The sequence below is a fragment of the Empidonax traillii genome, unplaced genomic scaffold, assembly GCF_003031625.1.
Source record: "Empidonax traillii isolate 1590-97213 ecotype Southwest subspecies unplaced genomic scaffold, ASM303162v1 scaffold16:size2589160, whole genome shotgun sequence".
Lineage (NCBI taxonomy): Eukaryota > Metazoa > Chordata > Aves > Passeriformes > Tyrannidae > Empidonax > Empidonax traillii.
In genome coordinates this window covers 678,150-822,328 of record NW_020955209.1, presented here as the reverse complement: position 1 = coordinate 822,328, position 144,179 = coordinate 678,150, and the positions used below count along the sequence as shown (strand labels likewise).

At 39.1% G+C, this 144,179-nt stretch overlaps 1 protein-coding gene across 1 annotated transcript; it reads left to right on the top strand.

Annotated features, from left to right (window-relative positions):
• The first annotated feature begins 44,684 nt into the window (after window positions 1-44,684).
• Window positions 44,685-141,090, top strand: PREP (prolyl endopeptidase). Its single transcript, XM_027895141.1, has 15 exons — window positions 44,685-44,838; window positions 46,091-46,165; window positions 54,495-54,628; window positions 57,336-57,466; window positions 60,244-60,453; window positions 61,660-61,781; window positions 71,239-71,344; window positions 91,316-91,507; window positions 98,066-98,263; window positions 101,223-101,326; window positions 122,132-122,268; window positions 128,391-128,485; window positions 131,565-131,696; window positions 136,143-136,299; window positions 138,061-141,090. Exons 1-15 carry the CDS (start codon window positions 44,794-44,796, stop codon window positions 138,353-138,355), a joined length of 2,133 nt encoding a protein of 710 aa, XP_027750942.1. The 5' UTR covers window positions 44,685-44,793; the 3' UTR covers window positions 138,356-141,090.
• The last annotated feature ends 3,089 nt before the right edge of the window (window positions 141,091-144,179 follow it).

The window sequence follows — 144,179 nt, the reverse complement described above, 5'->3', positions numbered from 1 at the left end:
GGAAAACTGCAGCAGCAGAGTTATTAATGTCAGGCTGTTTCTGTAGCCTACATAGTGCTGTATTCTCCAGTGCAGAAAAGAAGGGAAACAGGTGCTCCATCTTCTCAGCATCTGGTTTGGATGACCACAATACTCCAAACACCTGCAATTTGCAGTCCTGCCAAGCCTTGCCTCCTATTGTATTAGGCAGGACTGTCTGTCTATAGCAATAAAAGACATTGTTTATCAGTTGTGCTGGAGGAACATGGATTGTAAGGACGGGACAGAACCAACAAACCTGGAAAAAACTCCTCTATTAGCCTGTAGATTGAATGCCTTTGACCATGACACGTTGGGGGTTTTTTATTTTTCTTTTTGCAGAGACTGGAAAAGGAAGACTAGCCTTGTGGCAGGTTTTTCTATCTGAAGACAACAGGCACGTGTGCTAAGAGCGTGATAGCTTTTTAGTATCAGCTATCAGGTTTTAGGGCTTGAAGAGGAACTGCAGTTTCACATTTTAACAGAATTGTTTTTACAGGCTGTGCTGAGTTTTATCTTTCTAGCTCTGACTATAAACATGATGATTCACATCTTACTAACAGTGGATTTAGGACTATTTAGGATTACAACTGAAACTTTGCCCAGAACCTTAGATACTGAAGTATATTCTATTTTAAGTTTCCTCTTCAGGGATGGCAAAGCCATTTCCCTGGATGTGAAACAACCAAGACATTTAGAAAACCAAATCAGGGCAGCACGTTTCAGAAGATGCTGCAGCATGAGCCATCCCAGTGAAGTCACTGGTATCACTTACGTCCTTTAAACTGCACATAGATTTTAGGACCTTTTTAAGATGACGAATTATTTGTTTCTGAAGCGAAGGATTGGCAGATGGCCTGTCTAGATCCTGTTCTGGAAACCCTAATAGTCTTATTTCCTGCGCTTGAGAAAGGTGCTTAATTTAGGAGCATTTTCCTTTTCCCTACCTGCAAAGGCGGGACGGCAAAGAGTAGCTACCTCCTGTGTGGGCTTTTTAGTGGGAGGCGCACGGAGCCGTGGAGCTTCCCGAGGGAAAACCCTTCCAGGAGCGGCAGGCCCTGCTGCCGTGGCGGGAGGTGCCGCACCAGCCACCCCCGGCTGTCCCGCGGGGAAGGGGCCGGGACAGCGAGCGCATTCCCGGGAGAGGAGCCCGCGGCCGGGCTCGTCCCTTTGCCGTGAGCCCCAACTAGCGACCGGCCGGGGAACGGCAGCGGTCAGCGCTCTGAGTCTTCAGAGTGGTCAGCTGCGGTGGGGGAAAAAAGAGCTTGAAAAGCTTGTGTTGGCCCCTTGAACAGCGGCTTGAAAATGTCTGTGACACTGAACTTGCCTGCCTTTCGCAGCCCAGAGAGCCAACCGCGTCCTGGGCTCCTCGGAAGCAGCGTGGCCAGCAGGGCGAGGGAGGTGATTCTGCCTCCCTGCTCCATTCTGGTGAGCCTTCACCTGGAGTGCTGCGCCCAGCCCTGGGGATCCCCAGCACAAGAAGGATGTGGACCTGCTGGAGTGGGTCCAGGGGAGAGACGAGAAGATGATCAGAGGGCTGGAGCACCTGTCCTATAAAGATGGGCTGAGAGAGTTGGAGTTGTTCAGCCTGGAGAAGAGAAGGTTCTGGGGAGATCTTAAAGCAGCCTTCCAGCCTAAAGGGGGCTTATAAGAAAGATGAGGACAGATTTTTTAGCAGGCTCTGTAGTGATAGGACAAGGGATAATGGTTAAACTGAAAGAGCAGAGATTTAGACTAGGTATTAGGAAGAAGTTTTTTTGTAATTAGGATGGCAAAACCCAGGAACAGGTTGCCCAGAGAGGTGGTGGATGCCGCATCCACGGGAATATTCAGGTTGGACGGGGCTCAGAGCAACCTGATCTATTTGAAGATGTCCCTGTTCACTGCAGTGAGGTTTGGCTGGATCGATCACCTTGAATGATCCCTTCCAACCCAACCTATTCTATGATTCTATGAAGATTAATATCTTTTCTCTCAGTTTTTTGAAAAATGTTTCAGGATGGGAGAGGATTTTATACTTCAAAAGTATGGCTTTGCTGAGAAAAACCTCTCCTCTCACTGGTATGAGGAGCACTTTGCTCACAGGAAATACTTTTGTGGAGTTTTGGACGTGACGATATAAACAGGTAAAGAAAATCTGACAGTTCGTATGAAAAAAGTAGAGCACTTAAGTGCTCAGCTCAAGAATATAAAGGGACACCTGCAAGACAACATATGGAGCACTGGATTTTGTTAGATAACAGCTTTTTTTCTTTTTGCCTGCAATGATCCGTCTAACTTCTCAGTTTGCTACATCTCACACATAAATACCAGTGTTTAAGATCCACAGCTCTGGTGGAATCATGGTGTGAGACATAAACCTGAAATAGGTTGAAACACAGAGTAGGAAAATGAGTATAGATGGAAACTGTCATTATGCTAGTCAAGGAGTTGATATACAGCACATGCACTCACACACTGCTGCACTGCATGGATATGGTTAAAGAGAGAAACTCATGCTCAGAGAGCTTCCTTGTTGCTACACTAGTGAAATTACATGAGAAAAAAAGTAATTCTTTGGGACTTCTTTTTTTTTTCAGTCTAAGCAGATGCATCTTCTCAGATTCACTCTATTTTTACAGTAACTACTATAACTAATTGCTTATTTGGATAAAGAATGGGGAATTTTATTTCCAGCATACGAAGCATGGTGATTAGCCTTCATTGAACTCAGTTCCAGTCCTGGATTAAGTTATGCTCTTATTGGCCCCTATGCACAAATGCTGAAATTTAAGGTTAAGAAGACATATGTCCACATATTTTACATAGAGATAAAGAAAGATATATGAAGATGTACATTTAACTTGTAGGAGCTCATATTCTGAGATCAGCAGTTTGCAGAACATTCATGACAATAAAACTGTGATTGGTGGCTGCTAAGTCTGTGGTATCATTTTTCGACTTGGTTAAATGATGCAGTTGCACTCAAAAAAAGTAGTTAAACCAACTTTTGCTCCCTAGGGGTTGAGCACACTGACTGTTGCTTGTGCAGCCAGGAAAATCCAGTTCTTAGCAATGACCATTTATTCCTGGTAATGATTAAATAGGTCCCATAGGATCATTTGAAAAGTGGTTTGTTTAAATACCATTTATTTGAAGGCCATTCAGTCTCTGGAGTTCAAGGGTAGCAAGGGAGATAATGTCAAGGCAATGATATCACATCTCTTTTTTATGACACCAACTGCACCACAAATCATACTCCATACATGATTTAGGTGTGGAGAAAAGCCATTTTATTAATTCATCTTATCCTTTACCTTCTATCAAGACAGTTCATATTAAGAAGGGAGGTTGGGAAGATAAGGAAGTTAGGACATTTACCATAAGCTGTCTCTGTTGAAAGCTGCAGTTACTGTACGGTGAGATCTTTTCTGCAGAGTGAACTTTCTTGTCACAGAGTCATTATGCCACACACCCTTGATTCACCTTGACCTGGAAAAATGATTTGTGTATTTGCTTAAAACCAATCACCTGCTCTCTGGCAATATTTTTAGGTTGTTTCAAGGCTCACTCCAGAGATGCTGTTCTCAGAGGTACCACAACTTGTCTAGTAAAATCCAGAACAGGTGGAAGCCCAGCTTCACGGAAAGGGGTGGTGGAGCTCCAGTCGTATGAATTGAAACAAGGACTTTTTTCCCATCGTGTTCCCATAAAGTGAATTTTAAAAAATAATGTGAAAGTACAGAGTACAGCTCTTCATGATCATAAATTTGCGCCATATCCTGCCATTCATCCACATGCACCAATGCTTTGAAATCACTGAGTCAATGGGAGACTCGCCTGACAAAGAATTACAGGATTACATCCTCAAATTGTTGAAGTTTAATGTGCCTAACTGAATAGAATTTCCTTTGAAATAAAGACAAAACTTCCTCTAAGGTTAAAAAGTGAATCTGAATTTCATATATTTCTGAATCTGAAGTTCTTTTATTGTGTCCCATTTTCAGAAACACAGACTTGGAAGCGGCCCAAAACTTTTTCAGCACCTCATCATTATTAACTCAGTGTTTCTGTGTGAATGTATATTTTCCAGTGCTCACTGACTAGACAGGCAGACAAAGCTAAATCAGTCAGGGCATGCTTGCCACATCTACGACAGCAAAGGAAAAAGAGTGGAGGAGCTTTAAAACTGGGCATCAATACAGAGAGTAACTAAAAGAAATGCACTCACTCTACCAAGAAAAAAGTAATAGAATCGATTAAAATGATGCCTGATAAGATGTCCATAGGAGTCAGCAGTGAAAACGAAACATTGAAAAGCAATGGGATTTACTATAAACAGCATTTGGGTTTACCAGAAGCCATGTGAACAGAAACAGCTGCTATGTATGTGAATGATACTCATCTAAATAGATGTTCACTATGGGTTTCCTCAGCTTGCCAGAGTTTTACTCTGTTTAGTTTTGCTGTAGTGGCCACATCATTTCTGACCAGAGCATCTTATGGGGTCAAATTTAATCCACAAAAACATATCTTCACCAAGGTATGTCTATTTTTGCCATACAGAGTCAGACAGACGGGAATGAACTTTTGTTTCTTTTTCACCTTCCTGTCTTCCTCAGATCTTGAGCACAAAGAATTTCAACAACTTAGGCAACTCTGTATTTTAGGTGGGATTATGGCCTGGAACTCTCCCAGTTCCCATCAAGTTCTTGCAACTGCCAGGCTTTACAGCCTTCCCTGGGGACAAATTGTATGGAACTGAGTGGAGAGTGGGAGCAGCAGCTGCTAGAAGGCCCAACAGCTCCCTTTCAGCTCTTACCCTCCTTTTTGCAACTCTTGCCGTCTAGATTTCCATTTGCTTAAAGGTGCTTTTATCTGACAAGAAAGCAATGTCCATAAGAGAGGATCCTCTGTGCTTGTTATATTACAGCTCTGGCAAGGACGTGCCTTCTTTCAGGGAAACAAACCTTACTCCAGCCCAGTCCTTGTACCTGACAGGTAGCTACAGGCTTGCTCATGAGTACATGTGAACACACACTGTCTAGACTCAGCCAGTGAACTTTGTTTGGGGACTACCATTGAACTTTTCCAAATGTGTGCTTTTATACTGCAGGCTCATCACCAGCTGCCAGAAGGCAGCTGCTGGAGAAAGCTGCTGAGCTGCCATCCTGCCCCAGACTACCATTCATGCCCTGGGCTGTCCCCTGCCTTCTGTCAGCCATGAGCATTTTTGGGGGACCTGGTTGAGGGACCCAGATCACATCACAGTTGATCTGGCCCACTCAGTTGATCTGACCCACTGGCAGTTTTAACTATTTTTTTCTGGACAGCTCAGCTATCTGCTCTGGTCCCACAAAAGCCTCCAGGAAGCGGAAAGTATGGGGTGGGAAGGAATGATTGGGGCATACACACAACCAATTTAAAACAAATTTGTTTTCTGTAGAGAGGGTCGGGAGGAGAGATTAAAGAAAGGAAAACCTTTTTCCAAGAAATCCAGTTCCAAAAAAATCAATGTGGCATGGGTTCAGAGAATTCGTGTGAGAGACAGCAATGGCAAATGAGTGGTCCTCTTGTGTGTAAAGCTTCAAGCAAAACTCACACCTTATTAAGCATCATAGAAATAAATCATAAGACATAATTTCTCACAGATCACGCTGCATTGGCTCTGCTGTTCTCAGGTCTACTCATTGAATTTTGCTCTATGATAAGATCTGGTGGTTCACTGCAGTCTAACCTCTGTGCAGCAAATGAGCAAAAATGAACCAGGTGATCAGAGCATTTTCTGCTCTTGAGTAACAAAGCCCAGTAATTCCTTCAGAGATGTCAGCATGGATAACCTAGTGGTCAGGCTGCCGCTCCAGTAGTTTAGGAAAGGTCCTGATAGCACCTCCTGCCTTTATTTTCACCAGTTTCTAATTGGTCTGTGTCAGATTTTCAGTGCTAGTTCCCTGCTTCACTTGAAAAACAAAATGAACTCTTTATGGGAGGAGACTCACGAAAGAAATAAATGATCAATATTATGAAAATGCAGGGTTGACCTGGGACCTGGTATTTGGTCAGATCTAATAAATATGACTGTTTTTTTCACCAGCTACTCTGAGAGACAATTCCACAGGGAATTGTGGATCCCACTGTAAAGAGATTTTCCTGCATATTTCTTCCCCTTTTTTGATATACAAATCTGCACTATATGAAGTTCTCAATTATTAGAAATGATCCTCCTTTAAAAATACATTTAACACCTCATGTCTAAATATTCTCTCATGAATTAATCCTTTCAGCCTCCACATCATTTCTCCTGTAGTTTAATCCTATTGCAGTATGTGGTTTTGGTTAGCAGAGAAAGGAATTATTTCAATAACATATCTGTTCCCTATGGCCAAAACTTGAGTTGGTCCTTTCTTATGACTCTGTTCTTGAAAAATCATGCTTAATGTTTTGTCCATAAGAGCTGGCCAAAAAATGGTACATCAAAAAGCAAATGGAGACTTGAAAAGCTTACTTCTAAGTATGAAAAGTTTACTTAATGCTATTTGGAAATTACTGGTTCCTGATCAAACTGGCAAGAGAGGTAACAGATGTGCTATCAGGGTGCTAGAAAGCTGATGGAGAAGTAGGCAAAACCAATGCTGACCTGCCTCATGCAGCAGGCTAAAACTGACACTTCCTTGAGTCAGTGAGCTTTTTAAGTTAGTGAGAGTTCTGTATCATTTCAATTAAGCCTCAACTGAGAAGCTGAAATGCAAATAAACTATTAATTGGGCATGCTGAACTCAAAACGTGGGCTTGGACTATGTCTACTAAAAGACTCATGGAGATCACCAGTTGTCATTATGCTCTCCAGAACCTTGCTCTCAATCTGGTGAATGAACTAAGTTCAGCCCTGCCTTGGTTTTGGCATTTGAGTCATGTGTCATAGGGTGGGAGATTTTCAAGGAGAACCTGTAACTACTGTAAATTTGGCTCATGTCATTGTTCCCTACATGCACCTACATCATGGGCTAGGTTGGGGTCAGAATTGGCTCTTCTACTGAAGCTTGCACTGTGCTGACCATCTCTGACAGTAAAGGTTACCAGAGCATTTTGTGTAAAACATGTATGTCAGCCAAGATTCCCAGCCAGAGCCTTATTCACTCTCTAAGTATTCCTATTCCCTTTCTTACTGGTTATTCCTCCTGACCTTTCACTTCAGTTACTGACAGAGGAAAAAAAAAAAAAAAAAGAATAAAACCCCAACCACAAAATCAAAACACCTATAGTCCGCAGGAGAAATGCAACAGACCACATAAGCACTGACTGAGTCACAACATTACCCACCAGTACCTTCTAGCAAAAGCAGGGGATAGGGAAAAAATGCTGTCCAGACAAGAGAGTTCTGGGCCAGTCGCCTTTGCGCCCTTTCCCCAGGGCTGTCTGTGCCTCTGCCCAGCAGCCCACAGAGGACACAGCAGCCAGATTCCACCTACACACAGTTGGCCCGTCTGGCTGCCTACAAGCACTGAGAAGGCTTCTCCCTTTTCTTCCCTCCAGACTTCAGAGCCACGATGCATGAGTGTGGGCTCCCTTTTGTCATCACTGATTGGTGGTGGTAGCCCTCACTGGGACTGCACACACCTTGGCACTAGAGGAACTGTGGCTCATCGTTTCCCACCTCACCAAGTTGGGAGATGAGATGCAGGTCAGTAAGATGACATAGCTTCACAACGCAGAGGCAAAGCCTCTTAAAACACACGTGTTTTCTCAAGTAGCACAGGCTGGGAGCAATGAACTGGCTTTGTAGCCTGTCCCCATGGGTCAGGACATTTGAGAGTGATGCTTTGCAGTCCTTCAGGATTCACAGAAATACTCAGAAAGGGGGAAATTGCCTTCAACTTCCAGGACCTTCACAGGAGAGTGCTGCAGAGGACAGGCAAGAGAAATTGTTCTTCCATGCTACAGTGTGCCAACTGCACCAACAGCATTTAGTCCAGCACTAGCTCAGGCCAGTCTTCAAATCAGGACTGGCAATTTAGTCAACAGACCTGGAAAAAAGTCATTAGACAATGCATCTTTGAATACAAAAACCTTCTTCAAAAAATAATACCTCCAAGCCCTCTCTATGGCTTATGTTATTGGATCTGGTCTCCTAACTAGCTCAAGCTCCCAGCCCATCAAAGAACTAGGCACGCAAAGAAACTCTCTTTGAAAGTGGTCTGAGGCAGTTCTGGGAACAAATCAGAAACACTGCAGCACAAAATCAGTAATCGTCTAAACTATTCCCAGGACACTCTGGGTCACATTTGTTGCAAATAGAAACAGTGGTGGAAGAGATGAAACTCCCAGGGTGTTCCATGCACTCAGGCTGTTCTGTTTGTAATTTTAAGAAGTGGAAGAAGTGGGGAGAAAGGTAAGGCCAGCAAGGGAGAAAAAAAATAGGTCCAGACCAACTGCTAACAAAGGTTACAGCAATTCTGGAGCATATTTCTTAGTCTTTTTAGACCCTTCCCACCCTCTGATCACCAGATATGTGTCCCAGCATGCTGTGAGTTTTAGGAGGAGCTGAGACCAGCCTCCTCACGCTGGCAGCAGGAGGCCAGCTGGCTTGTAGTTCATCTCTCTTGAGATGAGCCTCAAACCTACTTCAGCCCGAGCTGGGTCTTGAAACATTAGCATCACTTTTGCTCTTCATTACCTGCCGGCCTTGGCAAGGCTGATGCCTACACTATAACTACCCAGATGCAAGCACTGCAAGCCAGGAGCCATCTGTAGCACCCTGCCCTACTCCCTGGAAGTTGTTCTCTTGACCAGCTCTCTGTCTCTCTGCAGCACAGACAGCTTTACAGCCTGCTTCTCCTGAAGTGGTAGAATCTATCTCAGCCAAGACAGATGGTCTTGGCTAGCTGATTGAGAATGCAGGAGGCAGAAAAGGGAAACACTGCTTAGGCATGTTTGGCCAGACCTGGGGGAAAAGGAGCGCAAAGGTCCTATGCTGTCTGGCAAGGAGTGATAGTGTCAGGTCAGGGTGTTCTGGCATGTGTTTATGACAAATGGTTGACCCCCAGAAGCTGGACAATCAGGTTGGAACACACAAGTGTGGACAAAAGATGTCTCACCCCTCTCTATCTATACCATTCTTGCTGCTGTTCTGGGAATGAGCTGGAGGGAAGGGAACCAGCAAGTCAGGACACCACATGTCCCAAAATCCTTACCTCAGCACAGGTATTTTGCATCCAAAGAAAGACCACACCTTTTTATGCTTTTTGTTTGCTGTCTGCCTGCTTGCACACAGTGGCTGTAGACAGTGCCCATTCAGAACACAGGGCTGATGGGACCAGCTTCTGCTGGGTGTGAGCAGGGGATGGAGGAGTGCTCCTGACCAGCCCATGCTAGTGTAGCTGCACCAATGCACAGGGACCCCGAGAGAGTCATCCTCATCTCCATCCTGATGTGGCCAATGGCTCATCAAACGTTGAAAACCTGGGACTGCCGCAGTAGGGTGTCAGGGTATCTCTGCAAACCAGGGTCCAGGAGAAGAGTAGGCTCTGTAGCTGTGCAGCCGAATGGCAGTGAGGGTGAGAAGAGTCCTGCCCCCAAACATAGATTGCCTCTGGGACGAGATAGGGGGTGCAAGAAATAAAGGGGGCTGTCAGGGTGACAGTGGTTTCTGGAGTGCTGACAGGGACCCTTTAACAGAACAACAGGGACAAAGTCTGTACAGATGAAAATAGCCAGTGGTAGACACGAGCTCAATAGCATCTTGGCCATGAATTTCACTCAAGGGAGAAGCTCTTTTGTTTTCAGCCAGAGGATTAAAATGTATCTATAGCCAAGGCTGAGTAAATATGCATTGACTTTCTGCTTTTTAGAAAGATATTTCAAAAATCATGTTTGAAAGTATCATGTTTGAAAGAACTTGTGTCAAGAAATTTCCATGGGGAAAACATTGCTTCACTCATTCTTTCAAATTCTAATAATAAATGTGCCCTAAGTTTAGTTTATTAATACAACTGATGAACACTAACAAAGCATTATGTGAACTTTGGCATACATCTGTTGGAGAGCTGGAACTTAGCTCCTCACACTAGTGATGAGTGGATGGGTAAAATATTTAAGAATATCCCTTCTTCTTACTACACACCATTACAAAACTTCTGCCTGGATTACCAGTTTATAGAATACTCTAATTGCTCTTATGACTAGCTTTTGAGTAAGGATTTGCCTGTTAGTGGAGAGAGCAGAAGTTAATGTGCTGACTCATCTCCTGAGGTCCCTTTTCCAGGCAAATATTTTTTTCATTTTCCAGTGACTAATTGCCCACTGAGATCAAATTCTGGAAATACTAGGTCCAAGCATTAACAGCACTGTTTCATTTTCACGTGGATATATTAAAGTCAAGAAAGACACTGTACATTGATCAGAGTTCCCCGCTACCCCTCTTGGCGACAGCTGAGTCCAGCCTGGCCTTTGATTAAAGGTTGAGCAAATGGTTTCCAGTATTCTAGACAAAAAAATGTAAAGCCAAAGTCACAAAACAATTGGCTGATAATGCTTCATGTTGACCTTGCCCTGATTTGAGCCTTTATAAGGCCTTTTGAACAGTGTCCCAAGCATTTTGATGGCAACAGGTGGTTCCTGTGAGACCCCTGAGCTAACCTGTTCCAGTAGGAAGAGGAGGCTGCGCCCCACATTTCCCCCTCACAGCCACTGCATTTGCAGCACAAAAGAGGCCAAGCAGGTTCAGCGTGGGTTTCTACCTCCAGTCCCAGAGTACCTTACAGCACTATCAAACAGCCCTGCTTGGAAAAGCCAGCCAGAGCATGCTCTGCGATGGAAAAGCCCATGTCATAGGCAGTCAGGTCCTCTGGGGAGGGCTGGGTGCCTGGATGTTGAGCTGCCCTGACAACAACATGGCACCCCGTGACACCCACACCCTGGCATTCCAGGGCCAGCCATACAGCCTTTAATCATCCCCTGACCTGTGTCTCACCTTCCAGCATTCTTTTACTTGAAGAAGCTTCATTTTGATCTGCTAGGACATACTATACCTGGCTAAACAAGGGCTGTCAAAATAAATGCAACTTCTTCTGAAGGATTTCGGGGAAATCAGGGGTGAAATTTGTTGCCAAGCTGTCAAATAAAGAGTAAACACTAGCTTATTTGTATGTTGCTGGGTCAACGTTTTGTTGGTTTTGCCCCCAGGGCTAAGTTTCTAGCTGTTCTTTTGGAACAGGATGAACAAATGTCTGAAGGCAAGAAATTATCCATATGGATCTGAACTTGAAGGTTAGAGAGAGCCTGAAGAAGAACAACGTGGAGTTACACCATCTTAAATGACATGAAATTGTACTCTTTGACTTATGTAACCCTACTTTTAGTGATCTCTGTGGCATTTACTTGCTGCACTGATGAGAGGTTGTTCAGAAACTGCAAGACTGATACGAAAAGGTTGGGTATATCCAGGGACATACGTAAAGTGGCCTTAGGAGGGAGAATCAATGAAGGGAAAACATGTCTCCTATACAGAAGAGGAAATAGTTTCTGATAAATAGCCTTTGGTGAAAGTGTAGATGTTGCATCTTATGCTTAGAGTCCTTCTAGTTATGAACTGCCAGTCAGAAAAAACCTCGGGTGTTTATGTTAACGTTGTCCCTCTTCACCAGGAAAATAATCTGCTGTTTCCATTAAAAGGCTGAGCTGTAAGTTTTGAAAAGTTCTTCCACAGGTGAATGAAATAAATCATAGATGGAGGTAGGCTGCTGGTTCAGATTCGATTACTTTTATGAGCACGTACTCTGATGGTGACTATCCAGGAAGCCAAAGAAGACAAGGGAGACCATCGAATAACACACCTTTTTCTAATGTATTTGAATAACCTTCTTTGACCCTTTATATTTGTAATAAGAGAGTTTTGTTAAGCAGACATTAACACTGACAGATAAAAACCCCCAACTTTAAAATATGCCGGGTGTTAGGATTATCTGGTCATCAGTCAGTTTGAAGGATTCCACATGAAAACTCTGTTGTCCATGTAAAGGGAAATAGAGGGTGCCTTTACAACATGAAGATTTGTATAAAAATCAAATAGAGACCAAGGGCTGTATGGCTGGTGCTGGCCCCTAAAGCCACCCATTTGTTCACTTCCATGCAGCTGAGATCTGCTAAAAGTATTCCCTCAGAATAAAATAAACCCATCTTTCAGCTAATTTAGTCCTTAAAGATGCACCAGGTTAACTTGTCTGAACCATTGTCAAGAACTGCTGTAGATCAAATAAATGTACATAATAGGATGTTTCACAGAAGTGATGTGCTAATTACTAGATCAGACATATGGAACTATGCAGTGTGAACAGGTTTTTAAAATATTATTCTTTCAAATTGGGTGAGAAGTGTCTGACGGATCACAATCAGTTTATTCATGTGGAAGGTTTAAATCTCATGCTGGATAGCTGCTGAAAGCCTGCAAACATTTTCTAACCTAAGGTTGTGCTGGCCATTTTCCTGCAGATGATCTGACACAGCCATCCACCATTTCATTGGAGCTCCAAGAAGAGAGGAGACCTCAGTATCTAGGACCTCTTCATCCCTAAGAACATTATTTTCCTTTGCCATTACTCTCATTCGTTACTCTTATGAACAGTGACAGGACTCGAAGAAACAACATGAAGCTGAGTCAGAGGAGGTTTAATTTAGATATCAGGAAAAGGTTTTTCACTCAGAGGGTGAAAAACCCAGAGAGCCCAGAGGGTGGTTGAGCACTGGAACAGGCTCCCCAGGGAAATGCTCACAGCACCAAGCCTCTCTGAGTTCAAGAACCATTTGGACAATGCCCTCAGGCACGTGGTACAATTCTTGGGGTGTCCTGTGCAGAGCCAAAAGTTGGACTCCATGACCCCGATGGGTCCCTTCCAACTCAGCATATTCTATGATTCTGCAGTTCTATGATTTAGGAGGAACTGAGCACCACTGGCTTGTTAATATCATGCCTGTGTATGCTGCTTTAGTCTGTCCCTTATGGTATAAGGCAAACAGGTGTAAATTGAGCTTAGGCTAGGGAATTTCAGGATCGGCCCTTCTGGCCACTGAAGGTCTCTGGAGTTGTATTTGCAGCCCCAGGGTGACAACTGCTGAGCTGGTGATACATGAAGCCTCTCTAGGAGCAGAGGGCTGTGCTCAGGGCACAGTGGTTGGGCTCATCAGTGCCACTGAGAAGCAAGACTGGCACTGTACTTCCCTGCCATCTGCAGAAGTACCTGTTTGCCTGCAAATAGCTTGAGAGTCCGTAGGTTGACATAGGATCGTAAGCCTATAGTTTCATCATGTGAAAGCAGTCATCAAACCAATCCCTACCACTGCTAACCTACTTACTCCTGTACAGACACAAGGGCAGCAGCACATACCTAAGGTTAAGGATTTATTTAGAACAAAGACAATATAGAAAAGAAAACCCCACCACATCAAAATTAGACAATGTCCTCGTCCCTGTCAGGACAAGGTTAATTTTTGCAGTAGCCTGGAGGTGGCATGGCTAGGACAGGGAGTTTATTCTATACCACTTCACACCATTGCCGGGGCGGAAGAAAGGGACTCTCTTCCTAGGAGTATGGGTTCCTTTTGCTTGAGTAAGCATAGCACTAGTCCTGAGCCAGAGGGAGTGGTTGGGTGGCACCAGTCCCAAGCTGGAGGGAGGGGTGGAGTGGCGTGGCTCAGGTCAGGTGGGGTCAGGCTTGGTGAGCATTTTTCATGTGAATCACTCTCTCTTTTGTACACTTTTATTATTAATACTGTTGCTGTTACTGTTTGCTTTCTTATCTCATTGCTGTTTCCAGTAAATTTTTCATATTTAAACCCCTAATCTCTGCCTTTTGTGCCTCCAGTTCTCCTCTCCAGCCAACCACAGGGCAAGGAGGAAGGGGAGCAACCGAGCGGCATTGTGGTTTAGGAATCTCAGTGGGAGAAATAAATTGGAGAGTACCATTCCTAAACCACAATAGACAACTATCTTCAAGCTTACTGGCTGTCTAGTCACCTTCCTCATGACAATCTTCATGGATTGTGTTTTCCCACCCAGATCAGTAAATCTCATCTCATGGTCACTTCTCTAAACTAAAAATTCATCTTCTTCTCCGGTTTCACAGACGGTGTCTTTTAAAGGCCACTTAGCTCACTTAAACTCTCATTGGTTTTCAAATTTGTTTGGGGATGCTCTTATCTGGGACAGCATTGCACTACCTTCCTGGTTGTTCTTCCAGCAGCCCCCAATAAATTAGAGCAGGAGATGCATATAGCAAATACTAAACAACATAATGATTTGATCTGTCTCCAAAACTGAATTTTGCAGTAATGTCCTTGAAAATACTAGGCTTTACTATCCAAAGGCACACATCTCCACTTCTTACCATGGCCATGGCTCAATGTGGCTATAGCATCTCTCTTTTACTTAAATCACACAGCTTTCATGTGTTATCAAGCCCAAGTTGCAGCCATTTATTAAGGTGGCTGGAGATCACTCCACCTAAGTTTGTTAACCCGCACATATAATTCATCTGGCTTATTTTAGACACACATCTCCAAATGAAAGGAACTGAACCCCAACTGTGCCCATTTCTCTTCACTGATTCTAAAAAGAGCCTTGAGAACTAACTCAAATATAGGCATCTACTTGGTAGACATCTTATTTTGGACCAGAAGGCCCAGCCAATATAGCAACACAGCAGATTCCTACATGACTCTGTTCCAAGCTAGTCAGACAAACATCAGGTTTACTTTGAAAATCATGTGACTGTGTTATCATGGCAGGAAGCCCAGGCTAATTAACCACATTGCTGAAAGTGTATGTGGCAATAATAAAGTAGCTATCTGACTTCTGGAACAAAGCAAGCTGGGTAGGGTACTCTCTGCTTCAATTATAAACAGAGTGAAAAGCCAGCTGTCTGCACTTGTTTATGTACCTTTTCAGCATTGTTTAGTCTTTATAAAAACTTGTGATTGGCACTGGATCTGTTATGGATTCAGGATTTTGATTTAAGCATCTGAACAAAATGCCTTCTCCAGTGTGCTCATTAGGCAAATTCTACTGTATCACATTAGTGCAGAGCAAAGTCAAGAAACCTACACCTTGCCAACTAAAATCTTATCCAACCTACAACTTAATAAGTGTAAAAAGTCTTGCCAGCTTTGCTATGATGTGTGAAAAATTCACCTGAAGCACATAGTCATGCCAAAAGAACTCCAGTGTAGATATATCAGCAAAAAAATCTCCTTCAGCAAGTGTATTTTATTTACATTAATAAAACTCACAGTTGCTTATAACTATATTTAACATGCATCCTTGTGTACACACACTTTTATATATCATACAGGTATCAGCTGCTGTGGTACAGGTAGACATAGAGCAGACCATCAGAGCGAACACAAAAACTCTGCTGAGGGAAGATTTCTGGGTATGCTTTTTGCCATGTTTGAAATGTGCATTGCATCTATGGAAAGATTTTACGCTTTTCCTATTCTCTCTTAACAGGATACAGGTATAGTATTCCCAGGGTAGGTTTTTAACTTGTTGGGGGCTTTTCATATAAACTAATTCAGTTAAATTTTCCTAAATGAAGGTATGTAAGTTATTCATAGCTTTTCTAGTAAACTTAGAATGAAAACAAAGTGTGGTTTGAGATTCAACATACAACAATTTGAGTACTTGAGTTTATTGGTTTGCCCAAGACTAATTAGGGCCTGATCCAAAGCCCATTGGAAGACAGTGGGAGTCTTTCCATTGGCGTTAGCAGATTTTGGATAAGACTTTGAGGACTATAGAAAAAAAAAAAAAAAGAAGAAAAAGAGAAAAGAATGCTGTCCCTATTCAGCCAAATAAACGAAAGCATCTGTCACTTTATCATGATTTGAAACTAACTGCATGTAAAATGAGATTTATGCCCCATAGAGATCTGTTAGTGCCTGAATCTGGATTCAAGCACTTTCTTTCTCTTGCGCTTTAAAATATTTCATTTTCACTTTGTTAGCTCATTTTCAAGACATTGTCTCCACCCCTTCCTGTAAAAAGAATAGCTTCATCCTATAAGGGCCAAACCCAGAACTGATATTCAAGGTTTTACAGAAAAGAAATTCAATTCCAGCTTTGTTATTGTGATAACTGCAAGCTTGGTTTTCGTGTGAAGAGAGGGAGAGAGCTGAGTAAACAATGGACAGGGGTGGGCTTTTGCTGCTCTTGCGTGCAGTGGTATAGCATTGGCCCTTGTGGCGCCTGAACCTGAACCCCTGTCCCCTCCCTGTGGGGCCTTGCTGTATCATGGGCAGGAACCCCTCCAGTCTGGGAACACCCTGCTGCTTCCCACTGCATGGGAGCCCCCTTCACTGCTGCCTGCAGCCCTGCCACCCTGGGGGCACAGGGCAAAGTACCTCCTCTTGATGTCTCAGACCCCAGCACACTGAGTTTGCTCTTACTTACACTTGCATGTTTAAATGGCTTACTAAGTAAATCAAATACATTTTTGACCCAGCTTGGAAGTGATATCTGGGACAATAAAGGGATTGCACATGCCTTTCTTAGGCAGCCTTGAGAAATAGTTTATAAAAAGCAAGAAAACAAAAACTAGGGACTCTTTTGGAGTTTTGTTTTCTTGCTCAAGATAACAAAGCTCTGTTTGGTTGTTTGTGATAGATTTTCAACTGGGGCTAAGCAGATTTGCCAACCTGTCTGTTCTCTACCGTAAAAAATTACTCCACTTAAGCAATCAACAAGACTCATCCTGCCATTTCCATGTGCTCACTATCAAAGAAGGTGAGCTGAACAACCCCGAATATGAGATGTGTGTGGGGAACCCATGGTGTCCTTCTAACAAACCATGTTACAACAGGCTTTTTGGTACCTGGCCACATTCCAGCGTTTCCCTTGTGAAAGGGAGACATGCAGCAGCACATCCTCCTGCACACTAACCCAAGAGCTACAGCAAGCTGTTCATCAGGGTCCTAAACAAAGGATAGGTGAAATTGTTTTGTCTGATTTCCAACCCACTTAAATGTAATGGGTTTTAAAGTTCACCAGTCTTGAATGGTTATTTGATTTGCATTCCTCCAAGGTGAGGCTATGAGGGTGGGGTGAAGAAGAGAGAGGTCTGGGATTAAAAATGGGGCAGAGGAGACAAACAAAAACAGAGAGATGATGAAAACAGGAGCAGAAATGAGGAAGGAAAATAGTTTAAGAAATGAAGCATGGCCTATAGGTATGCTCTGTAGGACACCTTATTATATGGGGCTGATCTTATTATATGATACTTCAAAGCCAAATGCAATTGTATTTATATTTATGTTTATAAAACTCAAGGCCGTAGGGGCAGTTAGGGGATGAGAGAAGGATACAAAAGAGGTGAAAGAGATTTCATAGGAACAGGGAGTAATGGGCTTTCCCCACCTCAGTAGTTAAGGGTTTTTTAAATGTATGTAAACAAACTAGAGATGGATTAAGGGAAAATTAGAACATAAAAGCAGGGAGAGTAGTGATTATTTGATTTAGAAGTTTAGTTCTTGGGATAGAGTTTAATTAGAAGGAGATAGGTTACATGGAAGGTCACAGAAGGGAGAGGAATCACAGGAGAAACTCCAACAGCATTGGAAAGAGTAGAGAAAGAGGTGGTAAAAGTAGTGAGGGTACTGGCTAGAAGAAGATGCGGTGAATTGCCTGCCAGTCAATTACAGTGTCCCAGTTTCTCCTGCAAATTCTGCTGTCATGTAATAAGTGTTGCCAGCTTGGGGACATCCTAAGGCCTCTTCTGTGAAAGCTTTTTCCTCGAGATCTTCTTCCTCATCATCTGCAGGGGGAATGAAGGTTTGTTTTTAACCAGATGAACAAACAAGGTCAATCAAAGCTTGCAGGAATGTGGTTTCAAATTCTAGAAAAGGAGAGCTCTAACTCAGCCTCCTGAGAAAGCCCCAAGAACTAGCTCCCTGTGGCTCCTGTTCTCCCTTTACCATGACCTGGATTCTCTAGAAAGAACCCCTCAAAGAGCAGCAAATATCTTTCTCCTGTTCCTGGGGAACTCTGGAGAGCAGGGACAGGGAGATGGCAGAGCCGTCCTATTGTCATCTTCCCCTTTGCTGCTTGGGAAGACCAGTGGAGCTGGAGTGAATCGACAGAGCTGCAGCCCCTACTGGGTCACCCTTGGCCACTCCTGCAGCCCGGGATTTGTGGGAGGATCCTCACCTTTCCTGTTTCCCGTCCCTGAGCTGCCCCAGGGCCAATGGAGCTCTACACCACCCATGTAGTCACCCTTGTATTTAGAGAGTACATTGAGTTCCTAGCTATTAAAGAAAGGTCTGGATGTGCTGTGTGTGCTCTGGGACACATGCATTGTGCTAAATCACTTTTCGATAGGAGTACCATTAGCAGCTGAACGGGTGGTGTGAGGCAATGAAACATTGACAGAACTTCTCAGGCAGGACCTGACAGCATTTGGCTTTGCTGAGGAGGGCGGATCAGGCACGTCTCTGCAGCCTCACCTGCAGCTTGCACTTTTCCTTGACCTATGACTGCCTGACTGACATGGAACCGTCGGCACCTTCCTTTGTTCTGAAGGAGTGGCTGGCTACACAGAGGTGCTGGAGTTATCAGCTAGTCTGTAGCTTTCTGGTAGGATGCTAATGAGAACCTACAGCAAAGTGGGTGCAGTAACAGAACAAATGTTAATGGGATAATGTCCTACTTTCATTATATCCACCTGCCTTCTATATTCACTTACATCCAGAGATAATCCCTAGCATTTAATTTAATGAACTTTTGTGTATGCTTGCTAGCTTTCTATTGTATTTTTAAAGCAGAAAAACACACTTAACAGGCAGGATTTTTCAAGTCTCTTGCAGCTGCAATTAAAATGTTTTCAGAAAAAAAAGGAATAACTATGTGGTAAGTTTCTGACGATACAGTTGCAGTCTGCATTTCTTTCAGGATTTAAAAAACCCCACCACTCTCACCTCACATTGTAAAACCTGGCAGACAAGAGCATCTATATACAATGCCTTCCACGAATTCTCCAGAGCAGAGGTTTGAAAGCACTTAATTGTTTTTTTCTATTTAGCCTCTTGAATGAAAGTTTTTAGATCACCTTCACTTACTAGGAGCATATTAGGAGGGACGTAAAAAAATGACACTGCAAAGAAACTCTCTCTTATCTTTGTGCTGCTTGATCAATGGATATTTGCATAGTATATCTATTGGGCTCTTGGTGCTTTGCATTTCTGACATTTCTGTGCCTTCCATTAAGGCCTCTTTTTTTAATCATTGACTTTCACCTAGAAATCAGAGAGCCTGGCAAATGTCCGTCACCAAAAAAGGAACTGATTATCCTACAGATCTATAGCTTGATAGATAAATTCATTAATTATCAGGAAGACAAATGGACTCAGGAGTCTCTCTCTGTTATTTTTATGGCAGCCTGAAACCTACCATTGCTGTGCTACACTCAGTACCTACAGCCAATGTGAGACAGTACCTGCCACAGATGCTGTGCAGCTGAACGTGTCATTGAAAGGACAAGGAGAAAGGAAGCAACACTAGTCACAGGAGGAAAGCTGAGACATCCAAGGATGTAGTGTAAGTCTGTGTCAACACAAAGACCAGGACAAGTTCCCAGTCGGCACATTTGGCTTAAGGTCGTGGGTTTTTTTGTTCCCCACCAATTAATGTTGTTTTAATGATTTGGGACATGGCAGCAAGAATTCTATGAAACACTTTGACTTCCTAAAAGCAGACCTAAGCAATCCTGAAAATTATCTGAAGATTGTTTCTGCAGTCCATGATACCTCCTGGAGTTATTTTTTTGACCAAAGGCGTTGCCTCAGACAACCCAGGGAGAGGAAAGTGCTCTCTGCTCCTCAAAGGAGCAAACGTCACTTGCTGCTGCCCTCTTTGCCCACTTCCTATTTCTCACAGCAATTGCTGAGGATTGCTCCTGACCTAGGAGGATGTGTCTGTGGCAGTGTTCCAGGCAAGTAAACAACACTGGACAGTTTGGGAATATCAGACCAGGAAGGGTTTAGAAGCACCATCGTGGGCTGTCTCCTTCATTGTGTTAGCGACTGAACCACCCAGTGCTTGTTTCCTCCAAATAACAGCCCTATAATTGTTTCCTCTTGTCTAGTTCATTTTTAGAACTGTTTTAATTTTGCCTATTGTTGATCCTTCTAGTTTAGTCTATTAAGCTTTACATACACATGGAAAAAAATAACAGCACCTAACTTCCTGCCTTCCACCAGCCTTAAGAGTAACTCTCAGGGCAACAGACATAAGGAACTGGGAAAGATACATTAAATAAACATGAAGCGATATGACCACTGTCCCAATTTAGAAGCTTAAAATGGGCAAAATTTGAAGTATGAAAGAGCAGCTCATCACGTATGATGTGTGTTACACACTCTGCATCTGGGCTCACTAGCTGCAGTTTGAGATGCCGCCCAAGGACTGGCTTGCTGCAGCATTATATTACAGATTTATCAGTTTACTCTGGTTTTATTTCACACTTCCTTTTTCCCCTCAGACAAAAAACCCAGGTTCTTGGTGAAATTCTTTGCAGATGCTGCCTATTACAAGGTGTAATAATACTTTATATTTTATCCAAGCTCTCTGATATTTTTTTTAAGTATGTTCTTATCTCTATGTTTAGTGTAGTGCAGTGTCTCCACTTTAAACCATTTCTAAATAATTTTATCTGATTTACCAACAATTTTCATGTTAGTCTGTTCCAAAGTTTTAACAGTGAAGTGGGGCTTAATGTTGCCTTTGAATAGCTAGCATGTGCTGGAAAGAAGAGCTCATTTTTTTCATGCAGCTAATGGAGTGGCTCCTTAACATTGAAAGACATCAATCTCACTGTGTCTATCCTATAGGCTTTGGGTTGGATCCCAGTTACTGCAGATCTAAGAGTCTCTCGCTAGAGTTCTGTGGCCATCTGCATCCACAGCGGGACTCATTCATATCCAAACGCCCTCCTAGGTGACCTCCTGGTGACCTTCAGCACTTGACAGCACGTGTTGCTCACAACAGAATGAGAATGTACTGAAGAAGGTGGCTCACACCAGTGCTAAGCATCTATTACAGAAGAAGAACCTTGTTAAGGCCAAGGCACCAGAGGGAATTTCAGCCTTGCAGTAACCCACATCACAGGCTGGAGCTGTGGAGGGGAACTTCATGATGCTGCATGAGTTACCTAGGAGGCTGAATGGAGAGAGGAGAGCACTCAAGAATGAATTCCTGTCTGAGTGCTCTATTCAGTATGACAGGACTTTCAAATCAAACTACAATAAACATTGAGAAAAGAGGAGTCACAAATATTTTTTCTCTTGCTTGGATTTGGCACCCTTGTGAAACTGGGCTTCAGAGCTTTAAATGGTTTTCTGTGCTCAGGGAAGCAGTGTTATGCCCTATATTTCCTTAAACTTGGATGAAAAAGAAAGTACCTGTGCTCATGTTGTGCATTATGCCATAGTCCCTTCATCCAGGAAGCAGGAAATCTGGCTTGTATCCTCAGCCTCAGAGAGTTTGACTACAAAATTCCCACAACACAGAAGAACTCTACACCAGGTTGGTTCTTGTGGGGGGTATAAGCCTTCACTCTTCCTGCTGGCCTGGAGTCAGGGTGAGCTATGACAGGTCAAGCCAAAAGGAGAGCAAATAAGCAAACACGTGATGCTGTGCTCTCCTGAGGAGGACATGCAGCAGGGCAGATGGGGTGTTCCTATCTACCAAAGAGTCTTAGGTACACAGTCCCATAGCAGAGACACACAGCAGCAGTGCTTCACTGAGAACCTTCCTTTTCTGTTCAGAGAACTAACTCCAAAGCAGAACCATTTCAGTTGCAAACACTGTAGTGGGCTTTGTTTTCTTTTTCCAAGTAAAACCTGTTTTCAGTTAACTTTACATAAAAACTGTAGAAGCTGTAAATTTTAGGGGTTTATTATACTCAAATGAGCAAGCACATAATATAGAGACAGAGAGAGCAGGAGATGATATATGATACATTTATATACTTAGTCCTTTTGTTGACAAAGCAATTTTATCATCAAGAAGAACTGTCATGACTTGTAACCTTAATGGCTTTCCTTTTGTATACAGTAGGGTGACAAGAAATATACACAAACCCTTGACTTAAGTTTTCTATACATATTTCTCTTTTTATGGTTTCATGTCTTGTTGTTTTCCCAAAACCAGAAAGTGAACTGAAGTCTCCAGTTTTTTTCAATGACATTTCCCTGATTTCAATTTAATTTCTCATTTTGATTTTAAAAAGTATCAGAAAAAAAACACTTTGAATGTATAAAAATAATCAAGGTCAAATTGAGGTGCTTTCAGTGAGCGAAGGCATGGATGGAAAAGTGGGATCCATGTCTCTCTTCCATCTAACGCACTGGAGTCATGGTTCACTGGTAGTGGGAAGGAGGCTTAGCACCATTAGCTGTAAAGAGGAACAGAGAAAATATTGAGTCACTGCTTTGATTATGAAATGCAGAAAGTTTCATTCATAGCTATATTGGCTATCTAGCACTCTTTGGTTTGCTGCAGCTACGAGCTCTACAGTATTTTCAGAACACAGTTTCAAAAATATTTCTGTAGAAGAAAAAAGGACACTTGCTTCATGTGTTCCGTTGGTATTGATTCCAAACTGATTAAATAGTAATGCAAGCACATTTCTGCAAACTAGAGCTTTATTTGTTTACATTTCAGAGTCCTGCATTAATTTATCATCAAGCATCACCAACATTTACTTGAAGTACAAGACCAAATCTAATTCCCAAATGCATTGAACTATCTTCTCTTTTCTTTTTTTTTTCTCTACTCACAAAATACAAGTACTACTTAATACTTTTTCCACTACTTAGACTTGAAGGAAACACAGTGCTTCACATAGCAATGAATTCGAAGTCAACTCTGAACATATATTTTGCTGTTATTAAACAGTGTGATAGAAACAATAGCAGAGCATCTCAACAATGAAATAAAAATCTGGAAACTTTCAAGTATTTTAAAATCAAATTCACAAGGCTTCATATTAAAATAGGGACCTATGGTTTCCAGGCATGCTTCTACCTTCATCATAACTATACAGCTATAAAGGAATCAAGGCTTCTTCAGCTCTTCATAAAGATAGTTTGTAATAGGTAGATATTTCATCTGTTTGAAAAATTGCAAGCACTAACTGAACTGCAACTCATTAGCACTCCTGAAACTCTGGTGCTTTATCTACCACACTGAACAATGTGAGTGATGTAGCAAGTAGACCAGAGTGACAGTGTTTGCTGACATTCTCATTTGTAGAAAGCAAGAGGGAACCTAATCCTAAAAAATCCCGACAGCACTGGTTGCCATATTTCTTAGTTCTCAAGGAAGAGAGAGCTAGAGGGTGTTAAATAGCATGTGCTTGCATGCTGCTGCTTAGAGAGTAATGCATGGGAGAAAACTCATTTATCAAGACTGCAGTTGCAGGTTATTGTGCCCTGAAAGTAAATACATGACAGCTTCTCTCTACTCTCTGTGCCAGTTGGTACAACTACAACACTGTTTACCAATCTGCATGTGGCTCAACATGCTCTATAGCCTATGCCATGATATCATAGCTGGTGCTGTGTCACTTGAATGCCATTCAGTGTATTAAATGACACAATGAAATGAAGCAGAAAGGCTGATGTGACATTTCTCAATAGGAAGTGTTCATCTGTGTTCCATCAGTGATTTAATTGACTTGCAAACCACTTAGGACTCTACAAACATTAGGTGAAGAGATCTTTAACAGACTAACACTTTACTCTAAAGTGTCTTCAAGTACACTTACTCATAATATAAATGTTCAATAAATAACGTATTTTAGGTACACACACTGTGAATATTAACAGTTACATTTACCTTTGTGTTCCCCATCTATATAATTGAAGGAAATTTATGCTTAGCATACTAAAAATATTTATGATGTTACATAGTGAAATCTCTACCTACCCATATTAGTTTCCCTTACGTTATTCCAGTCTATTAGAGTCTTACAGCTCAATCATTGGAAGTTTGCAGTTAATTCTCATTAATGAATTAAGTAGCACTGTTAGTGTTTATCATACACATAAAATGTTTGTTTTCTTGTCTTCTTCCCAAGAGGAGAGGCATGCATTGTTTGGTTTTGGTACAGAATTCTGGATTTTTTCTTTCCATTCCTTTTTTTTCTTTTTAAATATACTATGGAATCTAAGACTTTCACACAGACTAGGATACAGACAACACATCTAAAAGGATGCTAAGCACATGTATTCCACATGCCTCCATCTACCACAAGCCATATAATTCCCAGCATACTACCAGAAAAAAGATTTGTGAAGACTCTTGTGGGACTGTGTAGCGGGCACAAGAAGACACCAACAGAAATAAAGACCACTGGCAATGTCCTGTTTATGTTGCTTGCTCGCAGGGTTGCAGGAAAGGATTTATTTGTGTCTCTGTAAAGAAGCCCTCACTGTCTTCCAGACAGCCATGAACCTCACCAGAACAGGCATGAGAAAAAATGTGTTCCTGATCCCAAATCTGGTGATTACTTTATGCACCCAAGATAGCAGTGAGGACACCCAGCAAATCCTTTGTGATATCTTTGTTCTTACTGTAGACAATTTATTGCTGCAGAAGGGAGCAAGAAGAAATTATCTTAAAAACAAACAAACAAAAAATCAAAAGCAAGCAAACAAAAACCCCAATGAAACAAATTGGGAGTCAAGTTTGATATCAAAGAACAGAGAAAAAATCTTTCATCTGTGCAAGTGGCTAGCAGAAACATGAAGCCTTTTGTTAATGTGACACAACTTATATCATGAACTGGGATCACATCTACTTTTAGTGCTGATCAGAAGGTCCAAACATGAAACTATCAAAGACTGATGGCTCAAATGATAAACTTTATGCTGGGTTCATTGTATCTTGCCATTTAATCCCATCTGTGAATTTATCTTAGAAGTAATTTCGTATTCTTAGCTATTTCAGAGCCCACTGTTTCAATGGCTGAAAAATGTTTTCTAATTTCTCTTCTAAATATTATTACTGTAAGGCAAGCAAGGTCCAAGAAATGGACCCCAGTGTGCAAGGTGCTTGATGAAATTTATGTTATTCTTTAGACAAGAGTTAAATCATGAGACTAACTATTTGTTTTCTGCAAAGATCATCATCCTTATTACACTAAGCTTCATTACAGCAGAGGAAGGCTTTTGCTGGCCATGGTCTTCACCCAAGAACTTGAGGAGCTCTTGGTTTGCACACATGATGATTTTTAGACGGTGAAAGAGAAAAACTTTTCAACAGCTTTAGATAACCTCTCTAAACACCACCTCTGTGGTGTAGTGTCCTGTGCCTTCTGAAGTTTCTTCAGCTTGAAAAGCCTGTATACATCACATTGCTGCACCCCAGCAAAAGGATATAAATGAGCAAAGCCAGGTTATCATTTACTGAGATTAGATGAAAACTCTTCAAAGGCCAGAGAATATAGAAAAGTGGCAGCTGTGATGCCATGTAGGATGAGGGGGACTTATAACAGTATTTCTAGATTGCAGTCCAAATGAACCTATCAAAGCCAAGAGAATTATTCATTGGGACTACAAAGTCACCAAATACTTACTACCATCCACTCACACAATCTCTGTTATGACTTTATTTCAGATCAGTCACTCTTTACCATGATTTTACCTGTCAAATAAATGGGCTAATTTGGTAGCAATAGTATGAAAGAAAGGTATAAGAGGTGTAAAGATTAGGACTTCCTCCAGTTACATATCAGTTTAATTCATTGACCTGAAATCCTACTACCTATCTCAATGGAGACAATAATGTCTTGGTCATCATTTTTAAAAGATAAATACAGGGTTTGAGAGACAGAAATGCATGCATATCCCTATAAGTATCCCTATTCATTGAGATTATGGCATAATTAATAATTTTAGCAAATTACCATTTGAAAAAGTAGTTTTAAATGGATCTAAAATATTACTTTTAAGTAGATATTCTTGTAAATGGCATATAATTCCACCAGTTGTACGAGTGGGGTGTTTATCTAATGGTCTTTGACAATGATATAGTCAGATGTCTATGCATTTATTAAGGGCAAAGAATACATGTTCTCTGAGTGAAATATTGGCAATTTCAGGCCAGGGGTCTCCCAGTGGAACTTTTGTTCACAAATCGGGAAGGATGCACCATGTCTGTAAGTCCTGAGCTGAGATTTGCTTTGAGTGTTAAGAGCTACTAAACTAAAGAACGAGCAATGCAAATGAACCACTGATTAATAGGTACAATGATGTTTGAGAAGGCAACATATACGTGTACAGTATTTTTTAGAAATATGATTATAAATGTGTTTAGAGCACTCTGTAAATGACTGGTCCTGAAATAGGCTGCAGGTACTCATGGTTGAGGAAGACATTTGTTAACCACAGTAGAGTATTTTATAAGGATGCTCCTAAACTGCAATGTAGCTTCAGCAACCAGAGTTTATTTTGATTCCTCTGTCTGTACAAGCTTACATGTCTTTTTGAAACCATGAACAGCATTGTGGCAAAGTGCATGGAAGCTTTTAGAAATAATTTGTCAGGCCTAAGAACATTTTTAAGCTATGTTACTACAAATACCTTCCTTTTAAGTAGGCCCTACTGCTTCTTTATTTAATCATAACTGAATTTCCTTTGAGAGCCTGGTCAAGTATTTCAGCAGACACTGAGGAACAGTTAATGACAAAGTCTGTAAAATTCTGTGCGCTGCTCAAGACATTTCTATTGCGTTGATAGTCTTTGCCTGGTTAGCTGGCTTGCTCTTCTCAAATGTGAAATATTCTTCAGGTAGGAACACGATTTGGATGCCACAGATTTTTCCTTGTGCTTATGTTGTATTGCAGCAAAACAGTTTAGCAGTGCAAGGAAGAGAAGAAATTGCTCTTACTCCTCAATACCGTCAGTATAGCAGTGTGACAGAGCACAGGGCACTTTGGATGCTACACGTACATGGAGAAAAGGAACTCAGGTTCTCACCAATGCATGTCTCTGCAGACATGCACACATATATGTTCAATTTGCACAGAATTGATGTCTGTGAACAGCAAAGCCTGTCTCCCCTTCCCCTGCCAGTCACCAGGCTGATGCCCCCCACCTGAGTAGGTTTTGAGGAGGTCCTGCTAGTGACAAACACTCCCAGCAGCAAAAGACTCACTGCTGGCTCATCTGTGGCAAACACCTGGGAAGAGGGTGGCATGTGGCTCTGCAGACCCAGGTAGAGTTCTTTCAGCAGGGATGCTTTCCTCATTTCAGAAGAAAATTTAAGCAGGGCTTTATGTCCTAAAAGAATGTAAGAAATTACCTTTCTACTCCAAGTTCCAGGTTAATGATGTTTCTTAGTACAGTGCATATTTTTTAGTACCTGATCTACCACATAATATGGCAAGTTATAGCAGCAATCTCATTCTATCAGATACACAGGTCACTCTGAAATAATTTGCATTGCAAACTTACACAATTACTTTATTATTACCTAAAACACCTCTTTCAGCTTTCATTGCCATGAGGGCAAAATGGCTTCAAACAAAAAAATCCTTTTAAAATAAACAAACAAATGAAGGGTCATGATTCCTCAAAAATAACAATGCTGCAGGTCTATTTTGGTAATTCTCTTGGCAGAGTAATATGGAAGCTTCTCTCAAATGAACTCCTTCCAAGTTTCAAGGGTAGAGGTCATAAATAGATTGTCCAGGAAATTCACAAAGTTTGGGTATGATAATGAGAGAGTAGATAATTAAAGGCAAATTCTGAATTTACCTATCTGACTGAGTTAGAGGCAGTTACAGAGGCCCCCAAACAGTGCACCAGCATGTTTCTTTTTCTTAACCCTTTATGGTTTGGGTTTTTTTCTAAATGAAATCTCCATCTTTTTTCTTAGCAGAGACTTTATCTCTGGAGCCAGAGATAGACTTTGAGCCAGGCAACGAGAGGACACAGTAAAATAAAAGACATAGAGGTCTTTGTGCTGACAACAGGAAGAGCTCAAGGAAGAAAAGAGAGTGGCGCTGAAGGATGTGTGACAGAGAAGAACTGGGAGGGGATGCCGGGGCCTGAGAGGGAAGAAGGTGAAGGAGTCCTGGAAGTTGCTGTTATTTCAAGAGATGGCATAGATAGGCAGAGAGCAGACTACAGAGCACCGCCGCTGACCTTTCACGAGCTTCATGTTACCCAGCCATCAGTTGCAAGCACCGACAGAGCTGGTCCATCCTCAGCAGTACCCCAAGACAGCTCCTCACTGCCTTGCCTTGACTCCTCTCTCCCTTAAGGACAAAATTCACCCCCTGCAGCTTATTTTATTTTAAACTCCTCTGAACCTCCCCATTAATCATGCAGGTTGTGTTCGCTCAGCATAGGCCTGACAAGAATTTCACACCACAGGATAAGAGGAGGAAAGGATGGTTTGATTTCTTTACCAAAACATACCAGCTTAATCATTGTCAAAGAAGTAAAAACGGGAGTCTGAAGCATTTCCCGTTTCTTATCAAGGTGAAAATGCACATAGAAATGAACCCATCATCAGGAAATAACTTAAAATGGACAGAAATTATTTGGAAGGACTTTCACTTTCCTTTCAAGACTTTTTTTAACTGAAGTCCACGTATTTTACACTTTTTTTTTTTTTTTTTTGTAAAATTATGGAAAATAGGCATTGCTCCATTATTTCTCTATTTTATCTGAGAAAGAAAGATTAACTTTCTTCTGGCCATCTCTGCCCATATATGCATATTAAACCAGGAAAAGACACAAAATGATTGGCATTGTAAAGATTTTTGCATTAGTAATGAAAAGAAAATAGCAGATTCAAAGTTGTAATTTTATTAATAACGAAAAAAATTTACCTTAACCAGGATACTTCCTCTGAAAGGGTCCTAAAGTATTTTAGAAAATAACTCTGAAGGAGAAAGGATGTGCTATTAATAGTCAGTCATTCTTCTGTTGAAACTCAGCCTCTTCTTGGCAACAATACTACCTAGTTATTTAAGACAGGAAGTGAAATGTATTTCATTTAATTGCAGGAATAATTTGTGTGGCTAGAGCAGTGCTTTGATATGGCATCTGATCACATCACACATTTAATAGCTGCGTTATTGTGACAAATACGATGCAATTTTAAACAGCCCTAGTGGTCAGCAGCATTTTATTTGTATGATGGCCTTCAACAGTACAGCACTACCCTAAAAATGAGTTGGGACACAGATTCAGTGCTGACTCAAAGGGGATATGCAAATTCCGTATAACATAATTTACATATAAAATGTAAACTTTTTACACTAACATAAATTACAATTTTACATTAACATATATTACAAAAATTATTCTCTACGCAGTAGTTACTCGGAAATTTTCTCCTCAAAGCAGAGTTTTTGTTAAACTTATTAGTTTTGAAAACAGAAGGGCTACTACGTAAAGTGTGAAAGTCTCCTTCAGAGAACTGGAGTTACTCTTCATTCTTAGTTTGCTCTTCTAATCTAGGTAGGCTGCAACACAAAACTGAAAATAGAGAAACAGTGCAAGTTCTGTGAGATTTCAGCACACTTCTTATTGAAGTCTGGATATAGCCTCAAAATAACTTTCACTGTTTTCCAGAAATGTTTTCGGTAGTTTGCTTTCTTTAAAAGTGGGATAAATATGAAGTTAAATTCTGCAGCTAGACTTGTTCAAACTTGTATGCAACTGATCATCTCCTGTGAATACACACACAGGCACTGCAGAAGGTATCTCATCAAGAAGGTGCAGTACATCTTCTTTTCTCAATAAAAATCCTGTTGTGCTTGTTATTTAGAAGCTTTTTGTGTCTTTTGGTTGTCCTCTTGTCCTGGAACTGCTTTCTGAGGTATGTGAAGAAGTATGGCCTCTTAGTTACCTCCCCCAGCCCATTTTGTGAGAGTAAGACAAGTTAATTGTGCTTGATGATATGGATGACCCTTTCAAGTCATGTAAAATGATACTGCTCTGCTTATCACAGGTAGATAACCATTAATATTACGTGTACTGTCTATGGGAAGAGAAAGGGTCTTGTTTGTTTTGAATGTTTTCAAAGGTAGGAAACAAAGGGTCCTGTGGGGACACCAGCACACAGCAGACAGTGAAGCCATACAAATTGAAGTTAAAAGACAGGAACCTGCGATTAAAACGGGTGAAAGACAAAAACCTGTCTGTTTCTTTATAAGGCTAACCCATTTCACTGAGGTGTATAGCAGTGCAGAAGTAAAATAATACCATACTTAACTCAAGCAGAGCTTCTGACCAGAGCTCACTCCTGGTCAGTCTCTATTTTTACTGAATAAATTCCCCATCTCTAACCCATTTTTAACTGGGTGTATGTGTGTTCATAAAACACCTTAAAATGATGGGCATCTCTCAGAGTATGGGTCAGAAAATATTTTGTCCTTTTTTTCATGTACGACCCAAAGAAATGTGGGTCTAGGGCCTGAAACCTTTGTGTTATTGTAACATTAATCATTAGAGTTTAGGAGTATAGGTCCCAGTCCTTAAATCTGACTATAAACGATTTGTCTCAGTATAAGGGTCTTTCTTTGCAAACATGGGCACCACTCAGTTTATATTCAAGAGAGGGGCAAAGGAGGATGAGGAAGTAACTTGTCAGCTAGGTAAGTGATGGGTGTATTTATGAGCTGAATTTTACCTTGGTGAAATATTTAACACTCGCAGAACAGAATTTTCAGCTGGTTCAGCCTTCTGAGACTTCGGAATTAGCCATTACACTGATTGTTTAAAAAACCCTCCACACCGCAGCTTCCTGAAAAGCCTGAAAGTGAAAAGCACCTATTTCTTCGTAACATGCAACATTAATTGCACACTGAGGAACAGCGTTCTTAAGTCAGTAGAAAATGTCTCATTAGCTTGAGCTGGCTTTGGATCAAGCTCCTGAAGATTTTCAAAAGACATTGGCAGTGTGTGAGGGCTTCAGACAGTCTCATTTTTGGAAGCAGAATATAATAGTTTCTAGAGCTATTTTAAAATCGTATAACATGCACTGCATCTTTTGAGGCAAAACAAAATGATAGCAAAGATCAAGTTTGTATTTCATTTGACAGATTTTATGTTGTCTGTAAGACAAGAATGTAAAGCATAAAATTACTGGGCAGGCAAAGAGCTGTTTGAGGAAAGAGATCTCTCAACAGAGCTCAGTAGAAACACTGCATTTCAGAGAATAATGAATATCCCAGATTCCCAGTGCCTCAGTTGCTTGGAATAATTAGGGAGTCACTTACTAGGGGTCAGATCATCTTGTTGACCTCTAAACTTTCTTATCTTTAAGAAGCTCACATAAAGAGGCAAAAATCAAACAAAGTACTATCTACCTTTTTAAGTGGGTCTTCAGGAAATCAAAAATATATGATTTCTCTGAAGTTAATTAAAACATTCCAAGTATTTTGGGGTTTGAAGTCTTTCAAATAGCAACTCTTGCCTTGATTGAGTGAAAACCTAATTTATTACACCTTACAAAGAAGAAATATATTTTTTAAATGACTCCAAAGGAAAATTAGCTTCACTAGTTATAAAGCAACACTTCAGGCAATTTTTTTTACATTTTGACATTTGGTTTTTATTGTGGAAAAGCTGTCAATTTGAAATTTCTTGGAAAAACAGAAGTTTTTAGGGAAGCAATCAAAGTCTTGGGGCCAATTTGTTTTCAAAACACTGGTGAAATATCACAATATTAATAGATTTTTAACAGTAAGCACATATAAAATGTATCGCTAATAAAATATGTCATGTAATGAAAATTGATTAGGATGGTGAAGTGGGAACAAATGAGTAAGCCAAAAGATTCAGTATAACATATATCTTGCAAATACAGTCATTGAAATGCTCTGAATCCTTTTGATTTCAACAAAAGACTTTTAATTATTTTTTACCATAATGGAGAACCTCAGCATCATGGTTCTTGAAACAAAAAAAAAAGAGACATAAAAAATTATGAAGTTGAAAATTAATGTTTTGCTAATGTTACAAATGCAGAAAAAAAATGTACTTGTTAGTGAATAGTATGTGTTCACTCCATTTACATAAGGTAGCAAAAAAACTATCACAAAGGACCTACAGTGCAGTAGAATTCAATGCTGATACCATTGTGTTGCGTTTGAGTGTTAACTTACTGTAATGGCTACATGATTTTAGGTCATTTGTAGCGTAAGACAATAAAGATTTTAATTAGAAAGAAAATTATACCACTGTATGGTCATTTTTTCCTGTGTTTTACAGAACAAATGGATCTTCTGACTTTCATTGGATAGCCCTGATACTACCATGAAACATCTCTTTAAAATATTTCCTTACAAAAAAAAAAAATCTTACCTTTTTAAGAATTGCTGTAGCAATGTGCAATTTGTCTGCTGCTCAGAGAAAGTCTCTCACAAAAAGCAGAAGTGTCAGAAACATCATGAAAACCCTTGGCCTTGCTACTGCCCTTGATTTTATGTAGAGGGCACTAAGATTTCAAAGATGCTCATGCACCCAGTCTCTTTGAAATAATTATACTTCTTAGGTACTTAAATACCTTGAAGCATTTAAGCTTTACACTGCAGTGATAGGCTGTAGTGTGAAATTCTTAGGCAAACAGCAGTGCTCTTCCAAATTCAAGTCAACCTTAACAGGAATACTTGATCACTTTGGTATTCTGAAGTAAAACTCCTCTTTAGAGCAGTTTTCATGTAAGGTTTCATTTTATCTGCATGAAAATCCTCAGATATTTTCTGAATCCTTTAGGAAAGGCTCTGTTGACCTACATGGAAAATAATTTGCAAGAAAACACTTCAAGCATAAATTTTAGAGCTCTCATAAAACATTATGCATGCGACAAGTGAGGCCATATTACATAGAAGAACGAACTCTGTCCATAGAGTTATCAGTTAGGTTAGTGGTTAATATGTAATCTTCAATCTATAAACCCTGAAAAACGAACTCTCTGCACTCCATATCACCTCAAAAATGTGAGGGTATAGTCACTTTCCATGATCTCATAACTTTATTACTGATTTTGTTAACTTCAAGCTATTAAGTTGAGCAAAAGTTCTCCTTACATTTATTTTTCCCACCAAACAGAAAGTTTTGATGTTAAAAAGCTACTTTAATAGTTCTCCTGATACACGCAGTTTTGTTGTAGCATTTTTTACCCAGATAGACAGTTAAACTATTTTACATTTTCCTGAATTATATGATCCAAAACTGTAACACATAAATATATGAACATCTAGAAGACGTATTTCACATAGCTTATTCAAGGGTCTAATACACCATCCTATATAAGATGCTTACTATTTAACAAAATCGATCAAGAAAGGTGTCACCAACTTTAGAATTTGAGGGGTTTTTTGTTACTATCTTTTAAAAAACTAATCTATATTGTACCAGACTAGTTTCTATGTCAAGCCTGATTTAAATGCTGAGATTTTTTTTACCACATTCTCTTCTCCTCACAAGCCATGGGATAGACACACAGTGCAGAGCTATGCAAATACCTTTATAACTATGTTGTTTGTTGCTACTGCACAATAGAACTAGAAGACCCACAGAAATATTTGTGCTAGGCAAGAATGGATTTGGCTTCATTATTTTCCTTTAGAACCATCCATACCCAGAGGAAACTGTTACTCAAATAGAAATGAGACATATACTCCAAGCTTCAGGAGGACACTGTGTTCCATAAAAACCCTAAATAAAGTCCTTTTCCCTAAATTAAGACCTTGTTCCCTAAAGACCAAACTTACGGAAGCGACTGAACTTTTATTGAACCTCAAAGTATTGGCTTATCTCTTGGGCAATGGCTGGGCTGGTTCTTATTTATATCCCTATTTAAAGCAAGCAGATTAATTCTTGAGTTTGCTTTCAAATTTAGTCACACATGGAATGTCTTAATTGTTTGTTAAAGGATCAGCAGGTTATGGTCAGGGTCAGATGCCCTTGTGCTCAACAGAGTTTAACTTTGCGTAGTACTAGTTTTTGAGACCATGATAAGCAAGCCTAGAGGACGATCAAGCTTTACGTGAGGGAAGTGCTGAGTGCGCAGTATGCAAGGGCAGGGGAAAGGAGGAGGCGACCTGAGTCCATGGGACTGGGTATTTTTTACCATACTGGACAGCATAGTATGTACTGGTAAATGAATTTTCAGAGCGTGCATTTCGGGCAGCATGAGATTCTGCAAGATTTGTAGTAAAACAATGTGAGATGTCTCCACTGCACAGTTAAGTTTGATGTTGGCAGAAAAGTTTAGGTATGTGGCTGGAAACTTGGTTATGTGTTCATTCCTGCTAGTAACTCATCACCTGCTATGTAGGTGTAGACTGGGTAAGAGACTTGCTGATGGCCCTCCAGTGATGCCATTCCAGAATTCCCTGTTTTCATGTATGAGGTGGGGTCCTCCCTGAGTCACTGGAGAAGGGTCTTCCAATGGTTTACTCAACACAGTATAAGGTAACATGAGGTTTCTTTCACGTATTGTGAAGATGTCCTTTGATGTACTTGAGGAAAGGCAAGGAACTGGTGCAGGGACTGAACAGTGAGATACCACAGAAGGCATGGGCCCACCAGCTGGACTAGTGCAGCCGTGAGACTCATGGACTATTTGAGTGGTTTCTAAGGCAGACTCCCAGGGAGCTGGGGAATTAAGGCTCTCCTCATTTCCTCACTGTCCTTCCAAACTTGATCTTGCCCATTCAGGAATAGATTATGAGAGGGTTTGGAGTGGTTGAATGTTATTGGGAAGACATGGATAAATCTTTCTACATGTGACCTGTTAAGTGTCAGGCTCAGATCCTGTGATTACTGGATCTCTCTCTCCGCTGGCGAGCAAAACCTCCTGAAAAGAAGTTAAAAAGAGTTAATTGGCTGTGGTGGGCTGTGGGAAGTGGATGGCTCAACAGGCAAACCACCTGTTCCAGACTGGTGGTTGGCACAGTATCCTTCTTGCATATCAGGTTGGCTCGAGGGAAGAAAAAAAGGGTTATTTTAACTCACACAACCATAGTTTCAGCTCCTTGTTCAGCAAAGAGAAAAAGGAAGGCTGTCCTGTGTTTGGGACCGAGGGACTACTTCTGTTTGATTTCCTGACTGATTGCCAGCTTTTCCACTCCCTGGAACAAGGGATCTGGCTTAATTTATTTTCAGCACCCTCAAGGAAATGAGGCTGTTAGGCTTATTCTCCTGAAGTGAGAAGACAATTTCAGTTTCTTTAGTAGATGTAGGGACATGGTAACTAAATTTACTATGCTCTGTCGAAAGGTTTGAGCCTTGGAGCAAGTCTGTTATTCCCAAATGTGTCTTTGGCTGAAACCTGCCAGTTCAAATCGTGACCTGCCACCATGAGCAAAGACCTTACATAGACAGCCACCTTCAGCTGGCTCTGGTGAAAGAGAAATCCTAAGAGCTGCATCTATCTCCATGTGAGCACAGCAGTGGTATCAGTTCAGGGCAGTGAGTGCACAAGTGATTAAGGAGGCTGGTTTACAGCAACATGCCAGTTTCCTACAAGACAAAAAGAAAATCCAGGTAGCATTACACAAGAGAAAGGTACATTTCTTTCTCTGATCTCTTTAGTGCTTACAAGATGTAGATAACATGCTTATCATGAAGCAAACGGAGATATTTTGCAAGTTTTACTTGGTGTGGTAACAACTATTACCCTTTATACCTTTGTAAATACCCTAGAATTCACAAGAGTAAGCGCATAAATAAAGTGAACAAACACAGCCTAACTCCAAATACCTCTTGGCTTTTCACGTGTATCTCTAATTAAGTGAGGAGGATGAATTTTTGTGAGGTAGTAATAAAATACAATTATTTAAATAAATATCTGACAAAATAGTCATATGGCCAGAATAAATTATCATGATATTTTTAATTACTGAGGTAAGTTTTGGTAGGAGGGAATGGACAATATTAAAAGATTTAATTAGTGAATTCAGAGAGGGAGTATTTACAGCACTAACACCAACAACAAAAAATCTAACATAATTAGAGATCAAAGAAAGGCTACCAGGCAAGCAAGACCCTTCTTGCAAAGGTAGTTATGGTCTCCTAGTATTTAATTCTTGCTTTTCCCAAGCACTTTTATTTCCTCTAGAATATTTAACCATAGGTAATTAAATAATTCTTGTAAGGGGTCAAATAACATGCACCAGTTGTCTGTTGGCTCTACAGAAGCTAGACATCAGAAATGGCTGAAGAATACTGACTTCACAATCCCACTACGTATGAGACCAAGAGGGCAAGGGGGAGCTAAATAACATCACTGTTATTTAGCACAAATGCTTATTTAAATTTTTTTCTCAAGGTGCATAAAGAGTCCTTCTGTGTAATTTCAGCAGTGCTTTGAAATAGTTGGTCTATGAAGTTATAGGGCAGAGGCCTTGTTCTACTTTGGCCTTGTCTCATGCCTTTTGATGACTCTCGGGCATGTGAAGAGTTTAGAATAGGAAACCTGCCAAGAGTCAAAAATTAATTAGATGCAATGAATTAGAGGGAAGTTTTTGAGGATTTTTTTTATGTGTGGAAGAATTTTCTTCCACCCAAATGTGTCATACTTACTTCTGCAATTTCTCTGACTTGCTCCATGTTTCCTGTCTGCACTCAAGAACCTGTTCCAGTCACTGCAAAGGATTCCTCTTTTGTCTAGACAGAAGGCAAAGGGAGAATTTCTAAAAAAATATTCAGAAGAGGAATTTATTTTCATGAAATTTGTCTCCATTTCTCCTTCCCCACATTTTCTGTCAGAATTTGAAACCCTGTGGATAGAAAATATGAAAAAAATTATAAAAAGTCAAAATTTCCAGATGAAGAAAAATGTTTAATTTGTTCTAATATATATTGGATCTTTGAAATTCCTGCAGGAGAAGGAAATAACAAAACTCATAACAGGTATTCCACTTCACTAATATTTTTGTAACTTGACAAACTTAATCTGCAAAAGTGACTATTTACTGAGTAAACCATGCAAAGCTTCTGTACCAGCCCCACACTATATTAGAATTTGTCTCTAAAAGTTCTTGTAACACAGTTTAAAATTAGTTATTAAGAGAATTTATTATCAACATGTTGGAGCAGAAGAATAACATGCCCTCGTTTTTCTCCAGACTTCTGTAAGCTCCAAAGGGCTCTGTCCTTGGCCACCTTCCCTCCTCCCTCTGGAGAGGGCACCTCCTCTCTGGGGAAGGTAGTCTGTAAACACAAGCTCAACTGCTGAGGGCTCAAATCCACCCGTCTGCTCCCTTCTGTCCAAGTCCAAAGATCAGCCTGCTTCTTTCTGAATGTCTCGCCATCGGCTCAAGCTCAGTATGGGTCACTAGAGCTCTTAATCTGTCTTCTAAGCTCTCTTTGCTACTGCTTTTTCCAGTCTGTGGTTAACATCATTGGCTCATCTGTTGCCTGAGCCTTGAATTTGCCCAGTACCTTCAGTCCAGGATTTTCTCCACATCACCTTCGCATGTGAAGGCTCTGTGTAAATTTTGACACACAAAAATTTAAAGCTTTGGCCTTCCTCATACTTCCACACACCTAAAATTACCCATCCACCTTTCACCCTTCCATCACAAGATGCTGCTCCTTGATTTTGACAGAGTCCATTTCCTGCTCATTCCTCCATACCCACAGCTGTAAGCAGTTTCTTCTCTCCTCCCATCTTCCCATCAGCTCCCCTGTCATCAACTACAGCCTAATTCTCCTCTATAAGGGAGGCACTGGCAGCCCCAGTGCCGTATCAGACAACCCATGGCACCAGTTGTCATCACACATTTGTAAACCTCATCACATCAGTAATGTCCTCTTCCTACACTGCTCTGACAATCAGGGAGAAGCTTTTCATAAAAATATACAACACTCTGCCACTATGCACCTCCCACATTTCCCCGTGACCTTTCCTTTCTCACAGTCTGCAAAAAACTGGTGGCTGGCATTCTGCAAGTATTACATGCAAAATGACCAGTAACATCATATTATTTTCCTCTGTGTCTCTGAATGTAGATACCTGTTGTTTTTTTTGATTGAAAGCATTAGATCGTAAATGCCTGGAGTGTCTCTACCACTTGGACATGTGTGGAAAATGGCACAGTGAAACCCTGATCCACATCTGAATTACCCGGACTGCAGTACTAGAAATACGAAGATTTCACATGCAGCTTCACAGATCTTTGAAATGTGTTATTCAATTTCAAGACTAGGTTCGAGTCATCCTCCTTTAGAGAAGAGGTTAAGTTACCACTAAATGTTAAAAATCCCCCATGAATTATTCACAAATATAACTATTTTGTGTCTACCAAAATCAGATGCCTTTCTTAAAGGCACTTCTGAAGTTGGATTTTCTTTAATTCTTAGTTTTGTCTTAATTGTAGAATTGTAACAATATTTTAAATGAATGATTATCCAGAGTAACTAAAGCATTACTGTGTGTGATAACCTTGCACACTCTCCAATGTAGTTTGAATTTCAAATTTGGTAGTCACTGAATTGCATACACTTTTCTTGCTTTTTCTTTTCCCATGTATTGAAATGTTCTTCTCAAAGACACGTACAAGTCTCTCTTGGAAGCACATTTCTGGAGGGATCTGTAGTTGCTATAGTGTTATAATCCAAACCAAATGTTTTCTGAGGCATAACAGAAAGCCCTATTTCTAAGCTTTTTGAACGCATATATTCAAAATGTATTAAACATGGGTAGTTGATGACTGCAGAAGAAGATATTTCTAGATGTGGAGTCTTTAAAAGGAGCTAAAATTGTTTTTCTTTCCAAGAAAAATATATCAGTTTCCCTATGTTTAGTATATTTCAAATTCTGTCAACAAGTTATAAGCTGTTAACAGGAAACTGCCTTCTGTTCTTCTCACTGCCAAGATTAGGGGTGACATTTCTACCCTGTTGAAATCAGAGCCAAAACTTCCTTTGACTTCAATAGGCAAAAGATTTCATTCAAAGCAAGAAAATTAGTATCCTCAAGTTTTCAGAACTGAAAAGAATGAAAAGCCTCCTTCCAATTCACACTTATCTCCATTTTCAGATACTGACGTGCAAGAATTATTTATACCATCATCCCTTTCAATAGAAAGGTTATCTTAGTTGATTTTGATGCCTGAAGATGGGAATCAGCTTATAAAGTGTTTTACAGCATGCAACAACAACAAAAGATACTTCATAAAGGCAAAAGCAAATACAGAAAAGTAAACACTTATCTATCCACTTTATTGATATGGATTTGCTACCTTTCCACGCAGAAGAATCAATATAATTTCTTTATATAGAAAATTATACTTACAAAGATATTTCTTTTTGCAGACTGATGAGTGGTGGGAGGAGGTGAAGGAAGGGCTGATTCAAGGATCAGTGAAATGAGGGAAAAAAGTAGACATGAAAACTTCTATTGACTTTGTTGGACTTTATGTCCCATCCTTCTCCCCTGTTAAATACTGTGTAGGAACAAAAGTTCATATCCTTCTAACTTTTCTGCAAGAGCCCTCTTAAAGACAGCAAAATGCATGAGCCATGAAGTCCCATCTGAGTTGTATAAGATTAGGACAAAATTTCCAGAAATACTTAAATAAGTGTAATATACGTGTCTAGGCACCAGACCTACAAACTCTGCAAACACTGGAGATCTCTGTAATAACTAATTAAATGACCCAAGTTCACCAAATTCAGTGAGAGCTGAGACTTGGTATCTACCCAGGAACACAAGGGCACAGGTTTTAGTATGTGATCTCTGGTTTTTGGCAAATCCTTATTTTAATGGCAAATGATCTGATACAAATTTAAGGATTAAAAAAAACTAGGTGTAACTAAAAAAATTTGGTCATCAGTCTCTTCTATGGTAGAATTTTGTTCATTCTTCACCTCACAAGAAAGGTCACTGCAGAAGGAAAAGATGAGCCTAAAACACCTTAAAAACTACTTTAAAGGAAAGTTATTTTTAATTGGGTCTACTGATACTCTGATCTGTGTGTTCATCCTCATGCATCAATTTAGGTAAGTTTATCATGCCATAAATACGGTTTAGATTGCCTAGCTGATGAAATACCATTTAATACTACCTTGCAATTGTTATTCCATACTAACACTTCACAGACATCACTACATCACTTAACCGACTTCACAGTACCCACGGTGTAAGCACACCAATGCACAACCCCAGGGCAAGCTAGAGTATGATTCTGCAGCCTGACACTGACTTCAACGCACCCATCCTGTTCCATGGTGTGCAGAGCAGTTTACCACAATGAAATATTGCTTTGCTTGATGGTGCATTCAAATATTGGCCAAATCTATGTATTAGTTTCTGTAGCCGAGATAATAAAACCTCATTCTGTCATGTAAGCCACTTTGTAATTCATCTCAAAAAACAAGCAGCCCTTTAATTATCCGTAAACAATATACAATGATCATAATTAATATGTGCAGTAGATTAACATAATATAGGAATCAAAGATTCACTGAAAATCAACAGGGCTTAGGCTTTTGAGTCAGTGCTTCCAAAACAGAAACCCATCAGGGCAGATATTTTGAGTCACATTCCTCTGAAATTCGAGTTATTTGCACACCTCAGCACATGGTCATTGTAGCACAAGACTGAGGTTCTGCTGACACCTGTTGATAAATGTCTGAACAGCAGAACTGCTGTCTTACAATTAGGTAAATGAAATAAAAAACATGTAAGAAAACAGTAGTAAAGGTACAGACCTGTCTTCATTCCGTAACAGAAAAGTTTCCAGTCATTGCTAAGTCATAGTGGAAGTGAGGTTGGGGAAAGGACGAAAAGGAAAGGTAAAACCAAAATTTGCTGCTAGATTTTCTGTCAGATCTGGCAGGATGATGAGGTCACTTCCTACTGAGTCAATATACTACTTGCAGTTAGTCATTGTGGAGAGGGTGACTAAGCTGAAAGAGATTTGCTAATGACTGGATGATCAGCAGAAGTATAATTAATATCAGCAAAGACCAGTATCTGTTTTTCAAATGATAAGAATCATGCTAAGATGGGAGTTCAATGGCATAGACTATTGAGAGATTTTCAAACTTTCTGTTTTAAATATAGGAAGATTATTTTTGCTTACTCAGCAGCTTATCCTCAAAACTCAGTAAATATCATATCTGAACCCTGCTGGTCCTGGTTAGGTCCCAAAAAAGGGAAAATTTTAGTAAAAACTTACTTTTTGCTACAACACTAAACAATTAAGATAGATTTCAAATTTTCAGTTACAGCACAGTCTTAACATGAATTAATTTTAACTGAGTGTTAAGCAAACATACTATAAAAGGGAGAAGATTGCTATAGCTTTCATTATAAGGATTTTTGATACCAGACTGCATAGTGCACTCCTTTTCATCTAAATAGGAAGTGCATGGTGTCAGGTAAGAAAAACATGTTTTGGGCAGTGTTTTAGACACTATGTAAATCTGTATTAACTGCTTTTCTGATAAGAAAGGATCAGACAGTGTAGATTCGCTCCTTTTGCTGTTGTTCATGTGTGATCCTTCTTTCCTTCTCAAGGCCCATTTAATCCCCCCTCCTCTCCCCGCAAGAAACAGAGGAGAAATTTACAGGAAAGAGAAAAATTCACTTTCTGTCTCTGGTGCTCACCTTTAGAAGAAAATTACTGCTTGTGAAATAGAAGTCCAAAGATCTTATCTCGGACAACTGTGTACTTGGGTTTCTTTGTACATTCCCTCCTTCTCTATATCCGGCATGAATTGGAAGGTATCATATTGGATAATTGCTATGCTTACTGGATGCTTGCCAGCCCATTCAGGAATTACCCTGCTCTGCACTGAAAGGGTTGCTGAAGCCTGAAAAACCATGGGCGCTGCCTTGTGCCAGCTGCCAGCTGTGCAGCAGCGTGCAACCAGGCTGCCCTCTCCTGCCAGCTCAGGGCTCTCCAGCTGTGTGAAGCACAGCTGCCCAAAACTTCTAGTATACCTCAGACTGGTTGCTTTTACAGCATAAGGCTCATCTGTGCTGATGTTGCAGGAATGCCCAGGATATAGGGATGTACAGTTGCTCAGTCAGAGCTACTCACAAGGCTTGACCAAGCTGCTAAACATTCAGAAGTTCTGGACAAACATAAAATACATTCATCCAGGACAACACCTTCAGGCTGAAAAAGACATTTTCATCAGGCAAACTGCAGCTCTGAATCAGTTGCAAGGCCTTCACTGTCTGTAAAGTTGCAGTCGAGACTGCTCAAAACTCCTAGACATACTGTGCACACGACCTGCGGAAACAAACCCCAAAACTCTCGAAGAGTTTTGAAGCAGGTATGTTTAGTCATGATGCCAAGTGCATGGGGCATAATTCCTCCAATCACACACACTCATTGCCTTTGTTCAGCTCTTTTTATGCAGTATAATGTTACATATATATTAATAGTATTACATATACATTAGTTGTGTTATATATGCATTAGATGTGTCAGCAAATTCCAGAAAAGTGGGAGGGGAATCATTAACATACACCACTCCTATAACTCCGCCTCAGAATGCCCTCTTGGGGATTTCTTTCGGGGGTCTTTGAGGATGAAGTAAGAAGTCTTCCTCAGGTTGAACTTTCTACCTTTGCTAAGAACTGCTGAATTTGCATTGTCCAATTAACTCAAAATTAGTGTCTTCTCCAGGAGCTTCTCTTTTTCAGTTTTCAAGGTCTCTTTCTCAAGAGCTTCAAACCCCTTATCTAAACTCTAAGTTTTTCTGTTCCCGCTAAATTTTTCATTATAAAATTAACTATATCCTGTCTGTGAGTTCACATAAGCAAGCAAGGCCCTATCCTAATTCTATCTAAAAATTAGCTGATAAGCAACTAAGGCTACAATCTTGTGTTATTACTCTATATTTTGATCACCCTTTATCACACATCCAGCTTGTTTGTGTAGCCCACAGGCAAACTGAATGCTTGACAGAGGTATTGAGCTAATAATTCTCCATATGAGGCAAATTTTTGTGCATATATAATTCTGTCTGGGAAGCTTTAGACAGAAACAGCCTTTGCCTGCCAGTATTTTCCTGAGCAAGTTGCTCAAAAAATTACCAAGCCTTTATCAGCATTGGGTGCATCAAGGCATTGCCAGTAATCACCTTGGTGGTGGCATGTTCTTGAGCTCTGGAACAAAAGGTGTAGTCGGCAGCTGTCTTGCTCCCTTGCAAAGGGAGAAGATGATAAAGTTCAGAAGGAGAAATGGCCAAAACTGAAGGGATGAGAAACAAGAAGCCATGAAGGTGTTGTTTAGGGTGTAAAGGGAGCTGATGAACCCAGTTATGTCACTTAGTAAAAGTGATCATTATTTCCTGGCATATTTCCTCATATTTACACAACCCTCAGCCTCCCCACAGGATGCCCAATTAGAGAAGTAACTTTTCGGTAAGAGTAGGCAATCAAGGCACAGTTCTGAGCTGGTAACTATAAAGGTTTTATGCCATTTCTGAAATGCTTTAGGTCATTGTCATTTCAGGCAGTTATTTTATTTGCAACCATGAGCGTTCTTTGGGCTGATCGGACTTTGAACACCACCACACACAAACCTCAATGTCTCCAGCTGGTGCCATGCACCACATGTACACACCAGTTTATCCTGGATGAAAAACCGGCGTGAAGTCCTCCCCAGGTTGACAGGACAGCATGGCAAGGGCTGCTGGCAGCAACTTCGTTTGGAAGAAAAGCAGTTCAGAAATGTTACTGGCCAAACCATCATCTGCCCCCTGCATGTTTCCGGTGTACGGGAGGAGTGCACTGGATGTAAAATGCTTGCAAGTTTTCTGACCCAGGAAACCCTATTGTAAAATAACCACCCTGCGGATGAGTCTGAGGTCACCCACTTGGAATGCCTTTACTGGGTGAACATTCATCCAGACCTACTGCGCAGGCCAGAGCCTGCAGTGGTGCCGGAGTGCAGCCCCTGACAGCGTGGGTGAGAGGGGTGAGCACCAGCCAGCCGGGCTGCGCACTTGGAGTGGCCATTGTCACTGGGACCAGGTGGCCAACTTGTCCTTTGCTTTTAGGGTGAAAGAGAGTCTCTAGCAGCTTGTAGAAGCTATATTGGATGGAAACATGCTAAAAGTTTGGGTGGACCAAGCCAGGTTTATCCTGGAGGAGGCTCAGGGGTGACCTTACCACTCTCTACAATTGGTAGTTGTAGGAAAGGAATTTGTAACCAGGTGACAGTCGGGCTCTTCTACCAGTGATAGAACAAGAGAAAATAGTCTTAAACTGTGCCAGGAGAGGTTTAGATTGGACATTAGGAAGAATATCTTCACAGAAAGGGTAATTAGACATTGGAACGGTCTGCACCAGTTGGTGGTGGAGTCGCTGTCCCTGGCGGTGTTTAATAAGAAAAGACTGGATGTGGCACTTAGTGCAATGGTCCAGCTGAGATGGTGGTGCTCGGTCATAAGTTAGACTCGATGATCCCAGAGGTCTTTCCCAACAGAACGCGGTGAGCGGGAGTGCCAGCCGCGCCCATGGTTGGCAGTGAGGGCGGGACGGCCCCTCGGCCAGACCCCTCCTGTACCTGTGGCGCGGCACTCGGCCGGCAGAGGGCGCACCGTATGGCGGCGGCGCTCCGCCTGTGCCGCGCTGCGCGCCTGCTGCCGGCTCCTGCCGCCACGGCCCGACACCCGGCCCCAGCCCCGGCCCCAGCCCCGGCCCCGCCGCCGCCTCCGCGCCCCTTCGCCTCCTCCTTCTCCTCCTCCGCCTCCTGCTCCCTCTCCTCCTCATCATCATCCTCTTCTTCTCGCCGCTCGCCGCCGCCGCCCGCCATGCAGGCCTTCCAGTACCCCGAGGTGTACCGCGACGAGACCGCCGTGAGTACGGCACTGGCCGGGGCAGCCCCCGCCGTGCGGCGCCCGCCGGGCCCGGGCGCGGCGCTCCCGGCTGGCGGGGCCGCCTGGGTGGGGGTGCTGCCGCCCCGGCTCTCGGGGCTTTGTTCGGCTCCGGCGTGCTCCGTGCGGAGGGTGTCGGGCTTGTCAAACCGGCGGGCCGTGGCGGCTGCCGGGGGCTGGTTGGGGCGGGACTCGGGGCCTGGCGCCGGTTCCCCCGGGCACGTCTCGCGTGTGCGGGGCCGGCCGGGGCCGCAGGGGCAGCCGAGCCCACGGCGGATTTCGGGGCTTCGGCACCGCCGCGTGTGGCAGGGAGAGCCCAGGCCTCCGCCGAGGCTGGAGCAGCGTCAGCAGAGGAACAAATGGTCTATTTATGTAGGAAGGCACATCTGTGACATAGTCCTATCTCCCTGTGGTCCGACCGTAACTGGATACACAAGGATTACGGTGTTAGTTTGGGTACAATGGGTCCGGGTTTTTTTCGCTTCCGCAAAGCTCTGTGCTTTGGGCACCGGCCCGGTAATTCTTTACGGAACTAACATCGCGTTTAAACCAAAATGTTTGCCGACATGAGCCAAAGCTGGAAAAGCTAAAGAATTTAGTTTCATAGGTGGCTAAAAGGCTGAACTGTGCAAGTCCTAACAACAGGTATCTAGTCCTGTTTTGTATACTGAAGGAAGGAAGCAGGTAAATTCAGCCACGTGGATTAGTCTTTTGTGGGGTTTTTTTTTGCTTGCTTGTTGTTTTGGGGGTCGGTTTTTGGTTGGAGGTTTTTTAGTTATTATTTATACATGTACATTATGCACATGTTTGTGGGCAACAGTAGTAGGGAGGGCTAAATTAGAGACAGTTCATGTAACCAAGAACCACATTTGGGGTCCGTCCAGTAATCAGGTTTGATAATTTGGTTCAAAAACCTGGATATGGAGGAAGCTTTAGGTTGTTTGATTTTTTTAGGAGTATTGGTTTAGTGGGGTGTATGTTCATTTCACCCTTTTTCTGGTGCTCCGTGTTTTTTCTGAAGGCTACTCTGCTGCTCTAGTACTATCACCAAAAAATGGTTATATTAGCAACTCACTTGGTAGCAATGTGTTGCTTTTCTCTTGCTTTGCTCCTCAGCACTGTATGCTTTTGTGAAATTCCGAATACCCTTCATCGTGATGACTATCGTTCCTTGATGGATAGAATTTGCTTGCGTGTATGCCTCTTTTAAAATGATTGTCTTTTATGAATTCAGGTGCAGGATTACCATGGATATAAAATAAGCGACCCGTACTGCTGGCTTGAAGATCCCGATAGTGAACAGACAAAGGTAACCTTTCTTTTTAGGGGAATAACTTTTTTCACATGATTCTCCCGTATAGACTAGGTGCATAGGTACTCTATTTTGAAGAATGTGCCAGTACTTTTTTGGAAAGTTACACAGTGAATCATAGTGAATGGAAGTGTAGTTCTTGTGATAGCTCATAGTGCCAAGAGCAAGGCTGTTATTTTGTCCCTGAGTTTTAGGGGGAAATGGCTGGATGGGGCTTGGAGCAACCTGGACTACTGCAAAGTGTCTCTGCCCCTGGCAGGGGGCTTGGATGATTTTTAAGGTTCCTTCTAACCCAAACCATTCTGTGATTCTGTGAAAGACTGGAATATTTTGTATAACCTACATCACAGAATTGGCAAAATTAAGGCCTTGGTTATCTTGCACTCATTTTTCTTGGACAATTTCAATGCTCAAGGTGGTGTTGTCACACTGGCACTCAGATTTCAGAGCACTTTATCCACTGTCCTAAGTACATCTAAAATTACCATAATGAAATAATTAGGAAAGGGTAGAGAGTAAACTTCTTTGGCTTACCTTTTACACAGTCCAAAATTGCCGTAATAAAGTAATTAGGAAAGGGTAGAAAGTAAACTTCTTTGGCTTGCCTTTTATACAGTGACCAAGTGTGAGTACATTTTTTTGTTTAATCCTTTTTAAAAGCAAAATAAAATCAAAACCATTTTCCTCCTGAAGTTAGGCTTGCTTAGTGGCTGCTATTACAGATTGCAGATGTTGTGGAGTTTTCAGCCTACCGTCTAGTATAGTTAGAATGTACTGTTGGAATTGGTTTTCACTTAGAGAAAATCCTGAAAAGTGATAAGAATGACTATGAGCCAGTTCCTCTGATAATAATGGCATAGAGACTTACAGGGGTGATGGCCTGAAAGTAGGAAGTGACCATGTGGAGGAGTTTTCCCTTATAATGGCTAGTAACTTTGTGATAATTGTAGTTCCAGATCTAAAACACTAGTGTCTATCCAGTATGCATGATTTTGTCAGGAAGATGGTGGAGGTCAGGATCTCCTTTCAAAAATATCCCATAGTGTAGCTTTCCATTGGTGAGATTTCTTCTAGGTTCTCTCGTGTATATGCTTACTTAATACATCTTTGTGATGTTTTGTGATGAGCCTGAGGTTGGTCAAATTGAACTTATTGTAACTGTCAAGAAAAAGATAAAATGTGTACAGTTAGGAACTCATTCCCTACTTATAAATCTGTCAGCGTATTTGAAGAGTCATGAGGATTAGAAAGCTTGGTTTGGGATCAGGTTTTAGTGAAAAACTCTGCCATGGACGCTAACATTGAAAATTATATATTTAGAAAATTGGGGGAATTTTGATTTTGTAATTCTAGTATCTTTAAGAAACAGTAGACGTGGGATAGTCTTGTGCCAAATTGAAGGGAATATATGTGTGGAGGGTATGGTTACATCTTTTTTTTATAGGTGCCTTGCAGATACCTATTGAAGTGTTTTCTGGGATCCTGTGAAAGGATTGTGATTGAGAAAATGCCAGGACCTGACTTTTAGTGTCCCTGTGTTCAATACTGGAGCCACATACTGTGTAACACATTGGGTGAGAACAGTTGGAGGACGGTGAACCACATTCTCCAGAGGCTGTAGTTTATATAGGAGACAAAATAAGGAATGAGGGATTAGAACACACTCACAACAGTGCAGCAACCCAAACACAAGATATCATATTGGTGGAATGAAGATCTTGTTTTATCTTACTTGCCTACACTAAAAAACGCACGCCTTGGCAGAATTTGGCAGTGCAGCAGTAGTCTGACACAGAGTGGAGAGAGTTCCTGTGTGTGTAAATATGCAAGGATATCATTCCAAAGTTTCAGAAGTTATGGAACAAAAGGAAGTAAAAGTATTTTGCTGTTTTACTTCTTTCTTAGAAGAAGACAGAAAGAAATGGTCTTGAAGTGCTAAACTCTTTGGATCTACTTTATGACTCATTTCTTTGTGCTCTGCAGCAGAGGTTGCTGATGACCACTCTTTCTTGCTAGCTTTTAGTAGTTTTATCTCCAAGTTCTTGGGATAGTTTGCAGGACTCCTGCTGAATAGCCATTCTGCACCTACCAGATCAAAAAATAACCAGATAACTGCCATAGAAACAGTTGGACGACTGTATGGGCTTCAGAAAGAGTATGGAGCGTGCTTTCTAGGCTTTTCAGACCTTCATGTCACTGACCTTGAGACCTCTCTGGGGAGGTCCCAGATGATTGGAAGTTGGCGAATGTCACGCCAATCCACAAAAAGGGCCGGAAGGAGGACCCAAGAAACTACAGGCCTGACCTCAGTGCATGGCAAGGTTATGGAGCAGATCACCTGAAGTGCAATCACACGGCACCTACAGGATAGACAAGGGATGAGACCCAGCCAGCACGGGTTTAGGAGGGGCAGGTCCTCCTGATCTCCTTTCATGATCAGGTGACCCACCTGGTGGATGAGGGGAAGGCTGTGGATGTGTCTATCTGGACTTTAGCAAAGCCTTTGACACCGTCTCCCACGGCATAATCCAGAAAAAGCTGGCGGCCAACAGCTTGGATGGGACATTCTGTGCTAGGTTAGGAACTGGCTGGAGGGCCGGGCCCAGAGAGTGCTGGTGAACGGGGCTGCATCCAGTTGGCGGCCGGTCACCAGTGGTGTTCCCCAGGGATCAGTGCTGGGCCCAGTCCTGTTTAACATCTTTATTGATGATTTAGATGAGGGGATTGAGTCCACCATTAGTAAATTTGTGGATGACACCAAGTTGGGGGGGAGTGTTGATCTGCTGGAAGGCAGGAGGACTCTTCAGAGGGACCTGGATAGGCTGGAGAGTTGGGCTGATTCCAATGGGATGAGATTCAACAAGGCCAAGTGCCAGGTCCTGCATTTTGGCCACAACAACCCCCTGCAGCGCTACAGGCTGGGCACAGAGTGGCTGGAGAGCAGCCAGGCAGAAAGGGACCTGGGAGTTTGGATGGACAGGAAGCTGGACACGAGCCAGCAGTGTGCCCAGGTGACCAAGAAGGCCAATGGTATCCTGGCCTATTTCAGGAATGGTATGGCCAGCAGGAGCAGGGAAATGATTCTTCCCCTCTACTCAGCGGTGGTGAGGCCACACCTTGAGTATTGTGTCCAACTCTGAGCCCCTCAGTTCAGGAAGGATATTGAGGTGCTGGAGCGGGTCCAGAGAAGAACAACAAGGCTGGTGAAGGGACTTGACTACAAGTCCTTTGAGGAGAGGCTGAGGGATCTGCGGTTGTTTAGTCTGGAGAAGAGGAGGCTCAGGGGAGACCTCATCACTCTCTACAACTCCCTGACAGGAGGTTGTAGCCAGGTGGGGATGGTCTCTTCCCAGGCAGCTATCAGTACGACAAGAGGGCATGGTCTCAGCTCTGCCAGGGGAGGTTTAGGTTAAATGATAGGAAGAAATTCTTTACAGAGAGAGTAATCAGGCATTGGAATGGGCTGCCCAGGGAAGTGGTGGATTCTCTGTCCCTGGAGGTATTTAAGGAGAGACTGGATGTGGCACTTAGTGCCATAGTCTAGTAACTGTGGAGGTAGTGGATCAAGGGTTGGACTTGATGATCTCAGAGGTCCTTTCCAACCTGGCTGATTCTGTGATTTGTCCTTCTCATTCTTCCTCCAAGTCACTCTTTTCCTCCGTATATAGTTCCTTTACATCCCAAATCTGCATTTGTTTTTTGGAAAAGCAAAAATACCATGTGTACACCTCCAACATTAGGCTACTTTTAATTTTGTGCTTAAGTGCTGAACTAGAAGAATTCCTTGGACACTTATGCTCATCTGTAGTGAAAGAACCTCTATTCAGTTCCTGTTCACAACATGCTTGCTTGATTTGAGTAGGTGTAACTTGATTTATGCCAAGAGGGAAGAATGAACACCATTCTTTTATTAAGTTAACGATCTTTTCTCGTATGTGAACAGTCAAAATTATTTAGATGCATGCTGTCAAATAGATACAAAAATATATTGGAATTCTACTTTTCTACATGTAGCAGAAATAGGTGTGTCAACCATTGGTGTGCTGGCAGAAAATAAATGAGTAGGATTCACTTAGTGTCTGTGTTGAGTCAGTGAAACATAAACTTTACTGTTCCCTGAAGCATGGGGAAAGAAGCATAAACAGGTGAGATTGTTTTTAATTCTGAAATGTTCATGGTGGTTTCACCTGATGTCCACTGTAGCTAAGACTGAAGGAAATTAGAACAGTTATGAGTTCTAATTGCTTCAGTTAGTCCAAATGATCTTGTGGACCTTGATAGTTAGCAGTTTACAAACAAGTGAACATAGAAGGGTAGAATTTTTTTGTAATTGCCTTAATCAGGTATTTTTGTGGTGAGAGTGCAGACTCTGCTGATCCATTGTAGTTTGAAGGTTTCCATTAAGCCAAGTAGCTGTGTAGTTGCCCTCCCTCTCTATCTTGTGCTGACATGAATGCTTCTGTTCCTCCCTTGCATGGGTACAGCCATCACAAGGTGATGTTTTGGGAGGGAAGACTTTAGTGGACTCGTTTTCTATTGATATACATGGTTCATAAAGGTCATCCCAAGGCCACATGGTAGTTGGATCTAAGATGGTTCAAGAATGGGATCTTTCCTCTTCTAGCCACCCTTTTAATTAGGTGAAAGTCAAATAGATGTAGAAATTTTTCAACCAGGTTACCAGGAGGATGTTATTCTGTATGTGGTGCATTTATCCGCTGCAGAAAGGAGGTTATTGAAATCTGCTGGTGGGGAAGCAGGACTGTTTCTTGTCAAATGTGCAGTCTTAGGAGTTGATTAAGCCAATCATCAAGTCACATCCTCAGTCTTTGGTGGAAAAACTGTTATTCATAGGTATGGACTTCCATATTAACAATCTACATTCTTTACTATATCGCTTTTTTTCCCTTGTGTGTGCTTGATTGGAGCAACCAAGGGCAGCTATAAGCAAACAAAACTCCCTTTCCCAGATTCACAAGTGAAAATTAAGCCCTGGACAGATGGGGAAGTTCCTATCACGCTTTGGAGAAATGAGGTGTAGAATGTGGGTTCATGCTCTGCTTCTGTTTGGCCACTGACTTTTAAGACAGACTGAGGAACCATCTCTGGCGCAGTTAAAATCTGCTACGCTGGTAGAAAGCTTCTGGTAATGACATAGGCCACAACTACAAAACCACACTTTCACTGTTATTTTGGGTTTGGCTTGGCTGGACTTTTCAACCTCTTAGTTTGTTTTAACACTTTGTGGGAAATAAGCTCTTTTTTAGACTACAGCACAGTCTTTTGCTACTGTCAGTCATGTATAGCACTCTAACTCACTGGTGGTGTAGGCAGCAATGCTTAGGTAGTTCCAGAGATAAGGGATGGATAAGGGATGAGAAAGCAGGGATCATGTAGGGTCAGGTTATACTATTATGAACACATGTATGTTTGGATTATGACTAGAATCGAAACTCTCAAAAACACAATTAAATGGATTTTTAGTTATTATAGACCAGTGTTTAGTTCACATTTTGATACATTTCCAGTTGCACTTAATTTTTCTTTGTTAAATACCAAAAAAGTAAATTCTAAGAGGCCAACCACAAGAAGTCTGATTAGTTTTAATTTTTAATATTTAACAAAGGTATGTACCCTCTTGTAGGAGTTGCACTGAACTACCTTTTACTGAGAATGTGTAAATGAACTGTAAATACTTTGCAGACAAATAACAAAAATGGTGATGTAGAAAGAGTTTGTATTTTGAGACTTCTCTTTGGAAAGTATGCTATGAGTGGAAATCATTATCTTGAGAGACTAGCATAGTGTAATGTAGAAAGCTGATATGTTTTAAAAAGGCATGGTCAAAAAAAGCTTGTGCCATATGTTTCTTAGATGAAATTTAATTATACTTTTTTTTTTTTTTTTTAATAACAATTGGCCTGCGCAAGTAATGGCCAAACACTTCAGCCTCAAGTAGACCATCTCTATTCTTAGTACAATGCTTCAGAAATTGTTTTGCTTTTCAAATTACGTTATTATCCCATAAGGATTTGCCTTACTTGGACCCTTACTCTGTCCTTCCTTCTGCTCGCAAATTATATCCTGTTTCAAAGCATATGACAGATAGTCAGATGCAGATATCTACAGGTATAATAAAAATCTTCCTCTTTAGGTTCATGAGGATGTGCAGTTACTGTTAGCCCTGTAGCATGTTTAGCTCACCATAGTGGATGGAGTTGTTTACTGCAAGAGTTTCTGGTGACAAATGTTCCTGTACTTCACCTAGAGCAATATTTCAGTTAGGTATTGCTTTTTGAACATGAGTGCAACCTCATGCTCAGAGGTGTAAGAACAGAAAGTTGCCAAACTGGAAACGATTCTTCTCAGTGGAACTCTCAGTGGAACCTGTAATTCTGTCCTCCTGTTTCAGACAGCAGTGGCATTCCCTTTTTCATATAATCTTGGAATCTTTGGTGCATATTAAGTGGAAATGAGAAAAATACGTCAAGTTCCTGTAAAAGCAAAATTATGTGGGATTCAGTTGTGAGTGCAGTAATCAGTACGTAACCATGCTGTTGTGCAATGAAGACTTGTAAGGAGAAGTTTGTGTCTCCTCCTTGAACACCAGTAATGAAAGCAGATGTGGTAAGGTGTGTCTACAGTTAGATGAGTAATGCACAGTTCCAGTATACCCTTGCAGTGGTGTTATAATTTCAGTTGTGTTATTGATAGATAAAAAAAAATGTGTGACGGTTTCTGTCCACTGAATGCAACTAAAAAGTGCTTTTGCCCATCCAGTGCAATGGACGGTTTTATACATGTTTTTATAAGCCATCTTTTCTCTGGAAATGTCACAGCACTTGTAGAAGTTAGTTTATTTGTGTAGGATCCACTGTCTAGATTTTTTGTGTAGGTAGTCCTTGATATTCACGTGTTCCCGTTTAGAGAAAACAAATTCAGAGACACATAATTCTTGGGTAGATTTGATTAAATTCTTTCATCATCTGATGGGGAGAACAGTTATAGCAGCACAATGTGGAGGCTGCGTGCTGTTTTGACTTACCACTGGGATGTGCTGTGCACATATTAATTCTTCACCGGAAGAATTAATAAATGACTAAACATTGATAGCAGTTGGTATATGTGTACCAGGTACTCTCTGACAGCAGCTGGCTTTTCTGAAGAGCTGTGAAACACATTTGTAGCCCTGCTGTCCTGTGTTTCCTGCCCTGTAACTCAGATGTTACAATGCGTTGATCTGATTGATGTGTGACAGATTCGGGACAGGTAGAAACAATAGCCTCTTTCAGAGCAACTGAGAAAGAGACCTGTGTGTGCAAGAGATGAACGGACAGGGTTTAATGCTCTAGGCAAGAGGCTGGAGTCCAAGAGCGATACTGATGCTGTTGCTGTGACATTTGGCTGCGTCCTAGCCACGCACAGTGTCCTGTCCTGCCTACTTCATGTTAGAGACAGCAAGGCCTGCATGTCTGCTTGTTAGTAGCTGTGATTCACCTTAAGACGCTTAGGTATTCATTTGATGTTAATGTACCATGCTATAAATAAAGATGGTGAAACACCAGTGTTTTCCATGCATACTGTGGGAGTGTCAACCTCTAACAAACAGCTGGAGTGGTAATGATTTTGACCACTGGCCTTAAGTGTTTGTGACAGGGAGCTGGAGTGTTTTAAAGAAACCAGACTTCGCAAAGTTTTCAGACATTGCATATTTTTGCCTTTTGTAACTAAGAATTGATCTGTGGACAGCACTTTGGTCTTCTCAGGAAGTACTGGCTGGGACTAATTCTGTGCGTTATGTTAATAATACGAACAGATGATGCATGTGACATTTTATATCATCTTCCCAGCTCCTGAAATGATAGTGCAGTCTGTGGGCAATATTTACTACTTAGGCAAATATAAAGAGAGTTCTTAAAAGCATGGGGTGTTTTTTGGATTGTGTTTTTGGATTTTTTGTTTGCTTTGTGGTTTTTGTTTGGTTTTGTTTTGTTTGATTGTTTTTATTTGTTTACGGTTTCTTTGGTTGTTGGGGTTTGGGGTTTTTTGCTTTTAAGGGGAATGGCAGGAATGTCTTGTCTTTTGGCTGGTTACCCCAGTCCATGCCCTGGAGAGATATTATTCAAGATATGAGTTCAGTCTTATTACAGAATTGTGGTATAATGCGAATAAGCATGTAAGATTCTTCAGGTGTGGCACTGCACAACCTATATGGGCAGAAAGATGTCTGTGATGCATTGCTTCTGAAAATGTTCCCTGTAGAAAATGTGCATTTCTACTTGAGTTCACACTTTTTTTGGGGGGGGGGGGAATTGTTTTCCTTCAGGCATTTGTGGATGCTCAGAACAAGCTTACAGTACCCTTTCTCGAAAAGTGTCCTGTCAGAGGATTGTTCAAAGAACGAATGACTGAACTCTACGATTATCCTAAGTACGGTTGCCACTTCAAGAGAGGAAAAAGGTATGTGAGGAATGTCTTTGTGATGAACGTGAAGCAAGTCAGAAGCAACTACTAATTAGGAAAACAAATTATAAATTGTATTTATTCTTTTATAGTTCAGACATAGGAAAACTAAGGCAGTGTTAACATGTGGTTGCGTGATGCCGAGCACAAGATACTTGACTGTCTCCAGTTCCCAATCATATTATCACTCGTTCTTTTGTTGTCTTTTCTTTAGGAAGAATTGTGAATTTATCAGAATTCAGACAACTTTGCAGAATAATTGTAGTAAAAGTAAAGCTTTGAGGAGTTCCTTTCAGGCTTAGTCATCCTGAAAACAGCATAAGTCTGTCATATGCATATTGTTCCAAATATCTGCTAAAATACTGCTCTTATATTAATTATTCTTTTAGGAGCTGGTAAGCTTTTATTGTTTAGTCATTGCCAGTGAAAAGCAGTGGGAATTCCCTTGTGAAAGACTGCTTCTTTATTTGCATGGTGATAAGGGAAAAATAATTTGGAGGATTTAAGAGTACTGATGCAAAAAGATCTGTTTTTTAAGAAACAAACAGATCCTGCTATACACCAGTGCTTAGTCTACTTGTATCACTGTTTTAATTCTGTGGAGAGATGGTGCTTCGGTGGCTTACTTACTTACTGCAGCTGCTACTGAATTCTGTGTGACTTCTAATAGAAACAGTATCAAGCTTCTAGAGAAAGGGAGTAAACGGATGAAACTAATTGTTAACTTAGTAACATCTAAAGATTGTTTTAGCAATTGAAAATGAGGTAGAGGGGGAACAAAGCAGCCATTCTTGATCATGGGAAACACAAACTAGGTTTTTCAATATTTTTGATTTGTTTGATCTTGGTTGAGTGGTATGCCACCTATGTTTTCACCATCATCAATGGATCATGAGAGGTCTCATTAGCTTAAGATTTCTGCACAGATATTGAGGGAAATTTGCTTTAGTTGTCTGTGCTGTGAGGAAGGTGTAGATATAGATAGAGGGAGGGAAATTTGGTACTATATAGGGTTTTATGAAAGGATAATGTGGGCAGTGAATCTAAGCTGATGTTGATTTCAGTTGTCACAGATGTGGCTCAGCATGTCAGTGTATAGAGAGGTGTCAGGTTTAAGCCCAGAATCAGTGGAGATGTTTAGGATAATGCTGCGTCCAGGGACGTATGCCTTATTGAGAGTCAGGCAAAGCTTATTGTATTGTATGTGATGCTCATGCAGATGTAGCTATGCTGAAACAGATTCTAGAGCAGGCCTGGTCAGTGACTTGGATTCTCTGCAATGCAAACATGCCTGGATGTGGTTACCTTCAATGCTGTTAAGGCTTGATGTTGCAGAAGTGCTCATGGCAGTAGTCTCCCCTACAAGATACAAAGTCTTAATTTGATGCAGCTGACTGTCTTCCAGGAAGAACATTTATACCAGGAGATTAATGTGCTTATGACTTATGACACTTTAGTCTGATTGTAATAGATGTCTTTTTAGTCTTTCTGAGTGATACTCTATTTCCTGGCATGTGCTGAAGTTAAGTCACAGCAATTTAAAAATAATAAATACCCTACCCCCCCATGTTATGGTGTTAAGTAACACTAAGTAACGGGTGAGGGAAGGAACTATTCTGTTTGAAGAACTATCCAAACTTCCCATGACACTTAATAATTCTTAAATTTAATTACTCTGTTTTTTGTGCTGAAGAACAGCTGATAAAACAAAGTGTCTGAAGAGTTCTGCAGAATCTGTGGACAGAACGAGTACCCAGGAAGGTGCTGTGCCTGTCACATTGTTTGAGGCTTGCTTCCTGTATTGTTGCCCAGCATTGCAGAAGTGAAATAGATGAGAAAATATCTGATCAAATGGAAAATTACTTTTCCTTCTATTTTTTTGAATCTTTCAGTTTTGCACTTGAGCATATTACTAGCTCAGATTGTTAGCCAGCCTTTGTGAATAGAGTTTCCCCTTCTGGCTTTACCAGGTTCCCATACTTGTATCCAAGTACTGGTTGGTCTTAGGGGATAGAAGAACTTATTTTTATAATTGAACATTGCCCCATAAATTCCCCTGTTCCCCCAGGTGAGGCTGCTATTTGGTTTGTTAAGTCACATATTTGTGTAGTAAAGTTCTGAGAAGGAAGAAAAGTGTACTACCTCTGTCTTGTGTAGAATATGGGTATTGATTTCTTTGAGCTCTGTAGTGTTTTGTGATGTGAAGAGTATCACTGGCTAAAGACAATTCCGTAGTTCTTACAACTCTTTCAAACACAGTTTTAGGGACATTGGTAAATATAGATGAAGTAGTTTTGGTTCTGTTTCATCTGAACATAAGTCTACCACCCAGTATGGATTGAAAGCAGCTATATAAATGACAAAGTTGAGAACATAAGGGATGGGAACCCGTGCCAGTTCTTGTAACAGGGAAATGCTGTGACTGCCAGAGATGTTTAACATAGACAGTTATGCAGAATTTATAGTATACTAGGGGTTCTTTGAAATGCACCGTGGCAAATGCAGCTCTTTTTTTTAAAAGATGGTTTGGATGCATCCTATGATGTCTAACCATGATTCCTACTCTACTGTGAAGCTTGTGTTTCCCTTATATATTTATCTGTCCTTTATTAGCTTCATGACAATCTCATACAAGTTTTGTTGTGCTTGCCTAACTGAAAATCAAGAGTGTTCCTACTTATTTTTCCCTCTCGTGTTCTCTTAGGTATTTTCACTTCTACAATACAGGACTGCAGAACCAGCGAGTTTTGTATGTACAGGACTCCTTGGATGCTGATGCCAAAGTTTTTCTTGATCCAAATAAGCTTTCTGATGATGGCACAGTGGCTTTACGAGGTTAGTGAGACCGCGGTTCTCAGTCTTCAGCAGAAGTTGGAAATTTGATCAAAGTTATCACAGTAACCATATGGGGATTTATATAGTGTTTCAGAAGAACACCTCTAAATCTACACTGTATCCACAGTTGGATTAGTTCAGTGCAGGTTCTTGATGCTTTTTTCCGCAACTCTGTAGCAGTTTTCCACTGAAATATGAACAGGTCTTGAGGCTTTCCATAGCGAGGACAAAAAGTTTATGTATTTATATTGAAAAGTTCTCTTAAAATTTTATTTTGCATCTTTAACACAAGACAGAAAGTTAAAAAAGTAAAAGGCTATGAAGGAACATAGCATTAAGTTTTATGAGCATCACAAAATTTCTTGTTTTCACAAAGGCTGTAACTTCTGTTAGCTTTCCCTTTTCCCACTTCCTAGTGGCTTAATGTAAAAGCAGGATTCTTGGATCTAGAAGTCCTTTAAGTCTATTCAAGGCCATTTAATAAAAGCAGAGGACAGATATGTGTTTCTGAGTGTGACCTAGTTGAAAACAATCAATATGGTTTTTTTTAGTGAGAAGTCCTGACTTGAGCTATAGATATAAGGAATTGGGTTCATATGTTTCTAAAAGTCTTATGACAAAGTCTTCTTCCAAATGCATTTAGAAAACCAACAACTGTGTAACCAGAGGGAAAACTCATGTTCTGGGTAAATAATTGATTTAAGGGTAGGGAAAGGAATTACTGATGGGCTGTCAAAGTGGAAATCACCAGTAAAGTTCCGTTAGGGACTATTGTAGGATTTGCAGTGTTCAGTACATATTAGAAAAAGGAGTGAGCCTTGAGGTTGCAGAGTTTGATGACAATACAAAGTTATTTCAGGTAAAGGCTGAGGAATGGCTGAAGAGCTGCAGGAAAACTTTAATAATAGTGAGTGGTCATTAAATTGTCTGGTAAAGGTCTGTGTGGAAATAATTAAGTGATGCACAGGGCGCAAACAATCCTAATCTCATTTTTAAAGGAATGGATAGAATGAACTTTCAAGCTGCCATGACCACATGACCGCCAATGCTTAGACTGTAATACATAGTTGCATGGAAATGTCAGCCTGGTTCTCAGTAGAAGCACATCAAATACCAATTTATTTATCATGGAGAAATTAATCCCTGGAAGTGTTCAAGGAATGACCGGATGTGGCACTTAGTGCTATGGTTCAGTTGACGAGGTGGTGTTTGGTTGAACTTGGTGATCTTGGAAGTGTTTTCTAACCTTAGTGATTCTATGATTCAATTAAATAGAGTACAAAACAGAAGACATCATCTCATTAGCAACCCAGGAGTTTATACAATAGCATGGAATACTAAATATGGTTCCAGTCCCCTCAGCTCAACATGGGCTCTGAAATACAGTTTGGAGGAGAGCAGTAGGAACGATCAAGGGTATGGAGCAAAGGTCAGAAAAAACTGAGTGTGCTTGGATCAATCAGCTTGGAAAAGGGACAATTTAGCGAGGATATAATAGAGGTCCACAGAATAATTTGTGGCATGGAGCATGGACAGAAGAAATAGGGGTTGATTAGTTGGTTTTTCTGTTATAAGAATGAGGGAATATCAAACAAAGGCAGTGGGACTTGAGTCCAAAGCAAACAGAAGAAAGTGACTTTAAAACTGAGAGTAGGTTTAGATTGGATATTAGAAAGAAATTCTTTCCTGTGAGGGTGGTGAGGCATTGCCCAGAAAAGTTGTGGATGCCCCATCCCTGGGAGTGTTCAAGACCAAAATCTTTAGGGCTTTGAGCAACCTTCTTCTAGTGTAAATTGCCCCTGTCGACAGCTTGGGGCTAGGAACTAGATTATCATTAAGGTCCCTTCCAACCCAAACCATTTTATGATTATAAGATTGTTCTTATTCTTGTAGGCATCACGTCACTCTTATGTTCTTATAGGGAGAATAGTGAGTGCACAGTACTCAAACCTATGATGTCTATGAAATACGACTTTTTTTGGGTCATTTTTTGGTGAATACTTTCAGGTCCGTACAGGCCTATGGTAATTCAGTCGCTTCACTTGAATTGGTTTGCAATAGTGAATTCCATCCTTATTAACTATGACGGAAGCTCTTCTGATTTTTTTTCAGAATAGTGCTTTCCTCACAGTTTGGATAAAGTGAGGATGTATCAGAGGTCTTATCTGAGAATACTGACAATTAATACATTTACATGCCAGTGGCAAAGTTTTCCAGTTACTTCAGTTTTTGTGGGTTTGCAGCGTCTAGTTTTCAGTGACTCCATTTTTAAAGTGGTATTTACATAATTTGAGGATACATTGCTTGCATTCAGTTTCTGTGGGCTTTTTTGGTATTGCTTCTCTCTGAAAATACCACTTTAAAGTTCTCTACCTGTGTCCATTTTCATTTTCCAACTGTTTTCCCCAGACTCAGGAAAGCAGGAGAAATATGACTCAAATCATAATTCAGATTTTGAGCATAAGTTATGTGAATACTTACTGAATATCCTTGCCTAAGCTTGAATCTGTGAACTAATTGAGAAAAATGCTGTGAATCCCAACTCATAGCAGATGTAATTGCTTGCACTGTCTTTTAGAAAACAAACCACCTTCTCTCAATGTTTGGTGAACACAGTTCTTTTAACTAATATCCCAGTTTCATCTGTCTTCCATTGGGATTTGGCTAGTACGTAGTAGATGATAAAAAGATGTGTGGCAAAATAACAAGCACTTTTATTAGAATAGTGTTTTCTTGTGCTGATTTTCGCTTCATCTTGTTTCTTTCCAATCTCCTAGGTTATGCATTCAGTGAAGACGGTGAATACTTTGCATATGGCCTGAGTTCGAGTGGCTCTGATTGGGTTACTATCAAGTTTATGAAAGTGGAAGGTCCTGAGGATCTTCCGGATACACTGGAGAGAGTTAAATTCAGTTGCATGGTATGGACTCATGATGGAAAAGGCATATTCTATAACTGCTACCCAAAACAAGATGGGAAAAGTGATGGTAAGTATGAGTGTGCTAATTGCATGCTATATGGAAGCAAAATTACCTTTACAGTACATTGGTGCAACAAATGTTTCAGTTTATACTGAAATAATTAGCTGTACTAGTTTATACAGTTAGAGATCAAATTATACCTTGTATGGCCAAAACCTGTGCTCAGTTACTGTGAGTATCTTCTCATCTGCCCTGGTTTTTCTTTTAAAAGTTTGGTGTTCCTTTTCTTTTTGTGTGGAATGATTTACTTAGCTTTCCTACAGGGTGCTGTTGGGTAGAATTTGATGCCTTGTGACAGCTTACTTAGATCTTTCCCCCTATGTGGGCATAGATGGCCTGGTTTGGGATGCTGACCTGATGAAGAGCAATCTGTGGCATAAAGTTTTTGTTATTCAACCAGATTAATTCATCTGTGGTTCGCAGTACAGCAACACAAAATGTTTATGCTAGCAAAATTCAAGGACCAGCACACAAAGAGGAATAAATTGCTGAGAAGAATCAGCAGGGAAGGAATTTAACAACTCTTATTATAAGGCAGAACTACTGGAAAGTTTTCTGGAGCTGTGCTCTATGTTCAATTGGAGAGAACCTGAATTTTAGCTCTGTATTTGCTTTTGAAGCCTATCATTTTGCCAGACTTGCTGGATAGATACCCACCTGTTTTTTGTTGGGGTTTTTTTACCTCATATTTGTAGTTCAGAAGCTGGAGTGTTGGAAAACATTGCAAGAACAAAATTTTAAAAAAAAGCAGTAACTCCTGCAGTGCTTTAAAATACATCACTTTTATATTTTCAGCAAATGGAAATATGATGTTTTTTAGGAATGTTTATTAGCAGTAAATCTCCCCTTAGTTGCTCAGGGTAAAATGGGAGTGAAAACATCATTAGAGGGATTGTTTTTCTTTGCTTAGCTTGCTTGTATTTCTAGAAACCAATGCTTGAAATGCTTAATCTTAAATGTGAAGAACATATTATCAGCAATAAAAGAAAAGGGTTGAGGTTTGTTTGAAGAGGTTTGCATGTGAAGTTTTATTTTGTTTTGGAGGAGGGTTTTTGTTTGGAGGGGAGTGTTTGTAGTTTGGTACCATTCCTAGTTCTCTCTGCTGAATTTCTCTTTCATATGCAAAGGGGTACAGACCTTTCTAAGGGTTTCATATGGTTGTTGTTGGATTTCTATGAGAACTAATTGGTTTAAATATCTGCATTTCACTAGGCACTGAGACCTCCACTAATCTGCACCAAAAGTTGTATTATCATGTATTGGGAACTAACCAGTCAGAAGACATCCTATGTGCTGAATTTCCTGATGAACCAAAATGGATGGGTGGAGCTGAGGTATGATAAACATCCCGCAGCTTGTCATTGTCATGTTTTGTTTTTCAGATTCTAGCAACTGATAGTAGGTATTAAATAGAAAACATTTTATTAAAAAACATGTTTTATTAGTGTTGTAGAGGTGATAGTTGAACTCAGAATCATTGATTAAGAATTCCCGAAAATAAGACTTCCTAGTTTGCTTTAAATCATTCCTCCAACCTGTAATGACACAATCACATACGCTTTTTCTTCATTGAGGTCATTCTGCCTGACACACATTCCAAGACAGGGAGGATCTTTTGATAGATAATGTGTCACTGTTCTTGTTTCTTCTTGGTCGGTGTTTAGCCCCAGCTTTTACTTCCTGCGCAAAAAGCTCATTCCAATAACCAGCATATCTGGATATTCGCTGCCATGTATTTATTTTGTGTATTTTTTTATGTCTTTCCTGAAAAATAAATATGTCTATTCTGCTTAATTGAAGAATGGAGACATACAGGTCAAAATCTGTTAATACTGTGTGCACAATTGGAGAATTCTAGATTTCCCTGCAACAAGTTCTGTCAGCACAGATTTGGTACAGACTGTTACTGGAAATGGAACCAGTGACTGCTACTGGAATTGAATTCTTAAGCTTATTTTGTTGAACTACTACTATATATTGCAAAGGGTTTTGTAGTTAATATGTGGTTTATTCTTCATATTAGGTTTCACAGTGCTCAATTGAGTGTACTAAGTGCTGTTGGACTGTAGTGTTGGTCATTCTGTTTATCAGGGAACTGATGTTTTTCCAGTGGATGAATACCCACTGTAATACTTTGTATTCTCCTAGCTACTATGTTAAATCAATACATTTTGTTTCTATATAGGGTCTTTTTTGGTCTGATACTTTTGATAAATATGAAGTGTTTTTACTGTGATTTGGGTGATAGAATACTTTTCCCTGACAGTGTCTCTCTTAAAAAATTTGGTCATCAATCTGTGTCACTTTTCAACGCATTAACCCATGAAAATGTTGGTGCGAGTCTTTTCTGTGGGCTGCAAGTAAACAGGTCCTTTCAGAGAATTTGAACAGTGAGATTTAAAATAAGACAGTGAGTGAGAACATGAAGGGCTTCCCAGCAAAGTGATGACACTGAATTTTCTCTATACAAATCAGACTTATCTGTAGGTTCTGTGAATAACAAGAACCTTTTTTACACAATCTGATGTATTCATGAAACATACCTTTAACAACTAACTTGAATATCAAGCCTTTGATTTTTTTTTTAAATTTTCAAAAACTAGTCAGTTCTGTTAAGTTTAACTGGCAATAAAATGGAATTTAGAAATCATTATCCTTATTTTTCCCTAGTTCCATAAATAAATGGGCTTTCTGTTGGTGACAGATGTCTTGTAGTGATGTATCCACTGATTCAGTGATGTTCATTATTATTATTATTATTTCTTTCCAATATCATGAGCTAAACTCCACATGTTGTTATGAAGGCAAATTCATTTTCCATGGGGGAGGACTGTTGCAGTCTGATTCATTAGACTCTTGCTGTAGAACAGGAAGATAAAAGAATATGGTGCAGCTACGAGTTCTGAAACCACTGGAGTTGAAACAGCCCCATAACCGTTGGGAAGGTGGGGAGGGCACCTTCCTCCTGTGGGTTCTTGCTTAATAAATTTATATCATAGAATGGTATGGCTACTTATGACTGTTTTCTTGATCTCTAGAGGCATAAATGTCCACATATGTTCCATAAATGCTATTTTAAGGAGTGATAAGACAGAGATCCACCTCAGTAAATAATCATGAACTTATCTAAGTGAGAGTACTTTGAAACAGCTGATATTCTGGGGTTATGCTGTGAGGTCCAGCTGTAAAATACAGCTCTCTTATAGTGATACTAATGAAAAAATGGGGTTTAATGGCAATGAGAAAAAATATTCAATAAAAAAAAAAAAAAACAAATTAAACGGTGCAATTGCAAAATGTGGTTTCATCCTCGTGCAGTAGGTCAAAAAATCTTCTTTTCAGGCCATTCCAACAAGTTTTCTCGTGAATTTTTTGAAGTGTTTGAGAACATGGAAGACCACAAAGTAATGGGGGGAAAATTAAAGTATTATTAGTAAAAATCAAATTATATGGCTTTTTGGTGCTTCCTTGGTGCTAATATGCTGCCATAGATATTAAAATACACAGCTCAACATGCTGCGAAATTAATGATTTCATGCATTCCTATCAGACAAATAAACAAATGTTTTAATTTTACCAGCCTCACTGGTCCAGATAGGTAGAGGCCTGTATAAATTGGATTCTTTTTATGTTTTACGCAAGCATCAGTGAAAACAGTTGGATTATGGTGTAGATGTTCTAATCTCAGCTACCAAATCTTTCTCTGTGGTGGTGGCAGAGCCAAAACTTGCATACTCAGAGCAGAATTTGCAGGTCTCACAGCCACTGGGCCGAGAAAGAGAAATTCCATGCTTGCAAGTGAAAAGCACTGAGAAGGAAATCCTTCAGAGACTGCAACAGTAATAACGTTGCCATGATGCTTCAGAAAAAAATGAGCAATCTCAGGTGCACTGTAGCAAGTCAGAGTGGTGTGTATTCTCAATGGAGAGAAGAAACTAGGTCACTGGTGAGGACAAAAGAGGGCTATATAAAATTCTGTCAGCTTAATATATGTACAAGACAATATGAAAAAAAATAGCTTCAGGGTTTTTTTCCTCATTACACATTCAACACCAGCCCCAAGTATGCTTGATTTAAACAAAATCTGTGGTGCTGAAAATGGTCTTGGCAGAGAAATATAGATGTATTTCCAGCTCTTCACTGGAAGGGATTGCGTGTGAGGAGAAAAATCTGTTTATTTTTAGTCATACGTACAAGTTTTGAAAAAGAGCCTATGAAACCTTTTTATTAGTTTAGAGAAAGCATATGCATTTCTGGTACAGATTCTGGGATGGTGGGGGAGTTGGGAAGAGCAGGGATAGAGTTTAATTGAATAAACATTCCAGTAGAGGGCAGTCTGCTATGAAGATTTTTAAAACCTTTGCAATGTCTTAGCTACTTTGGGAAAAGAGGAACATGCCATGCTTCTCTGTTTAAGAGGCATGTTCTTGCTTCTTCTCCAGACTGACGGAGCATATCTGTCTTTCACAGACAGGCTGTTATTCTCAAAGTTAAACAATAAGTTATATAAGAGTCTTTCATGGCTGGTAGTGTTAAAAGTCCCTACGGTACTGGCAGGAAAGTAAATAGGAGAGAAAGGAGGGGGTGAAGGGAACCCTCCTAGCCCAGTTCTGCCAGCAATAAAACAGGTACAATTTTTCATGTTGTTTTTTAACAAGCACTGCCTCTGAATTGACATTTTTTTAAATTTTTAATTTTTTATTTTATGTTTAGAGTTGTCACTTAACATCAGTGACTCTTAACCAGAGAGGTGATCTTGCGAATGAAATTCAGAGCACAGGAGTAAGCTGTACTAGGAGAAAATGTGCTGGCTGTGGTCAGTTTTCACTGCAGGAGCATTGAAGTGCAGCATGCTCAGGGGAAGAGCGAGTGGCATGGAGGAGAAGGGCTGAAAACATTGTCAGCTTGCTCAAGTGAGACATACTGATGGTTAAAACAGGGCTGTGGGAATTTTTCTAAAGCCTTACACTATCTTTGTCAAGCCTGGATCTGGAAGAGAAGCCGACTATCGCTAGCTTCCTGCAGCCCTGGCTATAGGTCTGCAGAATTTTACTATCAAGAGACAGCTACGTAGTAGTTTTATTATTTATTTATTTTACTATAAGCTAAAGACCATGGTAAAATTTGTGTGTGATGTTTCTTACATTAGAAGATTACTGATTTTATTCTGTCTGGAATAAAGAATTTAAATTAATGCCCAGGGCAAGTTTTCTAACCATGGAAGTGGATGCATAGAACGTATCAGACCGTCGTTTACATATAACCATATCCATGCCCTGCATAAAGTATGTCAGGTCTGCTCCTCAGAATGTAGTAAGTAGTTTCTGTTGGACCTGATCCTGAAATTATGCAATTCTGTGATCACCCATCATTAGGGCTTCTGAAATCTAATTGATTAAGCCAATACTCTGCAAATAGAAGACAAAACAAAGCCTTTGCAGCCTGGGAGAACCAGCTTCGGGTGGCTTGGGTTGTGCAGACGGTCCCAAGAGGTTGCTTTTTGGAAGGGAGTTCTTGCCCCAGTCCTCAATGTCTCAAAAAATTGCTAGAACATAAAATGTGACAGGAGGTAAATGCAGGCTTCAGTGACTTACAGGCACCACTGCAAAGATAAGGTCAGAACATAGCTTTATGTTCCTTTCATTTAAAAAAAACAAACCATCCCCCCCACCCCCAATAAAAACAACGAAAAAATCTCCAACCCTTCACAATCATTTTACCTAATGAAAAAATTGAGATAGTAAAAGTGGAATTTGAAAGGCTGGGAGATTACAGTGGGGTTCTTTGTGATCATACAGGCAGATCTTTGTGGCATGGGAACATGTGTACATCTCTGATATTAGAACACTTGAGGCTGTTCAGGCAGCATAATTGCTCTTCACTGATCAAATGTTTCAGCAAATTCTATGGGAGGTTTTTCTTTTTCCTCCGTAGAAGCCATGTGCTTTTTGGTTTTCCCCTTTGTTCATATGATAGAAAGCTTTAAAATACTCATAAATAACAAAGGATAGGTAATTTCTGCATCAAGTGAAATGTTTCCACCATGTGAATTCTTCTTAGTTGAGTCATATTCAGGGTCATTGTTATGCAAAAGTGCAGCATATATGTAAAGTTAAGGAAGTAACAGGTGTCATGAATTTGTTTTATTGTGGTGACCAGACGCATCCCTAAATGTAAATTGAAAAAAAAAAATAGATTTTTACAGTCAGTCGCTCTGTGTTTTTAAGCTGTTACGTCCATAGCATATAATGAAAATTGTAGCAATGTTAAAATGCAGCTTATTGATGCAATGAGTTTTTAGTTCCTAGTTATTAATGCTGTGCATTGCACAGTTGTATCTCTCTTGCCACCCATTTTTCTTTCTCTGGATACTTTAGCCTTCCATGGCTGGATATGTGAAGTCCAGTTAGTAATATGACCTTTTGGTTCTGTTTGAAAACTTTGACTACATCTGTGATTTTTGTGAACTTCGATGTTTATTTTTTTTTCTATGTGATTGATTTGATGTATTTCATTGGAAATGCATTAGATAGCAATGCAAAGGGCATTAGTGCATGAAGAACAGTAGTTTGTAAAATAACCACAGATGAAAATCAGGTTGTAGATTATCATGGTGTTAATGTCTGCAGTTAAAAAAGAGAGTTTATCTTTTCCTCAGTACAGGCGTATTATCTAATAACTGAATTTTACTTATTTAATTTTAGTATTTTGTTATGCAGAAACAAATTATGCAGTAATGAGGGGTTTTTTCCGCCTTGAAAGTAAAAAGGGGCAACGGTAGTAAAACTTCTAATTTATTATCTTAAAAAGGAATGATGTGCGTATATAGTTGCCTTAATGTGATACTATGCACTCAAAGGGCCCCTATTTGTGAACTAAATATAAAGAGCTCTTCTTTGTCCTTAATCTGGCAGTGATGACTATCCAGGTAGTATTCAAAGAACTTGCGTTAATAGTCACTGGGGTTGCTGGCATGCACATTACTTGGAAGTAGAGCACTCTAATGTCTCTCCTATTGACATTTTAGTTGAGGAATGATACATAAAGCCAGGAAGTCTGAAAACTGCCTGCCTTCTCCTGTTCATTCTTTTTGTTGTTGTTGCTGTTTGTTTAATTATGTATAAATTTTTGGTCTGAAATGTGCTGCTACTAGACTAAATATTTAACTTCACATTTGCTGTGGATCCCAATAAAGCTTTGGCATTCCTTATATGGTTGGTATGATGAATCAATTGGATTTTGTAATGAAAGGAAATATTTAGATGATTACAAGATTCCTTTTACTAATTGGACTTTAAATAATTTTTATTATATTGATACTCATTGATTTATTGAAGTTACAGGTAAACTACTTCATTTCTTAATATTTTCCCAAGCAGTGGTTACTTTTCATCAAAATGAAGAAAAATGGGTAACATTGAAACAAAATTGCTACAGGAAAGAAAACAATTCAGTAAAAATACTCCACTGTAAACCAAAACTCCTCTATAAAGGTTTTACTTTGAAGAGTTTGATGCTTGAAAGATTAAATAAAATAGTACTTGGGAGCACAGCTATCCTAATGATACTGCTGTCTATGTTGGTGTGGTGTAATGATGGTCACAACAAATGCGTAAGAAATAATAGATATAGCAAATTCAAAATTGCCAGGTGACTGAAAGTAAAAGCTATGTACTAATGTCAGCTCTTTGAAATAATCTTTCCTTTACTAGTGCTGAGTTAGGGATTAGTGCTCTGTTATGCTGGTAAAATCGTTGTTATGCTGAAGGTTTTTTAAAGCTCTGGTTGAAGAGTATTGGATCTCTTCTGTCCTGCTTTGACAGATCCTAAATGTTGTTTTGAGAGTTGCAATTGCTCTATAAACTCCTTACTTTTACCAGTGGGTGTTGTTTGAAATTATAGTAATTATTTTAATGAGAGGAATGTGCACTGGCTGGCATTCCAGATCTCTTTCAGAAATTCTTGAGACGTGTTTCCTTTTCAGCTTAGACGGAGGAAACCAGGTCTGACATTACAGCTGTCTCCCTTATGATGAACCATGAAGGCATTCCAAGATGATGCTAGTATGAAATTTCAGTTCATGAATTTGTGAGCCAAGAACAAGGATTGCAATTCAGCTCATGAAGATGATGTAACAGTATAAGAATAACCCAAATGATAGTTGGTAAATCCAATTTCCTTTTGCCATCCTGAAACCCAGGATACTGTGTGTTTATAGTATAGAGTCAGTGGCATTTGGGCTGTGATTCCACATTCGTCACTGCTGCAATCTGAGCTGCCTTAAGCAGTCTCTGCCCCTATTATTCATGTTTCCAGCTGCTCGGTGCAGTGTGTTAGCTCAGCCATTTGTGCAACTGCACAGTGAATGGACTGAGACAGTAATATGGCAGAGGGGCTTCTTTTATTATATTTCTTTTTTTATTGTGTTTTGTCTTTTTTTTTTTAATTTCCTCCTTCCCCTCCTGGATTCTTTGTTTTGTTTATTTTGGAATTTTTTTTGTTTGCTTGTTTTAACATGCTATTTTTTCAGCTGGAACAGTTCCCCAGACAAGTTTACTTCACAAATGGCAGATACTTGTACTGACATGACATGGAGAATGAACTTGCATGGATACAAGCAATTATAGCAGTAGCAAGAGCTAGAGGTATAAACCTCCTCAGCTGATCCTGCTGCCAAGATTTGCTCACCAAACTATAACTTCACAATGTGGATGTCTAACTCTGCAGTATAAATGCTAAACATTTTAGCATGCTGCATTCAACTGTATCTCGTCCTGTTTCTATCAAATTCCTTTGGGTTATGGAACTCACTGATGTAAGAATAGCTTTAGTGATAGAGACAGACCTAATTGGTATCCCACCAGCAGGATGCATTGGGAGTTCCTACTTCAAATTAAACATAAACTGCTATCAGCTCTTAACTAGTCCAGCTGGGAATAATGAAGGAAAAACTCATTAGTTGTGCTCAGATTTCCTGTCGTCAGAGGTTCTGAATTGCCTTTGTAACAACATCAGAAATTTGCAAGTCAGTGTTCTTTCCTGGGGAAAGTAATCAGTCTTCTCTTAACTGCTCAACTCACAGTATCAAAGAACAAATTTACATGGGTTCTGACTATGACTGAAAGAATTTTTTGTGTCATACTCTTCAGTTTAACTGAAATTTATATTTCTATGTACCCCTTACAATTACTTGATATGTTTCTTGACTTTGTGAGGAAGAGGAGGAAGCTTGGTGGTTTTACAGGTATGGACAGATGTTTAAGCAGTGTATTGCAGTAATTTTCTTAATTACAACTGACACCTGCAGTTACTGTTTCTCTAATAAAACACTGAAGATGCTTCTTTCAAGAAAGATCACCTAATCTTGGCTTCCTTTTCTGGATAGACTTGCGTCTAGGAAGGAAGAAACAAAATGTCTCAATTTTGCAGATTGCCCTATTAAAGCTATCTTTGGTGTTTCATGTAATGGGACTTTTCTTTCGGTCTAGTAGGAATCTTGTTTTCTATTTGTGTTGTGAGATTTCAGCTCAATGGACATTTTTTAGTTGTATAATTAGCTGTTAACAAAATGCCTATAAAAAATACAACTTGGAAACACTCATTTGGGGTTTGTTTTTGTTTTGAGGACTCTTTGTTTGTTGGGGCTTTTTTATTAGCTTTCATACACTGAGATTTGTCTCTATTCTACTAGGTCCCCTTCTTGTGTTGTCAGAACTGTGGATTTGTTTGAATAGCAGTATCTTTAGAACCTAATTCTTCTGAAATTTATTTTGCTTAACTCATTCTACAGATATTTTGCACAACTAATGTTGCAAATATTAACTGAAATATGTCTAAGAAGTAATGACAGTGTATGAATAAGACTCCTTTGAAGATGTGTTTAGGGCCAAGTGGAAAGTTTCCAGAACCCAGATTCATATTTTGTGATTAGGGGTTTAAATTTCCATTAGATATTGTCATGTAAGGACAATATGGACAGGAAAAGGCCTGTGTCAGCTCTATTAATTATAATATCTAAGTATGGTAATTTTGGAATATGCTCAAAACAGCTCAGTCAGGAGAGGGAAACTTTAAGTTGATGACTTCTTTTTAGTTCCTGCCTTTCCTTGTTGGGCTTGCACTTCCAAAAGCTTTGCCAGGAAACAGAGTATGTTTGCAAAGTCCAAGTAGCAAGAGGGATTCATTTCGAAAATTTGGTCGTGCATGTGCAAAAGTGAACCAGGAAACTTTAGAAAATTTATAGCTTAATGTTCATTTAACAGCAGCACTGGATTTTTGTGTGTGTAAACATAATGAAAAGGTCAAAAATCAAAATTCTGAGTGTCGTTTAGTTTGCCTCAGGAGGCAAACCAAGGGGGAGGAGGTGCACCAGGTGCTGGAGCAGAGATTGCCCTGCAGACTGTGCTGAAGACCAAGGTGAAGCAGGCTGTGCCCCTGCAGCCTGTGGAGGTCCACCAAGGAGGAGATATCCACTGTGACTTATTTAGACACCTATTTAGCTGGAATACTTTAATAATAATAAACTTTCTTTTTTTAAAAAATTCATGGTGAAAATAAACAGATAATGCTGTTTGGTTTTGATCTTCTGAAACGTAATCAGACTGTACTTATTTATTGATCTAAGTGATGATTGTGGGTTCTTGGTGAGTTCTTATATTCCATACACGTGTTTACTCAACTAACTATAGCATCAATTCATTTTTTCCTCTGGGTTTAGGTAGTATCTTCTCAAGTTGGATTTTTTTTCTTTAGAGCATGAATTGTCTTTGATTTTCCTGTAACTTCTAACAGGTGTCAGATGATGGTCGCTATGTCTTGCTGTCTATTAGAGAAGGCTGTGATCCAGTGAACAGACTGTGGTACTGTGATCTACAAAGAGAGTCTCAGGGTATATCAGGTATGTGTTTTCTTGCTTTCTAAGTTTTGCTTCATTTTAAGACTATGTAAGACTTGAATTACTTTGTTTAAATATATATGTATTTCAATATGTGTATTGCTTAACCTCCTTAATGCAGAGATTATGAGAAAATAAGCACTGCTTCCTTCTGCTAGCATTCCATTTTCTGTTTTATGTCAGTAGATGGAAAACTCCATTCTTAGTTCTGTAGTTTGTTTAAAAGGTCTCAATGAAAAATCAGTGTAATATAAGCAACCTTACCCAGTGTAGGTTTCATTTCATTCTACCCCACTAGTACTTCTCCATGTTTAAATTTTTTTTGTATTTTAAAAATTCATGTCTTCCTTCAAGCACTAACAACCTTTTTTTTTGAAAAATGTAACTGCTTTATAGATAACATTTTTTTCTCCCTATAGTACTAGTAAATGAACAAAAGTCCTCTGATTTTGTTTTGTAGCAACATTGTTATTACAGTATAATGACATTATAACACTACAGTATAATAACATTGTTATTATCTACTCATACTTTGAATACACTTTCATGAAATGTTCCTTCCTTGCCTTCTAGTTGGATTAGTGTTTGGCTTTTGTGTGTTTGGCTTTTTAGCCTCAACGATATGGGATGAAAGTATGGCACCTTACTCCGTATGGCTGTTGTTGATGGTTGGCATAGTTAGCTGTTTTATTGATTGGTGGTTTTGTATTTCCAGAGTATTGGATTATTGAAATGTCATCTTCAGTATATGCTGTGCATACAACACAACTCAGCTGTTTTTTGATTCTTTGCAACTTTGTTTTTGTTAAATATTGGATCTCAAGAAACTTCTTCTTTTGTTTATTACCAGAATATTCTAGGCTTAGGAGTGTGATTAGGACTGATAGCAGCTTTGCAAGGTGGTGTGTATAGTTCTATTTCTCCCTGCCTTTATTGCACTAAGTGACTGTTGTCTTCTTCCCTTAGTTCATCAACAAGTCTTAGTACAATATTTTGCATTTTGGTGAGTTTAGTGGTATTGATGGTAGTTAACAGTCTTATACTGCTTTCTGGGAGTAATTTTGGTTTAGGGCATGTCGCGCACTCATTTTATAAAGGATATTTCTTAATTATTTCTAAACTTGTCCTGAACAAATGTAGTTGTTTAATGCCCTCTTGAATGCCGGAAGTCACAGGCCTAATCAAAGTCGTTACATACTTTCTATGCAACTTTATTTCAAACATAAAACTGTGTAGATAAATTGTTTAATATAGTGAAGCATTTTTATAAATGATAAATTGCCTTGTCATTCAAGTTGACACTCTCCAGGTGGAGATAGAATACATGAAAAGCATAGCTCTCCTCCCATATTCACCCTCCCATTTATAGAGACACTGGACAGCCTTGAAGAGAATACTATCATGAAGCCTTGAAATGACCATGGATGAGATAATGAGGCATCTATTTTGTACTACCTGGTATAAGGTAAACCTACAGTTTAACCTTTTCCGGGCTTGAAAATGCTTTTTAAAAAAGGTGTTTTCTCTGAACCAGTCTTTTATTTGCCTTGCTATTTGTTTGTCATTGGGTAGGAGGTATGCAATCCTTCCAAATTCTCCCTTTTTGCCTATAAAATGAAAGATCTAGCTGTAATCATTTGCTTGCACCAATTCCCTATTTTATAAAGTTAGGAACTCTCCAGATCTGTCTCACTAAGTTGCCAAGTGCACTTTCAGTACAAAGACTCTTCTTTACCCATATCTTTTTACCTCCATGTTAGTGAGCACAGGCCTAACAGTAAATATCTGGGATACTTCCTGAAGTTGATCTTCCATGCAAATGTAAATATGCTGAACCAGTGGTCCTTCAGCTTTTGGTGGCCAGAGGCAATAAGTTGAGCACGCACTAGTATATATATATAAGCTTAATTTTTGGCTCTATCAATCTAGCCCACGAGAGGTGTAATTTCAGTTCAACTTTTAATTTTCTGAAACAATAAGTGTAGAAGAGGTTGCTTGTGAAGTTAGGAGAAATTAATGCCAAATTTCATTTAAGCTGTTTTAGACAAGTAAAATAAGCAGCTCTGGAGTAGCGCAGTTAAATGGCAGATCTGTTTCTTAACACTTGCATTTAACTGCCAGTTGTACAGGCTGCTCAGTAATATATCGAGATATGTTCAGATTAAGTGATGCTTAGAGAATTCTGTATAACAGAAGCACATTCTTAACAAAACCATGAGATACAAAAATACTGACTCTTGTTATGCTGTCTTTGGAATGCAGTGTTAGTACAAGGGTCTATGTAAGTGTCAAACTATACTTTGTTATGAAATTTATCTCTACTTTTAAGATGTGTTACACAGTCCTTCTGTCTTTTGGAACAGACTTTATTTATGAGTAGATCTCATACCTTTGGTGACATCCAAGATAGTTTTGGCCTTTGTAATTATCGAATGTTTAATCTGAGACTATTTACTTGAACTGTTTACAATTATGTGTTTGTTCAGGGAACCATTCTAGTGTTCAGAATACCATATCTTCGTTTTGAAAAAAAAATTACAAAGGAAGAAAAAGGTAGGATACCTAGTGCTTTTCCACCTAGTGTCCTACGTGGTACTTGATATAGGTAAATAATTAGAATTTCAAGCACATTTTTTCCCCACTTGCTCTTTTAGTCCAAGTTGTCCAAGAATACTCTAGTTCTTTAGAAAATTTTCTCTTTATGCTTTAGATCTTTTAAGTCTGAAACCTCTTTAGACTTATACAGAGACAATCAAACACAAAAGGCAGTGAGGCCTTTTTGAAAGGTAACAGGTAGTAATATTTTACATAGAATCCATTAGTTATACCACATGTTTCTTTGTAAGGAAGTAAAAGCAACTGTTGGGCAAAAGCTAATGGATGAGATTCTAATTCTTACAAAGTTTGTGGCAAAACCCTAATTATAGAATGACATGCTTCAACAGGTTGTTTTCAGTGCTCCTCTGTAGCATATATTGTTTACAAAATAATGGTTCAATCACATAATTGTGGATTTATCTTTTTAAAAATATTTTGTGTTCCAAGCTAAACATATCACTGCGTGGTTTGAAATGCTACATATAAAGCCAGAAGTGAAGAAATCTTCTGTTACTTAGACTTTCACAAAAATGCAAAGAACTGATTCTCATCTGTGACTTATTAACTAAAAGACCTATTTCAAAGTGGCATGTTAACTAAATCAGGGACGCCTTTCTTGATTTTTGATTGCTAGTAGTGCTTTGTTTTCCTTTGACAGGAGGAAATCAAATATCTTCATCATTTAAAGAATTTTCATTAAAAAGAATATGTTCTCATAGTCAATAAAACCATCCACAGAAAAGTGAGTTTGTTTTCCTTCTAATACATTGAGACCTTGTGGAATTAACTGTAGTTCTGTTACTGTTTCTTAGAGATGATGTTTACGATGATAAAAGCTTCTTATTTGGCCACTTTGCAAACAAATGACTGTGAAGAACTCAAGAAGTTCAGTGCGGCAGTGTTAGTACTGACTGCCAAAATGCCAGGTGGTCATCTGCAGGAAAAGTGCAGGAATGTCTGTTGAAATGCAGTTCCTTAGATCAATAGTTCATTTCCAAGATAAACTTGTATTTTTGCTGGAAATATATCCATATTTAGTGACTTATGAAAAGTAATTTGGAATAATTTGTCTAAATTATTTGATCTTGTCTAATTGCAATGTTTTCATTCTTGTTTTGTGGAGAATGAAAATACAAACTGAAACCCACCATACTAGGGAACTGTGAGAGAACAGAGGAAAATATGTTTGGCCTCTTCAAAGAATAATGTGGCATATTTTCATATTGTGGCTCTTAATCAGTAGTGATCTCCAAATCTGACAAAAATCCAATTTCTAGGGCCATTAGGTTCCACTTATCCTAAGAACACTTCCAAATGCAATTAGTGAACTGATTATCTTGATAAAGTTTTATGAACAAGCAACATAGTTATTGCTGTACTTATAGTTAAAAAAATTAATTGAAGGCAGCAAAAAGTCAACTCCAATCCTTACATGAGTTTATACTTTGTACCTTTTCTATTGTATTTCCTGAAAAGGAGAAGATAAGTCTGGGATACTTGGTACCCCTCTGCAAAGGTCCCTGTTAACATAGCCTCTACTCCCCATTGCTGTTGCTGAAACAGAGACCTGGCACAGGATTTGCAAACAGAAGTGTGGATGGAGCAATGTAGCCATAGCTGTATTTGTGGTGTTCTCAATACTGTCCTTGTGCTGGAATTCCCAAGCCTTTCAGATGATAGTGATTTGAAGCATGTGTTCAGCCAGCATGGATTTAGGAGGGGCAGGTCNAGGTCCTGTTTGACCAACCTGATCTCCTTTTATGATCAGGTGACCCACCTGGTGGATGAGGGGAAGGCTGTGGATGTGTCTATCTGGACTTCAGCAAAGCCTTTGACACTGTCTCCCATAATATACTCCTGGAAAAGCTGGCAGCCCATGGCTTGGACAGGGGCACTCTGTGCTGGGTCAGGAACTGGCTGGAGGGCCGGGCCCAGAGAGTGCTGGTGAACGGGGCTGCATCCAGCTGGCAGCCGGTCACCAGTGGTGTTCCCCAGGGATCAGTGCTGGGACCAGTCCTGTTTAACATCTTTATCGATGATTTAGATGAGGGGATTGAGTCCACCATTAGTAAATTTGCAGATGACACCAAGTTGGGAGGGGCGTGTTTATCTGCTGGGAGGCAGGAGGACTCTTAAGAGGGACCTGGATAGGCTGGAGAGTTGGACTGATTCCAATGGGATGAGATTCAACAAGGCCAAGTGCCGGGTCCTGCACTTTGGCCACAACAACCCCCTGCAGCGCTACAGGCTGGGCACAGAGTGGCTGGAGAGCAGCCAGGCAGAAAGGGATCTGGGAGTTTGGATTGACAGGAAGCTGAACGTGAGCCAGCAGTGTGCCCAGGTGGTCAAGAAGGCCAATGGCATCCTGGCCTGCATCAGGAACAGTGTGGCCAGCAGGAGCAGGGAAGTGATTCTTCCCCTCTACTCAGTGCTGATGAGGACACACCTGGAATACTGTGTCCAGCTCTGGACCCTTCAGTTCAGGAAGGATATTGAGGTGCTGGAGCAGGTCCAGAGAAGAACAACCAGGCTGGTGAAGGGACTTGAGCACAAGTCCTTTGAGGAGAGGCTGAGGGATCTGCGGTTGTTTAGCCTGGAGGAGGCTCAGGAGTGACCTCATCACTCTCTACTACTCCCTGACAGGAGGTTGTAGCCAGGTGGGGGTCAATATCTTCTCCCAGGAAACTATCAGTAAGACGAGGGCATGGTCTCAAGCTCTGCCAGGGGAGATTCAGGTTAGATATTAGGAAGAATTTCTTTACAGAGAGAGTAATCAGGGATTGGAATGGGCTGCCCAGGGAAGTGGTAGATTCTCCGTCCCTGGAGGTATTTAAGAAGAGACTGGATGTGGCACTTAGTGCCATAGTCTAGTAACTGTGGAGGTAGTGGATCAAGGGTTGGACTTGATGATCTCAGAGGTCCTTTCCAACCTGGCTGATTCTATGAGTCTGTGATGATTCTATGACTTGATGATCCTTGTGGGACCCTTCCAACTCAGAATAATTTGTGAATAATAAGCACAGATATGTTTCTAGAGAGCTCCTTAAACAACCTGTTTTCTATTCTGACTTTTCCCAGAATTGGCAACTGTAAGTCATAAATCAATTTGTAGTGTGTTAGACAAATGCGTTCTCAGAGTTGAAATAAAGTTTGACTGCTAAAATGGGAAAATATCGTAGTGAATTAATATCAGGTGATATGGAGGTGTGTGATTAAAAGGATGGACAAATAGGGTGGACAAATAGGGTAATTCTGTTTGGTTTTGAATTTGTAAACCGATTTACTTGAATGGGCTGTTAGCTGGAGTGTCAGTTAGGCATGTGGTAACAAGGCTAAGTTGCTCTAAGCTGCGTGTTCACTGAGTTCATCCAGTAGGCAGTTACATCATCAACTGCTGTGGGATCTAAAGTGTGGATGAGAGGAATTTTTTTACATTATGCTGTACTGCAGGACTTTGGTCACTGCTAAATTCTGTGTTGGAGGTAAAGTAAGAATCACCTGCAGACTCTACATGTGTTAAGATGATGGACTGAATGTACCTGTTTAGACCATTAGCTGCACCTGCTTTCCTGTGCTCCCTCAAGATGTACAAGTATCTCTCTGGGCAGTTTTGGACCTCTGTGCTGATTGCAAAGGGTGCCTATGACTGTAGCTCATGTACTCCTAAGATTAAAGGGGCAAAAAGAGAAATACCAGAAAACTGAAAGCCACTTACGAAAATTAAAGCAGGAACATTTTTCCCATGGCATCTGAAAAAGGTACAAAGTTGAGATAAGAAAGAAAATGATCTGATTAAGACACAGGTGTTTGTGAAAAAAAGATAACTAGTTGCAGGACTATTTGAGTGAATATTAGTTATTTCAGAAATTGTCCTGACTGGCAAAGAGGGAATGAGGAAAATTGAAAAATGAAAGAAAATGTACGATATATTATAGGTAGCCTAGAATCTAGCAGATAACACATCTGATATAGATGCTGTTTTAAGCACAGAGTGATTTAACAGTGAAACTCCAATTTGGTGACTGTAAAGATGATGTGAAGTAACATTGGAGAGGCTCTGATTACTTCAGTCAAAATGGCTTTACAATCTGGAGATGCTCGCTGAAGACAGACATGCAAATAGTCTGAGTTTGCAACTGAAAGCTGAGGAAAAAAACATTGTATTCTTATTTATATTTTTAACACCTTATTAAGGTGATATTGACTAAACTACTTACTGGATTGTTGAAATTGATTAACCAAAGAAAGCATCTGTCACATGTGCCAGACACAGGACTACGATTTTTGTAATGAAGATTAAAAAAATGTAACAGAGTTAGTAAATAAGGGATTGGAATGTACCTCAAAACTGAGTGGGCAAAACTGCTTTTCTGATGTAGTAGTAGTAGTACCTCAGGTTGTCTTTCCATACCCTTCTCCTTTTTTTTTTTTTTCTTACTCCTGTAGACACCCTTGTTCCTTATAACACTTCCACTGTTTGGACCTGTCCTTTGAAATCTTAGAGAGGCTGGTTATAGGTGTGTCTTGAAATACATCAGAATTGAAGTACTGTTTGAGCGGTAGGTCACAATAATAAATGCAAGTGTGTGTATTTATGGACTAAAGCCACCACAAGGTTGTAGAAGCTCCTGTGCTCCATGTATTGAGTATGTCCTTCCACAGCAACATCCTGGTTGTAGCAGCAGGGGTGAACAGGCAGGCCTGACTTCTTTTGTCTAGATAGAGCAAAACAGGTTAGGACTGCTCTTACCCTACAGAGGGATCAGGGCACTGAACTGTTCCTATGATAGGCATTTTATGGGCATGTTACATGTTGCTAACTGTCTTTGTGCTGGATAGTAATATTCTGATTTCTAGGTTGAGGCCCATGTATTAAATGAGAACCATTTGTGTTTCTATGAAATGATTCATAGTTTGGATCCCTTTGATAGTGTATTATATAGCTTCTTTAGAAATCGTGATTGTTTTTATAACTTTTTTCATTTCACTGAGGCCTTAAGAAAAAAAATGGGAAAATGTCATGCAATCTGGTAATATTGCACTGGATATACAGAGGTTGGGAGGTGGCAGATTTCATATAATCACATACAACTTTAAGTCTTCTCTGTCATGTACAGAGATTATTGATACAGTTTTTCATTATATTCATCTTTGGGGACTTTTTTGATTTAGCTGAACTAGTGAATTTCAGTACACAGATGGACATATGTGAGTGTGTTATACTCTTACGAAATATTTCAAGTCTGATGTCAACAAATTTCTCATATTTCTGAACTTACTTGTTTTGTACAGTCATAGCTTAGAAAGATAAATAGCAATAGAGTAAATATGCTATACTTAGGGATTGTTAGAATTGAGGTTGGCTAGCTCATTTGTGGGCTTTGTTTCTAACTTACTGTAGATTAAAGACATGGAACAATTTTATTTAAAACATTTTTACCTATATATTAAGAGACCTGCTTGCTAAGAGTAAAGTTTTATTTTATTTGTTTGAAAGACAGAAAAAAAATTGTTTTCCCTCAAAGAGCACAGTATCTGGTTGAACTATTGTGCCTAATTTTGCAGGCTAGAATGGAGAAGTGGGGTGAAAAGGGGAGATCCATCTTGGTAAAAGAGAGAGGAGAAACAGGAGTGCAAAATCAAACAGTATGTTTCATGTGTGGAAATGGAAAACACTTAGCAAGTATCTGCCTGATAGAACTTGGAAGATGCCTGTGAATTCAGGGATGAGTCAGCTACTGTGGGAATCATTAAGCAACACAATATAGCCCATAACAGGCTTGCAGGAGCTCAGATATTTCTTTCCCCAGCAGGTGAAAGGAACATGTAGTCTTTGTTTTTTACTCCTATTTATATATGGCATGATTTTATAGTAAGAAAAATATTTCCTTTTTAAATTTCAATATAAACTCAACAGTTTCTGACTGCATTGAAAAGATTAATCCAACAGAATAAGCACATCCAGTTCAAAAAAACAAAGCTTTAAAACCATTTTTTGCCTTCTTAATTTGTGAACTTTCTGATATTTATGTTCCATTACATGCCTCTGCCATTTTTACTGGCTGTCTAGACAATACAAATAAAAAAGTAAATTTGCAGTAAATTTTTGATCTGAGAGGCTGAAAAGGAAGATCCAGATTGTTCCACAAGAATCAGCAAGAAATGGAACAGAATGATTTTGCTAAAAATCTGTAAGTAGTGAGAATAATACCTTTCCAAAGCAACTGGGATAATACTGTAGCTCTTCCTCTGTTTCTCATCCCAGATGTTGCTGGGGTTTTTTGCAGTTCCTTTAAACTTTTCTTGTTTTCTGACTGAGAGTTAGACAGCGATGCTAAATCAAAATGTCTTGTTGTTTTGAGGTGCCTAACGTAGGTTTTAATTGAGTTACCTTTAGTTATTTTTTTTTTGTTTTAAATAATTTTCATTTTTTTCACAGAACGTGTTTCTTTCCCCTGCAAGAAGGCAAGTCATCTTCAGTCTTGCTAGTGAAGGAAGAATAATGGACCTTACAAATAAGGAATATAAAGTATATTTTCCTCATTTGTCCCATATTGGATAGATCTCTAACATGATCTGGACTGGACATTGCAACTCTGAAATATTTCAATATTTATCTTTCAGTTTCTCTGCTACTTCATGGTTCATGCAGTCCTAAGCTACATTTCCATTCTATAAAATTCAAAGAGACAGGAACCACAGGAAAGGATGCAGGAAAACCTACCTGTGGAGCTATTGAAATGGGGAGATAGGCAGTGTTGAGGAGTGAGGGGCCAAGTTCAAACTACATGGGATGTAGATACTCCATGTTTAATAGGTAACTACCTTTATGAGGTATCACAAAATATACAAGGGATTGGTGTTTTTCCTGTAGTGGCATAGTGTGGAGAACACATACCGTGTCTTTGCTTTGACTGTGGATGTTGTCTCTTGGGATGAAACTCTGTATTCACTCCATACTTTGCCCTAAGCTTCTTAGCTTGGATATTACATATATTTAAGTATTCGTGGAATACTCATGGAAAATCTTTGTGAAAATCATCTGCTGGTACCTCTGTCCCTTCTGTGCATTTCAGGACAGTATTCTAGGTGCCAACCAATCCAAAGTAAATTGCTTTGATGTAGAGGAAACCTCTGAACTAACTTTCCCACAAGTCATCTTTTTTTGAAACATGGTTCACTCAATATTTGCTGCTTCGTTTTTGCTTTAGTCATGGTGAGTTAATGCATTTCATCAACTTCCCGCACTGCATGAATTGTTGCCTTTTTTTGCATATACTCCCTTTAAATAAGTGAGGTGATAATGATGTCATTAAAGACTCTATGCAAGCATGACATTTGGGTAGATCTGCTGTACTGAGGGCAGTTGTGTTCTGTGCATTCATTGATTCTTGATGTATTTCTCAGGCTGTGGACCAGTGCTAGTTAACTTGCCCTATGTTGAGCAGGAAATTACCTTGTCTCTGGAAACCACTTCCAATAAATGAGAGTAGGCTATTTCTAAATGTTTAGGAAACTTAAAAGAATTTGACCTGTTTATTTCTACATTTGAAAAATTAAGTGTGTCAGATAGGACTTCCCCTTTACTGTATGTGATTACTCATGATATTTTTGTCAAGAGCTATAGATTAATTGAACTTGCGGTGTAATCTTCTGTAATAATTCTTGTCAGATTATTTTCCTCAGAAGGTAATCTTCGCAGCAGTGTTTCTATTTCTTTCCATGAACAGTACAGAGAGCAACTGAACATCTTTTCTGCTTCCCAGAGTAGCTAAAATGCTTCCCTTCCCCCTTTCACAGTGTTTCTACTGTATACAGATTGAGTCATTTTCCTCTTCAAATGTTCAGGTTATTTGCTAGGTTTTTAAGTGGGCCATTGTGAGCTATTTGTGCCAAGAATGCTTCTTTTTAGAATAGAAAATCACTGTGATAAGTAACCTATGACAAATACATAATAGCTTTTTTTTTTTTTAATGGGAATTTTAAATTAGTCTGAAAAGGTAAGAGGTTTGGGGGATATTTTTCCCCTGCTCCTCTACTACCCCCGGGCCTCTTGTGAACCGCATCAGGTTAACCCAGTTTGTGGCTTAGTTTTTAAGACAAAACTTTTTGTGTTAGAGTGACCAGGTTTACCGATCGGAATTTTGTGTTTACAACTAACTTAAAAAAACCCACTTTTTAAAAAAGCTTTTATTATCTCATATCAGTGCTTTACAAATACTCCATTTCTCAAGACTGGATGTCTGTGGTCATAATTCACAGTATTGTGGCAAGGCAGTGCTCTAAGGGGCCATCACTGGGAGAAGACAAGCCATGTGGTAACTCCCTTGCTGTATCTGCTTCAGGTAGCCGTGGATATGGGAGCTCTTCCCTTCGTGCCTGCTTCTTTGGTTGTTTGTGGGGTGAGCTTTAGAAAGATCGGGCAAAATTGAAGTTCTTGTCGGGATTTGACCACTCTTCGTCAGCCACTGAGCCAACTCACACAGTTTAATTTTGCTTTTATGAAATTTCAGTAGCAGGAGTGCAACAGCTGTGTGTTGGACCAGGAAGGACAGCGCTGTAGGTTCACGTACAGAAGGTTATCCCTCATTCAATACTCCAGATTTCCCTACTTGTCTTGCCAAACTGCTGTTAGGCTTTTCAATCCTTGACTTGTGTAACAAATATTTAAAAGTGATCAAATACTATTTCTTTTAAAAAACACACATATTTACCCAGTAGCTGAGCATTATAAGGCGCAATTTTTAGTAACCACTTTATCAAACTTGTCTTCCAGAATACAGACAGCACTCAGGTTTGCTTGTGTGTTGAACCAGTCAAACAAGAAAATTCAGTAATCACTTTGTCTGACTGTTTTTGGAATGCCTTGTAGTGCCCAAACAACAGGATACACAGTAATCAAACAATTATATATAAGCAACCTTGTTGTGCACCTTGCCAAAAAAATCCCACAAAACCCCCCAACCAAACAATGACAAAAAAACCCCAAAAGCAGTGGTTTTTTTCTGTAGCATGTCTCTTCCCATTTCTGTGTCTGATAATAATTTTATTTTTCCCTTTTCCTGAGAAATAAGTTAATTTCTTTCCTATTAAATTGTCAGGCTTTGCTGTTTATTCTTTTGAATATGTGGTTTGATGCAGCGAAGAAAGAATTCAGCACCAATTTGTTGGTGTGGAACAAGAAACAAATGAAAGCTGTTTAATCACCCTTGGCTATGAACTTAAACCAGCATAACATAGCCTGCTGGTCTTGTTGAAGTTGTCCTTAATATTGACCTTTTTCTTTATTTTGTATTGTGGTAGCCTCTATGAAACCTAATAAAGAAATCAGGATCCTCTTGTGAGCACCACAGAACTGTTTCATGAGACTCAGAGCCCTGGGCAGAGCCCCGCTTTCCTCTCTCTAGGGGAGCTGGAGCATGAGAATAGAGGGGGAAAAAGAAGAAGGGATATAAGGCAGTGTGAGGAGCAGAAGAGGTAGCTCTTGTTATAACCTTTGGGCACATAGAAACTGTGAAAGGCTGCTGTGACTCCTGGAATGCAAAAAGTTGAAAGGGTTGGCTAATTGAAAAGCACAGTCTGAGCTGTAGTCTTGGAAGGGCAGCTAAATGCAGGTTAATCTAAGCAGGAGGTTTAAGGGCTTTGTGGAGAGAGGTCAGTGCGAGGAGCTTTTATGCTTGGGTACTGGGCTACTTGGAGATTGGTAGTTTGTGTGTGGTGGGAACAGTGTGAGGTAGTAGGAGGACACAGAAGCTAATGTAAAATATATGAGAACCACTGGCTTGGAAAAATGATATAAAAATTGAGCAAACACAGAAGTTCACAGCTTGCTAGTTGCTTAGTCACTGTCAGCTGGAACTGCCTTGTACTAGACTGGTAGAGAGAGGTTGCGAGAAGGAATTTAAGAGCAGCACTGTCAGCCTTAAGAATTTTTATTTTGCTTCTTTGTTTAGAAGGTTGTTGTTTTTTTTCCCCTCCCTGAAGAAAGCATGTACATGACTTGAGGGCAGTTGGGAAAAAAAAGGTACTGTTTGTCCAATTCCTGTTGAAAATAGTATTCTTTGGCCTTTTGTGTCTTAGTTTTGCCTTGCAGTTTATCAGGCTCTCTTAAAAATAAATAAGTAAGCAATGAACAGTGCTATATATGGTAACATCAAAGGGATGAGTCACTATGTGCTGGGTAGCCTGAAAAAGTGGATCAAAACCTTTGTAATGATAATAAACAAGAGATAGTGAGGAAACAGTAGACATTAGCTATAAAGTGGAATGTGCTGGGAGAAAACTTCCCTTTTTTGAAAGACTTTCCATGATTGAAGTAACTTTTTAAAAAAACGTTTCAAAAGTCAACATCAAAACAAGACCGTTATATCCTAGTTCCCTAACAAATGGGGAGAAAAAAATCAGTTGTCTTGAAATATATGTGGAAACCTCAACAATAGAGCTTTGATTTCAGTGTATTTTTCTGATTAGAACCAAATTATTAGTAATAAAAATAAATAAATTTAGCAACAAAAAAAGAGCTACACATGTCATCTGTGTGGATTTCTGTAAGGCCTCTGACATGGTCCCCTGCAACATCCTTCTCTCTAAATTGGAGAGATATGGATTTGATGGGTGGACTGTTCCGTGGTTAAGGAATTGGCTCCAGACCCCTTTGTCATCTTTGTGTCCCTCCGCTGGATCCTCTCCAGTAACTCCTTGTGTTTCTTGTACTGAGGAGCCCAGAACTGGACATGTCTGGAGAGGAGAAGGCTTCAGGGAGACTGCTGACTCTCAGTACTTAAAGAAAGCCTATAAGAAAGATGGGGACAAACTTTTTAGCAGGGCCAGTTGCCAGTGGTAATGGTTTTAAACTAAAAAAGAGTAGGTTTAGATTAGATCTAAGGAAGAAGTTTTTTTACTATGAGTGTGATAAAACACTCATAACAGGTTGCCCAGAGAGATAGTGGATGCCCTATCCCTGGAATCATTCAAGTTCAGGTTGCATGGGGCTTTGAGCAACCTGATCTAGTTGAAGATGTCCCTGCTCATTGCAAGGAGATCAAACTGGGTGACCTTCAAAGGTCCTTTCAACCCAAACTATTCTATGATTCTATGAAATTAAATAGCTTGCTATTAATTCAAGTAAGGAGATCTTCATGCTGCCACTGTCTGACTGGACATTACATTTATAAATAATATTCATAATGAAGTTATTTTTTAGATTAGGTATTTGTGCTTTTCTTTGTGTATATTAGAGAAGTGTAGTGTGAGAGAAGGATTACCTTTGATGCCTGTTCTTTTGTTATGTTCTTCTACCTGAGCACATAAGCTATAACTCTCTCAAAACAAAGCATATTCTCTTGTCCTGTCTTTTGAGTGATTATCCCAATGGAGGTAAAATAGGAGCCTTGAAACTGATTGAGAAATGCCTGCCCATAAAAGTGCTTGATTTGTTTCTTCTGTATTAATCTTGGATTGACATGTCTGAACATTTTTAACTCAAAGGAATAAATATTGCCTCCTTCCATTTATTTATTTTTTTAGATGGCAAATACATTAACTTTCCATGCTTATTGAGTACCTGTCATCCATCCTCTGCAACTTGAGTGGTACTGAGAGCCCTCTCAATACATACACAATGAACTCGCGTTCCTTTCAGGGACATCTTAATATCTCCTCTCCAGTCTTCCCCCCCTCAGACTTTCGTAAGTGAAGTCAGGTCCCAAGAGATGAAGAGGTCTGGCTTCAAAGCGAGTTCAAATTCTTTGAAAATCTCTCTTGCCCTGTGGAGACCAGAGTGAGACACTTAATTAAATATTTGTGGCTTTGAAGAAGAAAGAGGGGAAAAAAAACTGAGTTCTTTCACATACCTGCCTGGCTCAGACCAAAAGCTTGAGAGCAAGCTGAATATTGCATGATTTAAAGAAAAGTTAGATTCTGGTGTGGAAGTAGATGTCTGAGTGAAGGGCTTTGCTTTGCCATTAAGTTCCCAGAATATGTTATCAATGTACCATGAGGGCCCTGAAACATTCTCTTTCAATTTGAAGCATGCTGTGTACCATGAGATTATCTGTCTTCTATTGAACATAAAAACTAGTTCAGATTAGTACTGTGACAAACTCCAAAGTAAATGCCCAGTTTTCAAAATCTCCTCTTGTAGAGAATACGTGAAATTTGGAAGCCTTTGAGTGTACATATCTTAAATAAGTCTGGTAGATCTACTTTAGTGAGCCAGTATTCAGCAATGAAAATATGCAGGTCTCTGATGTGATGAGAAGTACAGTGAGAGTGAAATGTGGCCCAGTGACATGCAGCAGTTGAACATTGCCTGTTAAGCTGTATAGGATAAATCCAGGAAAAGAAAAGAGAAAATGCAAATGGGAGAATACTAAAAGGAGATATGACTACTAGAGAAAACCTAAATTACACTATGAGTTTTGTGCTGGGGATTTTTTTCCCCTGTGTTGGAAGGCTTTATGTATTCTTTGATTAAGGTTTGCAGAGATGGAATAGAAGTTTCCAGGTACCTCTGGCAAGTGAAAGAATTTTTCAGTTAGTAATTGACAGTCCAAGTGCAAAAGATATTTCTCTGCTATAGCAAACTTAACATGTGTGTGTATATATATATATATGTATATACACACACGTATTATAAATTTAAAGCCTTTTTAAATATACTATAGGCTATGTAGATTAGTTAATATTGGAAAATGGAATCTCTAAAGGATGCAGAGGATTCTTTAAGAAAATAAAATTTGATTATTAAGCGCTGTCTCTTTAGTGAGAAACGTAAAAAGCAGAAATTATGAGGAAATGAGTGGCTTTAATCTGCTTTCCTGAGACTGGGAAAAAAATAATAATCCACTAGCAGGGATGACTTGCACAACTGGAGTGGGAGCTGGGTCTGTTCAATCTAAAGAAGAGACAACTCCAGGGCGACCTTGTTGTGGTCTTCCAGTACCTAAAGGGGACCTGCAAAAGAGATGGAGAGGTACTTTATACAGGGGCATGTGTGGTGGGACAAGGGGAAATGGCCTTAAACTGAAAGAAGGCAGGTTTGGATTAGATATTAGGAAGAAATTCTTTACTGTGAGGGTGGTGAAACCCTCTAATAGGTTGCCTAGAGAGATTGTGGATGCCCCATCCCTGGAGGTGTTTGAGTCCAGGTTGGATGGGGAGTTGAGCAAACTTGATCTGGTAGAAGGTGTCTCTGTCCATGGCAGGAAGGTTGGAAATAGACAACCTTTAAGAGCCCTTCCAACCCAAATCACTTCATGATTCTATGAAAATCTGAGAGTTGAAAAATCAGGATCTGTCCTTGAGTAGTTTATCTGCTTAATGCATGTACCACAATGAAATGTGGTATGGCTTTTTTAGTTAAAAAACCTTCCCATTTTTGAGCCAAATCTCTTCATTCATTTTCTGAGCATTCTCAGCACGGACTGATTTCCAGAAAAACTGTTTTGCAAAAAATATAACTGACGAGTCGGAATATAAATTTATGGAGATGAACATTTATATCTTCACCTGATAATTTTGCCTGCTAGAATGTGTGAAAAAAGCCAAATGCCAGTGTTTGCCTTTTAAAAACTTTTTTTCACAACATCAGATAACCCTACTTGATTACTAAGCCCTGTCTCTCCAGCAAGCACAGTCAAGAGGTTATTTGCTGTGAATTGATTGTTTGGCCTTTCCATGAAACATGAAATATGGAAGTATTGAGAACATTTTGTGAACTGATGATCAGTGACTCTCAGACGCTTTATCCTTTCTGTCTAAAGACCATTGGTAACAGACTTTGCAATCATTCATGCTGTTATCAGCTTGTTCACATTAGCTTTTCCTTCTCCTGTAGCTGTCATCATTCAGTTACAGACCTGCTTCATCACGCAGAGCTCTCAGCAAACCAGTGAATGTTTTACTATGGTCAGAGATCAGTACAAGATTGAGGGCTTATTCTGTGATGCTTACTGATACAATTTCCCTTTTGATCTTCTGTGGATCCAAATTTTTTTTCAAAAAATTTTATTTTTCAAAAAATTTTATTTTTCAAAAAATTTTATCTATTCACTGGATGTTTCTTTTGTCCTTTGCAGAAGGGCTAACTCTGTAAGATTATGATTTTCTGTTGTGTGGTATGGCTTTATTGTCCAGTGAATAAAGGTTGTAGGTCTTCTACCTGCAGTTCCTCTTCTACTGCAATTATTTGATGATGGATAACTGGCTGGTGTAAGGTATAGAGGCAAAGCCATTTGTATGTTTTCAGCAATGTGTTTTAATGTAAGGGCTGGCAGGGGAAAGGATTAGAGTATAGCAGCACCATACAGTAAACTGTCATGCTTTTCCTATATATAATAAATCTGTCTCATTATAACCCTGTGTGGATTAAACTTCAGTGGTTCAGGTGTTAAGAATAGCCTGGACTACAAATGCCACTTCTCAGTGACTCTCCTCAAAGGTTCATGTTCTCAGAGTGCTGCTGGTTAAAACTGTAAATGTCTTATCAAGATCTAGTTCTTCAATTCCTCCCTCCCCTCCTTTCTTTTAACAAAGAGTGTACTGATTGCCCATCCTTCACCCTGGTTTTTGAGTACTTCTTGAAGTCATAACTTATAGACATACTGTTCTTTTTGTTACTGAGAGGCAAGGCCGGAGTGCTTGGCAGAGGGGCAGAGCCATGCTAGTGAGCTACATGGGCCTGCCCATTTCTTGTGCTGCCACCAGAATAACCTGGGGATAAATGATGTGTGTGTCCCCATCAGTTTTCAGCCATATTAGTGACCCGTGTACTGGCTGTGTTTGTCACCAGGTTGCTATTCCTAGCCCAAAAGGGAGAGCTAAGCAGGAGAATCCAAGGTAATGCTAGAACATCCCTTTCAGTCACAGCCACAACTAGGTCACCTGGAACTGACCATAAAGAAGCGTCCCCTTACGTCTTGTATCTGTGTCATTGCAAAGGATTTCTTCCTCTCACTGGAAAACTACAGCACTCTGTACAGTAATGTACGTGATGCAATTGTCTCTTTCTGCTCCCTGTAGTTGCCTCTTTGCTGACTCTTATTTTAGATTAGGTACTGGCTTATTTAACCACTTCAGTGAGACAGTGGTTTAGAGGTAATTCATCTGCAATATTTGTCTTCTAGGGACTAGATCGCATCCATTTAAGACGATGAATGCTTTAATTTTTGTATAATAACAACTAAGTGTACCCCTGTAGAACATCAACCCTCTCACTTTTTTACTAGCTGTTCATTAGGGAGTGGATGAATGAGTTTGCAAGGAAGCAATGTAAATCCCTAATATCACATTATTGTCCTTTTTCTTCATACAGTCCAAGTCTGTTGCACTTAAGGAGACTACAACTATTGTGAACATTTAGTGTTTAAAAAGTGGTTTTTTTCAACAGTCTGGTGATTCCTTTTTATGAAGTCTTGTTCTTTAGTAGAATGGTTTCATTCTGTCAGATACTAAAATACAAATCTTCCCATATTGTTGTGGTGTTACACCGCAGTTAGTGTTTTTATTTACTAAAATGTTTGTGCATGGGACTCAGAATCTTAAAACAGTTTCACTGGTGTTTATCAGAGTTCGCTGTAGGTAGGATTTTCTTTGTTTTACTAGGCATCAAAGCAGGTTTTCTCTGTAGAACTAACAGGAACTGGAGTGACTTAGCAGGATTTTTCTTCAAGATCCAGTCTCTTAAGAAGGACAAAACTTTGGACCTCAGCAAAAATCAAGGTTTAACAGGCAATGTACTCACTCAGAGACAGGATACTAAGTTTGTATTACAGTGGTATACAAAGTAGAATTTAATTGGCTAATCTATCACTTTGCATGAAGAGACAGGGAAGTTTTTCTTAAACCAAAATGGCAATTAAGAGATATGAATTTTATGAATGTACCAGGCCTGACTATACTCTGTTATTACATCTAATGGGTTTAAAATTACCTTAGTCATCTCACTGCTTCCTCAATTATTCTTTTCTTTTTTTAAACTTACAGTAATTACAGCTCAACTGTGATCTACTTGCAGTATTCTGCTCAGTTTTTAATATTATAAAATAAGCTGAAATGCATTTTTATTGATGCAAACATTGCATTATAGAGTTTCACAAACAGATTTATGAAGTTTATTTGTTTATACTTAAAAGCAAAGACCCAACCTTAGTTTTGGGAAAGAGGCAGAGAGTGCACCAAATGTTATTGTAAGATATAAATACATATCAACAAGAATTGATCATTTTAAGATATATCACTAAGGGTTTTGATTTTTCTGCACAGATAATTTCTGATCCTTATAATAGTAAGTTTGAAGGTGATGATAGGCTGTGTTGTGGATAAAACAAGTATATTGCATATCTTATCTAACTTTGCAGATTTTTCTTTCTATTAGCCTCTTGACCTATTACAAAACAGTAAAATGTGAATAAAAAGCAGTGAAATCTTAAAATCCCAACTCGTGGTTGAATCAATACTATTCACTCTGTATCACAGTCTGAAACTGAAGCAATTGATGTTTGAGAAAACCCCACTTCTGTTACTGAGTGTGATATTCGAGAAAATTGATAGGGGGAATGCAGTTTCATTATTGCAAAAGCCTGATGTTAACATTTTAGCTTACTGTAGTTGTTCTGATAGGTGGTGACAAGCTTCTGCAGGACATCATTTCAGGAATGCTCTTTCTTGAGTTGAAAGGGAAATTCCTCATGTTGAAGTTTATTGTACTCATTCAAATAGCATAATTTCTATTCTGTGGGAAGTTCTGGGCTTTTAAGAAGAATGGAAAAATTTCCATTCAAAGTGTTGGGTTTTTTTCAGAAGGAAAAACACAACCCAGCAACATTTCTTTATAATTATATAGTAATTTTAGAAAAGCTGTTTGGAATAAAATTCAGCTTGAAAGCTTAGTGCAGTCTTTTGACTCAGCTGTGACTGTTCATTCCAAGAAGTCTGTAGAAGTGGGGACTTGTGAGCACCACTGACAAGAACCTGATGTGCTCGCAGGCATTGACTTCACAGCAGTCAGTGTGGTAGAAGCACTTCTGTAGCAAAAACCTGAGCTTTCCAGCAGCCCCTTAGGAAAACTAGTAAAACACTAACCGTAATCCTGTCAGTATTCTGCATTATTTCGCTAGAAATTCCTCAAAACCAGTTATGTTAACATGTCCCTGAACTGGCATTTTTCCACTGCAGCCTATCAATCTGGAGAATTCTTGGTAAGTTCTTAATACTTTTAAAGTAGACTTTTTAGCCTTTCCATAGCTGTACTGCTTCTTTTCACTGCTGTTGTTCAAGAAAGAGCCTACAACAATTGTCAGGAAGGCCTTGCCTTCAGGTGTTAAAATGTTTTGTTTCAGGAGGTGAAGAATTTATATTCTATGTTTCATCTTTCAGGAATACTTCACTGGGTGAAACTGATAGATAACTTTGAGGCTGAGTATGAGTATGTCACCAATGAAGGAACAGTGTTCACTTTCAAGACAAACCGCCACTCTCCAAATTACAAGTTAATCAACATTGACTTCAGTGATCCAGAGGAATCCAAATGGAAAGTCCTCGTCCCTGAACATGAAAAAGATGTTCTAGGTAAGAGTTCATGTCAAGTTAAAGTCTTCCTATTCTGCTTTTTTCGAATTAATTCAGTAGTTAGTTTATTGAATGATCTTTTACAGGCTTTCATAATTTTTTCCTGTGTTTAAACTTTGTATAGAATTTGCAGTTAAAAGACTTCATGAGATACAAGACATTTAGAATGACTGAATATGCTGAGTTGGAAGGGACCCACAAGGATCATCAAGTCCAATCCTTAGGCCTTCACAGGAGCATCCCCAAGAGTCACACCATGTCCCTGAGAGTATCATTGAAATGCATCTTGAACTCTGTCAGGCTTGGTGCAGTAACCACTTCCCTGGGAAGCCTGTTCCAGTACCCTACCACCCTCTGGGTGAAGAACCTTTTTCTAATATCCAACCTAAACCTCCCCTGACATAACTTCAGGCCGTTCCCTCGAGTCCTGTCACTGATATGACAGTGAAGAGATTACGCACCTGCACCTCCTCTTCCCTTCACAAGGAAGTTGTAGACTGCAATGAGGTCTCCCCTCAGTCTCCTCTTCTCCAGGCTGAACAGACCAAGTGCCCTCAGCCACTCCTCAAAGGGCTTCCCCTCAAGGCCCTTCACCATCTTTGTTGCCCTCCTTTGGACACTAAGAGCTTAATATATTTCTTGTATCATGACATCCAAAACTACACCCAGTATTCAAGGTGAGGCCACACCAGTGCAGAGCAGAGTGGGACAATCCTCTACCTCAACCGGCTGATGATGCTTTGCCTGATGCCCCCCAGGACACAGTTAGCCCTCCTGGCTGCCACAATCAATCTCTCTGTCTCTCTCTTACATCCTGTATGGCCATAGTGAAGTTGATTCATCTGTCCTTGTTTTAATTCTATGTTTGTAGGAAATGAGAGAAAAGTATATTCCTGCTTTATGTCAGTGTAATAAATGTTTACTAGATAGTCAGGGATTACAGCAAGAGGGGCTTTGTAAGCAGAAAGAAGGAAAAGAGCAAATCTGGCAGTAGTGTAGCACACTTTGAACAGAATTGTTTAGAATTTGAGATGGGATTTTTTGTTGTTCCTGGAATAAGAGGAGTAAACAATACTTGGAAAAAAAAACCTCAGGAAAGTTGAAGGGCATGGAGGTCTCTTAAGTATAAAAGCAAGTTTGAAGCATAAGTCTTTGGTTTTGATACAATTAAAATAATGGTGTATTTTTTTAATCCCATAATTTTGCAGAAAGTTCTATGAAAGGTAGAATTAGTTTCAGATAATACAGAAAAACCTCTCCTGAGCTGTTTTTTGACAGATGCTTAGTGTACATTTATGTAGTTTGCTCTCCATACAGTACAAGATACAATTATGATTTATCTGACCAACATTAGTTATTAAAAAATACACTGCTTTTTTTATTAATAATTTTTATACAAATTCCTTCTAGTTTGCTGCTTCTCCAGTGAAGAGCTGCTTTGTAGAATGAGTCGAATTCTCTTTGTGTATATGATTTGATATGTGTGTATACAGTAACATCTGTCTTTCCTCACTGAGACAAACCAACAGGCATTCAGCTCTTGAACACACTTGAAAGCAAACATAATCTATCATATGAAACCATCAGAGTGACTTTCAGGAGTCTGTTGTGTGTCATTAATCTTCTACTGTATTTGAATGTGAAGCCAGAGTAGGCAGTCATATGTCCACTTCTCTCTAGCTTTTTGTAATGGTGTATAAAGGAAATGGATTAACTAACAAATGAAAGTAGCTTCCTAAGAGGATGAGTTTTAAGTAGATCTTAGTAGGTTTATAGTAGATCTTACGGGAAAGTAAGTTTAAATTGTTCAGTTGCTTCTTTGTGGCAGACAAAGAATTAGTGTTGTATCCTTAGCACTAAGATATGGGAGCTGTAGTCCTGAATAAATAAAAACAACCCACCCTTCACTTGATGAAGCCAGCCAGCAAGCGAGTCTCCATGTCATTCTTTTTTAATCATTCTGAGATTTGTTAAGGAAGACATAAATATAGCAAAGACAGTTAATAATTCATTGTCTTGAAAACCTTGTAGTCAAGTGAATTTGATTTTGTGTGATCCAGAGATGACAATGTGATGAACGCCTTCTGCAAAAGCTAGGGCAGCAGTGATTCAAAGGATAAATGAGTATTGCTGCTTATCCAGTTGTACATATGTGTGGGAGTGACTCCTTAACAAGATGTAATTTAGCTGTATCAGTATTTCATTATAAACATTATAGTTAGTGATGCCATAGCTCACTAAAAATGTGTTTTACTGGAACATATAGATCCTTGGTTTAAGTTTCCTGCTCTGGTGTGATCTGCCTGGAAGCCACAGCCTACTTCATTTCTATGTGTTAACTTAGATTCGGTTTCATAAAGGCTATACTTGCACGTATAGAAGTAGGTTCATCTATGAATAATAAGTTCAGGATTAAGAATTATGAATCTCTGCCAGTGTCCATGAATGGCATAAAGAAATGTTCTACAAAGAATCATAATGCATTCTTAGGATGATTCTATAGCTGATATAATGTAACCAACAAATACACATGCCTACAAGGTGATGTGAATGCCATTTAGATCCTTCAACATACTCTTTAAGATAGACTTTTTTATTGGCCTTTTTTTGTCAAGAACTGTTTATAAATGAGATAATTTTGGAAATACTGGGAAAAAACCAAGCGCATTCCCACAATGGGGTTGTGCACACACCTCATTTTACAACTGTCAGCAGGGATTTCACACAGAGTTGAGGTAAATTTAGATTTCTGCTTTGTAAGCTGAGAGGAAGAAATAAATGACAGCTATTTTAAAATTAAATTTAAGAGGGTGTCTCAGAACATATTGTAGTGTAATGAAACTCATTTCCTCCCCTTTGGAGTTTGTTTATAAAGAATTACTTCTAATTTTCAGGGAGTCTAAAATAAAGCCATAGGAGAGATTCACATCTAGCACTGAACTTATGCTTTAAATGACCACACAGCTGCAAGTAGGCATGCTGAATTGGTTGAAAAGCAGCTATGAAACTGTAAATGCAGACTGATCATTACAGACACTGCAACCTAAGGCATAGGATAAACTTGCTGTTTTTAGAAGGTTAAAGGATTAATTTTGAGAACTGTGACAGCCCCCATCCCCCTGCCCCTGCAAAGTGCCCAGTACTGGTAGAGCAGGGCAACTTGAGAGTAGCAGTGTATCCAGCCTATACTTGTGACAATGTAAAGAAAAGCAGAATACATCTCCTGAGTAAGTAGGGCTGAGAAATAAGACAAGTTCATGAACATGTCGTAGATGTGAGAGTGATTTTGAACAGTTCCTTGAATCTCAATTAACAAGCAGAGGCAAAGCTATCAATTGCTCACTGTACCCCTAAACATCTGCACACCTAAACTCAGTGCATGTAAAATGCTTCCCTTCCCTCAGCTAGAATGTGCACTCCCAGGTGAAAAATAGTATTTTTCCTCATACCTTTAACCTTCAGTCCTGCTAGCTAATTCAGAAATGATTAAGAGGTAGGGAGGGGAGCAGATGTTTCAGCTTCAGAAGAGCTTTGCCTCTCCGCACTCCGTCACATGTTTGCGTGTATAAAATCTTTGACTTGCTGAAATTGGTTAAGCTTTTCCGTGAATTTTAACCATGGCAGGCTGTCCCTGAGGATGGTGTCTCAGAGAGAAGACATATGCTTTATATTGTGAGGGCTTGTCAGCATTTAATTACATGTTTCAGAATTATTCATGTTTTATTCTGTAAACTGGTCATGCTTTGCCTTCAAGTCTACTGATAAGTAGCCTTGAGTGGTGATTACAGATCATTTTAATTGAGATCAGCGTAGATACCTGGTAATCTGCAGAGACACTGAAGTTTATGGTCACTGTCTGTAATTACCACAGAAACCAAAATGACCTTCCAAGTCTGTCTTAGAGATTTGACAGTCCATTGAAATACATAAATTATTTGTTGAGTGGACACATAAGCACAGTGTACAGCAAGTAACTCAGCTATTCCTGCTGAAGCTCTATGGCTACCTAGCTCTTCTAGCTTGGTATGTTCTTCTCCAATCAGCATTTTATCCTGCATCTGTCAAAGCATGTTTGTACCTTTGGACGCTTAACATGCTGTAGCAACTGCTGCAGAAAGGTCAGAACTGTTGTTAAGTAATCAGTGTTAGTGGCACAGATGTTTGGTGTGAGGGTTCAACCCTTCTTTTTCCTGAAGCTATTTCAAAAAGTTGTTCATAGCAACATTGCAGATACAGCATGTTAAGCATCCAAATGTACAAACATGCTTTGACAGATGCCTGATCCAAGAGGCCTAGGTTGGAAAAGACAACCCCTATGTGTTTATTGTTTAGTAATACAAATATTGTGCCACATGGGTATTGGTTTGATAAATTTAGGTGTAACAAGGAGAATAACTGCTCTATTCATTGGTATTAGCTGAAAATAAATTGACTGCAGAGATCTCAGATGGTTAGTTTTTTTAAAAAAAGTCACTTGTATGAGTGAAACTGCTCAGCCAGCAATTCATTATATCCCATCATAGGGTGGTGGTTGAACTGCATTTAAAAGGTGCTTCTTTTTGCCCATTGTCTGTAAAGGGAGCCTACAGCAATGGTGTTGAGCTCAGCTTTTAGACATAGGAAGTTTGAAAGCACACAGAGGCCTGCAGGATGCATCCTGCAATGTGTGAGCAAAACCAAGGAGGCTGACTGCTAATGCAACAAGCTTGACAGTGCATGTGGTTCTCAGTACCAAGCAGGGGAATAACAGAGACTCAACTTGAAGCTTACAGTCAAAAAATAGCTCTCATTAAAAATTCAGCATTGTTTTATCTTGCTGTGTATATAAGTGCTGATTCTTAGTGTCTTCTTTTCCTTCTGCTCTTTCAAGTCTGTTTCGATGTTTTGCTCTGTTTTGATTTTTTGCATTTCTTTGTATCTTCCATGACTGTAAGTTTTGGAGGCAGTTAGCAATGCATTAAAACCAGTTATGTAATACAGGTATGAGACACAGAAGCTGTGTTCTTAAATCTCAAGGAATGTTTTAAAAACATTTTACGTTGTTGTCTCATTTGTTATCTTCACCTTACTGAAAGCATATAATTTGTAAACCAAAAAGGTGACGGAGAGTTAATATTGCTGATTCCTAGGCAAGTTCTTCAGTGACAGGAATCTCCACATAAGCCAGCAGCCTTACTCCTGGGCAATTGAATGTTTTTAATAAAAAGAGTAATATCTCTTCATAATATGTAAGTTGAAGTAATAATGTAACTCAACTTTTAATGAAAACATCCATTAAGCTGAAATGCTCCATCAAATGACTAGTGAGGAAATAAGAAGTCATATATATATATAATATATATTATGTACATTTGAAGTTGATCCGAGAGTGTCTATAATCCAGTTTGTGAAAATTTTGTCAAGAAATACCAATGGAGTTCATAGGATCTCATAGTTATTGCAGAACCATTAATTCTGCAGGCAAAAAAGGTGTGTTACTGTTGGAATGCTAACTTTTCAATCTGTATTTTGTGCTAACAAACCACTTATACATATAAATTTTGGCAGATTTGTGCAGTGCCAATGTAACAAGTCTTTTAAGTTACTGCATGTTCTCCTTCACACAACCAAGAATGATTCAGTATTTCAAAATATGTAATTGAATATAACTATTAACTTAGGAAGTTTATTATGTTCTCCAGCCTCACTTGAGAAATTTTAGCCACTCTAGGGCTAAAATTACACGTCAATTACTAATTTATAAACAGTGTTATGGTATGCCCTATCTTATTATTTCAGGCCATGGCTTCATGGTTGAAATTTCAATTAGTGGTGTTCTCTGGGGCTTTGGTTAGAAAATTGCAAAATTTAGCCTAGAAGCTCACAAGGGAAAGTTTGAGGATAAAAAAGTATCAGTGGTGGTGGATGGGAAGAGAGGAGTAGTAAAGCTTTATTTAGGTATTTATGAAACATAAATTTGTATGTCTAAAAAGTTAGACAAGTATTAAGTTTCACTGGTCCTTCAGAAAGAAGATAAAAGGAAAGTAGACTGTCAAACTATTAGGATTTGAAGGTCCTTGAGCTCTAGGGGACCATGACAGACCTGAACTCTATATGAAAGCTACTTGTGACAGAATAATGAGTTTTGACCTTCAATTTAGAAAAAAACCCAACTTGTTAGCCCTAATGGAAGTGGCATGTGGTACAACTTTGAACTTTTGTTCTGCAACCTGAATATGCAAAGATGCATTTATAAGACTGTCTTCAGTACAACTCTTTGAATTCAAATTATTTGTGTTTATAGGACTTTGAGGAAATTGGAAAGAGCTGTTAAAACGTGAATAACATAAAATAGCATAAAACTGAAATACAGTCAACACTGACATGCTTCTTTTTTGTTTCAGAAGGCAGGGGACTTACAAAGATTTAAGAGTTAAGGGCAGTGCATGTCACATATTTTCCTGCATCTATTTAGGTATGCCAAAGAATTTTAGGATCAGATTATGTCTGATTGTTTCCTTTCTTACATTTTTTAATTGTATTTTAAGTGACTTTGTTTTTGTTTTCCATGCTGTCCAGAATGGGTTGATTGTGTGAGGTCCAATCTCCTAGTTTTGTGCTATCTGCACGACGTGAAGAATATCCTACAACTTCATGACCTTGCCACAGGTGCACATCTCAAGACTTTCCCCCTAGAGGTTGGCAGTATTGTGGGATATAGTGGCCGAAAGAAGGACACTGAAATATTCTATCAGTTTACTTCCTTTTTGTCTCCAGGTAAGATTTTTTCTTTCATGTTATTGTTCCTTTTCCTGTGAACCATGTCTGTCTCTTTTTCTGTGGTTGTTATTCAGTACGTCTAAGGTGTGGATAAAACTGCTTCACCCTTCCCCATGTAATAAGCAGTGGTTGTGCATTTCAAAATGTACGAGTCCTTCATCTATCAAGCCTAAATAATATGCCTACTGGTATTTTAGAGACCTGCATTAAGAAATTACTCAAGACAGACTTGTACTGGAGATGAAATTGTAGCATTCTCATAACTCTTGCTCCATACAGCAAGATATAAGTTGACAAATTCTGTTGAAGGCAATTGTATTTAATGTGATTTTTATCACCATTTTAAAGAACATTAATAAAAGTCATAGAAATTCTTTCTGTGAAGGTTCAGTGATTCATTTATGCATAACTCATTAGAGCATCCTTACCATGTGTTCTTACAGCACTTGCTGTTGTTGAATTGCTGTAGGAATCTTCTTTCTACAATCCTGCAAAGCCAGAGATGTCCAAAGCATTATGTAATGCATGTGTGGCACACCAATAAATATTCTAGAATTTTGCATAGGAAGGGAGTTTCTACACAATAGTCTAGCTAGTATACGACTAGAAAGTGCTGTTCACTCTCTTTTTAATTCCTCTTCTTCAATACCTAATAAAAGACAGGATTCAAATTTGGAGGGGGAGATAGGCTTCAGGATCTTTGTCTTCTTCCGAGGTTGTGAATCATAAGATGATCAAAAATGTTATTATAGTATCTGACATATATTTTTGCTCTGTTTCAGTTAGAGCACAGCAACATCACATTGCAAAATGGCCACAGAACAGTTTTGAGAGGTTTGCTGGTTTTGCTAGAAAAGATCTTATGAAATTATGAAAATTATGTTTCAAGCTTAGCAGATAAGAAGTGTGATGAATTTCCTATTATCTTACTGTTTACATAACCAGGAATAAGATACATTATGTTTTTAGTTCGTCTTTTAAACAACATTCAGATCACTACAGCTGGATAGTAGCTTGACACTGACTTTGTCCAGCTTGATGGTTCAGATAGTTCATTTGCTCACATCCTGCCTTGTGGGCTAGAAGTTGCTGGTCTTAAAAGCCTCCTTTCAGCAGAGGCAGTAGAGCCTCTGTGGCTGCAAAATGCATAGGGGAAGAGCCCATAGATCTGTCTGAGCCCGTGGCTTGCCAACCAGTCAAGGATGGCTGCTCTCACTGCCTACTGTTGCTTAGGCAGAATTTTTTTCTCCTTTTGATTCATTTCCTTAGCATCTACAAAGAATTCGCCATGGCATAGCTCTGTTAACTGGGGCAGAGTGACCTGGAATCTAGAATTAAAATGGAAGGTAAGAAATGGAGGTAGGCTATATGGGAATAAGGAACAGATGAGGAAAGCATACCAGAGAGGTAATTTTTAGGAAGGTGTGTGGATATTTTTTACTTTGCATGCAACCTCCATTCACCCAATCATTGGAATAGTCAGACAAAGGGTATGGGACTGATCCTTGATTAACCTAGATCTTTCTACTTTACTATTAGAAATAAATACAATTTGCACTTGTACTATTTTTTTTTCCTAATGAGAAACAAATTAACATACTGGTGTTTAATACCTACAACAAAAGTAATAGTAAACATATATATAGTAAACATATATATGAAATAATGAATAAAGCAGCTCTAAAACTGTAGATGTTGATACCACAAAAATAATTTTCATTATTCCCTGAAAAACATGGTTATCCCTGCTGTCCACTCCAATCAGACATTTAGGTGACCACTCTCGTATTTTGCATTTATTTAGCACCCAGCAAAAGAATGCAAGCCCCAACATTACAATGTTTCTTGATAGAACTGCTGTGGCACTAAAAATATAACAGAAGAAAAGATTTAATACCAGGGGTTGAATTGCATGTTACTGTAACGTTAGGCTGACTGGCTCCTGAAATGCAGTCTGTGACTGTGCTTATACTTCATCATGTGGTTTGCTAAGATGCAGCTATTCTGCCTGCTCTGTGTGTAATATTTGCCAGTACATTATCCAGCTTGGGCAGCTGCATATATGTCAGTTGGGTGCTCTGCCTGTTAACTGCCTCCAGTGCTTTACACTGTGCTTTCACATAATTTTCTGCATCCTAATCTTTAAGGGAAACACTACTTTAGTGCTTGTTTGCATCTGTCACCCTGATTAGATTTGCTAGCCATTTTGTGCTAAATGAAGAAAAAAAAATCCCAGCAGATTAGGATAGTCCTACTTTTAGTCCCCTATTAATTCACCAATATGGAAAAAGGCTTTATCAGTTATTAGAAATGTTTATTTATATCTGTATTCTTTGCCAATCTGTAACTTCCTGATCTTCCACAGTCTATAAAAGTGATTTAATGAAGCAATTGCCTTGTATCAGATATGTTTCCTCATCATTTCATGTTTCAGTATAAATTTTTATAACTGTAACCTCTCTATTAATTATATCTGGTTTCCTGAAAGTATCAAAAATGCACACAATACAATATGACATTATTTCAATCAAGTCCTGTCCACATTGGTTAATTTTATTACCAATTTTATTGAGGGTCCTGGTAGAGTACTTGTTGCCTTAACTTTTAGTGTTCTTTTCCCTAATATATGTTTCAAATTTTGCAGGGACCAACTTGCTGTAAAGGAGAAAAACAAAGAGTAATTAACAATCAAGTTTGTTTATGTATCATATGCATCTCTAGTGTAGCCATGAATATTAGGGTTTTGTAGTATGTTAGCCAGTGTGCAAACATGATAGTCACACTGTATGGCACATACTCAAATGTGCTACATTATATAATAAATGAAAAATGTGTCTGGAGCTGCTGTTTTTCACCATGCCATTCATTCATTACTCCCTCACAGTATGTAAACTGGCATCCTTTTCATGATGAATATGCACTAAGTTGATAAACTCGCACTGTCTTCTGTATTTAGGTATTATATATCACTGTGATCTGACCAAAGAGGAACTGGAGCCAACAGTTTTCCGAGAGGTGACAGTGAAAGGATTTGATCCTTCGGTTTATCAGACTGTTCAGGTAATAAACATGAACCCTACTGTCTTGTTCTAATCACTTATACAAGAGTTTAAAATTGCGCTTGGATGTGAGTGAGAGGGCTTTGATTACCTCCTGAATTCAGGTCTATGTGCATGCTGAAGGAATTCCACTAAATCGTTAGAGAAACTGAAAGATGCCGCTGCAAGTAACCAGAGAAGGCTCAGTACTCCCATCAACTTATATTAGGAGGCAGTATGTTCTTTGATCTGTTTTTTGTTTGTTTGTTTGGGGATTTTTTGCATGTTATGGTATTCTTTTATATTTGTTTTAACATCAGGCTGCTGCCTTTTCATATTTATGTATTTCTTCCATCAGGACAACTTGATATGGCTCCCATAGCAAGTGATAGGGCAAAACTTAAAAGGCAGTGGAGAAATAGAGGAAACTTGGAATAGCCTATTGACTTCCCAGCACTTCCACAGTATTCTGTGGCCCATCATGGGAAGTGGCAGCAATAGATAAAACACTTCAGTCTTCACCACTCTTGTATACAGATAGTGATAATTTTTACTACAAGTTCATGCTGTGGATCTCTATTAAGACCTCAGAAAGAAACTGGGAAGAAAGAAGGAAATGCATTAATTCATTTTTTACTTGTATCAAATATAAAATCTGCCATAGAACTATGAAAGGCCTTACTAGGACAGAAAGTAGGAAAATATCTAGTGATGTGAACAAAAATCATATTCATTCATGTTATGTAAGAATTTCCCATTCTGTCCTCCTTACCAAGGAGTACCGTAGCACTGTGTTCATCAATGCATCAGTACAGTTAGACATGGAGCAACTCACTTCAGTTATCCTAAGAACAGGATTAGACCCTTTGTTTGCAGTGCTGGGAGGACTAGAACAAGGAGCAAAAGATGAAAGGAGTTTAAAATACGTACATGTATGTAATTAATAATGTGAAGCAGTTATTAAAAAGGTCTAACAATTTTTAGTGTTATTCAGGAAGAATTTCTTCATGGGAAGGATTGTCAAGCATTGGAACAGGCTCCCCAGGGACGTGGTAGAGTTCAGCATCCCTGGAAATGTTCAAGAAACGACAGACCGTGGCCCTTAGTGCTATGGTCTAATTGACAAGGTGGTGATCAGTCAAAGGCTGGACTTGATGATCCTGGAAGTCTTTTCCAACTTTAATCATTCTATGATTCTGTGATTCTATGCTTAAATTATGTTCTAATTATTTAGGACAGGGACCCTTCCATTCTATCTGTATACTACATAGTACCATGGAATCTGAGTCCATGGGATATTGCTTCAGTACTTAATAAATAGTAGGTAAGCACTGCATTAATACTCTATTTTAGCCATTCCCCAAGGTTCTAATGATTCATTGGGAATCCAGAAATAAAAAATTAAAAGACAAACTATCCTATATAGCATGGTTTCATGAAAAACATGCCTGCTCCTTTTGGGATGAGAGAATTGCATGAATGATTTGTAAAAACATCGAAGGCTCAGATTTCCAAAGTGTGTTTCTGCCTTGATAAGAGAAAGGGCCCTGGATGTAAAAGTTTGCTTGAGTGGAGTTAAAATTACAGACATAAATGATCTACAAAGTGTTTCTGTGAGACGTGAACATGAAGAGAAATAAGTGAGGACTTTCCTTGCAAGTCTAATGTTCTGTAAATTCCTCAGGAATCTAGAGAATAAAGTCTTTGCTGGTAAAGTATTTGGAGTCAAGACTGGCAGATAAATAAGAAAGACAGTAGGTTACTCATTCATAATAGTGGGGACTGCTTGTTAAATTTAAGGCTTATGAAGTTAAGAGAAGTTACTTCTGTGGAAAACAATGTAAGCTACAGATTATATGGAGTAGGTTCAGGAGGATACAGGGTTCTTCCTACATAACTGCTATGACCTCATTACAAGTATTGTGACTAAAAAATTATTCAAAATATTCATTTAAAGTAGTAAGTGATCTTTCCACTAAACACAGCTTTGGTAATGCCCTGATAAAATACTATGCCCTGGTCAGGACTTTAAAACAGATATGGAACTTCTGGAGAGTTCATAGAAATTTGTCAAAATCATAGAATAGGTTGAAAAAGACCTTTTAAGATCATCAAGTCCAACCGTAAACCTAATATTGCCAAGTCCATCACTAAATCGTGCCCCTAAGTGCCACATCTACTTGTCTTTTAAAACCCTCCAGGGGTGGTGACTCAACCAAAATAATTAGGGATCTAGAAAAACAGTCATTATATTGTGATGCTTAGTGTATTTAGTATCTGCAGTTTATAGAAGAAATACTGGAGGGTGGATTCATTATTTTCTATGGAGGATTTTTCGTCTGAAGTGTAAGAGTAGAATAGAAGCTTTTTCTTTCTATAGACAAAGGTGTAATAGGATCAAGTGCCAAAAGTGGAATTTAAATAAACTTATCCTGGAAAAAAGTGAAATTACATAGATGAGCAACAGTGGGACAGCATGGCTTGGAGTCTTTGAAAGTAAATTAGATATTTTTCTTAATATCTTATTTTTAATTTTACCTCTGGCACATGCACAGGGCAGGTTCTCTGAAAGCATAAAGACAGTAGTGTGTGTGCATGAGGTGGTTGTAAACAACCCCATCTGTTCATCTCTGCATCTCCAGACAGAAACACCAGTGTGGTAGAGGACAGCTTGCTGTAAGTGTTCTTACAGAAAGTGCGTTTTTAGTGCTTCACTCAAATTCATAAATGGACTTTGTAGGATAACTTCAGGGCACAGTGAGCTGAATAAAAGAAAGAAGACTGCATTCTCTTTAGGAAAGAACTTGCTACAATTATAATACTGCCATCAAACCCAGAAGGATAATAATGGAACACAAATACCCATGTAATTAAAAAGGGTACAGGAGAGGTTGCCATGAATTAGAAATAATGTATTTTTCTAGTAAATATAATTTTGTAAAATAAATGTCCGGAAAAACAAAATCGTGTTTTACATTTAAATAAATTACATGCTAAATTAAGGTAAAATAGAACAGTAATACAAAGCATTTCAAAGAGGAAGCATGCTGTTGCTATGGCCTTGGAAAACTCCAGTTTGCAAAGCACTGGCAGAGCTTCAACACTAGGCTGTAATGGCATGGAAGTCAGTGTCACTGATGCTGGTTTTCTCCTTACTCACTCCAGCCCAGTTCCAGGTCTAGGGAATCGTGACCCGTATAGTTACACTGGGATCAGTGCCTCTAAAGAGTACTCTTGGCTCACCAATCATCCAGTTTTACCTTTTACCAACAAATGATCTCAGTATGGCAACATCTTAGAAATTAGTTTCTGATAGCTTTCATTCAAATACATGGAGAAATCTCAGCTGAGCTGTGAAAAAGGCTGTTTGTAAGAGCCAGGGCTGCGACTGCCTGGTCACTGTTGTGGTAACTCAACCTGTCAGTGCTACACACTTCAGCCAGACTTCAGTCCTCGTTTCCATTTGTGGGGTCCCACTTAGAGCCTTGGTGGTGCTTCTGCTTGGAGAAGGGAAAGGGAGATGGAAGCTTATCAAAGCAGTGTATAAATGACTATCAGCCTAGATGAAACTCCTGCACAGCCATTCCAAAACCTAGGCAACATTGCAGGGAATTGTGAAAAAATCTCAGAATTAAGAATGCAAGAAGTATACTGAGAATAGGCAAAACCTGATGACTATAGGAGAATGAAGAGTTCTGCAAAATTTATTTAATGATTTTTATTTCTGTGAGAATTCAAGTAGTAAAGAAAAATGTTGCTGACTCTGTCCTGATCCGTGTCCTTAATGAAAGACAGGTCTCCTGCCAAGGTATTCTCATATACCTGAAGAAATACCTACTAATACTAGCAATCCTCCTAACTTTGCTGTGTAACATAGACAGAACTTTAAGGAGTTGTTGTTCTTTAGTAATCTTTGAATATAACTGAGACGAGATTTGAACTGAAATGTAAGGTGTCGTGTATATGAAACCTGAATTAATGGCAGTTGGAAAATACCGCAATTCCTGTCTTTTGCTCTTTCAAAGATTTATTTCATGGATGTTGTACAGTGCAAGGGTAGACCAGTGATAAAGATTACTACACTGAGAAAATTTGTAGTAGAGCAGCTGCAGTGTTGTACCTAAGTTTAAGATCTTACACTTTGACAGCCCACCTTATCTTGCGCTGAATGGAGAGCTGTTTCAATATACCTGACACACGAGGGTAAGAGCATGCCTGTAAGTTCTTGGCTCTGTATGACTCCCTGCAAGTAGATAGTCTAACTTACTGTGCTGTAGCTTGTGCATATGCCCTTACCTTGAAAGACTCTGTGACCTTCATGAAAAAGTCAAACTGTTTAAAATGCTTGCCACACATCAAAAATTTATCCTGGCTAGTCTTGTTGAATGATACATTAAGTTGCATTAATAACTTTTCTGCTGCCAAGCACTTCTTGAAATTTGTTTTTGCTTCCCTGCTTAATTCCATCTATCACAATGACAGACTTTCTCAGGAAATAGCCTGGAGTGAGTTTTACAGAAGGAAGAAATACTTCTACAGGGACTTAAAAACAGCACTTGCCCTAAGGTGTTTACTGCATTAATAACTCAACTGTTGTTTTAAATAAAAAGCCTTTATTTTATCTTTACAAAGGTGTCAACTAAGTTCTTATATGCCTCTCCACATTAGCACCTCACAGTGACACTTAATCATGGATAAAGAGTCTTCTGGTCTGGCTCACAGCTCACCTACTTCTAGGCTGATGTGTAGGCTTATAAGTGTTAAAATTGCAACAATAAAATTGTTGTTTGGCTCCCTTTGCCATTCTTTGAATACCTTCCAGTACTGTCCTTAAAATAGTTTGAGATGAACTAAAAATAGATGTTGCTATTGACAGATGCACTTTGGATTAGCTCTTGCAGAAGAAAGGGGAAATTTCATAACGCAACTTGGTTTTACAACTTAGTTGGATTTAAAAGCAGCTGTTGTTTAGGTATTGCTGCAGAAATGAAACAAGGACAAGTCTTTAAAAGGGTATTTCTCTTCTTGGGTCTGGGATGAATTTCCTCAGATTTCTTTTGCAGAAATTTTTGTAGGTGAAGTAATTTTCCTGAGTTTGTTTTCTTGTTCAGTCCTTCACTCCCATCTTCAAGCCCTTACAGCACTAATTTCAAGTTAGGTGGCATTGACAGGGAAAATTTGTCTATAGTCATTCTCATTCCAAGCAGAACTTTACACCATACGGTTTGGCACAGTGATTATTCTCTGCTTCAGGAAAATACAACACTGAGAGAAGATGAGTCAGGCTTGGGGTTGATTGGCAGAGTTGTTGGAGAAACTTGTGTACAGCACCTGCCCATGCTATTCCTGGATCTTACCATTGCTAGTGGTGTCATTCCATGAGCATTAGATTCCTCTCATTAGTATAAAAAATAACAGAGGGAAGCAGAGGAAAGCAGTGTCCTCTGAAAACTGTAGTAAGCTCAACCTGCTAAGCAATGCGAGAGCTGATGATATAACCAGCTCCTGTTTTTTCAGTATAGTTATAGAGATGGTCTTAATGTTGTTTCTTTCCCTTATGCACATACGTATCATAGAATTAAAGAATGGTTTCAGTTGGAAGGGACTTCAAAGATCATCTAGTTCCAACCCTGCTGCCATGGGCAGAGACATATTCCACTCGACCAGTTTGCTCAAAGCCCCATCAAGCCTGGCCTTGAACACTTTCAGGGATGTTGCATCCACAGCTTCTCTGGGGCAACCCGTTGCAGTGCCGTAACACCCTGATAGTAAAGAATTTCTTCCTAACATCTAATTTAAACCCGCCCTCTTTCAGTTTAAAGCCATTTCACTTTGTTCAACTAGAACATGCATGCCCTTGTAAAAAGTACCTCTTCAGCTCTCTTACAGACCCTCTTTAGGTACCAGAAGGCCTCAATTAGGTCACCCCAGAGCCTTCTCTTCTCCAGGCTGAACAATCCTAGCTCTCTCAACCTGTCTTCATAGGAGAGGTGCTCCAACCTTCTGATCACCTAGTGTCCCTACTCTGCACCCACTCCAAGAGGTCTGTGTCCTGCATATGTTGGGGGCCCCAGAGCTGGATGCAGCACGCCAGGTGGAGTGTCACCAGAGTGGAGACCTGCTGGCCACACTTCTTTTGGTGCAGCTCAGGGCACAGTTGGCTTTCTGAGCTGTGAGTGCACATTGCTGGGTCATGCTGGCCTTCTTATCAACCAACACCCTCAAGTCTTTCTCCTCAGGGCTTTTCTCAGTTCATTCTCCACCCAGCCCGCCCATATTTGTGCTTGACATTTTCCTGACCTATGTGCAGGGCCTTGCACTCAGCCATGTTGATCTTTCTGTCAAGGTCCCACTGGGTGTCATCTCTTCCCTCCAGCGCATCAACTGCACCACAGAGCTTGGTGTCATCGGCAAACTTGCTGAGGGTGCACTCAATCCCACTGTCCATATTGCTGACAAAGATGTTACGCAGCGCCAGCCCAAATGCCAGCTCCTGAGAAACTCCACTCATCACTGGTCTCCACTTGGACATCAAGCCACTGACCACAACTCTGAGTGTCACTATCCATATAGAATATGGATATCCTATGGATAGGTCACTAGAAGTTGGAGAAACATTCATTAGCTTTGAATCTCTCTGTTGAGAGAAAGCACTCTCATACCAGAGAATAAAGGATGTACTTTTTACATTGATTCTCAGCAGCAGAGACAAATAATTCTCCCCTTTTCTTCAGGAGAGTAAGTTATTTTGGCATAATTTTCATCCCTCTCCTAAGAGTCCATCACAAGCAAAAAGGGATTGATTTTTGAAGAGTTGGACTTTCTTCCTTCTAACGGTATTTGGGGTTTTTGAATCCTTCCCTGATCTCATGGGGTGGGGGGATAGAATCAATACTTGAGGAAAACAGGTTGCATATTGTTATTTGTTTCTGGTTTATTGCTTTTATTTTCTTTGAGATTTCATGTTGCAGTAAGGAAGAAAATGAAGAAATATTGGGGGGAAGAAGGAATGTGACAAATACCACAGTTTTAGTGCTCACCACAGTGTGGTAGACACCTGCCCTCTTGCAGGGGTAAAATGAGCTTTGAGCCACTTATTTCAGAGCTCCCAAGAAGAGGGCTGAAGTCTTCAGCTCTGATCTCACCTAATGTTTTGGCAGGGACTGTGGTTTTGGCACCAAGGCACCAGTCTGGCTCTGGAGGACATCAACAAAATGATAGTGACAACTCTGACAGCACTGGCAGTTTGCCTATGTGAATTTAGCGTCTTACACCCTTGGCATGTGGTTGTTACAAACACCACTTTAATCTGCCATTACCTCTTCTAATTGGAGGTCAGTGAAGAAACACTAACTGAAAATGTAGCGCTCTAGTTTTAAGGCCCCCATACTGCCACCACAGAACACTCCTTTTTAAAGATTGAAATTGTCAGATTCAAGGAGTTTATGTCTAGAAAGAGTATCAAGTAAAAGATTTCTCATGATGACCTTACATGCTCTTGAACTTTGAAATCGATATGCTGAGGCAGCAGAGTAGCAGTTGTCTCTATACCCATTTAAGTTGGTTTTACACCCATATTTGAGCAGTGCCATCCAATGCAGTTCAGATATTCCTTAAGTATCTGGAGTAGGACCAAGATCTCTCTATTTCAAGTAAGAGGATGAAGGGATAGACTTTGCATTGCTTTCTTCACCAATCCAGTTCAAATCCTGGTTTAAGGTCTAAATGTCTGGATTTGCTTTATCCCCTTCTTTTATACCACAGGGGATTGATGCAGAGTTTAGGAAGCTGGGAGCTTTTGTTTAGCAGATTGCACCATGGAAATGTGGTTTGGGATGGAGGACTACAAAACTGCTCTTAGGGAGAACTAACACAATGCCAGACCACACAGTGTGGAGAGTAATGCTAAAATACTAAAATAATACTCTCTGTGTTCATTTGGATCATCATACAGGCTTTGTGATTCACTTGTTCCAAGCTTTTAATAGTATATTGTTTAATTTTTGTGTTAAGTGTACAAGGAATGGGAAAGCTTCTTAAAATGTAAGAGTCTGTAGAACCTTCATGCTCTTAGACTTTATAAAAGCATGCATTTTAAGCCTTCGAGAGAAGCAATTGCTTAGTAGTTTAACCAAAAGTCACTATGAAATATTATTCTTTACCTTTCTCAGTAAAACAGATGTGTAACCATTGAACATAGTGTAGAGAACCCCTTTTTAAACACAGGAATTTCAAACAAGAACTAAAGCAACTGTAGTGGAGCTGAAAGGATTGCCTCCCATGTTTTAAATGATTGCATTGTTAATTGTAAAAAAAAATAGTTTTGATTTCTACAATAAATGATGAAATATATTTTGCCATCAAGAAAATTATTTAAAAAGTTGTTCTCTCAGACACCTGAAATGAGCATGTGTGTTTAAGCCTTCAGGAATCTCAGTAGGTAGATTATTTGCTGATATAGAGATATTGAAATGATAATGTTGTTGTATTGAAAATGCTTAGGTTTTGTCCTTTATCTGAATATGTCAGTGAAGACTTTCTTCCTTTCTATTTTTTCTCCAGCTTTCATATTCACTTCTGTGACTGAATGCACCTTCAGTAATTAAGCATGAACACATTACTGTTTTAATTAACTTTCTTACTCACAAGAATTCTATTTATTGTTTCTCTGTGGGAATTTACTTTCAACTTTTCTTCTCCCATTTGTATAGGCTTATCAGTGTTATTTCTCAAAGGTAATGAGTATTATTAGCTTCATTCTATAGGAAGAGAAACATTCAGAATGAAATGTGTCCGTGGCTGCACACTGATGAGGTGTTGCACAGGGGATATGCTTTGCTGTTCTAATGCCAGTGGTTTGCTAATCCTCAAGAGTTGAGTCTTCAGATGTGGTTTGAAAACTTAATCAAAAGAGTTATTAAAATCTTACACAAGTGGCAGTTCATACAACTTCAGCAGCAATAAAAAACCACCCTTTTGATACCTCTAATAGTCATAAATGCCGACAAAACACTGTCTTTTGATCGCTATGGTGTTTGTGTGTCTTGTATAGTGCAGACTGAATGGCCAATACCGTCATTGGTGGAGGATCAAACATACAGAGTGCTTCTACAGAAAAAATGCTCTGAAGCCTCTTTGTGGCTGTTTAATTCTTGCTTAGACTAAGTAGTCATAAAAATGGGAAATTTTGGCACACTAAGGACTGTCTGCATAGTCCTCTGCTGAAAGTAAGAAGTGGTAGCTGCCCCTTTTGTTTTCATGATCACTTTTTTGAGACTAAATGTCAAACTTCGGCATGCCAGCATTGTTCAGAATGAGAATGCTCCTCTGCAGTGTGGGAATCTTTCTATCCATCTGCCTACCCTTAAGTTTGCCTCATGGAGTCTGGCCGGGGGGGTTGTTAAATTGTGATGATAATGCTGCATTGAGGACAGATTGATCTGGGACAAAAAGCATTGGTTTTGTTCACACAACTGGCAAAAGATCATTACATGATTGCAGTTGTCAGTCATCACCAGTGTGGACCAGCATTCAAGCCACTGGTCTAGCAGGGAGACACATTGAATTCCTTTACCAGGTCACCAAGATAACCACTTTTCTGGTTGTATTTTTCAGTACTATGCTAGCAGCGTCATGTAAGTCCATTTAATAGTCACTGGGTTTCTGAAGAAGGGGATTTACATTTAGTAAGGTTAATTATACATGTATGTATCTGTCTCTGCCAGAGGATGGCAGGTTTTTGAAACAGGTTTTTGAAAGGCAAAAGGCAGTGAGAATGGAGGCACTTGTTCTCCAATTCTGCTTTTGAAACTTCTCTTCTTGATATCATATAAAACCTATATAAAAACAATCTGAAAAGCTGAATTAATCCATTACAGACTCAAGAGGTAGAATACTGGCTTTTCTTGCAAGAAGAGAGGAACCGGCTTCTACTGCCCAACAGGAGGTTGCAGTTGGGAACAGAAAAACCTGTAGCAGAGCTGCTGTAATAACCAAGGAAGAAAAAGTTTGGGAAAGGGAAAAAACTGCAGTGCCTGAATGTGCTTGGAGGTGGTGGTGTACCCAAGTCCCAAGGCTGGCCATTGTGACTGCCAAGGCTGGAGCGTGCTGATCTGACCTGGGCACTCTGACAGGCCACTTCTGCCTCTACCATTCATGACTGGTTTATTTGTCTGCCTTATTCTTAAAAGCCTTCAGACTCCCTAGGCAATCTGTCCCAGATTCTCATTGAATTTACTGTTTAAAAGCAGGGTATATGCCACAAGGTCCCACCTAAATTTCCTAGTTGCAGTTGAAATGTATTGCTTTATGTCTCTCACTGATGTGGGAAACAAGTAGTTCTCTTCTAGTTACAGCAAGCTTCTGCATATTTAGAGACTGTCGCCATGTGTCCCTCAATTTTATTTTCCTTTAGACTAAAACCAAACCAAACAAAAGAAAAATCTGCACTCTGTTGGCTTTTTCTAGTGGATTCTACTTCCTGGGCCTCCTGTCACACTTCTTTCTCTTCCCTGGAATCTGTTTAGATGCTCAGCATATGGTGTGCCATGGTTTTGACTAAACATGACACTGTAGCTGAGACTTTGTAAATGTTGAATGCAGCAGAAGGGGTTATTTCGTACCTCTTGTGGCTGAGACTGTTTTATATGTCCTCATGTAGAGTTTGCCTTTTCTCTAACAATTCGTTGTTTGTTCAAGTTGTTTGAAGTGCACTACAATTCCAAAATATTTTTCTAAATTACTTTTTAGTCCGTTGTTCACTATCCTGTATGTGATTGCACTTGTCAGAGTACAGTATGTTGCATTTCTGGCTTGCTAGATTGAGTTTTACTTTTTCAGGTAGTTTTGTCTTCTGTTTGTTACTCTTTCAAAAAAGCACTCCCTCTTTTCTGCAGCGTCTCAATGTTTCCTGTTAGCAATTAAGCTTCACCTCAGCTCCATACTCCGTTTAAATACTTTACAGTGGATGCATCTCTCATTCTCAATGGTGTCCCCGTAGGCTACCAGCGAACTGGAGTGCTTTCAGAATAGAGGTGGCTCCGGGCAGAGCTGGGAGGTTTATGTTTCAGAGCTGCAAGCCTCCAAACACACACGAGTTGATAACTGTTTTATGTAGTTATTTATTATGCTTTGCAAACAACTGTTACAAAGAGGTTTAAGGTAGTAGAGCAGCCTGCAGGGAACAAATTAGAAGGTTGTTGCTCCCTTATTTACTTGCATTATTGCAGCTCTTTGGAGTCTTAGTTATGGACCACATTCAACAGTGTGCTGGATAGCATAGAATTAAGACCATCACAGGGCTCTTACCAACCACAGCTTGAAGCAGAACAGAGAGATAAATTATGTGTGGAAGATTAATAAGGATTGCTGTGCATTAACTACATAAAGGAGACAAAAACAAATTAGAATTGCTAATATTTAAAACTAATTAAAAATGCAGATTAACTTCTGAGAAATGTATAACTTAGAGATATTCTGAGATATAATTATACTTGTAATCACTGCAGCCCAATAAAATTATACTTACTGTCTTCACTCAGGATCAAAACTGCTTGGCGGATTAGGATTTTTGTTGTTGTTAATTACCATTTATCAGATTAATAGAGTTGAGAGTGGAAAACAGCAATTTCAAATGTTGGTGAGATCTTACATAGACATACGTAAGATGAGAGCCTCTGCGAAGTAAATGAGTCTGTGTGGCCATTACTGGGAGCAGGCTCTGCTACTAAAAGGGAAAAAAGGAAGCAAACTGTAGCATATTTTATAACCTTAACTTGCGACTCTTGCATTCAGTGTGAACATGATTACCCTAGAAAAGGATGCATATTGACCAAGATGATCATATAGTAGTTATGAGCAGTTCAGTTTGTACTGAGAAAATAGTTTTCACTAAATAGTAATGAGGAGGTTTTGGAGAACCTCTCCTACCTGTTTTCTATGGCACAGTCACACCACTTAATAATACACTGGTGTCGCTGGCCACTTTCAAGGACATAGTCACCATTTATACCACGCAGAAAAAAACCTGCACTAATAACAGGTACGGAAGAGCTAAAAAATCTTCTTAGTCAATAGCCGTGTCAACAGATTTTGTGGGTTGTTTTCTCTTAATTGGCATTCGCTGCTGAAGAGAGAGGACAAGTTAAACGAAAAGTGCTTTGATAAGTATCCAGAGATGCAGTTGTAAACCTGTGTAAACATGTGTGAGTGGGATTGTTCAGGAGACCTCCATGTTCACCCTCGGTATAAGAACTGAAGTAGTAAAAACTTAGAAATCACAAAATCTTGGAGCATTTTGAAAGAACATTTTTTCAAAGGAAAAGAAAGGAAGATAGCACTTCACTTTCTACACAGAAACAGTTCAATCACTAATTATGTGAGCTTTTTTCTCTTGGCTTTTATCTGTTTATGATGCAGCACAAATTCATCAGTGTGCAGTTTTATTAAGGGTAATCTAGTTAGCATCTTCATTTAGCTGTTGATTTGATTTTATCAACACTGCTCAGAGGTACTGATAGAATATTATCTTTCCTTAGATTAATAATTTCTGCTCTGTCCTTGAGACATCTCCCAGGAGATTTATGGGACAAGGGAAGCTTCTAAGAACTATCATTGTTATTCTCACAGTAACTAGTTTTTCAACTGTATAGATGAATGATATAAAGAAATACATGATTTCCTTAGTTCTGGCTTCCATTCTCACAGAGAGGGAAAAATTGATCCATAAATTCTCCTAGACAACTCCCTGAACTGCTTGCTTTTCAGCCAATTTGTCAATTATTTTTGAAAGCAATAGTGCACAGTTACCATACTAACAGCTAAAAATAGACAAGATGCAGAAAAGCTTCAAAGCATAGTGATAGAATACCTGAAATGAGGAGATCTTTTATCAGCAATAGCATCTGTGACTTTTTCTTTCTGCTTACTGGTTGATGGCTACGCTCACTTGAGTTGAATTGACATTAGACACTTGATCTGTTAATTTTTTGGTAGTTGATTAATAGTTGTGGATTTCCTTATGTCTGATACAAGTTTGTTGAATTTTGCTGTCTTGTTCGCATTTTGCCCAAGAAAGATTGCTGCAAACTGTCCTTAGTCTTATGGCTTAAAAAAAACCCCAACACCAAAACACCAGAAACATTCCTTTTTTGTTACTTGTTTATCTCTACCCTGTTCTAACAGTATTACAAGGGTGCATCAGCACACTCTTTGGTGTTCCTGTTATGAGGTGTCTTGAAAACTTTTGTTTTGACATCTGTCTGAAAATTACACCACCAATTGAACTTTTTGCTGGCTTGCTTTATACTAGATTTGGTGTGATTTTTTTTCCCGAATTATTGTTACAACAGTGAGTGAAAACTCATCTGCATAATTCTCTTCTGCTTCTTCCTACTCACTGAGTGATTTTACTTCACTGTACAAACGAGTACTGAATATCTGGAAAAAACAGTACTGTCTCCAAGGCAAGGAGGTAGTCACCAAGACAGAACTGTTGAAATCAATAGCATCTGATCCTTAGAATTATTTTGTCCAAGATAACACCACAGGTATTTTCTAGGGCTTTAGTTTTTCCTTGATCACTCTCAACAGTGTTTTTCCCTTTGCTATGGGTTTTTTTAATCATGTAGAGCCACAAAGGGGTAACTTTAAATTCAGGCTTAAGTTTGAGAAAGTAAATTATGTGTAGCTATAATTTGAGAGAGAAAGCACATGTGGAAGTGCTTCACAATACTTGTATTGACCTGTTTATGTCAGTAAGTACTCCATAAAAAATATTCACAGGATATTTGGAGAGTGATTTGGAACTGATTTTGAAACATGCCCTGCCCAGTGCAGATGATTTCTGTTTCCTCTCAAACCAAAAAGCAGGAATGAAGAGTATCAGCTATTTTTTCATTATTGTACTAACCACATGCAGAGTTGTTGTAGATGTTTAGTGATTTATAGCACCTCTGATTTTGGGTAACCAACTTGACGTCTACAAACATGATTCTCTAAGGAAGAGAGAGCAGAGCCCTCTGAAATTGCATGGCTGTTGAAAGTCACAAACAAAACTTTTGGCAATGTAAGGGGAATGCATTGGTCTTCCTGGGGCTTTTGATGCAAGCTGGGTACTTGACATCACCATTGTCAAGACTGAGTTTTTTCTGTGCAGGAATTTTTGGATACAGGTTTACAGCTGCTATTTGAGCACCTTGAACTCTGTAGATGCCTCTGTGTTAAGGAGAAAATCCAACAGTGGTTTTGTCATCTTTTTGAAACTTGTAAACACTCAAAAGTGGGGCCGTGTGGAGATAACCAAGCAAGTTTTGAGCAAGATGGGAGCAGAAACAGAAAAGCTGAATTAGCTAATTACTGTTTGAGTGAATGTGCCTCTTCCTCAGCACATTCGATTAGATGTGTGCCCCTACCACAGCATAAAACTATAAATAAAAATAGTTATTGTGCAGTAGTTTGAGAAGGTAAGTTCTCCCCCTTGCTTACCTCATGTAATTTGCCTCTACATTTTTATTCTTGTAGTGTTTCTCATTACAACTTGAACTGATTTCCAGCATGGTAAAAATAAGTAGTGTTTACTTTCTAATGCCTACATACTAGTACAGTGAGTTGTCTCCTGTCAGGGCAGTTTACTCAGTGAAGTAAAGCTTGATTTAATGACAGAAATTGGACTAGCCAACAGCTGTTATTTTTGTTTTTATTCAAAAAAGTTGTGCTACTTTCATCAAGACATCCCTTTGTTTATCTCATGCTATACTACTTCATAGATTTCTTGATTTCTTGAATGCATAAGCACAGAAGTAATTCAGAAAATAGGCTGTAACTTACAAAGGCACCTGAGATGTTTTTCTGTTCAACATGACTACAATGTACATTTTAATGAAAAGGTAAATATTATCTATCTGATATCAGTCTGCATCTACACTGTACATCAAGTAATTTTCAAGGCAAATTTATGAAAGAAAAGGAATAACTGTGTGGCAGATGCTAATTATTCTGCTGCAATAAGCTTGGAGATCCCACTGAAAGGGGCAAAGGATGAACATTTAGAAAAGAGGCAAGAAGTCTTTTAAAGTAGAATGTGGGGGTCTTATTGGATCCCATTTACCACTAAGGCTTTATGTGAAGGGAAATGTTGCCTTTTAACTAATGTAGAGAAGTGTATCTGCCATGCCAGTCTTACAAGATTTCTGATTTTTCACTTGTATTTTTCTCTTGTCTTCATCCCCCCATCCTGTGAGATACCTCCCTGCAGTCAATTGCAGCTAAGCAGCTGAACTTATTAGCAAGACATTTTCTCGAAAAGACCATCTCCTGGCACTTTGCCTCTGTCAGCATGAGTCTGCTTTTTGTGCTGAAAAACATGGTGGTGAAACAATTTCTTCTGAAAGGTTCCTTGATCATTTTCATAGTGCTTTTGCAAATGTCTGTGGGGGGTGTTCTTCTTTTTGGGTTTTACCTGCATGAATTTTTACTGTGCCAACTTACCTTGGCCCGTGTCCAGCTCTGTGTTAAGCAAGCTTTGCAACCCACACAGAATTGCTTTGAAGCTAATTTAAGAGGCTTAAAGATTGATGAGGATTTCCCTCTGAAGAAGGGAATCCTCAGATCCTCTGGATTTGCTCTGTAGTGGTAATAGTTCTCTGTTATTTCTCCTGACTTCTGATTCTTGCTGTATATAGGAATACAAAAACCGAAGTGTGATGAGAAGTCTTCATCTCTCACGTAATGAAGGAAATGTTTTGTGTGAAAGTGGAAGCTTGAAATGCAGTTCCAAGGAGTAAAAACTAAAGTAGTCACTCCCTATAGTCGGCTGCTCAGCACAGCCGTGCCTGTGGCTGCTGGGACTGAACAGGGTGTTTTGATTCTCCAGCACTGTCTGTGACTTTGTGGTGGCTGCAGCGGTGTGTGGGGGCAGAAAACAACTGCTACCTTTCACCAAGACTGCTAAATCCTGTGTTTGTTTCAAATGAAAAGGAGTTCTCTCAAGAAAAGTATATAGGGAACTTTGGAACAAAACTAATATTAAAGACATTGTTGTGGTGTTATTAAACCTAAATTATTGAACAGGCATTTTTAATAAGGAGTATTCAGGCTTGATTTATATGCCTCTTTAGTTACTCTTTGTAAAATTCTTTGGGATTTTGCACAATGACTGTCAATCTAATGACAAATGTAACTCTTACCTTGTTTTTATCAAGCACACAAAGACATGGAAAGAATTACTATTTCTGGTATGTAATATCTAATCTTGAAAGAGAGTTTGGGAGAGACATTATTAGAATCACTACTGGCTTTCTAAGAATAATTATCTTACTGTAACTTACAGAGTGTTTTCGAGTCCCAGAAATCAAAATTTCTTTTCATGTGTAAATTTCGTGGTTTATATGCAGGAAATATTTCTTTCTGAAAAGCAAAACTAACAATTCTTAACTGGATTTTAATTCTCTACCATTAATGAGCAAGTCAGAAAAATGATAAAATATTTCTAAACATTCCGGTATTGTTCACAGCTTAAAAATATATGCATTAGACCCATATGGATAATATTATCTTGGATTTGTGTTTTACAGCAGTATTTCAAAACCTGTGTTGAATCTTACCTTAGAAGGTTAATTTTAAATGTGTACAATTTTGGGGTTGTTTTTTGCATAGAAGGATTTTAGGTTTTGTAAAAGCAAGATGATTTCAGGTGTACATTCAGTTTTCTTCACGAAACAATTATAATTATTTACATCCATTATATAAACAGCAAAAATATTTCTGAAAGTGAGAAAAAGTGAAACTAAATACTCACAAGTTGCTGAGGTTATTAATTTTTAAAAATGGAAGTTTTTATTCAATGTCAATAGTCTTAAGTATTTTTAATTATGTGGCACAATATGAGTATTCAGGCAGATTAGTTTTATTTATGTGTTGTGATGATTGTGTCATTTCATTTAATATTCATAGATACTGATTTCATATTTACTCACAAAAGAAGTGCATAATGGATGATTGCCAAAATTATTTTTAGTTCCGTGTGTGAGTGTCTGTCTGTATTGTCTCTATAGACAAATGAAAGAAAAACTTTGTCTTCAGCCTCTTATTTTGAAATTCTCTTAGCTTTTTAAAAATACTTAGTTTTGCCTCCTTGTGACCTGAGATGGAGAGGATGCTTCTTGTTACTGCAGAGGTGGATAGAGTCTTTCTGAATTTAGGTCTCTGTCTACAGTGCCAGCTGATTGTTCCTATCTTCCTTAAGTAAAGGTTCACCTAATATAAATACTGCACATTTAAGGCAAATAATAATTAGGAGGACAAAGACCTTCCCAGGATTGAATTTATAGAACTTTTAAATCCTGTTTAACTCCTGAGTAAATTTACAAGACCAATCACACAGCCATTAACTGTATTTACTTGTAAAACTTAGTCTGTAAACTGTCTTGGAGGTAAACTTCCACTGACTTTTTTAGTCCATGAAAATGGAATGTAAATTGCTTTCAAATGCTAAGTTTAAAAAACAAAACAAAATAACACACCACTCTATAAATATATATCTATGGATGAAAGAAGAATGATTGAGATTGGGTTTTATGTAGCTTATATAGCCTAGTCCTCATGTAGTTTGTAGTAATGACTAACTGTGCAAACAGTGTTGCTTCCTCCCTGAGTCACAGTAAGTACACTAGAGGCTATAAATTTATGCCTCAGGTTCCAGCATCTGAATTGAAGTTATTCCTTCTGGCACTGAGACCCCTCTGGCATGTGACAGATAAGAACTTCAGTGTGAGACAAAGTGAGCTACAACTATTTTGGGGCTGTTGTACTGATCCAGCTCCTAGAATAGCACCAAGGGTTGCATGCAGCAGGAGTGCCCTGTCAACCACACAGCATTGCTGGCGCATTCCTAAAGGCTGAAGATACTTATTTTTGGCATCTTCCCCCTTGAATGGTGAGTTTCAGCATTCATAATAATGTTTCTAAAGTGTTCTTCTCCGTTCTTTTCCCTCCAAAATCCCTTTGCTCACTTGTCCTCTTCTTACATATGCTGACTATAGTGACATCAGTCCTTATTTGAAAATATATGAGCAAGAAGTAATATAATGTAACTGGCACAAGTGGATCGCTTCTGTCTGTGATAAAGCAGTAAACAGTAGTACCCTTTTATGAGCATTTACTGCTGTAAAAGCTGAGGGCTTCTAAAATTAGGCGTGAAACACCATCTTGGGAAATTCTTCTTTTTAGGGCTTGCCCTTTGCGGTTTACCCTAATCTTTGAGATAGAAGCACATCCATTTATTGGTTATGTGAGTAAACCATTGGACTTGCTTCAAAGATAACACCTATTTTAAAGATGAGATTGAATCAGTTGTTGAAAATAGTCTGTTTGGAGAAGCTTAAACAGCTTCACATATCTTAGTATCTCACTGAGTTGATTTCCATCCCACTTTCGTGTGTTCATGTTGGTGGGAAAGGTAATCATAATTTTAGCAAAGATAGGAGTGAAAACTCTTAAATTGCAAATGTCACCTTGACATGCATCTTTTATTTTTGTTTAGTTTTCATTTAATGCCTTATTTTTTTATCTAAACTGATGACAATAAAATCCCTACTGAAGTGAGTTTTCAGAGAGCTGTTTAGAAAAAAAAAAAAAAGGCCCTTTTTCAGAAAGAAGAAGTAAATTTAGTGGCATCCTTTAATCATCAGGAAAGGACTGGCCAATGGCAGTAAGCTTCTGGAAGTGTAGAAACGCCAGGTGCTCACTTTGCATGAATTGCCAGCAACAACTGGAGTTGATGGATGGCATTTTAAGGAAGAGTCCGTGGAACTCCTCATTACTAGCCTCAGCAGTTCTCCTCTTTATCATTTACTTTATAGTGTTCAGCTAATTACCTAAAGTGGAAATTCTTTGTATTCTACTATTCTGACAAACACTTCATCAGTAAAGATAAGTTATGGTCGTAGTTGGAAACAGTGATTTAATCTGAGTAAAAATGCCCTTAGGCTTTTGTTTTGCTTTTTTTTTCCGTCTGCAGGATACTGAAATACTGAATTTGTATCTGTAATATATCTACAGGTTTTAGTGAAGCCCTCAGAGGTAGATGTGGTTTCATTTGAAATTTCTCACATTTCATTAGCAATGATTAAACTAAAATTAAATGTGATTATTTTGTTTTCAACGTGCCATGTGGATTTACATGTTTCACATTACAGGCAATGCTCAGAATAAATGTGTTGCCCAGCTTCATATTACTGTTGAGGTTCATGTGTTATAAAAATAGATCCTGTTGATTCTGTGCTTCGTAAAGCATGGTACGACTATTTCCTTTAAAAGCACAGAGATTATAAACCCCCAACAAAATTATAAGAATGTGTAATTTTTCATTTACTACCTTTTTGTTCTAATTAGAGTCGAAGCTGCAACTACTGATGCTAAAACAAGGCAAAGAAAAGTAATCAACCAGAACTTTAGGACATGCAGGACTCCATTCACACCCACGTGTTTTGCTTGGCTGGCAAAATATAACAGGCTGGATACTAAATTAGAGTATGCAGGCAGATACATACATCAAAACAAGATGCGAGAACTGTGTTAAGCAACTACAGTCTATGTTTGTGAACGTGAAGTTCAGCTTTTAACTTCGCACAGTGCTGTGGCACTAATAGAAGGACGTATGAAAGCACGTGCTATGTGGATACTTGGTGTTTTGGGTGTGGGTTTCCTGAAAGCCAGTGGGCAGTTCAGGAGTCTTGGGGGTTGAATTGGAGATTCTGCAGCACTGGGGCTCCTGGTTCTACTTGCCTGGTAATGTCTGGAATGCACCAAGTGCTACAAAAGTTTCTGTCATATGGCTTATGTTACCACCCTGATGAGGTGGAGTGGTCCTTCAGACAGTCCTGAAAGACTGGGCAATGCTGAGTCCACTTCTGCTGGATACAGACTTGCTTTAGCAAATTCGTGCTGCATGTGCCAAGAGTTTAATCAGCTTTTTGCTGTTTTCACAAGGCTGAAAAAACAGTGTCTTCAGCTATTCAAAGTTTTCTCTTTGCACTTGAATTCGGTGTGTGGGGTGACTCCATTGAGAAATGTTAATGCTAATATATTAATGCTAATGTATTACTAAGAAAACCAAAATACTCTGACTTTTTAAATATCTGTGGCCTTCTATTTGTGATGAAATTTATGTTTTTACAAGCAAAGTCTGCTGCATCAACTGATATGAAGGAATTTTCAGTGATTTCAGAAGCACAAGACCAGATCTTCAGAGAGTTTTACCTATTTATTTGTACTAACAGCTCTCTCTTGTCTAAAACAGTGCAATGTTTAGTGGGTTCTCACTAAGTCACCAGCCTACCATGAGTTTCTTTCTTCTCTGTCAACTGTTGTCTAGTGTCTGAAGTTTGAATTTTTTAAAAGGAGAAATTTTCGAAATTATAAATTTAGATTAGAAATCTGGTTTTAGTTCTGTTTGTTCTCTGTGCCAGCTCAAGTCTCTGCTGCTTACACTGCAATGGGCCATGCAGCCCTTGTGTTTTCACACCATCGGTCTTCCCTTGCAGAGAATTGTATTCTTTTTGTAACATTTTCTTAAACCCTCTTGTATGCAGAATTAATGTATAAAATACATAAACGTTTGTACTGTCTCATTTTTATACATTTTCCAGAGCTGTTAAGCAACCAATTGAGTGATGGCCATTACTGAACGTGACCTGGGCAATTGGCACAGATTGCCTGGAAAGTTTCACCCCTCAGACACCATAGGAGGGATCACCTCTGATTCTTGTCAACAGCAGCTGTGGAGAGTTACAGCATTAAGATCATTATGGATTTCTTTTTCTTGTCTTAGGTTTTCTACCCTAGCAAAGATGGTACTAAGATCCCTATGTTTATTATTCACAAGAAAGGAATTAAATTAGATGGTTCTCATCCTGCCTTCTTGTATGGATATGGAGGATTCAACATATCAATTACACCAAGCTACAGGTAAGCTGAGTATTTCATACCTTCTTCTGAAGTACCTAGTATTAACAGCTGTCACAGACTGAGGGCAGGGTGGATGATGGATCTGACAGGATGCATTTCAGGTCCCTAAGAAGCAAGATGGGAACCATAAGGACTGCACTTCAGTGCCCAGGCACCATTTGTCTGCTTTGTTAGTTCTGAATTCAAGGGTTGTGCCCAGGCTCACAGAAGAAATTTATGTCAGAGCAGAGAAGTGCTTTGCTCTTCTGAGGTTTACAGCAGGCACCCTGCCCTTGTGATTACACCTCAGCCTCTTCCTGGTCTGTCACTGAGCTCAACAGAGAAGCATATGGACATATATTAAGCAAGTATTTGAGCCCTTTGCTGAAGTAATGTCATTGGAAGTTTTCTTTTTCCAAGTTAAACAATTGCCTGTGTCTAGATATTATAGAAAATCAAATGTTTGTCTAAATTAGTGTAAATAATTAAAATTTCACAGCGTTTTCATATTATAGTTTAAAGGAGATTACATCAGAAGCAAATTCCTACTGTGTCCCAAAGGATCAGGAAAGACAAAAGATGATTCTGTCTTGAGACGCAAATGATGTGATCTCTGCAAATGCAAAGCAACACACTGAAACCAAACCAAAAATACTGTGTGCAGAATAGGATTTGTAGCCCTCAAAAGCCATAAGCTTCATTGAATAGATTATCTGTTTAGAGATAAGGCTTATTTCTTCAGCAGGGGAATTTGAATAGACTTGCCAAGAGGCAGTGATTTTCTGAATACCTAAGAAATGCTCCTAGGTGAGGCAGAGGAAAACAGAAATGGAAAGGGTTGAATTGAGAGCAGTTTTTTAGATAGCAGAAGAGAGCTCTCCAACAGAAAAATAATCTATAATGAAACAACCCTATTAAGTTAAGGTACTACTAGTCTTGCTTTAGAGTCAGCACATTGCAAGAAATCCTTTGCAGTGCTCACTTTTCCAGGTCACAGTGACTGTATTTCTGAATAGCATTTACAGTTTCTCATCCTTTCTAGCAAAAGTTTTTCAAACAATGGACCTCCCATCTTGTTTTCTGTGATTATTTGTAAGCTTTTTATCTGCCCCATAAAGCTACATTTTTCATTTCCTGTGGTTTTTGAGAGATGCGATTATATAATCCAAATAGTTTTTTAATTCCTTTTTAGTTAGGTTCAACCATGGACTTATTACAATGTTTATTGTAAATGCTGAAAACTGCAATAAAACTTACCATGTTTTCTTTTTTAAAGAATGTAAAATAAATATCATATATCTATTGATGTAAGGTAAAATTTCACATGCTGCAGAGCTGACACGAGCAGGCTGTTAGCAAAAGGAGAAGGTATTTCTCAGTGCCTGCTTCCACTTCCCATCTGTTGGCCCTGGTGCTTGCTGGAACCTTTGCTAAGCTGATTTATATTGCAAGAATGACATAACACTATCCCAGCAAAATGGAGTGGGTGGTTTTCTGCCATTTTGGCAGGTTCAAAATTGATTCTTGTAGGAGTCCAGCAAACAGCAGCAAGAGGGTGCAGCTGACAGTCAGAAGAGCTGAAGATGGGAGGTGTGAGCAGTGACCTATGTTTTCCTGAACCCTATGAAACCTTTATTATACAGTTCATAAAATAAGAATATGAATCTGTAACAATCCCTTAAAATTAGGTGTACAGAGAACTACCAGTGGCCTGCAGATAAAAATACATTATTATCCCACTGACAATGTAAATAAAACACGATTGGCCATACTTCCCTCCGTATTCTCTCCCTGTAGTATCAACACATCCTTTCTCAGCTTTCTCTTTCTAGAAGAAAAATAAGGATAACAGAAACCTTCAAATGCATCTTTATGGTTAATAACTTGAGAATTGAGTACTTGGTGAGTGTCAGTGAGAAAGCATGTTCCAAAAGTAGGCAGGCAAGATCAGGGAAAGGTAATTGTAAGAGAGAATTTTTGCCAGGAAGGCAGAATATCCAGTTCACCCTTTACCTGGTAAATTCCAATAATGTTATACTATGTCCTTGTTACTATACTTCAGTATTTCACAAAGACTTCACAAGTCCAAGTGCCCTTCCAACCACAGTTCCAACCACAGCCCAACACCATGATTTGGTTTTTTTTTTTTTTTTGTTTTGTTTTGTTTTTTTTTTTTTTTTTTTTTAGATAACCACAGGCAGGAGTGCTAGAAAGCAGCCACAGGATGGTCAAGGCTGAGGCTTGCCACCATCATTCACCTGATCCTGAGCTGAACCATAGCTATGGAAATGCAACCAAGTAGTAACCAGATTCCCTTTAAAAAAAAAAAAGTACTGGATAAATATTTCTGGGGTTTTTTTATTTAAACTTCAAACTCTTATAACTTTTCACAGAAAGCATTTAATTTTCTCCTTTCCAGTAGTTCAGTTCTGTCTTGTATTTCTTCCAGATAGTACAATGTTTTCTCACTGGTATTTCACTCCCATTAACGTGAGCCAACTCTCTGGCTTGGGGAGCTTATTTCTGCTTAATTCAGAAACTGGTGTTCCTCTTCCTTTTTTTTCTCCAACACCAAAAATGAAAATAATTTTTTTTTTTCACTGAAAGCAATGGAAACAGACCAACAGGTTACAGGGTCCAGAAATAACTACAAGAATGATAGCCCAAAGTCATTAAGTGGGTTACAGTAGGGGTTTATTTTTGAATGCAAGCTGCATCTTTCATATGCTTCTCTGAACTGGAAAGCTGCACTTTGAGACCATGTTTGCCAGAGCATTGTCATTAATTATACAGCTGGCATAGAGAGTGCAAGTGAAGGATGGTGGAACTGATACCCCGAGAGCTGCTGGGAAAATGCCATCACAAACCTACTGCTAATGCCTCAGATTCAGCTAATTACCCTGCAGGAACCAGCATGTTTCCCTTCACTGTTCCGTATGTGCCTGTGTGGGTACAGGTGAAGCAATTCCTAATGCATCCTGGAATATAGCTGGTTGTGCAGCAGACTGTGAAATTGCATTTCACTGGCAGCTTGTACCCAGCCTTTAAAGCAAACAGGTGGTGCAGGAGGGACTGTAAGCCCAGAGAAAGGTCAAGCAACATAACAGCCCTGGCTGCAGAGTGGAAGGTTACTCTTTTCGGTTGTTCTATTACCGTTCCCTTCTGCTCCACAAAAGCCAAGAAAGCAACCAAGTCCAGTGACTCAGGACTTTTGTCCTATCACCAGTGCACCAGCCTGTATTTCCATGTCAGCTGTAATACTTGACAGCAGATTTTCTGCTCCCTGTGCTGACTCCTTCCTGACCCTGTTGCCCTTTCATTTACCCTGCTCCCAAGAGGGAAGGAAAAACAGAGATAATGAGCAAAAGGCTGCAGAGACTGTTGGGAAGAGCAGGAAGCCAGACTTGCCTCTGTAGAATAAGACATTTCATTGCCATCCAGGGTGACTGGACAGTTCGCTGTGACTCAGACACAAGACTGACTTGAAATCAAATCTGGAAGCAAGAATCCACCTGGAAGGACATAGAAGGCAATAGCAGGGCTGCATGTGAAAGTTGAGTTTTGGGCTGTCTAATCACTTGGAATTTTCACTTTTTTTAAAAAGTTAATAAATTCTGATTCTGTACTTAGAAAACCTGGTTCCTTGAACTTTAAAGTCCCTTTAGGAAAGCTTGTTTTAAGCTTGAGGCACATTTGCTTTGAAGAATTGGTCAAGTATTGGCATTGGAATGGGCTGCTCAGGGAGGTGGTGGATTCTCCGTCCCTGGAGGTGTTTAAGAAGAGACTGGATGTGGCACTTAGTGCTACAGTCTGTGGTGGTAGTGGATCAAGGGTTGGACTTGATGATCTCAGAGGTCCTTTCCAACCCATCTGATTCTATGATTCTAAGTAAGCATCCTGACTCGCCTTACTACTGACCATACCGGGGTGGATATTAATTAACCATCATGGGCAGTGACATTAGTTGTTTATTTGGGGTATATGGGGTAAGGTGTTCCTAAGTGCCTGAATCCCAGTAGTATTACTGAGAGTGAGCACACATAGACTAAACCTTGCTTATAATTTGGGCAATATCATAGTTGTTACCAAACTCTGGACTTTATCCTGTTGAGGACCTGTGCATCAGGAAAATTTTTTGCATGTGGAAATGGGGACTAGCTACCTATAATAAGAGTACTGCATATCCTTTGAGTTCCTAAGTTACTTAGACCCCTCTGAAAATCGTCATTATCAAAGGACTATCTCTGTTAGCGGAGTCCACAGACAGTATAGGATACACTTTGGTTTTGCATTGCTCACGGGTTCTTCACTTCTTAAATATGATCCCTTAGATGGGCACAGTTTATTTCAGCAGATGGAAGAAGATGGACTCTTTTTATTTTAAAATATTTTCTGGCAATATATTTGGGTAGCAAGCTCTTGACTTACCCGTAATACTTTCTTATACTTGCTACCTTTGATTATTGGGAATCAAGTAACTTTGGACCAAGAGGCCCAAAGTTTGAGACACAGATGGGGAAAACAAGTGCAGAATATTCTGGGAGGTTTTGTGACTCTGACATACCAAAAATTAAGAAGCCACAATCTCTTGAGGCAACCTACTGTCAGGCTACTCCACATTAGCTGTGCAGTAACCTGTTGAAATTAGGCATCCTGGAGTTAGCCAGAATAATGCCCTTCAATGTTTGCATAACGTGCTTATAGAATATCAATCTTGCATCTGATCAGCATGTCACAGCAATCTAAGGAAAATGCAATGCACAGTGATGGACTTAAGAATTGATTTTATAAAAGCAGAGGTAATTCATGTGTTCTGAGCAATCTGATGGCGAGATAACCAGCCTAGGTAGAAAGTTTTTCCTTTGATGGATTATGAAAATACAGAAATCTCTTATCAGTTATCCTTCTGCTTTTATTTTGGTTCCTTAGTCCTTGGTATATACTTTTAAGAACATGTGCTACTACATAGGTAATTGCTTTGGGAGGTATGAAAATTGGGCCTGTTATGTTACTGTGTCCACACGAGACACACTGTAGGACTACCACCTTTCAAACCATTTCTGATAAGCAGTAGTAGGACTTAAAGGTAAAAAGACCCAATCTTTTTTATTGTGGTTGAACAAAATTAATTTCTGCAAAAAATGGCTCCTTCCATGAGCAAAGATTTCAAGTAAATAAGAAATTTAAACCTACCAGAGGGGGGGAAAAAAAAAAAAAGATTTGTTAAATTTTAGTATTTTACCTACCTCCTTGGCATATGTGCAGTTGGTCTTCTGTAGCTTCTGCTGTGTTAAGCTACTGTCTCTACAGATCAGGGATTCTTAACTGTTAAATATAATTTAAATTCAGCCCATTAAAAAAAAAAAAAAAGATAGTAATAGCTTTGATACTTATTCAATTTGGTTTGTTTTGTTTTTTAAAAAAAAAAGGTATTTTAGCTTTTGGCCAGATTCTGGAGATAGTAGGAAAGGTAGAACCTGTAATTTTATGTTATGCTATTTGTTTTGTATTTAGCAGTGCAAGAAGAAAATAAATAAGAATGAGATTGGCCATCTTGACTGCTAACCCTGGCACAAAAAAGCAATAGATACAGAATTTTTGTTCGCAGACACATTATGATAAAGGTCCAAAAATTGTACATTAGGCAGAAATTAAGTTGAAAATACCTGCTCATAAACAAAGATCAAGTGCTGATCTTAAGTCTTAATTTTTTGGGCTCTTCCTTTGGGCTAAGCCTTCCTTTCTTCTCTGAAAAAGTGGAGGTCCCGTGGAAGAGGAACAGTTCAGAAAGTTATAATTGTCCAGTGGTACGGCATAACCCTAGTCCTCACATGAACGGCTTTGAAAATAATTTTAAAAAATGGTAACGTACTGAGTGGTTGTCTGTTAGGCCAAACCACTGGCCACTCTCCTTGGAAGTGAAGAACTAAAGGAGGAAAAATTGACCAGTACTGGATCCTTCCTCTCCCAAGGCTGCAGAGGGTTTCACTTCCATTGAAAAAAGCCTGAGGGGACTTCATTCACGATTTCGTCATTGATTTTGGGAGAGATCTTTCCCTCAAAGTATTTTTGCAGAAGTGGCAGGTGTATAAAAATTGGAAATTAAAGATAATCCTCTGGTTTGTATCTGTTTGCTTTTTCAGTGTGTCAAGACTTATATTTGTGCGACACCTAGGAGGTGTTCTAGCAGTGGCAAACATTAGGGGAGGTGGTGAATATGGAGAGACCTGGCACAAAGGTAAGTCACTCAAAGCACAGAAACAAAACTGCAGGCTTAGCAATGAAGATTGCAACATTTTCTCTTCACTGCTTCTTTCATGCTCAGATCTCCTTTTGCATTTTGCTTATTCTGTAGAAAAGCAATTTTTTTCCTTACTTACATGTTAGATCTGTACGTTATTTGGTGTTAATCTGATAATTTTTGTAGAGACTTTTAGGTTTTGCAACTTCTTAAAAATAGCTTTGCACAAAGACAGTATTTTCCAAGAAAAGAATTTTTTTAAGCAAGATCAAGTTCCCTAGACTTTCAGAAATTTTTCTGTGTTGCAAAAGACCTGGCTGGATTTCACATACCTCTTTCACTATTTGCAGGTGCACATGGCCCTACAATTCTAAATCCCCAAGACAACAACACTGACTATTTAGACTCTCTTAGTATCACACACAAAAAAAAATCATTTGCAGAACCTTACGGAAGATGTGAATGCTTGAGTTCAGAATGTAACTCTTCCAGGCTATTTTTGCATATTTTATGAATAGATCTTTTTTTATATATATTTTGTGAATGTGATAGAGAAACTTTTTCAAGAAAAGGGTTGTCACTGGAACAGTCTACCCAGGGAAGTAAGTGGTTGAGTCACCATCCCAGGAGGTACTTAAAAGACATGTAGTTGTGTCATTAGGGACATGGCAGTGCTGGGTTAACAGCTGAGCTTGAAGAACTTTTCCAGTCTAAATGATTCTATGATTCTGTGAGTGAAGTTCATATGAAAACAGTCAGCTCTGGAAGTGCAGTGACATGTCATCCCCTCCACACTCATAGGGGATCTGACTTCTTGTAAGCAACGATTTGACATTTTAGATTTTTTTAAGCTGACTGTCGTGCTATAGGGAAACCAAGTCACTCACTGCAAAAACGCTGTAAATCTCTTTGCCTCTTTTCTTAATACTTCTGCTTTATTTCTGTCTATGTTTTTCCCATCCAGTCCTTGTCTTAGTCCTTTGATTGTCTTTGTCCACTTGCCTTATTGTTGGCAATTGTCTGCATCCCTTCACCAGGGAAAAAAAGCTTGAAAAAGTCCTACTTATCTCTATAACATACCCATCACTACTTAATAGTGACACCTTACTCATATCCCAAGAATCTGTAAGCCATGTTGCTGGGAATGTTGTCAGCAAGGCAAATGTACCAACTGTGGTGTTTATGATGTAGCAATTTGCTGTGGCAGTAATCCATAATAACTTTTTATCAAACAAAATGGTATTTCCAGATCATTGCATCTTGATTTTACTGTTTCATCTGTGGTAACTATTTGTCTGGGTCATTTCCTCACAATTGAGTTAATTATGTAATAGCTTCATAAATAGAAGCTGTATGTGCTTGCAGATACAGGATATTATTGCTAAAGATGAAGTATCCTTCATTAATTTTAATTTGCTGATTGATTTGTAGTATATTTTAATAAAATTTATCTTAATATGATAATGCTTCTTTGGTCCACCTATTTCCTGCTTGATTTTGATCCAAGTCCTTTATTGCAGTTGCAAATAAGATATGTATCTCTTCTTTGTTACTTCCAGAACCAATTACAAGTCTTTTTACTTAGGTTTAATTATCTAGATAGGATTCTGACCTTAGACCAGCTCAGGACTTTGAGCAAAGAGTAAGATTTATTTCTCCTTCATTGCCACATATTGGAAGACTTTTCCGTTGTCCCAGTATATCTTTCTTCAATGATGTTGATTAATTAATGTGATAATGATGTGTATTTGTTAAAAAAAAATAATTAAAAATACACTGGTTCCAGATCTACAAGATATGTATGACTAAGTGTCAGAGTTATCTCGCCAAACTTCTGCAACACAGAAATAAAGCAACCATTGTAAACTGGGTGTCTAGGGTCATTGGATGGACAATGGAATGAAAGAGACACCGCCAGTTAAAGAGATGTAGCTCATCTCACTTTTTTTAGGGTAAAATTAATTGTCCTGGAGGTTCCTAGATTGTAGTGGGAACCTTAGGCAATCAGCTTAGAATAAACATCCAACCTTTAAACAAAGTAGAAGTAACTGGAGTTACATTTCTGTCTCCTTTGAGTCCCTTTTATCTGGCTGGGCCACAGCCTTTGCTACAGGAATACAAGGATTTTCTTCCTAGTTCCCATTTCTCACTAGTATTTAATTGCCTGAGATTCGCATGGTCTTAAGGTGGGGTAACCTTTGAGGAAGAGCTAGTCTCTTGCCAAATAAGTGGGAAGATTATGAGATCTGGGCAACTTTGAGTTCTCAGTGTTGATATTCTTCTACTAAAATGATTGAAAATTGTAGGGAAAGCCATCCTCTTTCCCTATCCCACCCTGCAAAATTTTTTGTTTTCAGAACTGGAAGTCTTATCAGTGATGTCATCTGGACCTGTAGTTTCAGTCATGATTTATTCCCTCATACATCTGAGGACATTTGGAATTCTGTTTGACAGGATGGAAGTATCTTAAGCATTTCCATATTGAAAGTTAATTAATAAAATTAAAAATAAAATTCAAACCAAGAATGCAACTCTTAAGTTCCTCTTTGACCATAGCTATATATCATCTGATTTGAAAACAACTAATAGAAAAAAAAGAGTAGATTACCAGCCACATATTATATGTTCAGGAAATTAGAAGTGCTTATTCTATATAGCTTATTTTATAAGCTGAAGCTTTATTGCCTTAAGAAACTGTCACTGAGTTTAATGATATCAGAGTCCCATTAGATCAAACCTCAAGTGGATTGTATGTGGTCATTTTGTATATATTTTGCTATGCAAAGCTTTTAGCTTTCATTTTAGTGATTAGGAACATTGCCTGGCTCTCACTCCCTAATATAGGTATGTATTATTCAGAATTTCTTAAAGCATCAGGGTTATTGACAGAACCATCTTATACCCTCTCTCTGTTTAAAGAATCTGTTATATTTGCTGTCCTTCTGAGCTTCATCAATTATTACAATGTTCATGAAACTGGAATTGTTCCCAGGTATTTTTACACACATGTTTTTCTGAAGAAATGGTATCAAATGGATTTTATGGCATCAACTGATTTGTTTTCTTTCTGTGCTAGGTGGTATCCTGGCCAACAAACAAAATTGCTTTGATGACTTTCAGTGTGCTGCCAAATACCTCATCAAGGAAGGCTACACATCCCCGAAGAAGCTGACTATTAATGGAGGCTCAAATGGGGGCCTCTTAGTTGGTAAGAACTGCTTATATATTTCCTGGGTTTGGTTCTGGGTTTACTAAAGTAACCAGACAAATATTTATGAGATCCGCTTTTCCAAAGTTGCCAGAATGTCAATGCATTAGTATATACAGCTGTTAAATGTATACTAATGTACTTAATTTGCTGTTTGCTTGGGACATTGGGATTCTGCAGTCTCTAGCAAAGGATGAGAGCCATACTTAGAGTCTTGTGTGGTAAGAGCTAATCTTGCAGTAGAATCGCACAGTAAGTAAAAGTGGTTTAAGAAACATTTGTATTTTTTTTTTTATTTCTTGAGGCTAACCGCTACAAAATAACTACTGAACCAAAGTTCTGTTATGTTGCATTGGGGAAACTGTATGTGGTCTGTAGTGTAAGCCAGGAGCCCATGTCCTGCAATCCTCCATCTGAGTTTCTCATTCACTCCTTCTGTAGTCCTGCATTCTTGTTCTTAGAGAATGAGTGAAAGCACGGCAGTTCTGCAAATAAACCCTTTGTGCAGAGGAGTATAACAAGTTGACTCTGCTTTCATTCTGTAGTTAAAATATGACCACAAATTAAATCATGAATGTCTCTGATGAGAAATTGGGGTTTGTCTTTCTTTTTTTTTTTTTAAATAGCGTGAAAGGCATGTGACAGTATGACAGATTTGAGCTACTTATGTGAGAAGGGGAAAAAAGACACTTCAGATTCATAAGCCACTGATATATAGAAAATGAACAGATTTATTAGAGTCACCCTTCACTTGTTATTCTTTTTGTACTCCTTCCTATTTATCTGTTTATGAATACTGGCCCTATTGATTTTATTTTATTTTTCTGTATATTAGCACCCAGCGTAAGAAAACAGGATTTGGCTTTATATAGATCTTTTGTCTAAGCCATCTTGTCTATTCCTTCATTATTATTATTTTTAGAAAGCTGTTGTTTTAAAGATAAAGTAAGAAGTACATCTGAAGTTGTATTTCTGCTTTCTGCTTATATGCTTCTCGATAACAGGTGGCAGGAGATATTTGTGCATTGAAAATAGAAATGGATGAATATGGTAAAGGGTTAAAGGGTTTGCACTCCATTTGAGAGTGCATGCATTGCATGAGTCTGTTTTATGTGAGCATAAATACATATTTGGAAGTGCAGTTAAACTTTCATCATATTACATAGCTTCTGAAAATACTGTTATATATATGTGGTTATACGGACTTCAGTTTCAGTCAGGATGAAATTCATCCTACCCAGCTTTAGTAATAAAATACCCTGTTTTTCTGGCTGAATGAGTCAGCTGGGCTCTTTGTTTTGATTAGGGGAAGCAAGTCACATCTGCAGGGCGTACATCATTCCGGTAGGAGACAGGTATTAGGCATGTAAACCTCCCTGCTCTGAAAAATCTTGTTAGAAACCTTCCTTTGCGCTTAAAATCCAGCTGGATTTCCATGCTCTTAATGAGCCAGATAGGGATTTTCTTTGACTGGATGCAATTAGGTCAATTTAGGAAATTCTTGTAAGTGCTTTTTCATCAACGCAAGAATAAATTTTGCAATAGTTGTTCATGCAACACTAGAGATCATAACTCATCCTTTAGGAGCAAGGGCCCACTGCCAGACTTTCTCAGTTCTTATTTACTGAAGAAAAAGCTGACAAGGAAGAGTATTGTCACTCTTCCAAGATACTGTTTCCTTTCAGTCAGACTAGCGGGAGGTGACTCTAAGGACTGCAGAGCCCTGAGCTCTTGCCTCATTCAACCGCAAAACAAGACTTTTTTGTCCTGCAGTGCGATCCCCAAGCTGAGCAAAGCAGCACAGCTGTAAGCTGAAAACCTCCTTCACGCAAACGCCGTGTTCAACCTCTCATGTTTGCTTAGTCAAAACCAGTTCTGATGTTTTGAAAGCTTACTTTTATATACTGTATTTTATAGCTCAACGTATTTGTAGAGGGGTAAAATTCATGAATAAATTGTTGTTCTGGATTACACTTTATTAATGCATATAATTAAGTATTGTGCTTTCTTACTGAAGGAAATATTTAAGGAAGTAGGAAGCAGCAATTTCTTACAAAACCCTGAGCAACAGACGGTGCTTCAAGAGACACTCTAAAATAAAGAGTATTAAAATGAAATGCAGTGATAGTTGTTTTGGCTTTTTTTTTTCATACCAGAATATAATTGATGTTCATAAAAGGAAGTAATGTGAAGGGGAGGGATCTGATCAAAAGCTTCATTTAAAAACATAAAGATCTTTTACATAGCATCTGTTTAAGGCACTATATATACCTCACAAAAATGAGACAGGAACAAACTAGGAAGAGTTAGCATGGTTGCATATCAGAAATGACCAGAAGTAAAATAGCATCTTCCAGAAAATAGAAATCATGTTCAAATAAAGAAAATAGGGTAAAGTGTAAATTCTTGGCAGGGACTGAGAGACCACAGGAGACTGATGAGCAAATTGCTTCCAATGTAAAGATTAGCAATGAAATCTTTCTATGCTCATCAGAGGCAGGAAACTGGCTAAAGGATCTGTGGGACTTGCAGGTTTAGGGAGATGTAAAAGGAGCATTAAAGAAATATAATGGCAATGCAGAACAACTAAATGGTCTGTTTGTATTGATGTTCCCTCCTAAGGAGCGTGGGGGGTTCCCTGCACCAGTGCGTTTTCACAGGGAATACTCTGGGGAGCTGACTCCAGCTGGAGCATCAGCAGAAGAGGTTTTGGAATTAATCAATCCAATGAAAAGTAGCGTGTTGCCAGGACCAGATGGTGCACATGCAAGATCCTAAGTGAACTCCAATATGAAAGTGCTGGCTACTAAGCCTAAATTGTCTGAGAAACAGAAGGGGGCAAGTGTAATGCCAAGTTTTAAATGGTTCGTGGTGATCCGCAAGCTGCAGATGAGTAAATCTGACTTCTCTAATGGGCAAACTAGTTGGAACCAGTAAATAACAGCTGACACAAAAGGAAGAATTTTGCGGGCTGAAGTTGCATCTTTCAAATCTATTTGAGCTATTTTGAAGGAGCCAGGCTCCATATGGTGCTTGTAGCAGTGATCTAGGTGAAGTTATTCTTGGATTTTGAAATGCTTTTGACAAGGGCCCTCACATAAGGCTATGAAAGAAAGTTCTTGCTGAGCTGGAAGCAAGGTCATGTCATAGCAATATCCTGGTTTGCAAGAGGCGAAGAATGGGAATAATCAATCCATTTTCAAAATGGACAAAAATTAGGAGATACAAGAATTTGGGAAAGAGTATACCTACATGTGGATGCACAGTGAATAATTCCGAATTACAAAACGGATTCTGGGACCCACTGCAATAGTTTTGTGCAAATTTCAGTGCTCTTATTTCTTATAATTCAAAAAAAGCAGGGGAGTTTGTAAAATCACGAAGTTTAAATCACGGGTTTAAATCAAGAAACAGAAACTGGAATTGAAGAACTTACTGCTACAGGATGTGACGAACACTAGATGAATAAACATTAAAAAAGGAAACAAATGTAATTACAGAGGATGAGTATTTTGATGGCTGTTTAACAGGGTGGCTAGAGATAAGTCCAACTCAGAGAAAACTTAAACTACTAGTTTATAAGCTGATAGTTTACTGGAGAGAGCTTTCCGTATTTGTTTAATGCCTTTTCCCAGAGCATCTGCCAGTTGCCACTCTTATAAATTGAGCACTGAGCTAGATGGGCCTACTGCAGTTATTTTTAAAATGTATGAGGCAAGAGTTATTCTTAAAGAACTCGTCCCTTCCATTTGTAAGACGGAAATCATAAAACAAGAAAATACAGTTTAAGTTGAGGTTATTCCTCTGATTTTGTAGCAGTCTGCTTTTGTCAAAACTCTCTCCATATGGGTTTATAATAATAATTATGGAAGAAAACTTTCATCAGTAAATGGAGGATTGTTGATCCTTTTCTCTCTTGATACTAATATTAAAAGCTTAGACAAGGAAGGGTTTAGGAACCTTCAGTTCCATAGTCCAGAATCTCACATATTTTTAAATTTCACTTCTCCTTCAAACCCAGTTTTCCAGTTTGAAAGGCAGTTTTCAAAGAACAGCATGTTTGGTGCCTGAAGAACCGGGAAATAGCTTTTAAGCTCTTTTGAACACGCCATCCTTGGAAGTTATATTTTTTTATCCATTTGTGTATTTGCTTTCAGTTTTGCTTGAAAGTCTTATTTGACTTCATATTCACTGGCAGTCTTCTCTCGATGTGATTTGGTTTATATCAGATATTTTATACTTAAGTTTTTTTGTCTCCAGGTATTATATGGTAATCTTATTTTTTTTCTCGTTGTTTTAACAGTTTTACTTCCTTTTTTTTTATAAACTTTGAGTTTATGAAAGCTTTTTGAAAGTTGGTCTTTCACAAACTTGGCAGGGGACCTTTTACTGCTGAGCTTAATTGTTTAAGATATGAACACTGATAGAATTGTTTTCCTGTTGAAGCTGCCTGTGCCAATCAGCGCCCTGACCTATTTGGTTGTGTTATTGCCCAAGTGGGAGTGATGGACATGCTCAAGTTCCACAAGTACACCATTGGCCATGCTTGGACCAGTGACTACGGTTGCTCTGACTATAAAGAGCAGTTTGAATGGCTGTACAAGTAAGTGCCTTTAAATACTTCTGTGGTTGTTAAAAAGCATAGTCTTCTCAAGAGTTTCAGATTGTCATGAACAATATCTATTTGAATAATTATTTCATCCTGTCCTGCACTGAATTTGGGGAGTTCTGCATTTCCATACAAGTCGATTTTGAATTGAAGACTAACTTAGAAGTCCTGTTGAGTCAACTGGTCATATTTTCATATGTTCTCCTAGCAACTTTTAGCAACTCATAAGGTTTTCTTTCTGGATAATGACTCCTTTAGGCTGTCACAACAGAATATTCTCAAGTGAACCAGTACATAAATTATATTTTTTATCGTGAACTAGAGAGAGTCACCACTGTGAATTGTGTTATACAGTGTGGATGGGATGTATTTGTAGGAATTGAATGGCGTAGACCATAGCAGGATATTAATTAATTTCTTAACTCCTTGCTGAGAGGTCTGGAAAGATTATTTTAAGAAAAATTAAAAATATATGACACAGGCAGCTGTGTGGGAACAGAAATTATCTACACATTGACTGTGGCTTACATGATGTGTTAGAGTAAGTGCCATCATTTTAAAATATTTTTTGTGGAACCTCATCTTCTGTTGCTGCATTTGTATTTCTTTAATAATGAAGATTGACTTCCCGGAAAATACTTCATACATACTAAACAATTTGACTGGTCTTTAGATATTAAATAGATATTTAGATATTAAATATATCTAAAGATTTAAAATGTTTAGATATTAAAAAGAACATGTGCTGCATGTACACTCCATACCTATTTACCCACATGCTTACAAAATCTGAGTGCACAATTTTAGGAACATCTCATATGATGACCTGAAATATACCTTTGTGTCCTTTACAAGAGCTGGCAATTTCTTATCAATTAAGATATATATGTAATGTTGCTTAGATGTTGCCTTTACATATGCTTACATTGTTTCTTAGACGAAAGTGAGGAAACAAGGAATCTGTTAGGTTATACACTCAAATATTTTCATGTATTCTTAAAAAGCAAAATTTCCTTCTGTATTTTATGTTATGAAACAGGTGGGAAAACGATATCCTACTCATGATTTAAGAAATGTAACGTTCTTCCTAGGTGTAGCTTTCTCTAAAAAAAGAATGAAATGGTTAGATGGAATTTTTTTTAAACTTATTATTACGTTTAATTTCTAATGTTAGACAGTACTTTGTGCTGACATACAAAGATACACCTTCTGTGTTATGTTACAATAGCCAGAAGGTGCAAATTCTCCTGAAAAGAAGGCAGATTTTGAAATTTAGATTATTCATTGCTCAAAAACTAGGCATCAAAGTCATCTATTGAAAGCAGAAAAACTTACAGTGCTCTCCGTTTCCTGCCTGGCGTTTCCTCAGCATATATATATGTTCAAAGGTGGCCTAAATATTGTAGAGGGAGCAAATTTAATAACTGTATAGCACTTGTGGCTTACCATTGGAGTCTGTTTCCAAATTTGTGCAGGATGAAGCCATCCACATGCAGACACAGACTGCTGGGGATATGTATGCTGGGGAAAAGTCTCAATTTCCCTATTTCCAGCAGGATGATCCTGCTATGGACTTGATAGCTTCTGCTGCAGTTTCCCTGTTGGCTGTTCCCTCTTTTTTGGACGTTCCTGTGAGATGTACACATATGTCTTCTGAAGTTAAAGAAATACACTTGTTTCACGTTTGAGAGGCAGAGATCCTACTTGTTGGGTGTTGAGGAAAAAAATATGTAAACATTTGTGCGCTTTTCTCAGGTACTCTCCACTCCACAATGTCAAGCTGCCAGAAGAAGATGGTGTCCAGTATCCCTCTATGCTGCTGCTCACAGCGGACCACGACGATCGTGTGGTCCCGCTGCATTCACTGAAGTTTATCGCTACTCTGCAATATGTCGTGGGCCGAAGCCAGAAACAAACCAATCCACTTCTCATCCATGTTGACACCAAGGCCGGGCACGGGGCAGGAAAGCCAACTGCTAAAGTTATAGAAGAAGTGTCAGATATGTTTGCTTTTATAGCACAATGTCTAAATCTTGATTGGATTGAATAGGCAAAATGTGTATTACTGTCTCCTTCAGAAAACAAGGGCTTTAACACCATTTAAGAACAGCCACGCTACTACTTGGCGTAGTACTTACATTTAAGAAGTGCAGTTTGGTATTTTATTGATCTGACCTGCTATGGAGTTTTGATCTTCTATGCTTCCCTTTTTTTGGCATTTCTTTGAATTTCTTTTCTACTGCATTCCAAAATACATTTTGAAAAGCATGTTCAAATAAATAACTGAGCTACTCTCAGTTACTGTTGTGAAAATTTAGATTCCAAACTTAGTGCTAGTTGAGCTTATTTCCTGTAAACAATTTTAATGTATTTCACACCTATAAACATATCCAGATCATTTGTAATTAAATGTAAGTACTGTCCACATACAAGAACTGTGAGCATACTTTATTTACACAATAATTTATTTTAGAATGTAAATTGAAGGTGTTCAGTGATAACCGTGAAATACTGAAGAGACAGTAATCTGGTTAAGTAAAGTATTGTTAAAAACATCCTGTTATATGCTGTTCATAAACATGTTACAATCTATAATAATGACATTGCTAAATTGTTCTTTCTTTCCAAAGAGACTTCAAAATGTCACCAGTTTTCTCTTCTGCCATTTATTTCCACACAGAAGAGCAAATTGGAGGCTGGAAAACTTGAAGAATTCTTAGATTCTCATTGTAATCTCAGTCAAGCTATACAGATACTCTTCAACAACTCATAGGAAGTTATCTCTTTAACTGTTTTTAAAGAGTAGACCAGGTACTGATTTAAACAAACAAACAATGACACAAAACAAAACAAAAAATAAACACCTCAAACCCACAACTTTGTCTGGATTTTTCAAGTTTACTTTTTCCCGATGCCTTTGACAGAAGGTTCTCTAACAAGCCAAAATCTGAACATACATATATAGCCTAGTTTTGGCTGCAAAACAACAAGAGCTTGTAGTCAGACTCCCTAATGATTTGACACACATACAGTATTTGAACTGCCATTTTTCCCATCCAGGTTGTAGAGCTATAAAGTAGATGTGAGTATTTGCCTACTAACTGTCTAAACTCTGATGCACTGCAGCAATTAAAATTTGATGTTGCAGAGAAAAAAGTATTCTACCAATGATTATTATTATTATTATTGTTGCCCTTCCAGAAGACATCACTGCTTCTCAGTTTTGGATGAACTGATATATTCTTCCAGAATCATGATTGTCATTGTATTCATACTTAGACCCTAAGCCTGTGTTTTAACTCTGGGCTCATCTCTCAGGAGTTTCATCTTTAAGCAAACAGTGTCTCGGTGCAGAAGGAGGAGGGTGTGGTATTTAAAAGAGGAGGGGGCTGGTCTAAACAACATCAAAAATAAAAATAAATTTATATCAGATTCACTCTGTGTTTCTCTCATGATCTGGTCTTCTTTGATTCCCTCTGCAATCCAGGAAGAATCATCCCCTTCAGGCCCTTATTATGTGTAATTTGATTTTAGAAGGAAAATAATGGAGGGTTTCTGCTTTCTTGTGAAATACCACACTAAAACCTGTATGTCATCTGGGGTTTATTTGTGATCTGTGGGCATTACGGTTGTTTACAAGATTCTCCGTGGACTGATGCCTTCTGATCACAGCATTGCATTAAACAATCAGAATAGGGAGTTGGGGGAGGGGTGTTTTTTTTCACCTCCAGGCTCTGAAAACAGGGTTCAGGTTCAGCACCCTCCATTTCCCAGAGGTATGTGAACTGCTCTCTGTGGTCATCTGGAAATTTTCAACAGCTTAACCACATGGCAAGAACAGCCCATAAGGCAGTGCCATGCCCACCTCACAGTTGCAGCATGTAGCCTTCTGTTAAATGTATAGTTATCATCAAGAGGGCAGAACTTCACCTCTGATACAGAGCTTTGCAGGATAGAGTGTGTGGGAAAAACGGTCCTCAGGCATTCAAGAAATAGACACACAACTGGGCCAATGTGTGATTTGGGCACAGCCACCTCAGTCATCTGTCCATGTCTTTGTTCCTAAAAATGCTTTTCCTTGTTCTCCAGTTGTTCAAACACCAAACTTTTGGCACAGATTAAAAATAACTCCTTTTCCTCCTGAAGCTTTCTGCACTGAATGACTCAGTGTCAGGACAGATGACCCGTAACCTGGAGAGTCTGGAACCAGAATTTCTTGTTGAGAGACAATCAGTAGGATTGAAGGTGGAACTGGCTTGCTGGAGGACCACTCATAAAATAGGTGTTCAAGAGTATCCCTTGTAGAATGCTGGTATCAGTATAGGGAAGGCATTTCTGTAACAGGGTGTTAGTGTTGGCATTTATTTGATATTAATCAGGTATGCCAAATTCAGGATTCAGGAGTGATGTTGCAAAGCTGTCTTATTAGCTGAGTTGCTGCTTTTGGGGCAGAAAGGGTCATGCTCCAACTGGAATCTGTAATTAAGTCTGAGCTAGTAATGCTCTTGTAATATAGTGGGATTTAAACCTTCAGGGCTTGGATTAAATAGACTTGCAGCCAAACCATTCCTGCTGTATAAAACTTAATGAAATTTCTGTTAGTCTAGCTTCAAGGTTAAGTTCTTCTCTCTATGGTAGAAATGCTATTTTATGAAGATACTCTGTATTTTGTGGCTTTTATTTCCAGTACATGAAGCTGGGCAAGGTAACCTCCTTACAACTATCTGCTTTTTCAAAATCATATTTCTTAGGAAAATTGATACTAATGTTTTGCACCAAGATCAAAACAAGAAAAGAAGTCCTGTAAGATGCTTATGCCACATGAAGTCAAATCTGGTTTTAAGTGGAAATAAATGAACTTTTTACATATTGCTCCTTCAGAACTGATGTAAAAATATCTTAGTTGTCTTTGCTCCCATGAGTATATATTTGCATCAGAGCTGATTTATGTGAAAAAGGTCAGAAGTATTTTTAAAACCTGAGAGTCTTCATATTCTTCACAGAGAGAGAGATTTGAATTCCTTTGCAACACAGTTAATTTACATTTTGGTAGCTGCAAAAAAATATATATGTACTGACTTCAGCTGGCTGCTGCATTTTATGTCTAGGGATGGAAGAAGGGCAGCTGGTCTGTAAGTATAAAGGATGCTCAAGATGGATTTTGGAGGCACCTATTCCTGGCACCTAGGGTTTCTCCTCTTTCACCACGATTTTCTTGACTTGGCTCTACTTTGCCATCTGTCTGTAGGAAGGCAGTAACATGAGCAGCGGTACTTTTGGATTCAATATGGCAAGCAGCAGCTTTCAGACATCTGTGTTGTCAGGTCATTTATTTATTTTTAGCCTGAGGTTGCCCCTCAGGATTGCCTAAAGGTCTGCTTATAGACTCTTCCTGACAACCTCTCCTGTGAAAGGGGTTTTCCAAGCTGAGTAGGATTTAGGGGGAAGGGCCAAGGGAGGGACTTGGAAGTCAAGCTAATAAACAAGCACCCAATTTCTGCCAAGCTCTTCTACTTTGAAAATATTCAGTAGACAGCTTTTGTGCAATTGTCTCCCTGTGCAGACCTTTCAGGATTTGGATAGGCCATGCTGTTTCAACAGCCAGGTTTGGCAACTATACATTTTTCCATATGTTCTTTTAATTACTTCTACCTTCCTATACTGCATGCCAGGAAAAGAAAAAGCATTCCTCAGGAGTTTTTTTGGCCTTGCCCTGGCAGCAGGGGGAGGTGGTGTAGCCTTCCAGTTCTCATGTCCCTGAAGATAACTACAGTGTGTCCTCAAGATAACATTATTTCTGAATAGGCGTTTCTGAATCAACCCCTGTATTCAGTTTATTCATGGCAGAGAAATCCTTGTGGCAGAGTCCCTCAGTGGAAGCTAGACTAGCTACTGTCACCCACAGAAATGAGCTGAAATTCTGGACTGGAAGGACTGTAATTTGGCTGTTTCTCCTAATGTTCTGTAACAGCAACTGAAAATTTAAAACCAAACTGAACATTTAAACCAAAGCTAAGCAGTTACACATCAGTGAAAATCTCTGAGACATCCCTCTGGCTTTCTAGCTAGAGTACCAGGGACAAGCAACAAACTTGGTGCTCATGCCCTTAAACCAACGCAGGGTAAGCTTAATGCTGAAAGTATGAAAAGCAAGAGTCATATGTGGTGATATCACTAAACATTTCCAGCTTCCACAGCTGGAGTCGGTGTACGGATGATGTCCCTGCCATTGTGATATTACCAGCCTGCCACGTGCAGGTCAGAGGACTACAATTTGTGTGTATGCACTACTTTCAATGCCTCTCATGCCTTCTGTGTGCAAAAAAAAAGGACGGAGATATTATTCTTGAAGCCCCTGAAGTATGGAAATGCATGCTGTTTTAAACAACACACATATTAATTAGGTATCTGATAGGGCTAACTAAGCACTAAATTAAGTATTTATCTATAACCTACACAGGGCATTATTGGGCCCAAAATATTATCTATAATTTTAATCTTATCCTCACTGGCAAAATCCTAGGGAAATAATCAGAATAAAAGCAATAGAAAGGTCTTGATTTTGTAGCATTTGTATTGACTTGACCCTTTCAGTACTTCAGGAGACTCTGTGAATGTTCACTGTGTGGGTTCCAAGCTAAGCATTCCCCCAGACATGGTGGGGGGTGGAATTTCCTGGTTTTAGGAAACAAGATTGCGTTACAATGTAAGATTTCACACAGTGAAACTACAGACCAGCTGTAGGTTGAGCTGCATGAAATGCCTTAATTCAGCGGGTCACCTGAACTCATAGGTGGCAATTCCATTTGGTTCGTAGCACCATCATTTTCATGCTGCTTCTCTTTCCCTGCTAAGAACTTGACTTCTGACGTCTCCTCAGCAGAAGAAGAGATAAACATGATGATACATTGCATTTCCATGATACCATCAATAATATATTCTCTTCTCCTGTGGGACTTTAGAGTGTCAGAAGACAAGAGAAACAGAAAAAAAAATTATGTTTTCTTTGCCACCTAGTAGTCATTGAACAACCGTGAATATACTACATGACAGAGGAATTTATTCATTAGTTAGTTATCCACCAGTTAATGCAAGTTTTTAGAAGTTTGGATGAGAATGTTTGGCTGGTGAAAAACTGTTCTCTGTGCTGCTTTATGCTTTTAGGCCACTTCTGGTGTGCAACAACAGAATGTCATTGACAGCAAGTGACAGAGTGCTGTAACATGGACTGTTGTTTCCTTCCTGAGAAAGAAACTGAATAAAGGGCTCGGGCATTTCACTATTTGGAATCATTTGGAGCAGTAACAGAGGCAGATAAACAATGGCCTTCTGATTGTTTCAAACTTACTGTCTTCTGATTGTTTCCAATGGAACAGTGTCATTGCTCAACAGAATATGCTGGTTTTTGGTAGTGCTGTATTTCAGAGGAAGCTCTGCTGTAGTAGAACAAGCTTTTTAATGTAGGTATGTGCACTTATCTCTTTCAGTAGCTGGGCCAAGCTGTTAAATACTTCCTACTTCATATATTTAGTGTTGATAATTACCATTCTGCTGCTGAAACTGCTTCTTGGTTTAGTTTAAAGCTTCTTAGTATGAGAACAGTGTTTTCATCATGAATGGCATAAAGCTGAGACCTAAGACCATTCACAGGGACCCCAAGCTTCAGCACTTGAATTTTGTATTTCATTTTGTGTTTCATCGAGTAGACACAGGTACTAGGAAAACTTTACATTACAGTAAAAAGGTGAAATAACCATTCACAGTCGCTGCCTATAAATTGAAGAGCTTGGGAAACCTCTATTTTTGGCTGTATGTAAACAAACCTCCAGCTGTCTTTTTAAATTAAAGGGATTACTTTTCCTGATTATGGGTGC

Coding starts and splice junctions, on each gene's coding strand:
- PREP (XM_027895141.1), top strand. CDS start 44,794: ATGCAGGCCTTCCAGTACCCCGAGGTGTACCGCGACGAGACCGCC. Junction 61,782..71,238: donor AATGGATGGGTGGAGCTGAG/GTATGATAAACA, acceptor AACTTCTAACAG/GTGTCAGATGATGGTCGCTA. Junction 128,486..131,564: donor TGGAGAGACCTGGCACAAAG/GTAAGTCACTCA, acceptor TTTCTGTGCTAG/GTGGTATCCTGGCCAACAAA.